Source organism: Mixophyes fleayi, chromosome 6 (assembly GCF_038048845.1).
Source record: "Mixophyes fleayi isolate aMixFle1 chromosome 6, aMixFle1.hap1, whole genome shotgun sequence".
NCBI lineage: Eukaryota > Metazoa > Chordata > Amphibia > Anura > Limnodynastidae > Mixophyes > Mixophyes fleayi.
In genome coordinates, this window is record NC_134407.1 from 124,345,307 (window position 1) to 124,489,485 (window position 144,179).

Sequence of the window (144,179 nt, forward strand, 5' to 3'; positions counted from 1 at the left end):
CTGCGTAGTGGAGTGGCCCCGGTACCCAATTTGATACCGGGGCCACATATAATAAAACCCTCAACTGGTCTGAATTCCAGTGCACAGATGGCGGACACCAGATGGACGTCTAAAACCAACATAGCAGTTAAGGGCGCAGTTCCTCTTTTTTGTGACTGCACAAACAATTAACGTAGTAATAGAAATGATTTTTTTTTGTTTTTTTTTAAATATAGAAAGAAAGAAGGTAGTAATAGAAATGGCAGTTATTCGAATACCCAGGAGAGTCTAAGTGAGGTGAGCCACAGAGAGATTATTTCCCTCAGTTTCTCTAACAGGTTGTCAGTGTTGTGCCTTTTCTTAAAACCTGTGATACATAACTACACACACTCGGCAAAGCTTTTACAAATTATCTGCGGCACAGGAGAGTACCACTGGACTGTACTTTAATAGCAGTACCTATTATTTTTGGGTACAGCAACAGTGAATGATCGTAGTTAGACTTTTAAATAGCAGTACAAGCTAGATTTTTTAAAATTTTGTAATATTTTTTTCCAATTATTTTTGGAAATTTTTTTATTTTTTTTTTAATTAATTTTTTATATTTTTATAAATTTAAATTTGTTTTTTTAGAACTTTTGGATAACTTGGAAATAACAATACCCTTAGCAGAACAGACCACAGGACACAGGAAATACAGAAAGAAAGAAGGTAGCAATAGAAATGGCAGTTCCTCTCTTTTGGAACTGCACAAACAGTGATGAAAATGAAGGTGGAGCTGGTGGCATGTCACGGTCCTCTTCAGAGGACAATCTCCTGACCAGCAGGTCTTTGCACCGCTGTAGACTTGTGTCCGCCGGAAACAGAGACACAACATACGCTTTAAACCGAGGATCGAGAACGGTGGCCAGAATGTATTCCTCTGACTTTAAAAGACTGACCACCCTCGGATTCTGGCAAAGCGTACGAAGGGCTTCATCCACAAGAGCTACATGCTTGGTGGAATCGCAATGGTGTACCAGCTCCTCCCTCACTTTCTCCAGCTGCTTCTGCAAAAGCCTGATCAGGGGAATCACCTGACTCAAGCTGGCAGTGTCGGAACTGACTTCTCGTGTGGCAAGTTCAAATGGCTGCAGAACCTTGCACAACACGGAAATCATTCTCCAGTGCGCTTGACTCAGGCGCATCCCCTCCTTTTCCTATGTCGTAGGTGGCTGTGTAGGCTTGAATGGCCTTTTGATGCTCCTCCATCCTCTGCAGCATATAGAAGGTGGAGTTCTAGCACGTCACTACCTCTTGTTAATTTAGATTGCAAGGCTTGTAAATACTTTGAAGATAAAAAAAAGCAGGCTGCACAGACTGTGGAGCTAGAAAGTGAAATTAAATGGACCACATTACTTTGGTGGCTATCTATGCCCCCCCCCCTCCCCCTCTACACTTGTAGTTAAATATAAAAAAAGCAGCCTGCATAGACTGTAGAACTAGAAATTCAAATATACAAAGAAATGGACAAAGGCAGTTTTGTATCTGTCTGCATCAGATCCCCTCTCCACTAGGAGTAAAATAGAAAACTATTCAGCCGTTATATAATCTAGAATATAAATAGAAATTGAGAAAGGCAATTTGGTATCTGTCTGCATCATAATCATCAACATCCTCCTCAGCGCCAGCTACATCAATATCCTCCTCCCGGTGTACAACATTCACACCTTCATTAGCCAAATCTGTAACTGGACTGTGGGTGATCCTTCCAGCATATGCAGAGGGCGTGCTGCAAATGGTGGAAGGAGCCACCTCTTCCCGTACAGTGATGGGAAGGTCAGGCTTCGCAACCACCAACACCCTTGGACTCACCTTGGGGATTTGCGATAATTTCTCTTTAGAAGGCAGAGTTGTTTGCTGTGTTGTTGCTGACAGCATAACTCTCTTAAATTTTTTGTGGGGGGGGAGGAGGGCTTAGTTCTTTGGGTGAAGCTGAACCACTAGTCATGAACACGGGCCAGGGCCTATTCCGTTCCTTGCCACTGCGTGTCGTAAATGGCATATTGTCAACTTTACGTTTCTCCTCATATGATTTTAAGTTTCTCTTTTTGCTACTTTTACTGAACTTGGGCTTTTTGGATTTTACATGCCCTGTACTAGGAGATTGGGCATTGGGCTTGCCAGGCGACGTTGATGGCATTTCATCGTCTATGTCATGACTAGTGGCAGCAGCTTCAGCATTAGGAGGAAGTGGGTCTTGATCTTTCCCTACTTTATCCTCCAAATTTTTGTTCTGCATTATATGTAGCACAAGAGAGTCTACCCCGAAGCCACACACACTCGGCAAAGCCTTTAAAATTTATATGCGGCACAGGAGAGTACCACTGGACTGGAGTTATACAGCAGTACCACTGGACTTATACTGCAGAATCAGTGAAATTTGTAATATGGCAGTAACAACAATAGACTTATACTGCAGAATGAGTGAACTTTGTAATATTGCAGTACCACTGGACTTATACTGCATAATGAGTGAACTTTGTAATATTGCAGTACCAATGGACTTATACTGCAGAATGAGTGAACTTTGTAATATTGCAGTACCACTGGACTTATACTGCAGAATGAGTGAACTTTGTAATATTGCAGTAGCAATGGACTTAAACTGCAGAATGAGTGAACTTTGTAATATAGCAGTACCACTAGACTTATACTGCTGAATCAGTGAACTTTGTAATATAGCAGTACCAATGGACTTATACTGCAGGATTGTTTTGGGATATTTATTTTTTTTATAATTACTTTTTTTGTAATTTTTTTTATAACTTTTTTTAAATTTTTTTATAATTTGGGAATAATGGGGAAATAACAATGCCCTTAGAAGGACAGAGCACAGGACACAGCACCACTGGACTGAACAGGACACAGCACAGGACCCAGCAGCACCACTGAACTCAGAAGGACAGAACACAGGACACAGCACCACTAGACTGAGCAGAACACAGAGCACAGCACAGAACTGAACAGCACGAGATATAGCAGGACAGAGGACCACCTAACACACCCTCCCTCTACCCTGATCAATGCCCGAGTGAAGATGGCGGCGACTAGCGGGGAATTTATAGGATCCGAGTATCGCAAGATCCGACAGCGGGATTATGACTCAGAGCCTCGGTTTCAGTTTTGCAATTGGCGGGAATACCCGGATCTGTCTCGGATCCGGCTCGGATCGGCAACGTTCGGGTGGGCTCGGATTTCAGAAATCCGAGTGCGCTCATCTCTACCCGCAACCGTATTGTAGCCATTAGGGATCAGACGCAGCAACTATTATATGACCCACAGGCTATAGCGAATAGATTTAGAACTTACTATAATACATTATATAACCTCCCTTTTGCTGAAGATCCTTCAGACGTTAGACATGCACAAATTTCTGACTACCTCCGAGCCTGTCCTCTTCCCCGCCTAACAGAAGCACAAATAGCAATATTAAATGCTGATATTACAATAAAGGAGGTTAAAGTAACCATTAAATCCCTCAATTCAGCAGCACCAGGCCCAGATGGGCTTACAGCATTATATTATAAAAAATTTAGGACTGAATTGGCACCTATGCTTGTTTCCCTTTTCAATGCAAACTTGAATGGCAAAAAATTCGAGAGGGACACCACCAGGGCGGATATTGTTGTTATTGCCAAAGAAGGACGAGAACCTAGTCATTGTGAGAGTTACCGACCCATTTCCCTACTGAACGTAGATCTAAAACTATTTGCCAAGCTATTAGCGAACAGACTAGCCCGAGTGATTCCCACACTGGTCCACCCTGATCAGGTGGGCTTCATTCCTACCCGTCAAGGAACAGATAACACAAGACGTGCGATTGCCCTAATCAAAGCTGCTAACCAGTCACGAACCCCCACCCTGGTGGTGTCTCTTGATGCAGAAAAGGCTTTCAACAGGGTGTCGTGGCCGTTCATGAGAGCTACTCTCAAGAAAATAGGATTCAAAGGACAATTCATGTCTGCACTAGCCTCCTTATACCATAACCCCTCACAGCAGTATGGGCTAATAGCGCCGCATCAGAGTATATAGGGGAGGGCTTCCGCGCTCCCTATTGCTAAGTGTGGATAGATGCTGCCCGGGGGACAAAGTATAAGGGTAGTCCCAACCCTAAATAGTAGCTAGTAATATGGAGGAGTAGTCCCCTATGGCGCAAAAAATAAAATGAATAACAAATAATAAGATGAAAAATATTAAATACAGAAATACAGAGGTGTGGTAATGGCAACAATGGGAGTGTGTGACAATCGGCATAAAGCTCAACGACTTTCTCCTTGACAAATGGTCTCAGAGTAAAGTGCTGAATGAATGATAGTATAATATAATCAGCATTTATTGCTCAGTGTATTCAAACAAAGGCTCAGCAGGTACCTTGCTGAGAGTATTCCATAACAATGGTAACATACATCTAAATAACCCGTGAGGTTATATATACAAGGACTAACCACAGTCAAGGAAAAATAGTTGTCCACCTGGTACTCTGGTTGAAATACTAGGATGTGTGCAATGTCCATAGGACATATAATAGCGCCGCATCACCTCCATTTCAGATAGCGAACGGTACTCGTCAGGGCTGCCCACTTTCCCCTTTGCTGTTTGCCATAACAATGGAGCCACTGGCATTCAGAGTCCGCAATAACCCAATGATAGTAGGGATCCAGACAGGTGTAAATGACTACAAAATCTCCATGTACGCGGACGATATTTTACTGACAATCACCAATCCTCTTACTTCTCTTCCCTCTTTACAGGAGGAATTAAACAAATACGGAGAAGTCTCTAACTTTAAAATTAATATGGATAAATCTGAAATCCTCCCCCTTAATATATCTCCTCATCTATTAGACTCCCTCAAACGTCAATCAACCTTTAGATGGCAATCGGATAAGCTTAAATACCTGGGAATCTATTTAACGAGCCAATACAGTCAGCTATATGCGGCTAACTTCTCCGGGCTTTTGATTGCACTTAAAAGAGATCTTGAGAAATAGGACAGCTTGTACATCTCGTGGCTAGGCCGTATAGCGGCGGTAAAAATGAATTAACTACCACAAATTCTTTATTTATTTCAGGCGTTGCCTATTCGGGTTCCTTCACTTGCACTAAAGACCTTACAGAAGCAAGTTTCTCGATTTATTTGGGTGGGAAAACGACGCCACGTGCAAGTCCACACACTCCATCGTCGAACCTCGGAGGGGGGAGTGGGCCTTCCAAATATCTCTAAATACTATATCGCTGCACACCTAACCCAACTAGTCCTGTTCCATTTTCCTCTTGGTACGAGGTTATGGGTTGACACATTACAAGTATAATAAATGATAAAACCATTAAATTCCAAAATACCTGGCAACCTTGGCTTGCCAGCTACGGAACAGATCAACCAGAGACTGGTCAAGATCAAAATTAAAAGAAAAAACGATTCTGTGACCTCGATTGCAAATGGTTTATTGAACACTTGGCGGACATCAGGATGCCGGGCTGAGTCTCCTTCCCCCTCTCTCCCTCCCCCTTATCTCTTTTTCTTCACTTTCTGTCTTCTTCTTTCCATCTTCATTTGATATATACCATTATAACAATGTTCTTGCATTTGACCTGGCCAGAGTATACTGTCAGAATCACTCTGTGGAATTGATGATACCTGCCAGCAGTTGGCGCTACTGAGTACTGAGGTGCGGAGTCTTAACACGCCCCTGGTTTTCACCAGGAACCCCCGCAAGGATGTATGGACGCGCAGGTCGCGACCCTCAGTATCAGTCAGCTGACGAGGTAACAATTGAGGCAGCAGTGACAACCCACCAGGATACAGGATGGAAGAGTAGTCAACAAGCCGGGTCAAAACCAGAGGAACGGATATAGCCAAATCAGAAGCAGGAGAATGGTCAGGAAGCCGGGTCAATACCAAATATCAGTCTAAGCCAGAATCAGGAACCAAAGGAGAAGTCAGGAGCTAGCCGGGGTCAGAATCCAAATAACAGCAACACAGGAACAAACGCTGGAGCAAGGCTGAAGACCAAATACTCTGGCACTAGACATGTGTCAGAGGCTGCTTTATATACCCTAAGGTGCCTCCTGATAGGGTTAGGGAGATTTTGGCGGTAAGACACGCTGGCTGCAGACAGGTGAGCAGAGATAGCGTCCCGCTGCTAGGCAACAGGACGTGGTTGCTGAGAAGATGCAGGCGTCCGTCTCCTGCACCAAGTGTCAGTGCGGAGACGGCGCCTGACACTTACATATTATTATACTGTTATTCCTGGACACAGGATTTGTTTAAAGGGTTTTGATTTGCTCTGGATGGGGGATCATTTACGCTGATTGTAATTTCAAATATTTATCTTTTATGTTACTATAGCAGCCTGATTTTTTACATTAAAATTTTAATATTTGTCCTCTGCAAAAGTGGTCTTTGTGTAAAAAAAAATCATTTTCTGACTTCATGTAATGGCATTGGTATATGCTAACAAAATATGTCCTAAATGCCAAAGAATAAATGTGTATGCTTTAAAGAAATATGTACATTTGCAGGGTCATTTTTCAAAAATTCGTACCCAAGTCTATTGGACGATTACTATGTCCTAAACCAGCAATGGCATTTTTACTCAGTGAATCCTCTGCTAATAAAATATTTTGAACCTTAATATGGTGCAGAACATTGGACTAGTGGTTAGCACTTCTGCCTCCCAGCACTGGGGTCATGAGTTCAATTCTCAATCATAGCCTTATCTGTGTGGAGTTTGTATGTTCTCCCTGTGTTTTCGTGGGTTTCCTGCGGGTGCTCCGGTTTCCTCCCACACTCCAAAAACATACTGGTAGGTCAACTGGCTGCTTTCTAAAGTTGACCCTAGTCTGTCTGTGTGTTTTAGGGAATTTAGACTGTAAGCTCCAATGGGGCAGGGACTGATGTGAAAGAGTTCTCTGTACAGCGCTGCGGAATTAGTAGCGCTAAATAAATAACTGATGATGATAACATATGTGCTCAAAAACAATACTTTCTAATAAAACAGAAAATGTAATTACATGAATTGCAGAATGGTCTTCAGGTGTTATCTGGAAAAAAACGACTATTGAATGGCAATGTTAATGATAAAAGGCAAAAAAATATATTGTTACAATACATTATATCAATTTAGGGCAAATATTCAATCCTCCTCCCCTTCCCCATTGATATAACACATAAAACTTAGAGGAGACATCTTGTATATTCATATTTTTTTGGAGTACTGTGATGTTTGTATTCTTCATGTTGCTCTTTAAATAATTAAAAATAAATAAAAATGAATATTAACTTCACATATTAAATTGACCAAATTAACTGATTTGTGTTCTTATGGGACTGTGATATGTAAGGTAATCAATGAATTGTGTTCACAAAAAATGCACATACGTGGTGCTGTTTCCCCAGATCCCGTGGTTTGTGAAATATATACATCAGAGGCAAAGAGTTATTTCAAAATATGCCATTTCGATTTTTGTGTGTCCACTCAGCCAATACCAACAAAAAGCCTGAAATGTAAAAATCTAAGCGGCAGATTCAATTAGCTGCGATGTTTTGATTTTTCCGCATTTTTACCGTTTATACAGTAAAATAGTAACATTCACTTTTGTTCGCATCTGTAATGGGGCGCCAGCAAAAGTGAGCAGATATTTTACTTAAAAATAAAACCCACTGCGTTGTGTCTCGCGGTCGTTCCGGGACACGATGTGGCAATTCTTTTCTTTGTACAATTGAATCTGCCCATAAATATCCCCTTATACCAGTGGTTCCCAAACTTTTTCAGTTCACAGCACCCTTAGAGTCTCCTTCATTTTTTCAAAGCACCCCTCCAAAATAATTACTGAGCTGTCCTGTTTTATAAGTAGTTGGGTCAAAAATAACATAAGTATTTAGGTCAGGACAGAAATACTTTTTTTTCAATTATATTTCTGTCAAAGAATAATTGACAGCTAATATTAAAAGGAATAAGATCAAACAAAATAAAACAACAGCATGTACAAAAATCATCATACTGTGCCCCTTCATCCTCACTCTGTGCCCCTCAGACTCAGTGCCCCTTCATCTTTCTGTGTACCTTTACCATCACATTGTCCCCTTTTATATATGGACCTCTGTGCCCCTTTATATATGGGGCAGGCATAGGTGTGCCCCTTTCTATATGGACCATGTTCCCCTTTCTATATGGACCTCTGTGCCCCTTTATATATGGGGCATAGGTGTGCTCCATTATATATAGACCATGTTCCCCTTTCTATATGGACCTCTGTGCCCCTTTATATATGGGGCATAGGTGTGCTCATTATATATAGACCATGTTCCCCTTTATATATGGACATCTGTGCCCCAAGGAGAATCAGTTCTTGTTTTGCTCTGCCCCTTTCAACCTGTTTATTTTCCTACCTTTTACCTGCCCTTCTTTCTTCTGTTCTGTCTTCTTCCGTTGTTGCTCCTCGCTGCACTGCTCTTCACTGAAAATGTCGGGCGGCGTGATGATGTCACGCCTGACATGCAATGCAACAGAGCATGGAGCAGTTTTTTTTTTGGCCGGCGACAAAGCGGGAGGAGGGTGGCAGGCAGAGGGGAGCACTTGGCGCCCTCACCTTGCCCACCCCGCTCACCACCAGCCAGCGGCACCCCTGTGACCTTGCCGCGGCTCCCACAGTTTGGGAACCGCTGCCTTGTACAAAATCCTCTGGGGGTCTTGTAAAGATGAGTAATTTTGCCTGGGTTTCTTGTGATTTGGTGTGGTAGACGCGTAACATTCTAATTAAATGGCAAGAATAAAAATTACACATATAAAACTTGACAGTATCATTTTATTTCCAGAGCATTTATCTGCAGAAGACTTTGTATAACGCAATATGTACTTGGTATCCTGATAAACAGGATAAATAGCAGCATACATTTTGTGGTATTTATTACATCTGCACTATTTGACTAAAAATATTTCTGGGTAAATCAGTGAATGTGACTATTTTTTTCAAACTTTTTTTGTTCATTTTCACTTTGAAATACAGATAAAATAAAGGTATACCTATTCCATCAGACAAAAGGCCTGTCTGTCCCAAAAATCAGTATAAAATTCACTTAGACCACTAAATGGTAAAGTACAAAATATAATTGTAGATGCTAGAAAGAAAACGGATTGTTCAAACTGAATATTTTTGTTTGTATTCACAAGGGAGAAAAAGAATACCAGAAAATAGGTTGTGTTTTCCTCTAAATCAACACAATTAAAATTTCTGAAAGGTTAAACTTGATATACGGGTGTCTTTTGCTTTTTCAAACTTACCATGTACTATGTTCACATGGCAAAGGCTGGTATTTTATTTTTTAGCTGAAAAGGTGGCAAACAACTCAATTCGCAACGTGCTTCTCCTGTTCTATTAACGTTGTCATGTTGCACCTAACACTAAACAGGTCATGAACGCCTGCTTGTCTGTAATAAACCATTCACTGACTGACCCTCACCCCCGGCTGCCAGATATCTGCGCTTAGGCCTCTGTTGCTGGGGCGACGCGAAGCGCAGCGCAAGACGTAACCAGTGACGCGGCGAGGACGCAGCGGGCGCACTGGGCGTGTGCACAGACTTCCGGTTACGTCACGAATTCTCCTCTAGGACCGAGGCACCGGGATCAGGATGAACTGGAGAGAGGCTCCGGGGAAGATGCGGAGCCAGCAGTAACCGGAGCGGGAATAAAGAGATAATCCCGCTAGTGGGAGATTGAGTCGGGCTATAGACCGGGACGACCGGAGACGGACTCCAGACCTGCGGGGCGCCACAGACAGGTGAGCGGAGGAGGATGTCACTGAGGGTCTAACACAAAGGGCTGACACTGGCTGTAGGCTGCTGCGTGTGGTGACGCTGCTGTCAATATGCACAGCGTCGTATGTAACGCCCCAATAGCGCCCTGTGTTGTTGTGTCATGTTACACGATACACACAACAGAGACTAGGCGCACCTTTGTGTTGTAATGAGTGGCACTTGTCAGCCTGCTGCGGGTTCTTTGTCACACTGGTGCAAGAGCACGGTGCAGCGCAATATTTACTGAAACGTGATCACAGCGCGACTTCTCGCAGACAACAGTAAAGTCACCCAGAAGCACAGGCTGATGACGGCATCATTGGTGTTGTCATGGCTCATGATGTGTATAGACAATAGTGTGTTTTGCAGACCTGCAGTAGCATGAAAAGTTTAATTAGGGGAAAAAAAGACGAAATAAAAATAAACTTGTAAAGCCAGCCACAAACTGGGAAATCATGTTTGCTCTGGAGGAGCGACAGGGTTGATGCCCAGTTTTGTCAGGCATGTAGGTGGCTAAATTGGATAAAATTGGTATTGTTTATATAGCACCAATCATATTATGTAGTGTTGTACAGAGACTATTTAATTATTTACATAAGTCTCTGCCCTGTTAGAGCTTAGAGTCTAATTTTCCACACAGACGCCTAAACTAGGATCTATTTTGGCAGAAACCAATCATCCTATCCATATGTGTTTTTTAATGTGGGAGGAAACCCATGCTAACACAGGGAGAACATACAACTCCACAAATGTAGGGAACTAGTTAGAATGGAACCCATTACCCCAGTGTTGAGTGGCAGCAACGCCCTTTGGCATCCAGGTCGACCACCTGGATCACTTCTAGCCTAACCTGGACCTGTTTGTGCTGTTGGAAGTTTAAGCTCTAACGTGAGCTGGTAGTGGTTACGCATATGCCAACGTGCCCAATAATAATCCAGTTGATTCCTAATGGATTGCTACCTGGCACTGGGCTTATTCTGGGGCCATGCACACAACAATATTTACTAATATTTACTGTGCTGTCGCAGTATGTGTGACCAGCATAAGAAATTGTAATAATTTGGATGATTAATATCCTGTAAAATGCATGTGTGCTCTAAGGGTTTGGAGAGGTGGTACATTCCTGTATGTTGAGTGGCACTGTATATATTAATGCACATACTAAAATGTAAAGTTGTCTATTTGAGGACTAATAATCTATCAAAAAGAAAAGGAGTCCAATGAAAAGTGCTTGGAAATAGCACATAAAATAATGTTTCGTGTGTGGAATTATCTAATTTTCCTAATTTATAAGCCCATCTATGTATTATTGTGACTGGATCACTATTGAATAACTTTTGGTAAAAAATTATTGAAAACGAATAGCGCAGGGCACTTATTTATGTAATTGTACTTGCACTTATTTTTTTGATATTGTGAGATAGGAAGTCGTTATCTCTGAGACCAGGGTAGAAAAGTTGGTTTTTCTGTTTAACCTTGCTATAGGATATGCCTATTTCTGATGTATATATCTGATACAATGAGCCTGTGTTTACAAAGCCTCTTGTGTATTGTGATGTGGGAAACTAGCTTTTTTTTGGTTTTTGTTGTTTTGTGTGAATATGTATTCCCAACGGTCTGATGAAAGGCCACATGTTAATTAGATCTTTTGATGTGTGAAGGCCCAACATTGAAGGCAGGAACTTTTAATTAAGACTGGCTCCTGTTTTTCTGCATTTGAAAACCAGGTGTAGGACATCACAGCGTTTTTAAGAATTTCATAGCTAAGTATAAATATTAGTGGCTTTGCAATGCATGTAAATCAATGTTTTGGTAAACGAGGATTACATCCTGATTCTAAAAGTAGCGTATGTCAGAACGGTATAAAAGATGAGCTGTGTGAGCATGTAATGTATCATTCTGATGTTCCATCTGACCTGGCCACTGATACCTCTAATCAGTGAGAGCAAATAAACATCACTCTGCTTCAAAGACCTGCTTGACAACTTCTTCAATATCGCTGTAATCCTGTGACCTGTCGATTTAGACCCTAAAATCTAATCTGTTCTCTGAGTCTGAGGTTTGGACCGAAGCGTTTCCAGTACCACCGCTCTGCCTGCTACCTGCAGCTCTGGTCAGTGTGATAGGCCAGGGTGGATCCATCCACAGCAACCCGGATCCATAGTAAGAGGTCCGGAGTTACCAGCCCAAGTACAGGAGTACACTAGCAGTGACAGTTACCCAGTAGGAATGTGGTTCTGAACGCCATAAAGGAGTTCCGTGGTGGCAGCATTATAAGCCCCTCCTACTGCGGCAAGAGAGCGCATTCGAAATAACAAAAGGAAACGGTGGCAAAGTAAGTCCAGCCGGTTCCCAGCAACAACAGACAGGGTGCCATAGGGGGTCCATCCTGTCACAATTTTATATAATGAAAATCCTCAAGGTAGCTCCCAAAGCTCCAAGACAAGATCTATTTCTCAAGATCCAACAAGTATAGTGGTGCTCATAAATAAGCACTATACGTAATGACATTCAGCCATCATATCGCAACAATGTAACTTTTTTAAAATCTTTTATAATAACTTGATTATACACCCAAATAAAAACAGCGTTATCATTTAAAACACCTGACTAGTTCCACCATTCTGAGTTCATCAAAGGCTTAATAAGTGACATTGGAAACTCAAATTAAATTCACTTTGAAACTTAACTGACTAATGAATGGGCTGTCGTCAAATAAATCGTCCGTCACTTGCTCAAGCAGAAATAGTATATCTTTGTTAGTTCCTCATCACATAGTAACTGGTTAGTCAGATAAATAGACCCTTCTTATATTTTACAACATTACTTGCATATATATATATATATAGCATAAATATCAGTAAAGCAGTTCAAATCTGCTTCTAAGTTAAGTGCATTAAGGGCCAATGTTCCAACAAACTGATTCTTCATAACTGTCCCACAATATTTCCTAACTGATTTCTACTCTAACAGTTTTCTTTTTCCTACCTTTTCTATTTGCATACTCTAGTTCACGTGTATGCCAGTGATTAAACTGAAAAAGCTTACAATTTGGTTGATATAAATTCTTTTCATACTGGCATTGTGTGGAAATTATGGTAAAAGGTATATGTGCTCTGCATCATTCAGTTCTTATTTGTGAACACTACAAGTAACCCCAAGGTGATTTTGCTTTTATTGGTCCTTTGTTTTGAAAATGTTGGTGCTATATTGATGATACACATTCTATTTATTCATTAATGGGCTTATACTTCTTGTGAGTCTGGCGATGATACTAATTCATAAATTAAATATTATTTTATGGACTGATTCAAAGCACTTTTTTATTGGAACCTTTTTCTCATTTTTTGGAACTATTTGCTGTGGCTGTGTTTGGAGAGCCATGAGTCTGATAGCTGCTGGAATCCGTTTATGTATGATATTATTTGGAATATATGTTTTATATCTAAAATCTGTAAGTGGTTTACAACCACTATTGGGTGAGAGTGGTTGAGAAGGATCTAATTGTAATTCATAGGGGGGTATTTTCCGCCGACAATCCCGCAGTCCGCGCACTTAGTTATTACGGTAATAGTGCGCGGAAAAAACGTTAATACAGTAATTTTCTCGCTGGATTTCAGCTCGCAGCTCCCTGAGCCGCTAGCTGAAATCCAGCTAGCTTCTACCATAATAACAGTAGTTGTTTTTACGTGGCGGGACTTCCGGAGAATTGAATATGCCCCATAGGCTTAGCAACAGCACATGATGTCAATATTTTGCATGTAATATCTAGTACTTAAAGAGACACAGATTTTAGATGAAATGTGTAATTGTACTACTTTAGTTGGTGAGGCCTTATCTTGATTATACAGTTAAGTTTAGGTGGTAATTGCACAAAAAATAATGTTCTGGAAGTGGTGGGAATATAGGGTAACAGAATTAATAAGGTGTGCTTAATGTGGGGAACAATTTTATTTGTTTCTTTTATGGGCTTTTGTTTTATCTTCTATAGGGGTATTTTTTTTATTTATTTTTTTAATGCTGTTGAAGATTCTGCATCTATGTGCTGACGGTGTTATCATTATCAACATTTATTTATATAGCGCAAGCAAATTCCGTAGCGCTTTACAATTGGGTTATAGTGGTGCTCCAGGGAATTTATTCTTCTCATTATAGTGTAAAGTGTGGTGAAGATTTTCGAGGTGATGACATGCTGTGGAGTGCTGTGAATAGGTATGCTTGGCAGCCCAACAGGCTGGTAGATCACACACGTCAAGTATTACAATGGGATCCACTGGCTATTTTTGTTTTTGGTTGTCATTGAAAGCTATGGTATTTACACACTAAAAAGAGATTCTGCACATTTTTCTGTTATCTTCTGGTCCAGGGCTCTGGAGGTTTAATTCTCAGATTGTAGGTATGAACCTTCCTCCTCCAAAGTATAACTGCTTGTATAAGTCTTTGTTTTAAGCCAGCTTGCCTAGTTAATGACCTCTACAAGAAAGCGGGCATCTAGCTGACAGTGTACCAGTTATTTATAATGTGTTGCTAATGCTGTCTAGTAGGTTATGAAATATTCATGAACATTATCCTCTAAACATATTAAAATAAGATCATGTGTGTTATGACTTCTGTTTGGTGATCAAACAGGAGTTCATACTTAATACTTGTAAAAGGTATTTCTCTAAAACCTTGTTCTATACCCAGATTAGATTCCAATGATTGATTTTATTGCATTGGACAGTGTGGCCAATTTAGAGAGAAAACAATTGGCATTCCAGTATATTTTGGACTATGGAAGGAAGCTGAAAGAGAGCATTACAAATATGGGAGAATGTACAAACTCCATGCTCATAGCATTAATGCTAACCATGGTGCCACCATACAGCACTATAAATTCATCAACATTTAATTGAGTTATATGAACAGTGTCTGACCTCTCACAGCACACTTTGCAAGCTTGTGTTATTTACATTCCTATTTGCCTAATAGAAACCAACCGATATGCTGTATTAGGTGTCATCTATAGAAACTGATTTTTGTATTGGGTGTATTTGTGTATGCGTACAAGAGATGTGTAGGCGCAAAACAAATTATTTGGTCTGTCAATGGGGTTGAGAGGTCTGTGTCAAAGATTACCTGTAGAAGATGAACATGGCATATAGGGATGACAGTATAATTGGTGATAATTGTAAATTCAAGGACGATAACATTTTCTGACTCAGTTCTGCTGCAATTTTGTACGCAGGAGGCCTTTTTTATACGTCATTCAAATTGTCAAAAACAGGTGTGTAACAGTAAATGTAAACCACTAACCTTTAGTTTATGAAAGTAGACATTCTGCAGGATTCAAAGTTAAGTAAAGGAAAAGGCACACAAATATGGTAGGGGAATGGTTAACCCAAAAAATAGGATACCCCTAGACCTGTATCAAAGGGAATTATTCAGGCACTTAAAAGGGTAGTAGTCTTACCAACATTAATAATCTTAAAGCTAATAATTGATTTTTTTATATTCCTATAGACGCTTTAACAATTATCTACAGGCCACAAAAGTGTATACCAACCCCCTTACTTTCTTTCAATAGAGGATAATGTTACAGCAGCCAATATTACACATTTATATCAAATATAGAAAAAAGAGAATAGCTGCGCTTTTTTGTATTAGTGTGTATATATCGGTTTGAATCTATTGTGCCATACTGATATATAATAGGATTGAAACGGTTGATGTGAAACAGTGTTCATGGAAATTCTCTGTTTATACTCCACTTACACACAACTTAGTCTGTTTGAATTGATAGACTCCAATGTGGATTACACTTCAGAGTCCAGTTGAACTGGACATTTCTGTCTTATGCAATAAATGGGGATATAATCCAGAGTAGGCACCTTCGGATCAAATTCAACTAAATGGAATGAGACTGTTAACAGGTTTAATGCTGGTTTGAAAATTAAGGTTTTATTTTTTTATTTTTAATGTATTATTAACAATTTATGTTAATTGAATAATTGTTTTAATTACATTGTGGTAGGTTGGTCTAAATTATAGAAAAGAGAACAAGCGCCATTTCTTTAAACAGGGGTTAACCAGTGGTATTTAAGACATTATGTGAAGCTTAACAAGCTAGGGGATAGTCTGATAGAAGAAAATAGTTGCTGAGGTGGGGAACAGCACGGGAGAAAGCTTGGATGTGTGCGTGAGATGAGGTTACCTGAAGGCTGGGAAGGGCAAGAGGGAGTATGTCAGGAGAAGAGGAGTTGGAGAGGCCTTTGTAGGTGAGGAGTTTGAAGAGTTTTCTGTAAAGGGATCCAGTCTAAGGCTTAGTGTAGAGAGGAGGCAAAAATGGAGTGGTGTGAGGGGAAGATGTCTTGCCACAGCGTTGAGTATAAGGTATTGAAAGCTTTTTTTAGTAATACTTTTATATTCTTAATTATACTCCTGTGTACATCAAGAAATACTATATAAAAAAAAAAAACACATCACATTTAAGGGGGTTAAATACATTTTTAAGAAAAAACAAGAAGTTTAATTTGTTCTTGACATATTTATTGTGAAATACGAAGAAGTGTAGATATCACCGTGTTTTTGTCTTAATTGCATAATAAAATAACAATAAAATCAAACAATAATAGAAACAAAAAACCTAATTATCGAAATAATCGTTAATATCTTGGGGTTTTTTTTGTCTTTGTCGCTTTTCGCTTATAAGTTTTTGCTGTGTCGTCTTTGTGTATCATTCAACAGTAGTCAGCCATCATGCTGACGTCCCAACGTCCCTGGTATCTTCTTTCTACATCTTTGGTTCCATCAAGACGTTATTCACCCTGTTCTTCACTGGAGTCTCCGAAATTATTCGGGAAATACTCAATATGGGAATTCAAAAAAAATGTACCTTTAAACTCGTATTGCAGCCAAGGTTTCTGTAACTATTAAGCATTTCCCTGACCATTTCTTTGTAGTTTGGATCCTTGACATTGCCTAAAAATTTTTAAATCACTTGTTTGAGCAAAGTACACACCGAAATTCCACAATATTCATTACACGCCCAAAATCTTTTATTACCTTTCTAATGTCATCATCATCATCACCATTTATTTATATAGCGCCACAGGTTCCACAGCGCTCTACAGAGAACTCATTCACATCAGTCCCTGCCCCATTGGAGCTTACAGTCTAAATTCCCTTACATAGACACAGAAAGAGAGAGAGAGAGAGAGAGACTAGGGTCAATTTTGATAGCAGCCAATTAACCTACTAGTATGTTTTTTGGAGTGTGGGAGGAAACCGGAGCACCCGGAGGAAACCCACGCAAACACGGGGAGAACATACAAACTCCACACAGATAAGGCCATGGTCGGGAATTGAACTCATGACCCCAGCGCTGTGAGGCAGAAGTGCTAACCACTTAGCCACCGTGCTGCCATGTCAGGGCCTGTAAAAATGCTGTCCTTCAGTTTAGCATTGGATATGTTGGGGAATTTGGTGCAAAGATATTTGACCGTTTCTCCATCTTTAGGCAGTGCTTTTACAAATTGTTTCATCAGTCCTAATTTTATATGGAGAGGTGGAAGTAAAACTTTATTTGGATCTACTAAACTAGATTTGATGACATTATTTTTTTCCAATTTCTATACTTTTTTGAGCTGGCCAATTATTTTTTTGCCAATGTAAATTTTTAGCTCTGCTATCCCATTCACAGAAAAAACATGGGAATTTGTAACCTTGTTGTTGGCTAAGTACCATGCATAAAATTTTAAGATCTCCACATATTAACCAGTTCTTGCATATCCAATCGATTCCAAAACAGTTTTCAAATTGTCATGTTTCTTTAGGATAAACTGAATGTGCTGATGGTATTGACTCGTATGTGTTGCCATTGTGCAATAAAACGGCTTTTAAACTTTTTTTTTTTTCCAAGAATCTATAAATGTATATGTACTGTGTATGTGGTGGTAGGCAGGGGTTAAACTGAGCCGGCACAGGGCAAAATTGTGTTTCATCTGTTGTATTTGGTTCCACCTTCGCCAGCTCATCTTGTAGTTGTGGCGAGTTTGTGTGCAATGTTCCTTTAGACAGTATATGGGGTTTAGGCCCTTTGTAAATTTCAGCTCCAGGCCCATGTGGACCTTAATCTAGCAATGGGCGGAGGGAAGTTTTATGACGAGAGCTGAATTGCAACGTTTATGTTTTACAATAAATGTAGGCAGAATACATATATTATTTTAAAGAATATGAAAAAAAATGACTTATTCATAAATACACATTTTACAGAAAAACGTAATGTGATATGCAAAATTGGGAGTCCTTTTCCTGTTCAGAAGCCAAAAATCTATAAGTATCACATAAATTTGTTAAAAACTTTTTCATTGCAGACCTGTGCTATCAGAGAATGGATGAGTGTTTTGGTGGCATCATGGCAGTGAAAGGGTCTGATACGAGCGATGTTGTGGAGATGAAAGCGATAGGATTGAGCAACAGATTGGCTGTGGGTGGGTGAAGGAGTGGGATCAGACTTGGGGAAATGGTGTTTTGTCAACAGTTCTGGAGAAGTGGGGAGGGGTGGAAACTCTTGAGGGAGAGAAAACGGGAAGTTTGGTTTTGACCATGTTGGGTTTAGGAATACATTTGGACATCCGAGAGGAGAGAGCAGAGAGGCAACAGGACACCCAAGAGAGGAAGGAAGTGGAGATGTAAGGCATTTGGGTGTCGTTGGAATTGAGGTGATACTGGAGCCCAAATGAGCTGAAAAGTTAATCTAGGGAAGAGCCCTGACATACTACTTTGGGAAGTGTGTGGAGGGGCAGGGGGTTGGTGCAGCCATAAAATATGTATAGTTTCAAATATAGAATATGCATTACACACACACTATTTGCAGCTGAAAATGTTCCCACTCTATAGTGTTGCATGAATGAAACCTGCCAAATAATTAATTATAAACCAAAAAACTTACTTTAGCCGTCCAAATCTATTTACTGAAAGTAGATATTTCACATAATTTAACTGCAGCTCCTGCATTTTGTGGACGTATGGCATGATTACATTTACTGATGAGCAATATTTGGTGCTAGAAATCTGCTCACACACTGGACCTGATTCATTAAGGAAAGTTAAGTAAATGATTGAGTAAGTAGTCTCCTAGACAAAACCATGCTACAATGCAAGGGGTGAAAATTAGTTTTCTATTTTGCACAGACTTTAAATACTTTGTTTTTTTCATGTAGCACACAAATACTTAGCTTATTTGTACGCTGAAATTTAAAGTTGATATTTGTGTTTTACGTGAAGAAATAGCCAGTATTTAACTTATATGCAAAATAGAAAACGAAGTTGCACCCCTTGCATTGTAACATGGTTTTGTCTAGGACAGCAGTTCCCAAAGTGTGCACGGCGCGGTCACAGGGGTGGTGCGGCGCTGTCACAGGGGTGCCGCGATCGCCCTCAGGAAGAAAAAAAAAATACTTCCCGATCCGGCGCTGGATCCTCCTCACTGACTGCAGGATGTGATGTCATCACGTCCGACAGTGTCAGTGAGGAGCAGCAGCAGAGAGGACAGAAGACAGCAGAACATGAGGAAGCAGGTAAGTAAAGGAACAGAGAGTGAAGGGGGGCACAAAGAGAGAGAGATGCTGAAGGAGGGAAGGGGGACACAGAGAGAGATGCTGAAGGAGGGAAGGGGGACACAGAGAGAGATGCTGAAGGAGGGAAGGGGGACACAGAGAGATGCTGAAGGAGGGAAGGGGGACACAGAGAGAGATGCTGAAGGAGGGAAGGGGGACACAGAGAGAGATGCTGAAGGAGGGAAGGGGGACACAGAGAGAGATGCTGAAGGAGGGAAGGGGGACACAGAGATGCTGAAGGAGGGAAGGGGGACACAGAGAGAGATGCTGAAGGAGGGAAGGGGGACACAGAGAGAGATGCTGAAGGAGGGAAGGGGGACACAGAGAGAGATGCTGAAGGAGGGAAGGGGGACACAGAGAGAGATGCTGAAGGAGGGAAGGGGGACACAGAGAGAGATGCTGAAGGAGGGAAGGGGGACACAGAGAGAGATGCTGAAGGAGGGAAGGGGGACACAGAGAGAGATGCTGAAGGAGGGAAGGGGGACACAGAGAGAGATGCTGAAGGAGGGAAGGGGGACACAGAGAGAGATGCTGAAGGAGGGAAGGGGGACACAGAGAGAGATGCTGAAGAAGGGAAGGGGGACACAGAGAGAGATGCTGAAGGAGGGAAGGGGGACACAGAGAGATGCTGAAGGAGGGAAGGGGGACACAGAGAGAGATGCTGAAGGAGGGAAGGGGGACACAGAGAGAGATGCTGAAGGAGGGAAGGGGGACACAGAGAGAGATGCTGAAGGAGGGAAGGGGGACACAGAGAGAGATGCTGAAGGAGGGAAGGGGGACACAGAGAGATGCTGAAGGAGGGAAGGGGGACACAGAGAGAGATGCTGAAGGAGGGAAGGGGGACACAGAGAGAGATGCTGACGGAGGGAAGGGGGACACAGAGAGAGATGCTGACGGAGGGAAGGGGGACACAGAGAGAGATGCTGAAGGAGGGAAGGGGGACACAGAGAGAGATGCTGAAGGAGGGAAGGGGGACACAGAGAGAGATGCTGAAGGAGGGAAGGGGGACACAGAGAGAGATGCTGAAGGAGGGAAGGGGGACACAGAGAGAGATGCTGAAGGAGGGAAGGGGGACACAGAGAGAGATGCTGAAGGAGGGGAGGGGGACACAGAGAGAGATGCTGAAGGAGGGGAGGGGGACACAGAGAGAGATGCTGAAGGAGGGGAGGGGGACACAGAGAGAGATGCTGAAGGAGGGGAGGGGGGCACAGAGAGAGATGCTGAAGGAGGGGAGGGGGACACAGAGAGAGATGCTGAAGGAGGGGAGGGGGACACAGAAGAGAAACGCTGAATGAAGGGAGGGTGACACAGTGTGTGAGATGGCAAAGAGGGGGACACAGTGTGAGATGGCAAAGAGGGGGACAATTTTAACCCAACTACTTTAAAAAAAAAAAAAAAAAATGGGACTACCCGGTAATTATTTTGGCTGAGGGGTGCCTTGGAAAAATTATGGTGACCCTAAGGGTGCCTCGAACTGAGAAAGTTTGGGAACCACTGGTCTAGGAGACTACTTACTCAATCTTTTACTTAACTTTCCTTAATGAATCAGGCTCACTTAAAAGCCCAACCATCAAACCGTAAAGCCTGAAGTGTGCATAAATATCTAGCATTACATACATGTGTAACTTGTATATACCAATATATCCCACTGCAGGAATGCATATCATTGCATTCTGCTTACAATGCAGGAAAAAAAACTTACTGGTAAAAGTTGGCCCTTCAAATAGTAATTTTAATTATGCTCCAAATAGAGAAACCAACTACATGTATGCTTTCTGTTACAAAATGTGATTTATTTATTTTTTATTTTATTTTTGTAACTGCACTAATCCTCTGTAGCCAAACTACTGATTATGGTCAAGTTCTTGGTCGGGAAGTTACTGGTGAACTTCAGATGCTGCATTGCGATGAGGGATTGTTAAGATAGTCACAAATGTTTTTGTAAACATCAGCAAAAGCCAACATGAATATCTAAGACAGATAATTTACTCTATAAATAGGGGATTGGCAGCGGATGTAATATATTTAGCTTTTTCAAAAGCATATGACATTGACACACCTCAGTGTGCTTTGGAAGTGCTGTGTAATATGGTAGAACAAATATATGATAATAAAGCTATAAACTGTAGAGGTTTAGGTGAGATGATAGAAGGTAGAATTTAACTTAAACTGTTTGGGGGGGGATCCGGCAATATGCAGAATCCAGCAAGGAGAAAACAGAAAAATAAAATAATCAAAAGTTTTAGGAAAGGCATGCAACAGAGGAAGGAGAAGGGTTTTTAGTGTAGTGTTAAGTTCAAAATCAGCAAAGTAGCATTGAAAAAAATTGTCAATTTGGAAGGTATATTGGTTGCTTTAATGAGGTGTGGGGGTCAACATTTTCTTATATTTAGTGAGCAGCATTTGGGATTTGTGCAGTAGTATAACCAAAGGGTTTCACGGTTAAATATTTTCTACGTATGTTATGAAACAGCTGCCAGAGGTGCTTGATCATGAAACATAACCACTTGAGGTGTGGTTCTCTCTCCTGCAGAGCACCTTCAGCAAATCAGAGCTGTAGTTCACAACTCGCACCCATCTCTTCTCATGCCAGGCCAAACGACTTTATTTAATCAAACAGGGGAACTGGTAATTTATTTATTTTTTTAAGCTCCTGTTATGTGCACATAGGAAAGGGTTTGTGAAATGTATATTTTCAGGCAAAATAATTTTTTAATCTAAACGGACATGTTTTTAGTATTTTAAATCCTTCTCAGATTTGTTTTAAATATTCAAAAGTAAATTTATTTGATAAGTCATTTTATATATCTACATTAAACTACTCCGTGCATAGCGCATCATAGTTTTATTTATCTCTCTTGTGGCACATTTCTTTGGCAGCTTTCAACTAAGATTAATACTGTTTGGATGAAGCCTCAGGGGTGAACGCTCGTGCAACTATGAGCCGAGGCAAGCGTGACAGCAACTTTTCCGTCTTCGAGATAGGAGACTCCACTTTCACCGTTCTGAAGCGTTATCAAAACCTGAAGCCTATTGGATCTGGAGCACAGGGAATAGTATGGTGAGGAAGCTTTTTATATTACAATATAGGTATTGTAGATTGTTTGTTTTTTGCTTCTGTTTAGTTTATTTGCTATTAAGGTACAGTAGAAATTAAGGAAACAGATTCAGTAAATGAGATTATTTGTTCCTCGACAAAACTTTCCTACAGTGCAGATGAGCCAAACTTTCAAAACGATTCAGCAAAATATCCTCATTTGACAATTGCTCTTTTTAAAAATGGCAGCTTGTGTTTAGGTTGCTCTTATTTGGTGAACCCTAAACATAAATAAAAAGAACATATTTGAAAACAAAATGTGTGCTTATGTGTCAATATCACAATTATCTTATTTTTATTTATAAAGTGCCAATACCTCCCAAAGAGCTGTGCAAAGTAGTATAATCAGGGCATTATAACAACTATATGATTTTATCATGAGACAGCTTAAATGAAAACTCTGCTAAAATGGGTTACACTCTAAAGGAAGAGGGAATAGAAACAAGAGGTGAAGGAACATGTAAGTTAGCAGTGTGTATCTTAAATCTGTTGATTTAGCTGGACTCGCATCAGTATCAGTATTTGAAAGTTTGGTGACTTAAAAGGCATGAGAAAGAGCTCTAGAGAATAGGTGCAGCTCCAGACTTATCCTGGAGCCATGAGTGAGACAAGGTGATCAGCGAGGAAAGGAGGAGGCGCAGATGAGACATTCCTGGATATAAGGCTAGAGAGATTTAAAAAGGTTTTGAAACTTAAGCTGTGTACACACTACAGAAAATTTCTTTTGATGCATATCTTTAGGTTGCATATCTTCCCTTCTCCCCCTTCCTCCCGTCTCTCCGTCTCATCCATGTGTCTGTCTGTCTTCCCCTCCCTTTAGATTGTTCGCTCCTTTGAGCAGGGCTCTCCTACCTTCTGTTTCCATCACTTTTAACTGCGCTCTCCAGCTACTCGGCTCACCTCCTCTCAGTCCCTCTGCCCTCTGTCTCCTCTCGCTTCTCTCCGCTCCCCTCAGTGACTCTCAACCTGTCATCCGTGCCCACCCTCTTGGGCCATAGTTACCTGCCTGTACTCACTCTTCCCCTCCCTCCCTCCCTCTCTTTCATGCTGTGCCTGAGCCCCCAGAGTTATAGTGCTTACTGTTACTTGTACTGTGCTGTTTCACCTTGTACTGTGCCATTGTTTGTCCTTGTACAGCGCTACGGATACTTTGTGGCGCTCTATAAATAAAAATTAATAATAATAATAATCTTTAACAATTTTACCAACAACTTAAAGTCCAGATGCACTTGCATATTTATGTGTACACACCTACACAACTTACTTTCAGGTTTGTGCTCTTCATCTGTAATAACCACCTGCTAAATAGATTGTGATTCTGTAAACTATAGAGATCTGTCTGCACTGCTGGTCATGAGCGCATACACACTTCCTCATTTGACATTGTTCCATCATTGATGATGAATTTTAGGAAGTTTATAAAACCAAATCAAGGATACAATGTGCTTTGAGTATGATAAAACATGATCGAGGGAGCGTACACATTAATGCAATATCGGCCCTAACTCATTTATTGTGTGATTGGCACGGTAATTGGGTGAAACCCTGTAGTGTGTACCCAACTTTATCTAAAGTCTAATAATTGAGTCTTGACTTTTTTGGGTTTGGCATTGATTGATCATTGGCTTCTAGTAAGGGCTGTTTCTGTGGAGTAACGAGCAGAAACCAGATTGTAGAGGGTCTAATAAAGAATATAATAATAACTAAGTAGCTGACAAAGCCAAGAGAACATGCTTTTCAAGTAGTTTAGATGAGGAATAGTGTGACGACTATCGCTGGAGAAGTAGGAAGTTACAGAGAAGGTGTTTTTATATGCTGGGTTTGATGGTAGCATGTTTGAGAAAAGATTCAAAGGTTTCAAAAATTAGACCAATATTTTCAGTTTATTCATAATATATATATATTTTTTCCAACTGTTTTCCAGTGTGAGCTTTGTTGTAGAACATGTTCATATAGTATGAAGACCACTTTATAATTGTTTTCCTCCTCTGTTTTGGAGTTGTTGTTTTTTTTTTCTTTTTGTTTTTTCGTTTTGTGGTGTGCATTTTGTGTCCAGATTGCCAGTTAGTGCAAAGTAAACCTATTTCTGTAATACAGGCTGTTGCATCCAGAGCAGAGGTCATTGTGGCTGAGATTGTGTATAGCGGCAAGCTCAGTATTGATGAAGAGAAGGGGTTAAGAGTGAGAGATGTTGCAGATCTGTATTAAGATTCCTATGCAAGTGTGCAGGCTGCAGCACTACAGTGCAGTGTTAATATGATGATGATCAGACAGTTTAAAAACTGGATTTTAAAAGTTGGATCCGGAGGGAAGTATAGATGAAGCCAATCAATTGTGTGACTACCATGACAAGTAGGAGCTGTGGGCTTTTGTGGAATGCCAAATGAGGAAGTCATGGAGAGGAGCTTGGTGGCAGCAGTGATGTCTGTATCAATGCCAATATTAAAGTCACCAATGGTAGGATTATCAATGGAACCAGACAGTGAAATTATTCATGCAGATTCAGGAGGATTGTGGATTACTTAATTTTGCAGAGTGTGAATCTGAACACATGAGTTTTAAATAAAGTGAAGGATAGAGAAGCACTGAGGTTGGAAGGAAGAGTGATTGGACAGTAAGATGTTTAGGATGTCCTCCACCTTGTTTGTTCCCAACTCTAGAAATAAGCCTGAAATGAAAGTATCCATAGGAGACTGCAGCAGCAGAGTTAGTGATTTTTCTGAGACAGTGAAAGGGATTTATAGACAGATCATGGATAAATGTAAAAGAAAAATGTTTGATTACTGTCCTTTTTAACAGTTATTTACTAATTGTTTGGGGGGGGGGACAAAAAACACCAAAATGTGTCTTGGCTGGATGTACAGTTATGGCCATTGGATGCCTGACTATGTTAATGGCTTTGAATATAGTGGATCAAAATAATATGTAATATAATTAAAGCACAAAATGGTGAGGGTTTTTCACTTCAATTGACCTGTCATTTGAACCTTATACATGGAGGAAGATTGTTAACCTCAATTTCCCAATCCTTTGACTCTTGTAGTGATCAAGTGACAGCAGAGTACTATGAAAATGTAACAAATTTGTATTTGACGGCTTGTAGCTGTTGGTAGGGATACATTTTCATGGATGCAGGCACTGTGCTAGTTCTTGGCTCTGGGCAGTTGATAATACAGATTTGCGAAATTTAAGGTATTGAAAGCTTTTTTAATAATACTTTTATGTTCTTAATTTTATTCCTGTGTACATCAAGAAATACTATATAGAAAAAAATTACCACATCACATTTACCTATAAGGGGGTTACATACATTTTTAAGAAAAAACAAGACGTTTAATTGTTTTTGTTCTATAAAGAAGTGTAGATGATATCACTGTTTTTGTCTTAATTACATAATAAAATAACAATAGAAACAACCATAATTATTAAAAAAATCGTTAATATCTTGGGGTTTTTTTTCCATTAAGCTTATTTTTGTCGCTTTTCGCTTATAAGTATTTTCTGTGTCGTCTCTGTATCATTCAACAGTAGTCAGCCATCATGCTGACATACCAACGACCCTGGTATCTTCTTTCTACGTCTTTAACATCTTGGTGGAACCATTCACCCTGTTCTTCACTGTAGTCTCTGAGATTATTCAGGAAATGCTCAATATGGGAATTCAAAAAATGTACCTTTAAACTCATATTGCAGACAAGATTTCTGTAACTATTAAGCATTTCCCTAACCATTTCTTTGTAGTTTGGATCCTTGACATTGCCTAAAAATTTGGAAATCACTTGTTTGAGCGAAGTCCATGCCGAAGTTTCACAGTATTCATTACAGATCCGAAATGTTCATCTTTTATTACCTTTCTAATGTCAGGGCATGTAAAAATGCTGTCCTTCAGTTTAGCATCGGATATGTCGGTAATTTGGTGCAAAGATATTTGACAGTTTCTCCATCTTTAGGCAGTGCTTTTACAAATTGTTTCATCAGTCCTAATTTTATATGAAGAGGTGGTAGTAAAACTTTATTTGGATCTACTAAACTGAATTTGATGACATTATTTTTTTCCAATTTCTATACTTTTTCAAGCTGGCCAATTGTTTTTTTGCCAATGTAAATTTTTAGTTCTGCTATCCCATTCACAGAGAAAACATGGACATTTAGTGTAACCTTGTTGCTGGTTAAGTACCATGCATAAAATTTTTAGATCTTCACATATTAACCAGTTCTTGCATATCCAATCAGTTCCAAAACAGTTTTCACATTGTCATATGTGTCTTTTAAGATAGACTGAATGTGCTAATGGTATTGACACGTATGTGTTGCCATAGTGCAATAAAAGTGCTTTTAAACTTCTTTTTGAAGAATCTATGAATGTATGTGTGTGATGTAGGCAGGGGTTAAAACGACCCGGCACAGGACAAAACTGTATTGCATCTGCTGTATTTGGTTCCACCTTCGCCAGCTCACCTTGTAGTTGTGGTGTGTGTGTGCAATGTTCCTTTAGATAGTATGGGGTTTAGGCCCTTAGTGAATTTCAGTATCCCTATCCAGCTTCAGTATCAGCTCCAGGCCCTTGTGAACCTTTAATCTGGCACTGGGCGGGGGAAAGTTTTATGACGAGAACTGAATTGCAAAGTTCTATGCTACCAACTGAATTCATTAAAGACAATTGTGACCACCTATGCCACCCTGTCTGTTGTTGCTGGGAACCGGCTGGGCTTGCTTTGCCACCGTTCCCTTTTGTTATCCCAAATGCGCACTCTTGCTGCAGTAGGAGGGGCTTATAATGCGGCCACCACTTGACTCCTATACCGGCATCCAGAACCGGGTTTCTCCTGGGTCACTGACGCTGTTAGCGTGTCTCGTTGCTGGTGTACCTGGGCTGGTTACTCCGGACATCTTACTATGGATCCGGGTTGCTGTGAATGGATCCCCCCTGGCCTATCGTATGGAGCAGGGCTGCTGGGTAGCAGGCAGAACGGTGGTACTGGAAATGCTTGGGTCCAAAACCTCAGAGACTGCCGGAGAACGGATTCGGTTTAGGGTCTAATCTGTAGATCATAGGAATACAACGATATTGAAGATGGTTCCAAGCAGGTCTTTGAAGCAAGATGTTTATTTGATCTCACACACTGGTGGAATATACCAGTGTGATCAGGTCAGATGAGAATCAGAAGAACACTTACATGCTCACACAGCTCATTTTTTATACAGTTCAGAAATGGTCTATTTTTAGAAGCAAGATATACTCTATTTACACAAACATGAATTTACATGCATTTCAAGGCTAACAAAATGTACACTTATCTATGAAATTCTAAAACTCTAAAATGTCATACACCTGGTTTTCAAATGCAGAGAAACCAGGAGCCAGTCTTAATTAAAAGTTCCTGCCTTCAATGTTGGACCTTCACACATCAAAAGATCTAATTAACATGCAGCATTTCATCAGACCGTTCGGAATACATATTCACACAGTACAACAAAAGGACACACAACAAGCCACTTCCCCAAATCACAATACATCAAAGGCTTGGTAAACACAGGCTCATTGTATCAGATATATACATCAGAAATAGGCATATCCTATAGCAAGGTTAAACAGAAAAACCAACTTTTCTACCCTGGTCTCAGAGATAACGACTTCCTATCTCACAATATCAAAAAAAAAAGTGCAAGTACAATTACATAAATAAGTGCCCTGCGCTATTCGTTTTCAATAATTTTTTACCAATAGTGATTCAAACACAACAATGTTTTATAATGTAGGTAGAATACATTTATTTTAAAGAATATGAAAAAAATGACTTAGTCATAAATACACGGTTTGCAGAAAAACGTGATGTGATATGCAAAATCGGGAGTCCTTTTTGTGTTCAGAAACCAAAAATTTATAAGTACAGGTACTCACTTAACGACCTAGTTCCGTTCCTACGACTAGGTCGTTAAGCTAATTGGTCGCTAAGTGAGTACAGTACTGTAATATGCACCTACATGTATTGTAATCATTTTTATTGATTCTGAATGAAGAAATAGACTGAAGAAAACTGTATTTTGATAAGTTTGCTTTACATTGCATAACACTGCATAACAGAAAATAAACATGTGTACAGTAAAGCTCTACAAACAGCAGCAATTATAACAATGAGGACCCAGGGAGAACCTGGTCGTAACTCCGAGTGGTCATTAAATGGGTAGGTTAAGTGAGGAGTACCTGTATCGCATAAATTCGTTAAAAAAGCTTTTTCATCGCAGACCTGTGTAATTAAAGGTATAGTGCCATTTCCTGCTCTGAACAGTGTACATATAGACCATTTAATGTCATATACCTATTGCTGCTGTTTTTCCTTTTTAGTTTGATGATATTTGTCATAAGAGTTAAAAGATGGAGAGATTCAGCTTAACAAACTTTCTCCTTGTATAGATCTCAAAAAGGGTCAATTGCTTTCTCGCATAATCCTGAGACATTATGTTCGGCAATTTTTACAAGCTTGAAGACAGAACAATTAGCAAACGACTCCATTCTTTTTCTCCATTTTTCTAGTTTGTTTTTTTTGTTATGTATACTTATTCATTTGTACTGAGCCATCATATCAGTGTGAATTAATAAATACCATTATTCAACCAGTGGCCATCTGGCAGGCACTAAATAATTATACACCCAGCCTGGACTATGGTCCTTTTTATTGTTCACTGTCTATAATCCTTTTAGGTATTTGTTATATTTACTCAAACACATGTTCTTTTTGATGATTACATTGTTTTTTAACCCTTAACCAAATAGATGAGTAGAGACTGTTACTAATAATTTTTAGAAAATTTATGAAGTATTTTATGTGGTTCCCACAGTGCTGCTTATGATACAGTTCTAGAGAGACATGTTGCCATCAAAAAGCTGAGTCGACCCTTCCAGAATCAAACCCATGCCAAGAGGGCGTATCGGGAACTTGTACTCATGAAATGTGTCAATCACAAGAATGTAAGTCTTACAGTTTGCAACAAGCAATATGACCCAGCTTTAAATTGAGATATGACATCTATTTTTCATTATAATGTCTTTATTTGTATTTCCAGCCTCTGCATAATAACCCTTTTTTCTCTTTCATCTTATGGGGGACACTGTAACTGCTGGGTATGGAGTGCAGTGTAGATGCTTGGGCACTCCTCCTAAAACTCAAGCTCTGCCTGCTCTATTCCCAAATGGTTGCTAGAGACAGCCTTCTATTTTTAACCTTTAATTTTAGTTTTAATATTAAAATCACCAGGAGATCTCCTCTCTGATGTTGGAAACCGCTCGGTCACAGTGGCATTGAGGTGTTTTCTCCCAATGTGAGGGGTATCGCATCTCTGGGTGGGTTCCCCTTGCCATGGAAGCCTCACACACTCTTCCTATGCATAAGGAGGCAGATGGGTCTGTCCTTATGGTAGCCTCACTGTATGCTGGGCCCTGAGGGGAGGTGCCATTCTGCACAACACTTCCTCGGTGGGCTTCCCACACTAGCAAACCTGCCAGAAGAGACACTGCAGCTCCTTCTCTGCCCTCTTCTCTGCATAGTAGTAGTGGGTGAGTGTTGGTGATTTTCTTGATCGGTGTCTGTCTTGCAGATATACACCCACCCATGCGTTGTGCGCTGCAGCTGTTATTTCTTTCTCTTTCTTCCCGCATCCACACTATGGCTGTAAAGGGGAGCACTTCCAGGGTCTATCTTGAAAGAAAATTCTCACCTGTTCTACATGCCAAGCCAAATTGCGTTGTCTCCAGTCCAGGGTTCATGCTCCTAAAAGCAGCATGTGAGACAGAGGATTAGCTGTCGCACTCACCCTGTGAGGGCCCCACTGATGTTACAGAGCCATCCTGGGCAAAATCTTTTGCCCTGGCTACAGCAGAGCTCTTGTTGCTTGTCACAAGCTCTAGAGAGCCGAGCAGGGATCCTCCCTCATGAGCCATGGGGAATGACACTGCCCCCCCCTCGTACCTTCCCCCTGCAACTCTGTAATGGATACCTTTGGAGTGCTTTCCTACAGCACGTGAGGAGCTGATCTGAGCTCAAGGAATAGCTAGAGCAGTATAGGGTCTGGTGTAGGACTCCTCCTTTCAAAGGATGTTGTTTTCTGGACATCTGAAGAGTCTGCTTACAGCGGTGCTTCAGTCATGGGATTCATGCGACTCTGAGCTTTCATCTACGGTTTAAAGTGAGATGCCTGAAGATTCTGACCCTGAGGTTTTACCATGCCCTGACGAGGACTCCGGCAGGATGCATAGAGTGCAACAGAGAGCTCACAATAAAGCCTCCAGAGCCTTTTATGTGACCCTTGGACCAGTCCTAATGGCAGGTTTAATACAGATTGCCATCCCTTTGACCACTCCTTAGCGTGGACACTGAAATGGGGATCTCTACCTAAGGTAGATGGCTACCTTTCCACCATTCCTCTTACTGGTACCCCAAGGGATAGTGCAACTAGGAGGGTTGAGGCCCATCCTTAAGTAGATTTTTACAGTGGCGGGAGTTCTCCCTTAAACCCATCTCGGCTTCAGCTTGTGTCAACAAAGAGGTGCAGAGGGGAGGATCAGAGGGGGTTGGGTTTTTACTCAAACCTTTTCTTGGTACAGATGCCAGTCTTTCTGACCCATGCTCCACCTCAAATTCCGGAATGACCCGCTTCTGGCAGACAAGTTGAAAATGGATTGTCTTGAGTTCTACCATCAGCAGCGTGGAGCAGGGTTAGTTCATGAAGTTCATGGACATCAAGGATGCCTGCTTGCATATTCAAATCTGGTAGGGACACCATTGTTTCCTAAAACTTAGGAAACAGCGGTGTTTTCAGTCTGCCCATTAGTAGTCATGTGATTTCTCAGTGTACATATTTTGGAAAGTTGCTGTTGAGGTCTGCAGGTCATTTGAAGTGCCGGATATACTGGCAGTCTATTATACGGTCAGTGGATATTTTCATCTGGTCGCTGTTAGTCTTCGTGATTTTTTTGGTCGTTGGAATGTGTGTCGGAATTATCACTGACGTGAATTTATACCACACCTGGAATATTCTTATCAGTTTCCAATTTCAAGGGGGTACAGTTTGCATGGTTGCTCTCGAGCTTTCCAGAGCAAACTAGTTTTGAAATGAAACAAGTCTAGCCTTCAGCTGTCCAGTCACTGCTTCAGACTCCCTTCAAAGATGTACCAGTTGCTCTTTTGGTGGCTTTTGCGCAACAACCTCAATAGGGGTTGATCATCAGGGAGCCACCAAGAGGACCATAGTCATGATCCACCAGCAGGATCAAAACAATCCGGTTGAACAAAATGTTCCATTGCAGCTGTGTTTTTTCCAGAGGTAGGGAACCGAGAAGCAGACTTCATCAGCTACATGGCCTTCATGCCGGGGAATGACCCAGGGACTTTTCATCCGCTCCCTATGGTAGCAATGTTTCTGTTGGAGCTCAAAAAGGTAAAAAGAGAGGGCGTCTGGGTGATTCTGGTGGCTTCAGACTGTCCGAGAAGGTTGTGAGGCACAGACATTTTTGGCACGGCAGAGGGCCCCCTGTTACATCTCTTTCCTTGCTTAAGTCAGGGTCTCCAGGTCAAGAGTGCTGTTTTTTCACCCTCAGGACGAGGTCCGGTTTAAGGGTCTCTGTGTATGTTGGTAAATCCTGAAGTCCCTGGCAGGCAATGGGGTATAAGGAGGAGAAACTTGAGTTTTTTAGGTGGAAATTTCAGATGTCCAAGTTTTTACACTGCACTTTGTACCCAGCATTTCCAGTGTTTCCCATTGGACTCTGAGAAAAGGATTCAACGTAAGTATAAAAATCTGATTTTATTTTTCTAAAATATTTTTTAAAAAATATATTGTAACTACTATGTTTTTGTTTTTGTTTTCTCTATTCCCTCAGATAATTGGACTTCTAAATGTCTTTACACCACAGAAGTCTCTGGAAGAATTTCAAGACTTGTAAGTGTTTCAGATGATTTAGAATTTCTTTTACTTGTAAAGTTTTTATTTTTAATATACACTTAATGGCCACTTTATTAGGTACACCTTTCTAGTATTGCTTAGGAACCCCCTTTGCCCCCAGAGCTGCCTGAATACTTTGTGGCAGAGATTGTGGTCCGTCACGCAGTTTCTACAGATTTGTAGGCTGCTCATTCATGCTGCAAATTTCCCGTTCCACCACATCCCATAGGTGCTTTTTTTGGATGGAGATCGGGTGACTGTGAAGGTCATTGGAATACACGGAGCTCTTTGTGAGACCAGCTTGCAATGACTTATGCATTGTGGCATGGGGCATTATCCTGCTGGGAGTAGCCAGAAGATGGGTATACTGTCATCATAAATGGATTCACATCACCATCAGCAATACTCATGTAAGCTGTGGCATTTAAATTATGATATTTGTGTTATGGACCGAATGTGTGCCAAGAAAACTTTCACCAAAACATTACACAATTTCCAGCCTACACCGTTGACACAAGGCAGAATGGATCCCTGAATTTTATGTTTCTTTGACAAATTCTTTCCCTACCAAGTGCATTTCTCTGCAGAAATTGAGATTTGTCAGACCAGGTAATGTTTTTCCATCTTCGACTGTCCAGTTTTAGTGAGCCTGTTGCCACTGTAACCTCAGTTTCCTGTTCTTAGCTGACATGACATTAGCTCACTGTGGTTTGCTGCTGCTGTAGTCCATCCTCCTTTTAATGTTTGACTTTGCGTTCAGAGATGCTCTTCTGCATGCTACTGCTGTAAACACATGGATATTTAAGTTATTGTCCTCTTCCTGCGAGCTTGAACCAGCCTAGCCATTCTCCTTGAGCTTCTCTCATTATCAAGGTGTTTTCACCAACAGCTGCCAGTCACTGGGTGTTTTTTGTTTTGTGCTTCATTCACTGTTCTGTGTGAAAATCCCAGGAGATCAGCAATTACTGAGATACTGAAATCACACTGTCTGACTGTGGGATGAGTGTTGGTTACAAAGTCACTTAGATCACATTTCTATCAAATTCTGTGTTTGGTTTGAACAACTGAACCTCCTGACAGATGATTGGCTGGTTAGATCTTTACATTAACTAGCAAGTGTACCTAATAAAGTGGCACTAAGTGTATTTTGTCAATTTACTTTTTCCCATATTGCTTGACCAAATTGCTAACATTTGTTTGATACAGTCTTTGCTGGTAAATGTGCAATGTCTAGATAATAGAATAGTAGCAACAAAGTTATTTTAGTAGTAATTACAAACATGTATTTTGTCTAGTGAGAATGAAAGCAGTTTTAATACAATAATCTCTTGCTGACCCATAGCACTGATAGTTTTGGTTCTCTTCCCATATTTCAGTATAGTCATTTTTATTTTAATGTATTTTTTGTACAGATCTTTTGTTGATGACCAGCCATATCTTAATAGTTGTGGTGTGTTTCCAGTACACTGATATTTTCTCTTCCAGGTACATTGTGATGGAACTTATGGATGCCAACTTATGTCAAGTGATACAAATGGAACTGGATCATGAACGCATGTCTTACCTTCTTTACCAGATGCTCTGCGGCATTAAACACCTACATTCTGCAGGGATCATCCACCGAGTGAGTCAGACCCTTTTAATGTCTGCTGTTTAGTTCAATATATCCTCTCTCCTTCCATAAAATACGTCTGTGCCACCATATTCAACCTTCCAATCAGGCCTGACCATGCTAATAGACATCCGATCAAAATAGCTGCCGGCATGTCCCTGACCCTTGCTTGTAATGCTGCTTATTATTATTATTATTATTATTATTATCATCGTTTATTTGTAAGGCGCCACAAGGTTTCCGCAGCGCCATACATGGTACAAACAGTAGACTATACAGGGTAAGACAGTACAGAACAATAAACACAAAGTACCAGTACTTCAGAAACTCCAGGCAGGCAGATACAGTAGAGACGAAGCGGAAGAACCGGTATGGAGACAGGAGGGAAGATGGGCCCTGCTCATACGAGCTTACATCCTAAGGGAGGGTAAACAGAATCAGGTACATAAGGGAGCCAGTGAAGCAACGGGGAGAGAGAAAGGGGGCAGGGGAGAACCAGAAGAGGTGAGAGGTTAAGTGGATGGTTGGTAGGCCTTAAGGAACAGGTGAGTTTTAAGAGCCCGCTTGAAGGAACACAGATTGGGTGAGAGACGAATGGAGCGAGGGAGGTCGTTCCAGTGAAGGGGGGCAGCACGGGAGAAGTCTTGGATTCTAGAGTGGGAAGAGGTGATCAGAGTGGAGGAGAGGCGGCGATCATTGGCCGAGCGCAGGGAGCGGGCGGGAGTGTGAATGGAGAGCAGGTTAAAGATGTAAGGGGCAGTAGACTGAGAGATAGCCTTGTAAGTGGTGGTGGTGAGTTTGAAAAGGATTCTGTAGGGGAAGGGGAGCCAGTGTAAGGAAAGACAGAGAGGGGAGGCAGAGGAGGAGAGGCGTGAGAGGAAGATGAGTCTCGCAGCCGCATTGAGTATAGAGCGGAGGGGGGCAAGGCGGGAGCAGGGGAGGCCAATAAGGAGGAGGTTGCAGTAGTCGAGACGGGAGATGATGAGAGCATGGATGATAGTTTTGGTGGCATCTTGAGAGAGGAAGGGACGGATGCGGGGAATGTTACGGAGTTGGAAGCGACAGGCTTGGGCAAGGGATTGAATGTGGGGGGCAAAAGAGAGAGAGGAGTGACACCTCGGCAGCGGAGTTGGGTGACAGAGGAGATAGTGGAGTTGTTAACAACGATAGAGAGGTCATGGTGGGAAGGGAGCCTGGGTGGGGGAAAGACAATGAGTTCGGTTTTGGAGATGTTAATTTTAAGAAAGCGAGAGGACATCCAGGATGAGATGGCTAAGAGGCAGTCAGTTACACGAGAGAGGAGGGAGGAGGAAAGATCAGGAGAAGAGATGTAGAGTTGAATATCATCAGCATATAGGTGATACTGAAGACCGAAAGAGGAGATGAGAGCCCCAAGGGAGGAAGTATAGAGCGAAAAGAGTAAAGTGCCAAGAACAGAGCCCTGAGGGACTCCCAACAGGGAGAGGGGAGGGGGTGGAGGAAGAACCAGACGTGGATACGGAGAAGGAGCGATTAGCAAGGTGTGAGGTGAACCAGGCATGGACAGAGCCAGAGAGGCCGAGTGAGAGAAGAGTTTGCAGTAGGAGGGGGTGGTCCACGGTGTGGAAGGCCGCGGAGAGGTCAAGGAGGATGAGTATGGAGTAGTGACCCTTGGATTTGGCTGATAGGAGATCATCGGTAACTTTAGCCAGGGCTGTTTCAGTGGAGTGGAGGGGGCGGCATCCGGATTGGAGAGGGTCAAGGAGGGAGTTGTCAGAGAAGTGTCTGGTGAGGCGGCTGCAGACAATCCGCTCAAGTAATTTGGAGGCATATGGGAGATGAGAGATAGGGCGGTAGTTAGCAAGAGAGGTAGGGTCGAGATTGGGTTTCTTAAGGATAGGGGAGATAAGAGCGTGTTTGAATGAAGATGGGACAACGCCAGAGGAGAGTGGTAGGTTGAAGAGGTGTGCAAGGTAGGAGCAGGCAGTAGGAGAGAGAGAGCGAAGGAGGTGGGAGGGGATGGGATCAAGAGGACATGTAGAGGGTGGAGAGGAAAGAAGGGAGCGAACTTTTTCACCTGATGTGGGGATGAAGGAGGACCACAGCTGGTTGATGGCGGGAGGTGAAGCGGTTGGAGTGGGAGGAGGAGATGTTGCGTCTGATGGCTTCAATTTTGGAGGAGAAAAAGGAGGCGAAGTCAGACGCCGAGAGGGAAGGCGGGACAGTGGGAGGGGGGGGGGAGAGGAGGGAGTTGAATGTGGCAAAGAGGCGGCGGGGGTTGGAGGACTGAGAAGACATGAGCGACTTGAAGGATTGTTTAGCGAGGGGCAGAGCAGAAAGAGGAGAGGATGAATTTGAACTGAAGGAAGTCATCCAGGGAACAAGATTTCCTCCAGAGGCGTTCAGCTATGCGAGAGCACTTTTGGAGGGTGCGGGTGAGTTTGGAGTGCCAGGGTTGGGGAGTAAGGCGACACCGGCGGATAGAAGAGGCCGGGGCGACGGTGTCCAGGGCAGTAGTGAGGGATTGGTTGTAGAGAGAGGATGCCTGATCAGGGCAGGCCAGAGAGAGAAGGGGTGATAGGAGAGTATCCAGAGAGGAGTAGAAGGAGATGGGGTCGATGGCATCAAGGTTGCGCCTGGTGAGGGTGGCTATAGGTGGGGTGGGAGCAGGGGCGGAGGATAGAGTGAAGGAGAGGAGATGGTGGTCAGAGAGAGGGAAGGGAGAGTTGGAGAAGTCAGAGAGATCAGAGGTGAGAGAAGACAAGGTCGAGGGAAGCGACCAAGACAGTGGGTAGGGGAGGAGGTCCACTGAGTGAGGCCAAGGGAGGAGGAAAGAGTGAGCAGTTTGATGGTGGCAGGGTCAGAACAGTTGTCAACAGGGATGTTAAAGTCACCCAGTATAATGGAGGGCAGGTCAGAGGAAAGATAGTGGGGGAGCCAGACGGCGAAGTTGTCGAGAAAGAGAGGTAGGGCCAGGGGGACGGTAGATGACGGAGACACGGAGGTGGATGGGGGAGAAGAGCCGAATGGAGTGGACTTCAAAGGAGGAGAAGGAGAGGGAAGGTAGAGTGGGTATGACCCGAAAAGTGCAGTTAGGGATAGGAGGAGGCCCACTCCCCCACCTGGATGCTCGTCTGGTCTGGTCTGGTGGAGTGGGTGAAAGAGAGGCCCCCATAGGAGAGAACGGCAGGGGAGGCAGTATCAGAAGAAGTAAGCCAGGTTTCAGGCAAGAAGATTAAGAGAGTTAGAGATGAAGAGGTCGTGAATGGAGGACAGTTTGTTACGGACATACCTGGAGTTCCAGAGGGCACACGAAAAAGGGAGGGATGAAGAAGAGGAGATATGGATGAGATTGTCAGGGTTGATGGAGCGAGGGGGGGGGGTGAGAGATATGGGCCCTTGGCGATTGCTGGGGGAGAGGATGGGTATAGGAAAGGAGCGAGGCGGCATGATGAGAGACAGGGGAATAAGAGAACGGCCGGAGGAAGCGGGGAGGTGAGGGGGAGAAGTACAAAGAGGAGGGCAGCAGAAGGGAATCCGAAGTGGAACAGATCAAATTAGAAGCGGAGACAAAGCAGTGAAAGCAATGTGGACAATGTAAAAGGAGAAGAGCAGTGGCAGAGCAATAACAATGTGAAGTGGAGAGGAGGCTATTGGTGGAGTCTCCTATTTCAGCACTGTGTTGAAACCATGTAATGAGTAAAATTCTGCGTTCTCCTAATGCGAATGCTGTGCTTCCACAATGGGGCCGCCAAGAGAAGGGGGAGCTGCCTCTAGCCAGAATGCAACATGTTATCTGGAAAATACAGAAAATGTGAGACCGTTCTAGAGATTTACTGGATTTTATATCAAAACTAAAGAAACCTTTTAAATGATGATGCCAGTTTCACAAGCGCATTAGGAAGAGATGGGGATCATAGTGGAGCATTCGCAGGAGTCATCTGGATCCCTCTCAGCTAGTGCAAGTAAGCGTTAGACGCTGCCTTCCAAGTGTAACAAAATTGCAAAGCTTCAGCAAGTCAGGTTCTTGCAACTGCCGTAAGAGAGCAATACCCCCCTAGCCTCCTGTTATTTATTGGCAGAACTATCATGTAATAGAATGTGCATAGTGGTCTCCTTACTTGTTACCATCCATTGACAGGGCAGGACAAATCCTATTTGCCGTTGCAGTTAAAGATGTGACTAGAGCAAGGCAATTTTTCTTGCCCTATATTCTTGCCAGCTACCTCCTACTACCCATTAAATATGAACTGTCTTTGGCAGGCTGTTGACTTTTTTGTCTAGGAACTATTAAAAACGGGTTCCTAGATTTAACTCCCAGACAGTTTTCTATAACACTCTTATTGCAAGCAGTGATTAGTACAAACTGTACATTCAGTGGAAATTCCAGTGACTACATAGTTAGATCTGCATCATTCAACAGAAGTTCTGTCTGCAGTAATAGTTCATCGATATAGAACAATGCGCCTGGGAGGAGTAATGCCAGGTAACCGTTTTAATGTTTCTTGAATAAAGCCATGGAAGTTGAGGCTGAGTTCTGGTTTGCGATGTGTAGTGCTTCTGGTCCACAAGCTTATGGCTTTTGGGGGGAATTGTCATATGCCCCTTCATAATCAGTGCATCCAGAATCTGTCTGTAGTTGCATGGCTATTGAGGCCATGAGCCTGTATAAGGCTTTTAGTAGAGATTGAGTTATGCAAATAATGTCCCTACTGAAAAAGTTACACAAAATAAAGTGTCATAAGTTGAACTGTCCTTTTAAGGATCTCAAGGATGTTAGTGTAGTTGCCTAAATGCTTTGATAGCTCTTTGAACCTCGGCTACAAAGCACCTATTATTAACCCATTCACCCTTCTGTAGAGATGGTGAATTAGATTAGCTAAACTACTATCTTAGTATTGCAAAGTTAGTTATAGGAACTTTTTGAGTTTAGATTTAATCCTTTTATAACTATCTGTGGGATATTTGTTGTTTACACTTGAGTTTGGTAGACTTTGGTATTATTTAGCCCACATACAACACATGCCACTGGCACAGGCAATTTGCTGTTCAGATCTTTTATTTTCGCATTCCCCTTTTTCCCGTGCAATTTTGAAGAGTTAATAGAAAAACATTTATTACGCTTTCTGTACTCTTTTTAGGAGGGGGAATTCTTATTTTTATTTACAAAAACTGCAGCTGAGTCAACAATTAAGTGATCTGCAGGTGGGGGAAACTCCTGGGAAAGTGCAGGATTTCTCTTCATGCCTTTTTGATCTGTACTGAAGATTTTGTGACGGTTGAAGCAGCTGTACTGCTTAAATTTAGTACAGTCGAGTCCTTTTTCAGGTTAGCGGGCATGGGCAGAGAGACCTCCTGAGCCACTAAAGACAGATGGTAGGCTCTGGGAATCTCCACTTCCCCATAAGTGCAGGTTGATTTTAATAGAACTCCCTCTCCATAAATGAATATAAAAGAGGCTGGTGGGGCAAAACGGACAGTTGCAAAAGCATCTAGCTATTGTACAAGCTAGCACGGTATATTTACTAATCCTCCTAGCAGTGGGGACTGGCTGCTCAGTAGAAATTGTGGTATGTGCATTAAATAGGTTAAGCTGGACAAATGTGGGCCCATCCTGTTTAGCTTGACATGAGCGGCATTGTAAATGTCCAGGTTGGTTATCTATCTATTGCAGATGTATAGAACTTTTGCTGGGGGCTCCCTTACTGTCTTTATTATCTAATTAAGCATTTGCCATATTATTATAGGATATGGGAGACTTGCTTGGCTTTTATAGGAGCAAGCTCAAGTTTCGGGAACCTAATACACATGAATAGGTATTCTATTCTTACTTACTTCAGTTCCACAATTCCCACCTTTTGCAGACTGGAATGGTTTGCCTATCAGCATAACATTAAGAGTTGTTTTTTTTTTTTTTACTGTTTGTTTCAGCAATATAGTTTCTTCATCATTTTCTTGCTTGAATATTCATAAAAGGGAGCCTTAAATACTTGTAATATTCATGAATATTAATAAGTGTGAATAGCCCACATACTCTGTGTGCTCCAGAGTTGTGACATTCAGGAACTGTTACACTTCTGGTGTTTGTCATATTCTGCTGAACTGGATACTGTAACAGAAATGACAATGTACACAGCTATCTTTTGAATGATTTAGATGTACAAAGCATAATAATCCTCTCCTTTTTGTCTGTACTATAGGATTTAAAGCCAAGTAACATTGTAGTAAAATCTGACTGCACCCTTAAGATTCTCGACTTTGGCCTTGCCCGGACAGCAGGAACAAGTTTCATGATGACTCCTTACGTTGTCACACGTTACTACAGAGCTCCAGAAGTGATCTTAGGAATGGGATACAAAGAAAACGGTCAGTCCACCCCCCTCCCCTACCCCACTCCCTTTTGTGTTTTCATCCCTGGTCACATTTGTTCTTCCATGACAGAGTTCATACTTGTGAGCAGGCTGTTTCATCAGTGGAGGCATTTCTTTGAACTTGCAGTTACTAGTTCTCTTTAAAAAGTTACATATTTGTTTTATCATTGAATAAGGTCCTATTGTTTTTCACATTATTTCCTTCACTAAAAGATTGTTTGCAATAGCCCACTGATCTAGAAGCTTCCATACTTCTGCCATGTTATTCAAGGTATCCGAATAATTGGTCAAATGCCTGAAACTGCCATTGATGAGCCGTCAGCCAGCATTATTAACAGAGAGCCAATATATGGCAAAAGTGGCTGCAATGCATTAAATGGTACTGTATATAACACTCAGAGTTTAGGTGATATGAAACCTCCTGCAGGATGCCACACCTGAAACACAGCACTGATCTCTTCATTAACCCCCTGGTTATGTTGGCAACACATTGACCAGTACCAAAAAGGTTAATGTTCGGCTAACCACTCTGCATTGCCCTGGGCTCCTGTCTTTTTCATGCTGACCTCTCACCTTTTCCAGGTTCTGCTGCACTTGGCTGTTCACTTGTTTTCACTGACACCTCTTTCTCTCTTGCTTCTGCTTTTTTTTTTTTTCCCTTCTCCTTCCACCATCTATTTTCCCCCCTTGCGCTGTCACACTGATAGTGGACTTGTGGTCGGTGGGGTGCATTATGGGAGAAATGATATGCCACAAGATTCTCTTCCCGGGAAGGGACTGTATCCTTGCGCACTTAAAAATGGTTGATAGCTGGGAGAGCAAGTGAATAATTTACTGTGCGTGATCCAGTTGATCCATTCTTCAAATAAAAATGTACTAATATTTTCATAGGTTTGTTGCCTCCCGGGACCAAAGATTGATTTTAAGTGACAAGTAATTTTTTTAATTTGACACAATATTAATTTGAAAGCCAAATCCATCATTTAATGCTACCTCAGTGGCATATTTAAAAATGTAGTGGACCCCAAATATTACCATGCATTTGTTACTTTTTTTAAATTGAACCTTTGCCTTTGGTTTTGTAAATATAATCACTTAAAACAGCTTTTAATACATATACTGTATGTGCATATAGATTGTGTTTTTTTTGTTTTTAAAATCTATCATTGTCTTTAATATGTCATTGTGAAACATTGTGAGATCACATGTAGACAGAGAGATCACTGCACACTTTGATCTTTTGAGAGACAATGTATTTAATTACAAACTTTTTAACTTAGTACAAAGGGTGAAATCAACCTTTGTATTGTGAAAAGATTACTTTTTTTCTTTTTTTTTGGGGATCTTCAACAAAAAACTTTTTTTTTTTCTTCCCAGGTTCCATGCTCTGTGGTCTCTTATAAAGAGATTCGTATTTCTAATTGAGTAAAATTAAAATGTCACTTAAATAACAAAATAAAGCATGCTAAAGCGTAATTTTAGGTGCGCATTCATACCTCGACAGGAGATTAAATGTTAGTTCTCATTCTTTGTCCTTCGGAGTGTGAGGTGCTACAAGTATCTGACACTGAGTGGTCCCTTTTAGATGAGTAAGAGTACAAAACATCTGTGAGCTCAATGGATGTTTTAACAAAACAATAATTTGTGTTGCCTCATTGTCCTGCATGCTCTGAGGTTCACAATACGGTTGCCTTTCTCGCTGTTACAGCACCAACCAGCTAAAGCCAAAGGTAAACAGTATATCATAAGAGAACCTGATATGTGTTTATTATTTACATTTCATGAAGTAGTATAAGACACCAGATTCTTTTGGATTAGTTTTCCTTTTAACAGTTTAGTAATGTAGGTTTTAAAATATTTTGTGTACTTGTTACCTGTTACCACCACTAGCAGCATCACAATAATCATTTATCCTTCTAATTCATTATGTTAAGAGAACCAGTATCTTTAACGGTCTTCAACTCTGTAAAAGATAGAAGGGTCTGTTTCTGTTGAATCGTTTGGTATTCCTGAATACCACTGGCAATGGCCAAGGGCTATTGGCAAGAGTGAGAGGAGAGAATAATGTGTGCGTTTTTTTGTTAAGCGAATTGTTTTGCTGCATCAGAGAATGTTGTAATCACTTTAGAAACGGATTATCAGGTTTAAAAGCAAAACCACTGCCATAAAACTGCATGGAGCATCCATTGTTAGTTGACTGCATACTTCAGCCACGTTTGTTAAATGGCTATATTCCATATTATTTGCTATATTTTGTAACACTTATTAGATAGGAACATTAACTGTTGATCGTAGATGTATTCCATTTCATTTATATGCGCGAATAGAGATTACTTAACTATCATATTTGTCTTGTATGCTTTACATGACCATGAAATTGTATGTTAAAATATACAGTGGGTCCTTCCATCTATTAACCAAATCCAGTGAGCTTTTCTAGGTTACAGAATATTTTTCAGCCTTTTCTCACCGCCTCACAAGTTTACCTTTTTTATTTTTTTACTTTCTCTTGCAACCGCAGAGGATGAAGTAGAATTACATGAAATGTCCTTGTAAAGCCAGACATTCTTGTATAACCCTATGGTTGTGAAGGTGATGCATGTTCGTGAAGTGAAGAGATTTTGGCTGCCACTTTATTAGCACATTTCAGTAGTCCTACCAAAAAACAAAACAACATTTTTATAAATTATTAGAAGATGTCCGGTGACAGCAATTTAACACTGTTGATGTCTGCAGCCAAGTAACATAGCTTTCAATGTAAATTCTGCATTTTATTCGGTCACTCTCCCCCTTTCTCTCTCTATCTGGTAATACGTATAAGGCTGTTCTCTGTTAATTGCCTTACATTCTGTTTTCAGTTGACATTTGGTCAGTGGGTTGCATCTTGGGAGAGATGATCAAAGGTGGTGTGTTATTCCCTGGCTCAGACCGTATCCTTCCCATTGGTTCTTCCAAACCACTGTTCACCTCCCCAAACCTAGCAGATACTTCAATGTTCCAGTGAGGGCTTTACATTACACAAAGTTACTCTATAGGTTAAGGCTCCTTTTCTCCCATAAACACAAGCTATTATGATGTGATAGTAAGTAAAAGGAAAACAAAATGTGATGTTATGCATTGTAAAACTAGTGGCTTCATTGCTGTGTGTTTGTGCACTCCTTTGAAAAATATTAGTCATTTACTGTACGAGGTATAGAATTTGCTGAATAATTAACAGGCCCAGCATTTTGAAACTCATTTTGAAAAACACTGAGACTATATTTCTGGGCCACTAAAAACAACCTATAAGCTAACTTGGTTATTGTTAACCTTTTAATGGAAAAACAAATATAGTATCAAAATAAAAAGTATTTGTTTTACAATGCACTTATTGTAGCAATCATGCATTGCTATTAAGTTATTCTCTAATTTGACTGTATAGATTTTATTTGTGGATACACAAATTCTGCTCTGCATTGATTATGGGTAAACAAAAGCCAGCCTCTTACAATACTTCCATGTCCACTGATCTAAAAATAATGCAGGATGTTTTAATACTATCTGAACATGTTAATTGCTTGCATAGAAATTCTGGTGGTGCATATCAATGTATATTAAGTGGAGTAGAGGAGTATGGTGTTGCACAGAGAATCACTTCATATTTAGATACCTAGCATGTGTGGAATGGAAAATACAATGTTTCACAGCGAAAAAGTTAAATTCTGAGTGTGCAGACATGTGCCCACCGTATTCAGGCCCGTGCCCAGCTTCATACCTATACGTCTACTCCTATAAATATGCAATGTTAATGGCAGATAAAGCTGTCTTTTTTAAAGGCTAATTTTAAGGATAGACATTTATCACAAACCTGTTTTTAAATTCCTTTCACCATTGTTAGTTCAATTACATAACTACCACAAGCATAACAATATCTTAAACTCCAATTCTTTTGTTCCATCTATTGGCGCCATCTAGTGGAAGCTGACAAAACTGTCACTAAGCAAGCAGAATCTGAGAACTAGCCATGGTTAACGGAAACTCCTAAACAAAGGATAGAACTGAGCCAATACTTAAAACCATAACAGAAAATACAGAGTCAAGCAAGATATCCTGGAAACTATTTTACTGGCCAGGAGATAGTGAAAGAACAAAGCTTCAATAGAATGTCTTGATAAAATTACAAGGATGAGCCACATTTGGACAGGCGCTCTTTCCCTGTCCCGAGTAGTCGACACCCTATTAGTAAAGCTACATTTTCCCCTAGTAAAATATGCATTTTAATGCAAGTTAAGTACAAGCATATTTAAACAGATGTACACATAAGACTCATTGTACCAAATGAGACTACACGTTTGTGTTTTTACGTGAGGTTTAACTTGCAGTGCGTTTGTTTTGTAGCTTCTTTTGACAGCTGTCAACTCGGTTGAAAACTTACATTCATCTCAATGGGAAAGGACTGTAAATATAATAAGATGCCGTTAAGAAGATTGTAGAAGATTGTTTAAATTATCTCCCCATTTTGCAGCTCTGTAAAATGTTAGCTGTTTAAAAATTGAATATAATAATGCAGAGATAGAGATAAGTAGAGCATAGAATGACCTGATTATTCAATGACCCAATGTTTTGGGGAGGGTTAGAGGACCTGCTAATGTCTTCATGCCATAATTTTAATACCACATTACACTGACATTTTTTGTGTTTTACTTGAATAGCAGGTTATACTAATCCATCCAGAAAACTGTTGCTAGGCCAGTGTTTCTCAACTCCAGTCCTCAGGACCCCTAACAGTGCATGTTTTCCATATCTCCTTGCTGGAGCACAGGTGTATTCATTACTGACTGACACATTGTAACAGATCCACAGGTGGTATAATTATTTCCCTTGTCCCCTGGAAAGCATGCACTGTTAGGGGTCCTGAGGACTCTAGTTGAGAAACACTGTGCTAGGTTATAATGCAAAAGGTGTAGTCACATAATACCCCTGTATCCCAAATATTTTTGCACATTTTGGTTAGATTTTTATTATTATTATTATTATTTGCTTTGTTTGGACATTTATAAGGCTTACTGCGTAATGGTCATTTTAAGTGACAACCAGCCCCCACATGCACACTCACCTGCACCATCCCTTATGTGGAGGTCCTACCTGCCCTTCCTCAACTAATACACCACTATAGTCCACCCTAAATTAGTATCTCCAGTGACCGGAAATATACATTTTTATATTTAGAATAAAACTATTAAACAAGTTGGATAAAGATAGATCAACAGAAACGTAAGAGATACTCTTAAAACAAACATGCTGACCCTAAAATGTCACTGTGTACTTCTGCCAGAAGAAACCACAGTGTTAAGAGGCACCCAGAAACTGCCTGTTGGGTATAAATTGTATATTACACAATATGTACTACTTAAAAAATAAAATAAAATCTATTTATATAGTAGAGTTCTTTAGAGAGACATATTAAAATTAAAAGACATACATATATAATTGGGAAGAAAACCAGGTACTCTGACACATAATAATGGCGCTTCTGCTGGACACAGACTTTTATAATCAGATTGCTAACATAAATCCAATATTGGGAGTTATAACTTTTTTTTCCTGTCAGGTGAGATTTGATTAAGCATGCAGTAGTTCAGTATCAGGGGAACATTGTTAAGTGTAAAGGACAATACTGATCGATTCATGAAGATATTTTTCCAATTTGACAGTGTTTGGAGTGACAGCCTTTCAGTGTTGAAATGAAGAAAGCATGCCATGGATTGGTGGATTCATACATGGGGGCAGGGGCTTTTAGAATAGTTACCCAGATCCTTATCAGGACCTAGGGGACAGTTTATCATTAAAATATTGTCATTGCAACTTGGTGATACTCTGCTGCATCTGCGATATTGGCCTGTAGCAGTAAGGGTTAATTTACTGCTTAGCCGAGCCATTTTAAAAGAATGTCTAGCCGTTTACGCATGCTTTATTCAAAGCATAGGACTTGTTTCCCTGTGATGAATATATCCCATTGTTCTAAATATGTGGGAGAAGCTTCAGCGGTGTGATGTCAGCTGAACCCTGAGCAATGCATTTTTACCTCCATGGTTTATATATGGAAACTTGAGTTTTGTGATGTAGTGATTCTGCAATGTGTGAGCAAAGTACCCATGTACAGTTGTCGTATGTCATTATTAACGCACAAAAAACTAAAATATGTACGTTTTGCTCAAGGCCCTAGAATTGCATCAGATATATTATGCTCAAAAGATGTAGTATATCTATTCTAAAATGCTATGAAAAGAAACCTACTACCTGTCACCTAAAATAAGCTTTAACATAGTGAAATCAATACAAAAAAAAATGTAATGAAGGTGTGAAACTTCTAGTGATTTAAAGTAATGATGTGGTGTCCAGTGGAGGTACCATGACTATTGTGAGGGGTGGGCTTCTTTGAAGGTAGGAAACTCATTTAAGGGTCCTTACCTACTCTGCGTCAACATATGTGCCTTCACTAGTGTTTCTTACTCTGTAAAAACCTAGCAAAGAAGTTTGTGAATGAAACCTGTACCCACTAGCATTTGCACTTGTGGTCTGGAGTAATTGCATTGCAGTTTTCTCCATTTACTTGCTTTCACTGCAAGTGAACATATTGATGTAGTGTTGTCTGTTGACACCTGTGCAACTCCTCAAACGACCACACGTGCAAATGCTTGTTAACCACTGCTTTGTAATCATGATTGTGCTGGTGTTTTGACGCAATGCCAGTGAGTAGGGGTATTGAGAACAAATCCTTACTCTCTGATGCTTTATTTGCTATCACTTTTTATTTTTTTTTACACTAGTACTCCAGTAGCCCTGTACTGTACAGCTGTTGAACATATTAAAAGTGGTAGATTACAGTTTTAGAGTGCAGCAGTATAAATTGAATACTAAATCAGTTTTCTTTTTTCACAGTTGAACATTTTTTACAGAGAATTACTAAATCATACATTCATTAAGAAAAAAAAAGTTTGTTTGTTTTTTTTTTTTACTTCACTCTCAAAAGAAACTTTTGAGAGTGAAAGCCAGTGAATAAGATCAAATACATGCCTGTGTGTTCTTGCCACAAGAATAACAGCTGTCTATCCAATTTATACTACTTGCCTTTAAAAGATATCTAAACCTTTAAAAAGAAACAAGGTGATTTAATAAAGCTACTACTGGATGAACATATTTTATGCTAGGTTGTAGACAGATTAGTAGATGACTTTGAAAATGAAACAACATTTTTCAATTTTATAAATTAAACTAACCCTCTGGTTTGGTGTGTGCGTTTGTGTTAACATCCAGCACCCTTTAATCCAGACAAAGTAGATAATTTTTTTAGGCTGGCATTAACATCAAAATCTAAAAATTCTAATCCCATTATTAGCCACATCTTAGGGTTGTTTGTATAACATCTGCAAAAATATATGCAAAAGTTCCAGAAAGTTTTGTATATGAGAGATTCGTCAGGCTTGGGTAATGCTTGAAATGTATTTTTTCCTGTGCCACAGACTTGTCTAGGGCTTCAAGTGACCACTGTTATATTTCTGAGGTATTTGACTCCCTTTTTTATGTTGAACCGATTTTCTATTTTAGGTACAATAAACCTGTAATAACACACTCTGGCAACGCTGCTGTGTGAAGGAAGGGTAGCATGTTTGTTATTTTATTATGATATGCATTCTAGAGCTGATGGCAAACATGCAGCTGGACTGTCAGAAGAGAGAATGTACCGTAAGCTTAATGCTGTGTATATGTATGCAACATCTGCTTACTTACATATGTCTTCTAGTTCTGCATAAATGGATGTTTTTGCTTTGTTTAGAATTAGTCTGATTAGTTTATCATATTATAGTTTAGTAGTGGACTTTGTGTTGTAACCAGTACTGACATCTTGTAATATAGCTCATAATATACACATGGTTCAGTGCTGTTGGTGTATTGAGGCTGCACTTGCATGGGTTTGTTGATTTTAGTGGTTTTTGTGTTTGCCACTTGTTTCCAAGTTTTCTTGAGCTCCAACTTCAGATATTGATCAGTGGAACAAAGTCATTGAGCAGCTGGGAACCCCTTGTCCAGAATTCATGAAGAAGTTGCAGCCTACAGTGAGGACGTATGTGGAAAACAGACCTAAATATGCAGGCTACAGCTTTGAGAAACTGTTCCCAGATGTCCTGTTTCCTGCAGACTCTGAACACAACAAATTAAAAGGTGAGAGACATTTCTATGTTCTTTTTAGGCGATGGGAAAAGTGTGCAAAAGCATGAATGTATAAGGCAGGCATTTTAAACAGGAGCAATATAAATATGTGTGTTTCTTACTGAACTTATATGTACCTAAACAAAATGTGCCCTTTTTCTGTTCTAATCTGCCAAGTTGAAAAAGGGTTGTGACTTGCTAAGCTTACCCTTGGACATGACCTGCGTTATTGGTTTCCGGTCTCTTAAGTAGCAACAAGGCATTGTACAGATTGGTGGATTCACAGAAAAGAATAGCCAGTTATGTCACTGCAATCTGAAGAGGAGAGAACTTGTTGGTTTGTTTCTTGTTTTGCTTTTTTTTCTCTTCCCTGTGTGTGATAGAGGGATAAATACTTCAGCGCACTTTGTTCACCATTTCATAAACCACTTTGTGGAGTGCCCTATATATTCCTCAAAATGCAAACCAAAAAAGTAAAATTTAAGAAATGGCGCACTCCATAAAAAACCGTGTGTGTGTGGGGGGGGGGGGGTATTTTTATTTCAATGTTTTGGTCAGCAATGGAACATACAAAAACTGATTGTAAGTGCATAGCATTAGATATTCTATCTAGAGTGCTCTTATTTACTACCTTATTTTTGGGGGTGGGGGCCACAGAGGAATAGGGTTCACTGTTTTCCTGAGCTTTATAGCAGACTCTCCTATGCCCATCTTTTTTTTTTTTTTTTTAAATTCAGAAAAGGAATAGTATTGCAAATAAAAAAGGAATTGCAACTGTATATTTGACATCAGTAAAGATGTGAGTTCTGTTATTTAGAATCCAGGTAAGGGTTTTCTGTAATTTGAATCACCATACCTACAAGATACTAAATGAGCTTTAACAACCACACCTTTCTTTCCTCATACATGTGCCCATCACAGTGACTGTTTAAAGAAACACTAGGTGATTTTGTGTTACTCTCTAGGTAAAGGTCCCATACCTATAGTACATTTTTCAGGACTGTGTATAAAGCTGGGTACACACTACACTGTTTTCGTCCAATAATCGGCTCAAACAGCCGACATACGACCGCTCGTTCAAAAGTCGGGTCAGTGTGTGCAGTGACACAATGGTCGAAAGTCTGCCCAAATGGACAATTATCGCCTCATTTGGTTGGTCGTACCGTTTAATATTTTCGGTCCAATCTCGTTTCCGCTGTGTAGTGTGTATAAACTTCCGACCGATCCACAACAGTGAGTACGAAATTACAGTCATTGCTCACGACAACGTGGCTGTAAAAAGTCGCTAAAGGGGCGTCCGCTCTTCCCTTTATCGTCCTAAAGAAGGCTAGTGTGTATGCAGTTCATGGACCGAGTGATCGGATCATTGATCGCCTGTAAAATCGCTCTGCATAAAAAGTTGGTCGAAATTTCTGTAGTGTGTACCCAGCTTAAGGCAATTCTTGAGGACCATACACAAAACCACATATCTTTATAATCCTGCCTAGGATTGTGTCCTAATTTATTTCCAAAGATCCCAATACACAGGCAGGTCTGGCCCTTTTAGCTCAGCAGCTAGATGTATTGCCAGTTTGGTCACAATAGTGTGGTCAGATGGTCGAGCACACACGGATATGACATCATCTAGCCACCCCTTCAGACCATCCCCACTGTCATCTGATTAATGCATATTAGATGTTTAAGATCAGTTGACATGTTTTGCTTCCACATACTTTAATTTGTAGTCATTTAGGTATAAAAGGAAACCTAGTTGGATGTCAAAATTGCAATGTGTATGGATGCCTTAAAAAGTCTGTTGTATTTTTGGGAATGTGTACACTACCAGCTGCCATTCTTTAAACAGCAAAGGCATAAATGAGAAAGGAAAGGGGGCAATCTGTTTTCCATTTGTAAACTGTGATATTGAAATATGGACATTGACGCATACAGCGTCACCAAGTGAACAGAAGTTGTCCCAATTTGAAAAAGTGTCCTTTAACAACATACAATGTGTGTCCACAGTTGTCTACATTTCCATTTGCAACTAGTAAAGCTTGCCTCTTTCCACTTGGTGTGAAAGGAGAAAGTCGCACAATTCGGGGAGGTGGAAGCTTGATGGGGCTTTTTTCCACTTGCTAAATGGAGAGTTTTGTTTTTTTTATTATTATAAGCAATTTTTATTGGATTTTACAAAAGGAAATGAAAGACAAATACAAAGGAGACAGCAGGCATACATGGATGGTAAAAGTGTCAAATGGTAGAGCGGTAAGCAGGAATAAAAGAAAACAAACATGCAAGGCTCCAAATACTACAAACAATGTTATGCATAGGCAATAAGGCAATGGTGGGAAGTGAGGGGAGAAGGAGAAAAGAGGAGAGGAAAAGTCTCTTCACTATTGAGCATTGTAGGGAGAGTCCCATCTTAGTCTAGATGAATGTAGACTGCTTCACTTCTATCCCACAGTGCTTCAAAGCAGATTATTACTGTCAATGCTTTTTCACCATAGAACTGCAGAAATTAAGCTGTAAATAAAAATTAAGGGTATATGAACTACAAATGAATTAAGTTGAGCCGACATTTTGACCATTCAGTGTCACTATTTTATGAGGTTTTGTGAAAATGACAACTTTGGAGGTTATCGTTGACCTGTGTGGAAAGTCCTACTTTCCTTGTTTGGGAAACTTTCCCCCAATTAAATAAAACCACTTCAACTGTATAGCTTAGAATGTTTGGGCAGGAAGATCTTTACATCCTATTTTAATGTCCCTCCAATGCATAGCACACTGTGTAACATTGACACTTTGTGAATACATTGTTTTATCACTCATCAGCCAGCCAAGCCAGAGATCTGCTGTCCAAGATGTTAGTTATAGATGCTTCCAAAAGGATCTCTGTTGATGATGCTTTGCTACACCCTTACATCAACGTTTGGTACGACTCACTTGAGGCTGAAGCAGTAAGTGTTTTTCCTTTTCTTCTAAGGCCACAGAACTCATTTATGACTTCTGATTTCAAATTATGAATGCATTACCATATATATATATATATATATAAAAATTCATGTAGCCAAGGTAGACTTAGTTAGCAAAACTATATTCAGGATCAACTGTTTCTAACACTTTGGCATGCAGTATATTTTTTTAGCCCATAATACAAATGTTGTAAGATGTACTGAATACTAAAGAGAAGTGTTTTGGAAGTTACTCTGGAGTTCTGTGATTATTTCTAAGTGCTCAATGGATTACTTACAACATCTTGTAATCTACAGAAATGTGTTTTTATATTACTGTTGTAGACCATTAATTGACACGTAGTACATTCATTTTGCATGACAATTCTGTCTCTGTTTAGTGGTCCACATTGACTCTCACTTTTCATAAACAGCCTCCACCAAAGATCCCAGACAAACAGCTGGATGAGCGAGAACACACAATAGAGGAATGGAAAGGTAAAAAAAAGACTTAATTGTAGGAGACATACTGCATCAATCCCTAGCTTTGCAGGTCTGTAGTGTACAGGCAATAATCAATATGCTTAAAAGGATGTTATACTGAAATACTTATTTTAGCTACGACATATGATTGGTCGAGTTTTGCGGAGCAAAACAAGATTTAAAGACTGCTACGATTGTTTAATATATTTTTTCATCGGAGCATACTAGTATGCTGTCCTGCCATTATCCATGGTTATTTTGTCATTCTGAGTGCTATTCTGTAAGAATCAATGGCTGTGGTGTTTACACCACTAGAAAACAAACCATATTCCAACGCTTATTAATCTACGCAAGGTTTGCTTGTCTTGTATATCATCCGTTGCAGAAAATGAAGTGAAAATAAATGTTACTTGTAAAGAGAAAAGTACTCTATTTATAACATTGTTTCTCTGACCTTTCTTTAGAACATACTGTAGGAGGAAGGGGGGATTCAGTTAGCAATGTGTCTCCACTAACGAGCAGAGATTTCTTTACCATATTGGCTGGCAATGTGCACGGCCGGACATCTAAGCTAATTGAATTACCCCCCCCCCCCCCCCCCCCCCAAGAATGTATTTTGTAGCAGATTATGTTTTCACAGGTGCATTCTGCTGTAAAATGAATTGTCTCTTCACCAAAATGTCTGGGATTGTACCCTCAGTAACATAAAGCTGGAATGTTTTTTGCACTAGAATTGATGGACTGTCATGGCTTTTTCTTTTTAACTGCTGTATAGTACATTATCCATATACTGAACCATTCTCATTTAGGATAATTTGTCTCCGTTTTTCTTTTGGCATCACAAGAGGTACATGGCACAATGTCAAGTACAAAGAAGATAAACTGTTATTTAAACTCTGTAGGAAATAGGTTCAGGGCTGGAGAGCTTAGCGTGGATCTAATTTTGCTATCTTTTCTTTTGCAGAGCTAATATACAAGGAAGTTCTGGATTGGGAAGATAGAGCTAGGAATGGTGTGATCCGTGGCCAACCGGCCCCTTTAGGTTGGTTTCCTTTGCACAGAGATGGGGATTTGGGCATAGGGCAGCTTTGTAGGGAAGATTCCTCAATACTGTAAATAAAGAAAAAAATGTGTAATCAATTATTCAGCATGTTAATGGTAAATAGCACTCTTTTTGTAAAATGTATGTATGTCATATGTATGGTATATATATTATATAGTCAATTAGAGGTTATACAAATAGTGTAGGGGGGGAAAGAATCACCTCGTCCTTCAGATTCAGCTGGTGGAGTGATGGGAAGCATATTTTAGCAGCATGTCTGGTTTTAGTCATTAGAAAAATAAACATGCCCTGTGCTAAAATTCTACTTTTCTAAATTATGTAGGATAGAAAAAAAAATAAAACTCAGCTGAGTTTTCATTATTTTTTTTTATTTTATAAAAGATAAATCTTGAGTTTTACTTGGTGCTTATGTTGGCACCTTTGCTTGATTTTTTAAAGATGGAACTGACATGGTAACCTTAAGACATGCAGGGCAGTGTATGGTTGATGTCCAAGCTTGGGTGTTGTAGAATGTGGGAGCTGTTAACTGTGTCTTGAGGTTTGAGGGAACTTTTACTGCAGCTAACCTCCCTCTCTGCTTTCTCATAGCACAGGTGCAGCAGTGACTGATGGCTCCCAGCCTCAAACCTCCTCCTCATCGGCTGATGCTTCCTCCATGTCCACAGACCCAACGCTGCCCTCAGATACGGACAGCAGCCTTGAAACCTCCGCAGGGGCCCTGGGCTGCTGTCGATGATTCATTAGGGAAATATAAGGAAATATGGCAGGGAAGGGAGGAGGTGTAGAGGGACCTCTAGGGTAGCACAAGATGATGGCAAGAAGAAGCCACTTGTATTATTGTAGAGTAAATATTATTAACCCCTTAGTTACCAGAAACTTTCGATTGCACTGCAGTCGTGGGTAAGGGGGACAAGGTTTAAAGTTGACTGAGACACCTTTATGCGATGGAGAGGAATCACAAAATCCAATATACTCCTTGCCAGGACTAGGGGAAAAAGGTGTAGTTTCAATTTTATATTTTTATTTTATTTTTTTGTTTTGTGTGCTGTAATTTGAACACTTAAGTGCTGGAGGGTTTGAAAAGCTGCCATAAATATGTATTGTATTTTTATTTCCATTGCGTGAGGAGGGGAGGGGGGGCTTAGTGCTCCAACTTTTTGAGAAAAGGTCACTTTGGTCCTGATTGTCTTGAAATTTTTACTTTTCATTTGATTTTAATGTTTTCTGTTTCTTTGCTGGTGCTGCTCATGTTTTATTTCTTTTAGAATCTTACAGATCTGTTCTATAGTCTAATAATTTAAAGTTCGGTAGTTTTTTTTTTTTTGTTTTTTTGTTTTTTTTTATTGTAAGAATTTTATCCTCACTTGCATTCATGCCTCTAGTGCCAGTAAACAAATGGGAGGCACTGCTTCTGCCCACTTTTATTGTGTAACATTGCCTGTTCTATTAAGGTGGTGAATGAAATCTTGCAGAACCTGGAAAGCCATGGCATATTTTTTTCTGTCTGAGTTTTGTTTATGGCCCTTTTCCATGGGAGCGTTGGGTGTCGCATGTTCACAAAGCCGAAACCACCTTGAACTACACTTTCAAAATACAGATGTATAGATAATTAATTCTTATGACAAATGTTTCTTCCCATTAACGTCTAAATGTGCATTTAAGTACCACACAACGGTGACAGTGCTTTGAAGTGTGTATGTCAGGGCCACCCTTCTCTCCTCTCAATGCTTAAGTGTGGTTTACAGGCGGTTTGGCCACGTTGCATTCTCCGTGGCCAACGCTCCAATGAAAACGAATTCTAAACTGACAAACAATTCTGTGCTCGGACTAATACTTGACAAACACACCCCCTCAGGTGCTTAAGAGTCCTTCAGCATACTGCATTACAATCTGTCTTTGGATGGTGTGGCAGCATGGGGTTGATGATAGGCTAATCAAAAATAAAATCTTACTTTTATTCCTCTCAGGAACCTGAACAAATTGTTTGATGGAAGCAGCCATTTATGTGTGGAAATGCAGGTCTTGGATTTTTATTTTTATTTTTTTATTCAGGGTTGAGTACAAATATAACATTTGTGTTAAATGTGGATAGGTTAGTACAGTTGAGGGCTTGGTTGAACTGTGAGAATGAATGCACCCTCCCTGTTACACCTACATTATGCATAGCACACATTTTGCATTTCCCACTGCTGGCCTGCCATGAGGAACAATCTTAACCTTGTTAGAGTCCTTTTTCTCCGTCTAGATGCACCATATCACTGCTTGTGAATTCATCTTCTGTTTACGTTCGCAGTGCAGATCAATCATGCAGCCAAGTGTGTGCTACCCATGCTGATGACAGCTGTGGGAACCCACAGACACTAGAGCAGCACAGCCATTTTTATGATCACCGACTCATAATAAAAAGTTCAATGTTGGGGAAAATGTGTCAGTGTAATTTATTTATATGCAATATTTTATAACTTTGCATTTCCTGGACCATTCTTATTACGGTCTACTTCAAGAATTATTGTTTTTGTACATGCATTATAAAGGAAAAGGGTGACTAGCAGAACACGAATATAAAACCTTTCAGGTGTTTGCTGTTAGACGGGAGGGACCCCCTCTCCTCAACTTGTTCAACAAAGGCTTATTTTGCTGCATCTACATGATGTCATTTACTGTTGGTACATTTTGTTATGTAATAACATTTATCTTGCACTCTTTTAAATCAACACAGATATGTAACTTTACACGCATATGTATTTGTAATTTGTAAATGCATATTTTATCAAATACATGGAGATAAAATGCACAAGTAGCAAAAAAATAAGTGATTAAACGTCACTACACTACAATTGCCGTTTAGTGTTGTTTAGATGTATGTGTTGTGTGAGCCATCATAAAACGCATGTATCGTAGACTGTTCCCATACACATATGCTCTTTTGACATGAAGTAAGCACTAAAAATGACAAATTATTTCTGCTTCATTTTACCAGTCAAAATTTAAATTGTAAAGCTCAAAGGTGTAGCTATAGGCCCATGCCTTGGTGTGAAGACTGAGGTGGACCTACCTGAATGCTCTCCATTGCCCAGTTCATAATGCAGCCTCGGTCTGAGACTGTAATAAATACTAGACAATGCATTGCACAGATAAACACCCTCCTTTTACACATAGGCAGTCCACTGCCACCCCTATTCATTTGCACAAAGATATTAATCCCTCCCCTAACACTTATAGCATGACAGGAACCTTATCCTAGATCAGGCCTGTCCAACCTGTGGCCCTCCAGGTGTTGTGAAACTACAAGTTCCAGCATACCCTTCCAGCTATCAACTGGTTGTCTACTGGCAAAGCATGCTGGGGCTTGTAGTTTCACAACATCTGGAGGGCTGCAGGTTGGACAGGCCTGTCCTAGATAGTCTCCATCTGGTACTGTAATGACAGAGGTGATGGCACCTCTGCTGTCGGAGACCAATTTTGCAGTGATGGGGGTCACATTCGAGGTCCTTATGAGAATATTACCACTTACTGAGTCAAGTTCTTTAATTTGGCCTGATAAAGTAAACCATGCAAATAAAGGTATGAAAATGGTATTGAATGCAAAATATTGCAACAATTACGTAGATATGCTTACACTACAGAGTACAGCTGCATACTATTTCACAACTTGCTAAGAAATAAACACATGGCTATTAAACAGCTGTAGCAAGGAATAGTATGGCATCTGTGGCAAGACCAAAATATCACCAAGTGCGATACTGCTATATATCATGATTAATGTCCATTTAAAATATATTTATTTTACACTCAGGCCCTGAATCAAAAATGAGGTTTTCTTCCCAAACGGTTTAAGCAGTGTGTGCCAATATTTTCTTCACTCTGGTCCTGAAGTTAAGTGCATGTAATAAGAATGTAAAAATAAAATCATTGTACCGAATGAGACCATACAAATGCAATACTGTTTACATGAGTTTAAACATATTAAAGAATGTATTGCAAATGCCTGTATGTACCTTTTTAAAGTAGTTTTGGGGCATCCTGAAACAAAAAGGAAAAAAAAAGATAATTGCTCTGTATATCACAATAATAATGCGAATAGTCACTTCTAGTTCCTTGAACGAAAAAGGGCTTCCAGAATTGCTTGGTAACACACTCCCATCACAAATCCATATCACTATGCTGAGTTTTTGTTTTATGGCTGTGACTATATTCTTTACTGTAACTCTCCCCTTTCTAAACTACTGATTTAAGTACTCTTCTGCTTTTAAGTTACCAAATACCTTCAAACTATAGATGTGGCAGTCCCTGGCCACTTAAACAGGGTCCCAGGCTTTCTTTTTTTTTTTTTTTTTTTTTCCCCTTCCATGATATTATATAGTTCAGGCCTTTCCTCCATTCTTTCCTAAGCAGGATCATGAGAGTAAAACGGATTAAAGAGACCCACTTCAGTTTCTGTCTCCAATACCTGTTAATAGTTCTATCTTGCCATGTCCAGGTTCATGAACATTAAGGAAGTTGTTACCTTTTATTGATTATTGACACCCAAGTATTACACACATCACAATATATAATGATAATTTCCCTTTTAATATATTTCGAAACATCAAAGCTCAGAAATGTTTGCGAATTTTAAATTGCTTCTACCCTATACACCTGCGAGCGATTGGTTACAATTTCAACTGCTGTAATCCCTGTTTCTATGATACTTGCCAAACGCCTAAAACACGTAGAGCTCAGTCTGATATCATCTTACATATCTAGTTCCATGATGACACTGGAAAAATGAAATCATGTAAAAGTGATCAGCAGCTGGATCTTGCTGGTCTTAGCTTTGTCTTATACAGCTGGAGCCTGAGTCATTCGAGTAAATTTGGTCCAGGACAAACCATCAAACCATGTTACAATGCAAGGGGTGCGAATTAGTGCCTAAATCTTTCAGAGGTGTGAAACATTTAAAGACTGCCACCTAAAAAAATAATACAGAAGTGGAAGTTGCTCACTTGTTTTATAGGTTCATAGCAGATGCATGAAATGGTGGGCTTATCCAGAAAGGAACAAATACAGAGAAAAATCCCCAGCGCACTGCTATAACCAGTAAACGAGCTGCTCTTTCCACTTGTACATATAAATGCAGACCCTAATACCTAAACATGTAAAGTGCAATAAAAGTATTTCCTTTTCCTCCTACATTGCAGCACACACCAATTGATTAATTCCCCTTCTCCATAGACAGCACAGGAAAAGAAGACACACCTAGAAGGTATATTTGGTCATTCATCCCTCCTTACTGTGATTTTTTTTTCTTTCCTATCCTTCAGGCTAGAGATCAGGCAGAGGAGTTAAAGTAGTAAAGACCAAAAAGAAAACTGCTTAGTGAAGATTCTGAAGGGTGCCCATCAGAAGTGCAGTTAATTCAGTCATTTATCAGAAGGTTCTGATGTGGAGTCAGCAATTCCTTAAGAAGAATGTAGCTTTAATATTGACCTGGTGGCTAATTTGTTGAAATCCGTTTATAAAGTGATTGGATGTTGGAGAGGGACTGGAAGTGGAAGATAAGGTGTTTTAAGATTCAAAGAGAGAGAGAGAGAGCAGAGTGTTTCCTCTTAATAGAATAATTAAAGGAATTCCTTCAGAAGAATGGAAGTGGCCAGATGGTCATATTAAACGGAGTACCCATTTGCAGCTGAAGAGACTAAAGTATGGGATGAACCCTCTTAGGTTGAGGAGGCGGTTGCTAGATTATCTAAAAAGACGACCATCCCCTTGAAGGAGGTAAATTCAAGTATGGAATAGATCAGTGGTTCCCAAACTGTGTGTCACGCTGATCTCACAGGGGTGCTGCAGCCAGGGCCGTTAGTAAGCATGGCGGGGGATTACTTGGTAATTATTTTGGCTTAGGAGGAAAAATGAAAAAATTATTGAGACCCTAAGGCTACCTCGAACTGAGAAAGTTTGGAATCCACTGGAATAGATAATAAAATTGAAGTTAGCGCAAGGCTGCATAAAACGTCCGATGCAGCATTTTGGCCAGTGGTAACTGTAGCAGTCAGAGCTTTGTGTGTCTGGGGGAATGTTCTGGAGAAGTGTATCAAGGACATAATTAAGAGATAAGCGATAACTTAGGACATGTAGACGGCAAAATAATTCATATGTGAAGCATCTATTTATGCAATCACACTTGCTGCCAGCTTGATGGCTGTGGATGACAGATGCACAATCAAAGAGAAAGTTAGAGTTTCTTCCATTTGGTGAAAATCAATTTGATGCTATGTTTGAAAGGATGTGTGAATGAAAATCAAGCTGGCGTAGCAGAAGACCATACACTAGAATGCCAAATGAAGTAAGTTCACAAGTGAACTTCAGAGAAGCAAGATTGCACACGAAGTAAAGCAGCCGATTGGGTATCATACCCATGTGTATGTGTTGCCATAGAGCAGGAAGAGGAAACAGGATTATGTAGCTGGTAATCAGGTTTCATTGACCCCTCCATGGCAGAATACTTTCCCATTCCATAAATGTTATTATTGCTGCATTGGGGAGTGAAGGGAACCCCATTATCAAGTATTGTTACTCTTATTTAGACTTGGCATTAAAGGACTTAAGTTTAGCTGTTCCTACTATGAAATTGAATGTAAAGAAGAGGTATGCCATGGAAGTGTGCTCCAATGACGCTCTGGGTAATGTTCTGTTGGGAGTCCTTGGGTCCTGGAATTCATGTGGATGTTATTTTGACACGTACCACCTACCTAAACATTGTTGCACACCAAGTACACCCCTTCATGACCGCAGTATTCTCTGAAGACAGTGTCCTCTTTCAGCAGGATAATGTGCCCTGCCACACTGCAAAAAATTGTTAAAGAATGGTTTGAGGAACATGACCGAGTAGAAGGTGTTTATTTGACCTCCAAATTCCCCAGATCTCAATCCGATCAAGCACCTGTGGGATGTGCTGGAAAAACAATGCTGAGCCATGAAGGCCCCATCTCGCAAATTACAGGATTTAAGGATTTGCTGCCATAGTCTTGGTGCCAGATACCACAAGACACCTTCAGAGGTCTTGTAGAGTCACGATGGGTCAGAGCTATTGTGCTGTGGTGACCTACACAATATTAGACACGTCATTTTAATGGTGTGGCTGATCAGTGTCTGTACATACAACTAATGAAAAATTAAGACTTACCTAGAGTCACCGAAAATAAACCACAAAAATAAAAGCTTCAAACATAATGTAGTATATAGAAATTAATAGATTAATTCCAAAACAAGATGCAATTCATAAACGCATACCAATAAATAAAAAAGCTTATCTGAATAATATGTAGAGATTCAGGCTAAGGAAATCCTTTTTAGTGGATAGTGTGATCATCCAAGAGCCTCTTATTCTTCAAAGTAAGTGCTATCCAGCTCCACAAAAAAGACATAATATAGTGTAATATATGTTTGTAAAACACATCAGAATAAAGAAATAAAAATGCATACCAGAGAGCAATGATTATTATGGCACATGTAAATACTGTGTCAGCATGCAGAGTGATATAGAAAGATTTCCTTCCTAGCCAGCAGACAAATGTTCAGAATAAACTGTTTTTATGCAGTTCTATGTTCAAGCTGTTGTGCTCACAGAATTCTCAGCTGGATGCCATAATGCTGAATTGGAGTAGTAATGTTTTACCAGGATGCTAAATCTTTGTATGTCATTTGACTAAATACAGAGTCTGAAGTCTTTGTATGCCATTTGTCAAGGTTGTAGAGGCAAAGTTGAAGCAAAAATCGGTAAATTGAGGAATCCCAGAGCCGCGACTCTCACAGGCGTCCCGGCCGTCGCTATGACGACCGGGACGTCACTTCCAAGGTTCGTCCCGGCCGTTGCCTAGGCAACGGTCGGGACGCTGTAACAGTAAGCGCCGCATCCCGCCAACAGGAGGCAGCCGGGCGCGTGTGCAAGTAACCCACTAGTCTGTGGGATAATTAATGCTCCCTTTAATTAGGCACAGCCTGGGGGTGATTATCAGAGCTAGGCTCTGATTGGCCACAGTCAGTATTTAAGGCAGGGAGGGCTTAGCCTCCCTGCCGGTTATAGCTTCCAGATTTCTGTTTGCTACCTGCTTTTGTGCTTTTGGTGTAAAACCTTTGGACTTTCGTTTGCTGTGTATGACCCCTGCCTGTACCTTGGATTTGCCTTTTTGCCTGTGCCCTTGACCTTGTGGCCTGAACCTTGGATACTGCTAATTTGCTTGTGACCCCGACCCTTGGCGTGTTTTTCTGACTATTCTACCAAGCAAGTGACCCCTGACCTCGGCTTGTTCTCTGGATACGCTGTCTGCCATAACTCTCTGTTCCTGGGTTCTCCACACCAGACTTTCGGAGCAGACTCCGGGTTTTGTTGTACTGGCTGGAGGGGTTCCTAACATTGTGCAGGAGTCCAGAGCAAACTTTATCACTGACAAAGAAGCAAAGGTGAGCAGGTGTTTTTAAATGCCAAAAGTCCAATCAGGTCAGGAGAGAAGCACACCCTAATTTATTGACAAAGGTGTGCAATGACTCGTGAAGTAATGTCAACATACAGTCAATGACTCAATAGAGTTCGAGGCAATCCAAATATCCTAACAGTAACATACTTTTATTAGCTTATTTTTTCTTATATAACAGCAGATCACTTCTATCACTTTCCTTTGTTCTGTCTAAGACTGCAGAAATTAAAGTTTTTGGACAGCCTCTCACAAAATCTTTCAGCATAGATGTTATATTGTGTATCACTACAAATTAATTGTGAAAATGAAATATTATTGTTCCACTTCAGAACATAGTGCAGCAACTCGTCTCTTCCTTCTGTGGGCAACCACCCTGACAGCCGAGACGTCACTACCGTTTTTGGCATCCCGGCTGTTACCAGGGCAACAGCCTGGATGCTTTCTCACCGCCAAGCCCTGACTAGTCTGACAGCCGGACGTGTGCACGCTTCATTAAAATAATTAGCTGGAGCAGACTGATTTTGCCTCCTGTGTACCCCCTCTATTGATTGGCTAACCCATGTATTTAAGGCAGGAAGGGCATTGGCCCCCTGCCGGTTATAGCGTTAGTGTGCCTCACAGATTGCTGACCTGCTCCTTTGGATGCCTTGCTGTCCTAAGATTTGTTTATTTGTTATGACCTTGTGGCTTGTTTACTAGATTCTGTGCCCCTTGGCCTGTTTTTGGATTTCCCTGTTTGCTACCTGCCCAGACCTTTGGCCTGTTCTTGGACTTTCCTGTTCGCTACTGGTCTACCACCTTTGGCCTGTCTCCGGTTCCTGACTCCAGTATGCTGGTTTCGTACTCCCTGCACTATGGCTAAATTGATAAACTTCTACTACCTTACAGTTTAAGCCCTGGGGGCATCCAAGTACCTCAGAACGATTCTAGTTCTACGGGAAAGGTGACTGCTGAAGGTGAAGACTTCTTTAGCTCAATTCTAAAAGCTTATTTATTAGCTGTGGTCCCAACACATGACCACTGAAATATAGATAGGTATTTGTGCCAACTTGCTTAATGAAGATGCTAGTGGCAAACGTTTTCCATCTGCTTAAAATATTCGGTCTAAGAAGTAAATTTTAATCTCATTCATCTTAAATGTAAAGAGTAAATTATAATCATGTTTTACAGAAGGTTAAAAAATCTATAAAAAGTCTCAAAAGAACCATCCAAATGCTAAAAATATTGTAAATATATCTTCGGTAAAAGACGATATGTTCTAAAAACGGATTATTATCATAGATATATTCCAGTTTCCCGTTCACACATGTTGAGATGTGCAAAACTAGGCCCAAAAGTCTTGCGCAGAGCTGTGCCACAGGTCTCTAAATAAAAGGATTCCAAGATTCCAAGGATTCCAAAAACTTAACATAGGTGTGATAAAATAAATAGTATTTACCCACAGATAAAATTCCTGTGCTAACAGCTAATATAAATATCCAATTTTAAAAACATGTTTCACTGATTGCACTCGCTTTATGATGTGGAAGTGTAGAGTATCTGGACATCAATTGTCCAGACTCCCATCCCACCATGACCTCTCCATTGTCGTCAATAATACCACCATCTCCTCTGTCACCCAACTTCGCTGCCTGGGTGTCACCCTCGACTTCTCTTTCTCTTTTGCCCCCCACATTAGTTCCCTTGCCCAAGCCTGTCGCTTCCAACTACGCAACATTACCCGCATCCGTCGTTTTCTCTCTCAGGATGCAACCAAAACTATCATCCACTCTTATCACCTCTTCCCACTCCAGAATCCAAGACTTTTCCCGTGCAGCCCCCCTTCTCTGGAACGAACTCCCTCGTTCCATCCGTCTCTCTCCTACTCTGTGCTCCTTCAAACGTGCACTCAAAACTCACCTCTTCCTCAAAGCCTACCAACCATCTACTTAACCCCCATCTCCTCCCTTTAGCTTGTCCTCCCTTCTCTCCTCTTGCCTCAACTGGCTCCTCTTTTGCCTGGTCTGTTTACCCTCCCTTAGGATGTAAGCTCGTATGAGCAGGGCCCCCTCCCCTCCTGTCTCCATACCTGTTCTTCCGCTCCGTCTTTACTGCATATGACTGGCCGGAGTTTCTGAAGTATTGATACTTTTTGTTCATTGTTCTGTATGGTTTCACCCTGTATAGTTTACTGTTAGTACTGTGTGCGGTGCTGCGGATACCTTGTGGCGCCTAACAAATAATAATAATAATTGGGACCTATTTATAACTTTGTTGCCATTTAAATCCTTCCAGGCTCTGTAACAAGGAGGTTGTATATTTTAAATAATATGGTAATTTGATCACTTGCTTCTCTAGACAGACATCACCCTACTCCAAAGCATGTAATGTAAGAGACTAAATTTTGGCTATAATAGGCCTACCTGGAGGTGGTCTACAGAATCTGCACCTTAGGTGGGTGCTATAATATAGATATCATGGGGTCCTTTTGTAGTATGTAATCATACTCATTCTTCCTCAGTAGTTGTTGTAATGTGAAACCCCTCTGTTATTGGTGTTCTGCGGGCACTTGCTTGGGGTATTCTGTTGTGTGGTACTCCACACGCTGTCACCCTCTTCTTCTGCTTTGGCTGACATGGGTGTGGTGTTCGCAACCAGGGGCTCCACTGAATACTCAAGGATTTAAACATGGTTACAGTGGAGTGTCCACTGGTGGCAGTGCAGTGCAAACATATATGAATTTTGGGCACCATACCAATCTGAAATCGAAACAATGAAAACTTTACTAAACTCCACCTTCTCTGCCAGCACATAAACATAACAGTTGCAGATAAACTTTGTTTTTTTAACTCCAATTCCTCCAGCACACACTTTGCAGCAATAAATCAGTCCTGGCAGCTCACATTCCTGGTGTTGTGGGTGAAGTTGTTACACAGCAAACAGTCTCAGTAATCATTAGTACAGGCACACGTAGGCATGGACCAGGGGTTCTTGCACTCATTTTGTGCAACCCCCTACGTTAGAGATCCTCCTCTATAACTACAGCCATGTTGCCTTCATGCATTGAAACCCCCCCCCCTTCCCGATCATGGTAGGACGGTATTTTCCAAGGTGGCTTTCCTTCGACTGCTGTAACAGCAATCACACATATCCAGGAACCTTCCATAATAATCCTCCTGGTACTGGCAGCTATACTTAAAGTAACACTTCCAGATTGCTTTAGGCTTAAAACATTCCACACATGTTGTGTATTCATATATGGGGACTTTTTTCGGGACACATTCACTCCGCTTTCCATGGCCCTCCCACCACACACACATACTCTTCCCCCCTTAATGGTAACACATGTAATGTTACTGTAACACATCCTGCAGTTTTAATACAAATTCAGGGGTAGGGCCTGTCTCAATTTTTTTTAATTATTTTTCATCATCACCTTAGAGCTTTATGGACATAATCTGCCCTATTTAAAATCACAATCCTACTCCCCTTGTCGACTTGTTTCACAAAAATCATTATTTATTAATCTATCCAGGGACTTAGAAGGAGCAAAATGTTCCTTCTAATTTCCGTTCTTTTAGACTCTACACATAAGTCTTCTTTCACTAGCTGAATATTACTCCCTTTTGGTTCCAATGGAAAAAAATTGAGGTGGCTTCAATCTAAATTCAAAAATATCAGTACTTCTTATCATTTTTTCATCAAAATCGTTTTTATCCTTGTTATCAAAATGCTATTTCAAAGTTAAACACCTAATGAAATTATTTAAATCAACAAAAGTTTGGAAATCCTTGTGTTTATTTATGGTGCGAGAGACAACCCCTTGCAAAGTATCTTCTGGTCTTGATCTGGTGTCACATTTGATATGGTTCAAAACAAGGAAAAATGACCAGGGAACAATCCACAGGTATAGGCAATTAGTGATAGTAGCTTGAATCAATATAAATACCAAAGGAGAACACATAGTATAGTAAATAGTTTGCTTTTTAATTTAATGTAAAACATACAATAAAATACAATCAAAATCAAACTGGATACTCAGCATGAAGCTGTGACTGCTCAGACAAAGTCCTCCACAGCCCCAATGTAGGATGTCTCCACACTACAAGTTCAGGCAGGCCACAATTACCCTGGCTTGTAACATCACTACATTCATCTTCAGACATAGAACAAGAAGTCACACCCAACACATTTCATATGCAAAGAAAATTCCATAATGGGACTGGCTTTCTATATCTGTGAACTCTAATTATGCTCAGTGATTGGCTCATTATTATAACAGATGTTAACATAATGTCAGGCATCATGTCAGCTGTCACGAACACGCTCCCAGCTGCCGTGACTTTGGGGTGTTTGCTGTATGAGGTCACACACGATTTCAGCCCGCAGTCTCTCTCACATATCACACAGGTTCTAGACCTACGGAATCGCCCCCAAACACAGCGCTCTCACACCCCCAGACACTTCAAGGTTCAGCCACCACCTATTGGGTATGGGCAATAGGACCCCAATATACTGTCCCTCCCTGGCACACAGGCTTCTAGTTATCCACAAACTAACAAGACCCACACCAGCACACACAGGGTTAACTCTTCACACCTCCAGACTGTTACACAAATGTAAATACAAGCACACACAGCTTGTTAATCAAATGTATCAACAAATCACACACTGGCATTCCAAGGGTTCACCTGGTCGAGCAATCCCTCTTTTAAAGAGGTAATGGATTCTTTAGAGTATCAAGGACGCAACTTATTAAATTATAGATTTAATATACAAAAAGTAAAGGGCATACAGATAACAAAAATAATGAATAACAATTAATACATTTGACATAACAAGCAAAAACAGTTTAAAATAAAAAGGATTACATTCAGATTTGCACTTGCATGAATTGCATTCTGGCCAAAGGGAATTGGCTAAGAAGATGGACAGCTTATCAATGTAACTCGATTTCCCCAAAAGTCTGACAGTTTTTTCCTTCAGAACACAGATTTTTAAGCAAACTCAAATGGGACGGCATTCACAGGGGCCTTGTGCATGCTAATGTGGGGGCGGAAATGTCCCCTGGGTGTCACCTCAGGTTTGTTCAAACTATTCCTAAGTTTTGACCGGTCTTAGCTTTCCTCATATACCTCCCAGAGACATAATTTTCCCTTCAATAAACCAATCATAATTTCCCGCACATTTAAATACCAATAAATATGATGAGATTACAACAATATCCAATCTCATCCTGAAATACATGTGCCTATGGCTGTTGACTGTGTAGTTGGTATCTATGTTTCAAGACCCTTGTGTGGTTTTTGCCCTTCAGTACGGATTTGCATCCAGATTTCCCAAAATGTGAACGATGTAAACATTTTCCTTTGAAACCCATATTTCCATATATCTTCATAGGCAGTCTTCAAATGCTATCTTTGTCTACAAGGCTCTCACCTAGGCACAGTGGCGGATCGCCCCCCCCCTAGCAGGGGCTAGCTGCCAACAGGTCCGTGTGCAGGTCCGTTCAGTAGTGACAGTGTGCTGCCCGGCTGCTCTGATTGTGGACCTGCACATACTCTGCAGCCGCCGGCAGCCTTAGAAATCAGAAAGGGGGCGTGGCCTAAATCACACCCCCCCCCTAAAATCGCCCCGGGTATATCAATAGTCTAGATCCGCCCCTGCCTAGGCATATGGTTCTCCAATTTACACCCAGGGGTTAGTTTGTGTTTACACTACCTATTGAAAGGAAGTCCATTAACTAGGGAAATACATGATCAAAGCCAAGGCAAGGGTCGGACGCTTTGCAAGGCACCACCGCGTCCCGGCAACAAGGGGACAGCCAGTCACGCGGAGATTTGTAATAGCCTGATGGCTATTAAGCATTTATGATTATCAGGCAGCGCCTGGGTGTTTTCAGAGCTAGGCTCTAATTGGTCCACTGGTGTATTTAAGGCAGTGAGGTCTGCAGCCTTACTGCCGGTTATAGTTTCTGTTGCCAGAGCGCTGACCTGCTCCCTGCCTTGTTCTGTCCTTTGGATATCGTGTTGGATTGCTCGTGTATGACCCCTTGCCTGGATTTGGACCTTGCTCGTGTTTCTCGTGACCCTGACCTTCTTGCCTGTAACTGGACCTAGCTACCGTGCCTGTGACCCTTGACCCCGGCTTGTGTACTGGATTTCCTGTCAGCTGCTGGCCCTTGACCCTTGCCTGGACTTTACTCCGCTTTCCTGGGTTCTTCCTAGTCGGTACGAACTTCACGACCCTCTGCTACTCGGCGGCCAAGTCTGTCCCCACCACTAGGGGCTCCAGTGAACACCTAACTGGCAGAGCAGACTCCGGGTTGTGCTGTACCGGCTAGAGGGGTTCCTAACAGTACCAATGTCTTTATTATGTTCATAGTCAAAAGTGTTTACAAACACTATTTGGAGACTAGCCAATATAGGCTAAATCACAATCACATTTCATCAGAAATACCTATAAAATTTAGGAGTCCCAATGATATATTGTGTATGTGGTAAGATGTTAAACATTTTATACTGTTTAACCAATCTACTGTCTGAGCCAATTGGTAGATGACTTATTAACACAAGGAATCTCAACTAAACTTGAGGCCAGAATGGACTTCAAATTAAAGGATCTCCAATAGACCATTTTGCAAGTAGTTCAGGGGTGGCCAACCATTCAGAAACCAAGAGCCAAAAATTATCTGTAGGTACTGCAAAGAGCCAACTTTACCTTTATATGTGTGTGCATATACATACTATACACACATACATTGAAAATATAACATAATTTACAATATTCTGCTAAGCAAAAAAGAAAGTATCCAACATTGCCAAAATTTCAGAATAATCATAAAATCAGCACGTCTTATCTCACTGCTGTGTCAAACGGAGGAGGGTTCAAAGGGCTACCTATAGTCTCTTCACAGTGGCTCACACTGCTACTGCATCCACAATCCTTCAGACCTCTTAATGTGCCTCTCTGACCTCTCTACATGTTCATTGGATCTCACCACGTGCAGCTTACATGCAAATCAGCCACTCTACGTCATAAGACCTCTCCACATGACATCATATCTACCCATATACCCCAGAAATGCCCTTCAGATATTATGAACATGCCGATCAGGACTCCCCAATTGCCATCAGACCTCCCTAAATGCCCCTTACATGCTTATCATACCTCCCCAGAGGCCATTATACCTCTCCACACGCAAATCAGTTCTCCCCACCTGCCACCAGATTTCACCACGTCATCAAACCTTCCCACATGCCCCTTACATGCCCATCAGCCTCCACACATGCCATCAGATCTACCCACATTCCTCTTAAATGCTCATCAACCTCCCCACATGCCATCAGATATACCCAAATTCCCCATACATGTCAATCAAACCTCCCCACATGCCTACAGACCTACACATATTCCATCAGCTCCTCCCAAATGCCATCACATCTCCTTATATGCCCATTCACCTCTTCCCAGGCTATCAAATCTCACATGCTCCTTACTTGCCCGCATAGAGGAAGGAGGAAGAGCACACTGCACTCTGTCTTCCTCCTATCTTGATTGGATGATCTGTGATCTCCCTGCATTGTTCTGTGGAGGTCACAAGACGCGGCTGCTCTCAGTCAGTCGAGCAGCTGAATGTTTTCCAAACTGCCTCTGCTGGCACCTGGATAACTATACTTCCTTGATTCTCCCAGCCAGGAGCCACATTTCAAAGCTCAAAAAGCCACATATCGCTCTAGAGCCACAGGTTGGCCACCCCTGATGTAGATGGTGAAGAAGAACCAAGTATAAACCTCGCTATGTAAGATGCTCCAGTAGTTCCTTAAAACTGATTATGTTGAGACTTCCAGTGTGTGGGGCATCCATGATGGATGCTTTTTAATTCCACTCTGTGTCCAGATCACCTATCAAGTGCCATCCATGCGCTTTCACTATTCTTTTTGCCTTTGAAACATAGCTAGGAATTGCAGACAAGAGAGGTATTCTTTACACTTCGGAGTCTGGTCTTAAGTTTATGGCCGGTAGAGTTGCTTTCTTTCCTGCCATGTCTACTGAGGGAACTAATGGATGCAGTGGCATCCCACAACATCGCTACTGCTCCATGAAACCTCCATATAGGACGGCTTGGTGGCCTGCACCTACACCTGTTGCCATACTATTATTCCCCATGTACCACAAAGTGTGTGGCCACCGCTGCAGAGAGCAGACACAGCCGGTACAGCCCTAGCTATGCTAGGGATATGTGACAGACTCTACCATCAAAATTATCCCACTTACCTGTCTGGAGAGTAACGGGGCTCTGGACAGCTGCGTGGCCAGGATCCAAGGATTCCCTCTCTGTGTCGCTGCCTCCTACATTGATGTGGTGAGTGACCCTTGACACATGACTGGTTGTCGCTCCCGAACGTTTGCCTGCACACTTTGCCAAGACAGCATCTCACTAAGCTGTTAAGCACGTTTTGTTGCTATCCAATAACAATTGTCGAATCTCAATTTGTGTTTCCAAAGCACAAAGTGATTTATTATCCAAAAGTAGCAGAATAATACGAAATAAAACAGTACAGCCGTTACTAATCGCAGGCGCTCTGGATCCAGTGAACAATCATTCAGGTCTGAAGACTTTGATCAAAGAAGACTGGTCACTAAGCCCAGAGCCCCTGCTTATATGCAGTCAGAAATACAGTAAAACAATGCAGATGATGTGGCTTGCTTCTATTGGTCCAGGCTTCAGGAAGGTCCAGTGTACTGCAGGTCATAGGCCAGTTCAAACCAAAATATCCAAAGGTGGGGGTCATCTCTCCAGGGGATGTGCTCCGACTTTCCCACCAAGAATCCAGTTTCAACTAGTCTATTTGCATTTTACAGTTTGTATCCTGCAACCTAAACCTTGGGTTTCACTAAAATGAATATATCTCTTAATATTAAACATAAATACTGCTATATTTTGACATAAATAATTATGTGTTGCAACTACAATTAATGTGTACTAATTACAAATGTGTATGTTCAAGTCAATGTGTGTAAAAATGTAAAACCTGTCATTGCCACGTGTTGCAGATGGATACGCCCTTATACGCCGTAGCGTGCTCTATGCATATTCAGACTGTTATGATCTGCCTTGTAGCTTTGTGTGCATTTTACCCTGTGTTATTATTTGCCTTGTTTTCCTGTGTGCATATTACCCTGCAGTACCTGTGATCCTCCAGAGGTGCTGTTGTTTGGCCTTTCCTATCAGGGGTTAACCAGCACTGCTTGTTAATCATCCACACCTGTCTGTGGCCTATATATGCCTGCGTTTTCCTGTAACCTTTGCTGGTCATTGAAGTTCCTAGCCTGCTCATGTGTCTCTGTTCCTGGTTTCCCTGCATGTGTCCCTGTTCCTGGTTTCAGTTAAGTTATTTGCTGCATTTCATTATTATTTACCTGTTTGCCAAGATCTGGAAATCCGTTGCTTCATTCAGCTTGAACTGTTTACTGTTTATTTGCCTTCCCTGGACTATAACTTTACTGAAATAAACAATTTAAACGTTTATATCATGTGTCTGGCTCCATGGCTGTAATCAAGGAATTGGTTTAGAACAGAACCATAACACAGACAAAGACAACCAAGGTTGCTCAATATTAATTGAAATGACTTTATCCAATTTGCTGAGTTTGACAGCTCCACCCTTTGATAGTGTAATAAACTATCACCCACTTACATTCTCGAGGTCAGGATTGTACTGTACCTCTTCACAGACCATGATCTCAGTATCCCTCACCACCATTTCAGTCCCGTTTTCAGTGTTTACCTCAGAAGACTGCTTTCCACATTTCAGCACAGTAGGAACACATCTGACACAAGCCAATTACTAAGATGACACAAAGTATAAGGAGAAGGAGTTTACCTACACTAGCAACCATTTCCTGTACCCACTCCCCTAGACCGGAGAACCATTTTACAGGGTTCAACCATGAGAAAAAACCTGCCACCTTTTCTCCAATCTCATACAACGAAGAGTTATGGTTCCTTCGAAATTCCCATTTCAGTTGCAGAATTTCGTCCATCTTCTGGTCTATAACTTCCTTGGGGTCATCTGTATTATTGGTGATGTACGTGCAACATTTGACACCAAATTGGGTGGCCGATGTCACGCAATATCCACCAGTAATAGAGGTGAGATAATTCAGTACCAGTCTATGTTGCACCAACTACTTCTTATACGCTTGTAGCTCTCTTCCCGCATAACTGAAAATGTCATCATACATCTCGGTGATATTATCTATCAATTTAGCTAGATCTTGAATATACTTAAAGTTTAAAGTTCCCCGAGCGGTCCTGGTGAGCTCTAAGGTGACCATAACTTGAAAGCCAGAGGTTTCATTAATCAATTTTGTAGCTATGGGCTCTTCACCAGGAATCATATTTCTTTTGCCACGGTGTTCATACTGTGAGAGTATGTATGGTGGGGATGTGGTCTTCTGAATACCAACCATTTCTTCATGTGTAATAGTCATGATTTCAGGAACCATCTTACCTAGGAAACAGAAACCCTTGGAACTCTGAGTTACCCAGGAATAAGCTTTTCTCCCACACACAAAGTACACATCTGGGAGAACATAAGGAACAGTATGCCCATTAATAATATCACATAATGTTTTGACAAAACTACCCCTGCCTAGTGTCTCCATTTGTTCAAGACACGTGTCAGCATGGTTAACATTCTTACAATTACTTATAGAGACTTTCCCAATGCATACTTTCTTATGTCTGCTTACTCGTCCTAGTTTATGGAATCCATTAACATTTCTGCCTATTGGTGACCTTGCGAGTCTCCCTCCAAAATGAGTGTGGCGAGCCATTGTCTGGTCAGCTTCCCAATTCCCCTAATAACTTTTCCTCGAAATCCATCTCATCAGTATCACTACCAGATCCTGCCTCTGTTCTCCTTCACAAAAATAGGGTGTCCTATAAAAAAAGAAAACAAGAAAAATCCTGGAACAGAACAAAAACAAAAATCACCACTCCATCACTGGAAAGAGTTTGGGCAACGTCCTTGGCTAAGGTGTCTTGACTGCAGGCTTTTGGTCTCCCGGAACAGGTTTACGACTGACAGATCGGTGTCGTCCGTCTCTGCTTTATCTCGCACTTTCTCTGGGTTACTGACTTTCCTGCAGTGGGTGGAATGGATCCAAGTGTCTCTCTCTGCAACCTTCAGTGATGTGGTACTGGTCAGCAGCACTTGGTACGGGCCTTCCCAATGGTCTGTTAAACAACCTGAGCGTAAGAAATTGCGGATCATAACATATTCCCTAGGTTCAACATCATGACAGTTTGTCTCTGGCATACCAGGTGACAGCATTTTTAGTTTTTGTTGTTTTAGCTGTCTGCTCATTTTTATAAGATATTGCACAGTCACTTCATTATTACTCTTCAAGTCGTCTCGTGGACTCACAATCAAATGAGGTTGTCGGCCGAACAGTATCTCAAAGGGGAACAGATTAAGAGGAGGTCTGGGAGTGGTTCGGATGCTATGAAGGACGAGTGGCAAAGCTTCAGGCCACGCCAACCCAGTTTCAGCCATTATCTTACCAAGCTTGTTCTTAATAGTACCATTTACTCTTTCCACCTTACCACTGGCTTGTGGTTGGTAAGGGGTGTGAAGTCTGCTACTGATTCCCATGAGCTTACACATGTTCTGGAAGGTATCACCAGTATCACTTTCGATGATTCTAGGGATACCGTACCTACACACAAACTCCTGTACAATTTTCTTTGCAGTGAACACAGCAGTATTAGTGGCTGCCGGATATGCTTCTACCCAACCAGAAAACACATCAATACATACTAACACATATTTAAAATACCTGCAAGGTGGTAATTGGATATAGTCAACTGGTATTACCTGAAAAGGTCTGTCTGTAGGAGGGATATGGGATGGCTCAGTTGGTATAGCTTTCCCGACCTTTTTCCTCAAACAAGTAAGACATGACATTGCCTTCTTACCGGCCTGAGAATAAAAACCTGGTGCACACCAGTATACTCTCACTAGTTTGCACATACCTTCCTTACCCAGATGAGTCAGACCATGTGCTGCCTCAGACAGGCTTGGGTAGTATGCTCTAGGAGCCACAGGCCTACCTTGTCCATCTCTCTTGTCCACATCCCTTCGCCTTCCAGACCGCCTTTTCCTGCAGGGAACACAAATCTTGCATTTCAATTAATTTCTGTGTGTCTAATGTCTGAAAAACCATCATAGTCTCGGTCGATACAGTTATAGGTTGCCCTGCTGCCCATTTAGCACCTTTGTCCGCCCTGTTGTTGCCCAATGACACCGGGTCTTCTTCAGAAGTGTGGGCTTTACATTTTATGACGGCTACGGTCTTGGGTAACTGTATCGCTGTCAAAAGTCCTTTTATGTGTTGTGAGTGTGCCACTGGCGTGCATGCTGCTGTCGTAGAGTTTCTAAGACGCCAAAGGGCCCTGAAATCGTGCACTACCCCGAAGGCGTACCTAGAGTCAGTATATATATTACCTGACTTACCCTTTGCCAACTCACACACTTTCCTTAATGCTACTAGTTCGGCCACTTGGGCTGAGTGAGGTGGGACAAGGGGTGCAGCTTCTACAACATCCTGATTGTCTATAACAGCATAACCAGTACATAGTTCTCCCGTCTCTGTCTGTTTATGACAACTCCTGTCTGTATAAAATGTAAAATCTACATTTTCTAAGGGGGTGTCACGTATATCGGGCCTTGCAGTAAAGGTCTGGTTCAAATATTCCATACAATCATGCGTATCAGTATTTTTTTCAAAACTCATCACCAACTAGGGTCTCCTCACCTCCCACCCTTTGTGTCTCTCGAGACACATATGGAAGGTATGTAGCTAGATTTAAAGTGCTACAACGTTTGATGGTGATGTTTGAGGGTGCCATCAGAGCTAGTTCCCATTTTGCGAACCTAGCTGAAGAGACATGTCTGGTCTGAGCTGAATTCAACAGAGCTGATACTGCATGAGGTGTATAGACAGTTGAATCGTGTCCTAATACTACGCTTACCAGAAGAGCAGTCGCTGCTACACTTCTGAGACATGTTGGGAGTGATCTTGCCACAGTGTCCAATTGTGCACTGTAGTATGCTACCGGTCTGTTAGCGTCACCATGTTTCTGAGTGAGGACACCTGCCGCACAACCATCAGCTTCCGTACAGTATAGCTCAAAGGGCTTTTCGTAATCAGGTATTCCCAATGCAGGTGCTCTAGTCAGACTATCTTTAAGGTTAAAGAACGCTTGCTCTGATTCCTCTGTGTGTATGACACGTTCTGGTTTTGAGGAAGAGACTAGCTCCTGCAATGGTAATGCCAGAATAGAAAAACCTGGGATCCAGGATCTACAGTATCCACACATCTCCAAGAAGGTATGGATCTGCTTCTGGCTCTGCGGCAGAGTCATGTGTTGTATGGCCTCAATTCTATCCGTTGTCAAGTGTCTTAGTCCCTGGGTGAGACAGTGTCCTAAGTATTTAACCTTAGTCGGACATGGCTGTAACTTATCCTTTGCCACCTTGTGCCCTGCTAGCGACAGATGAAGTAACAGCAATTTAGCATCATGTAAACATGACATAAAAGAATCAGAGCACAACAACAAATCGTCCACATATTGAATCAGAACAGACCCATTGCTTGGTTGAAAGGATTGAAAACAGTCATGTAAGGCTTGAGAGAAAATGCTGGGGCTGTCAATTAACCCCTGGGGCAGTCTAGTCCATGTGTATTGCACCGTTCATAGGAGAATGCAAATAGGTATTGGCAGTCAGGGAGAAGAGAGACTGAGAAGAAGCAGAACAAAGGTCAAAGACAGTAAAGGGACTAGCAGACGGTGAAATCTGCATGAGGATGACAGCTGGATTGGGCACTACGAGGAATTGGCTCTCAACAACTTTATTAATTCTCCTTAAGTCCTGGACTAATCTATAGCCCCTCCCCCCACTCTTCTTCACAGGGAAAATGGGACTATTTGCTGTGCTGGATGTACAAATTAAAATCCCTTGTTGCAACAGCCTCTCAATAACAGGATACACCCCTAATTCCACCTCCGGTTTTAATGGATACTGTGGGATTCTTGGAGCTATCCTACCACTGTTTAGATTTACCATCACAGGAGCTACATTTGCCATCAATCCAGTGTCTTTTCAATCTTTGGTCCATAGGGAACCCGGTATTTCCAGCAACATCCCCTTTATCTGAGATGGACTTTGTTCTATAACGGTAGAGTGTAACATTAATCTTTGTGGGATGTCCAATATATCCTGTACCTCATGCGCGACCTTCTCTGGTATATCTAGGAATACACCATCAGGGGTACAGTATATGACACATCCCATTTGCATAACAAGTCCCTTCCCAGCAAGTTAGTAGGAACTGCTGCAGCCAAGAGAAACAAATGCTTGGTATGCAGAGGCCCGATAGTAACTTCTGTGGATTTAGTTAAAGGGTAATGTAACACTCTCCCAGTTAACCCCATAGCTGGAATAGTTTTGCTAGTTACCTGTAGATTAAAAGGAGAGGTTATCACAGATCTGGCCGCCCCTGTATCTACAAGAAAAGTTTGTTTCTTACTAGCTATGTCAACTATCATTGTTGGTTCTTCCCTCAGACTCTCAGTTAACCTCACTGACTGTAGACTACTGGTATGACCTGACCCCTTGTGCTGACTATTGCTTTCCTGTGCAGCATTTGCTGCTATTATATGCGCGGGTAGCTGTGAGTCCTCTATCCTATGTGAATTTCTCCTTTGTGGGTATCTGTTAGGTGGGTTGTATGCTGGTGGCCGTGTATGCATTCCCTCTAAAGCTTGTATACTTACCGTCATCAACCTATCACACTTCTCTTCCTTCTTTCTAAAAATATTTTTGTCATGCTCCACAGCAGACTCCCTAAGTGAATCTACTGTGATGCCTCTCCAATTAGGTAATGAGGTTTGTACCCTTGCCTTTAAATTTTCCTTTAGACCATCCATAAGTATGGTTTCAGCCACCTCCCTATGATGTGGATTCTCCCTTATATCTGTTATCCCAGTAAACTGTGTCATTGATGTAAGAGCTCTAGAAAAGTAGTCCGATGCAGTTTCACTATCTTTTATTCCAATTAACTACTACTGCAAAATAGATGGCCAAATGTGAGACAATTTGCTGAATATTCTCTTGATTATCCTCATCTGTTAAGGTTTTGTCTTCCTCCAACAAACAATCGTTAATAAATTTTTGTATGTTAGTATTGAAAGGAAGGCATGTCCTCAACACTACCCGCCAATCCTTATTGGTTGGTTCTTGTGCGTTTCCTAAGTCTTTGACAAACTTCTGACATTTAGCCAACTCTTTTCTAGTATCTGGGAACTCGGTCATAATGGAACGTAGTTCTGATCTAGTCCAGGGACAATGCATTGAAACATTTCTTACAGGAACTATACCATCCTTATCCACTTTCCCATTAGGAACTGCTATTGTACAGACAGGATAAGTACCAACCAGATCACTACTTTCAGGAGTAATCACAGGAATTGCTGTTTCAGTACCTTGGTGTTTTCCCTTCTAGTGGTCACCCCACTATTCTCACCTATCTTAAACACTGCCCCTGCTGGTGGGACCGCTCCCTTTCCATACTTGCATTGAAGTTCTAACATGTTAACTGCATGGGCAATGGCTGAAATCACGGTGGGTTCATCCTCTTCTTCAGAAACACTTGCTTTAAACTGACTTAAAACAGGATATAATTAAGCAATTTCCTTTTTATCATTTTTAATAACGGCTGTACTTACGCCCCCTACCGCATAGGGCTGCGGGGGCGCACTTGCGCTAAGCTCTCCAGGCTTCTCAACAACTACTTTCACTGCGCTCGCGCTTTTCGCCACGATGTGCACTCGCTGCTTTGCCACATGTTCCCTTCCATTTGCCACAACTTTAAACAATCATCATCATCATCATCATCATTTATTTATATAGCGCCAACATATTCCGTAGCGCTTTACAATTGGGGACAAACGTAATAAACTAATAAACAAACTGGGTAAAACAGACAAAGAGGTGAGAAGGCCCTGCTCGCAAGCTTACAATCTATGGGACAATGGGAGATTGACACATGAGGTTAAGTATACATTTTGCATCTTGGCCCAGCCAGACTGCAAAGGTAGGGTGACTCATAAGCTAAATGATCCTGTCACACAATAATGTTGGTCCGGGGGTAGTTGTCTTGTGTGAAATTGTGTAACAGGCTAAAGGTAGTGAGGTTAAGATGGTGGTTGAGGAATATTATACGCTTGTCTGAATAGGTAGGTTTTCAGAGAACGCTTGAAAGTTTGTAGAACAGAGGAGAGTCTTATTGTGCGAGGGAGAGAGTTCCATAGAGTGGGTGCAGCCCGAAAAAAGTCCTGTAACCGGGAATGGGAGGATGTAATGAGGGTGGATGAGAGACGCAGATCTTTTGCAGAACGGAGTTGCCGAGTTGGGAGATATTTTGAGACAAGAGAGGAGATGTATGTTGGTGCAGCTTTGTTGATGGCCTTGTAGGTTAGTAAAAGTATTTTATATTGGATTCGGTAGAAGACAGGCAGCCAGTGTAGAGACATACAGAGTGATTCAACAGAGGAATAGCTATTTGCAAGGAAAATCAGTCTTGCCGAAGCATGCAAAATAGATTTTAGGGGTTTGAGTCTGTTTTTGGGAAGACCAGTAAGGAGGGAATTGCAATAGTCAATGCGGGAGATGATTAGTGCATGAATTAAGGTTTTAGCAGTGTCTTGTGTGAGATATGTGCGGATTCTGGAAATGTTCTTTAGATGTATGTAACATGATTTAGATATAGAGTCAATGTGGGGAACAAAGGATAGGCGTGAATCAAGGATTACACCTAGGCAGCGAGCTTGTGGGGTGGGATTTATGGTCATGTTATCAACAGAGATAGAAATGTCAGGTATGCTCTTGTTGGCGGGTGGGAATATTATTAACTCTGTTTTAGAAAGATTAAGTTTGAGTTGACGAGAGGACATCCAAGATGAAATGGCAGAAAGACAGTCAGTTACACGGGACAACACAGATGTCGAGATATCAGGAGAGGATAGATAGATTTGGGTATCATCCGCATAGAGATGATACTGAAAGCCAAAGGAACTTATTAGATTTCCAAGAGAAGCGGTATAGATAGAGAACAGCAGAGGACCTAGCACCGAGCCTTGTGGTACCCCAACTGATAGGGGAAGCGGAGCAGATGTGGCTCCAGAGAAATTAACAGTGAAAGAGCGATTAGAGAGGTAAGATGAGAACCAGGATAGAACTGTGTCTTGAAGACCTAGGGATTGCAGCGTTTGTATGAGAAGAGAGTGGTCAACTGTGTCAAATGCAGCCGAGAGATCAAGGAGAATTAGGAGAGAGTAATGGCGTTCAGTCTTAGCAGTGATCAGATCATTAACAACCTTGGTCAGCGCAGTCTCTGTGGAGTGTTGAGAACGAAAGCCTGACTGAAGAGGATCCAACAGGTTGTTTGCGGAAAGAAAGCGTGTGAGGCGAGTGTAGGCAAGTCTCTCTAGAAGCTTGGAGGGGCAAGGGAGCTGAGAGATGGGACGGTAATTTGAGAGAGAGTTTGGGTCGGAGTTTTGTTTTTTTAGAATAGGAGTAATCACTGCATGCTTGTATAGTGATGGAAAGATGCCAGTAGAGAGTGAGAGATTACAGATTTGAGTTAGAGGTGAAATGAGCACAGAAGACAGGGATCTACCAATTTGCGAGGGAATAGGATCAAGAGGACAGGAGGTAGAGTAGGAAGATAAGAAGAGCGTAGAAATTTCCTCTTCATTTGTGGGGTCAAATGAAGAAAGGGTGTCAGAGGGTAGTGGGAAGGAAATGAGCTGATGGCTTGTTGAGGAAGAGGATACCATTTCTAGTCTGATCTTATCAATCTTGTCCTTGAAGTAGGTAGCAAGATCCTGAGCACTGATAGTAGATGGAGGGTTCGGGGTGGGAGGATTGAGAAGATGATTAAATGTATTGAAAAGGCGTTTGGGGTTAGAAGCCTGAGCATAGATAAGAGATTGAAAGTATGTTTGTTTTGCAGTGTCCAGAGCATTTCGATAGGAGTGGTAGACAGAAGTATATGTGAAGAAGTCATTAGAGCTTCGAGATTTACGCCAGTGACGTTCTGCTTTACGGGACAGTTTTTGAAGATTTCGTGTTGCTTTGGTGTGCCACGGTTGACATCGAAGTCAACGTGTAGTATGAAGTGTCGCTGGAGCCACTTGATCAAGGGCCGTTGCTAAGGTTAGGTGAAAATGAGGTACTGCCATCTCAGGGGATGAGAATGTAGAGATAGGGGAGAGAAGGTGTTGGAGAGAGGTGGAAAATTGTTGAAGATTAATAGAATTCAGATTTCTACGAGTATGAGGAGGCTTGGTTGAGTTAGACAGTAGAGAGGTTAGAGCAGTGGGGGTGAGAGTGTAGCTGATAAGGTGATGATCCGAGAGGGGGAAGGGTGTATTAATAAAGTTAGAAACTGAGCATAGTCTAGAGAAAACAAGATCAAGGCAGTGGCCATCCTTATGAGTAGATGATTCAATCCACTGGGAGAGGTCAAGTGAGGATGTTAGAGAGAGTAGTTTGGAAGCAGCTTTGGAAGGTGGGTTATCAATGGGGATGTTGAAGTCACCCATGATGATGGTGGGGATGTCTGAAGATAAGAAGTGAGGGAGCCATGCAGAGAAATCCTCAATAAATTGTTGGTGTGCTCCAGGGGGACGATAGATCACCGCAACACGTAGGGAGAATGGATTAAAAATGCGAATAGCATGTACTTCAAAAGATGTGAACGTGAGTGATGGGACATTTGGTAGAACTGTGTATGTGCACTGTGGGGAGAGAAGTAGTCCAACCCCACCTCCTTGTCTGCCTTCAGGTCTGGAGGTGTGGGTGAGATGGAGGCCACCATGTGAAAGTGCTGCAGGTGAGGCAGTGTCTGATTGCATGAGCCATGTTTCTGTTATTGCCAGAAGGTTGAGGTTTTTTGAGAGGAAGAGATCATGAACGGAGGTAAGTTTGTTACAAACAGATCGTGCATTCCAAAGGGCACATTTAAAGGACTTGGGAAGAGAGGGTAGACAGGTGATGTGTTTGAGGTTTGCTATAGAACGGTAGTGTTCTGATGTATGTGTGTGTGAGGAGTGTGGGGGACCTGGATTAGGTGATATATCACCAGCTAATAGAAGCAGAGTGAGCGAAAGATAGGCAAGGGGATTGTAAGATGTGTGGCCTTTTATTTTCTGGCGACAGGTGGAGGCTGTACTTGTTAGAGATAATAAATAGGACAACAGTTCATGGGTGTTAAATAGAGGTGAGTGGAGTAATGCAGGTGCAATATGAACAAATTTGTGTGTTGGTGGAGGGGTGAAAGATGACACAGTCCTAAAGATCATGCCATGAAATGAGACTAAGAAAAGCAATTTGTGAAACATTGTGAAAAAAGGGGTAAAAGCAAAAAGCAAGGATATTTTAAGAATTACCTCTTAGCAGTATTCCAAATAAATAGACAAGTAGTGCAGAAATAGGCTGTGGCAGATGTTGCTTATTGCTGGGAGTTAAATCAAGTCAAATGTAGTCCAATGTTTGTCCAGCTGTGTTGTCTAACTGTGCATTTTCGTCCACTTTGTGAGAAAATCCCACTTAGTGCAGAAATCACACACGTCTAACCCCACATACGTCTCCCCATAGAATGAAGCTAAGATGTAGTCAGTCTAATTTAGGAATACACTACAGATGTGCTAATTGGTCAGCTAATCAAAGGAAAAGAAAACATTTGTGGGAAAGGATAGAGGAGGCCAGATACCTATCATAAATTAGGCAGCAATAAAAGACTGTGCCAACCTAAGTTTAAACAGATAACAGTTTCCTATAACATACTTAAACACAGATTGCAGGGATGAAATTCACAGAATAATGATCAGAGTAGTAGTAGCAGCATGGATGAACATACTTAAACACAGATTGCAGGGATGAAATTCACAGAATAATGATCAGAGTAGTAGTAGCAGCATGGATGAACATACTTAAACACAGATTGCAGGGATGAAATTCACAGAATAATGATCAGAGTAGTAGTAGCAGCATGGATGAACATACTTAAACACAGATTGCAGGGATGAAATTCACAGAATAATGATCAGAGTAGTAGTAGCAGCAATCATTATGTTTAGTTCTTACTTTTGTTGATTTAATCAACCACACCTTTTCTTTAACATTATTCAGTACCTCTGAATTGAAACTACCTATTGTTGGGAAAGGCCAATCTTTGGCCATCTTGACCCATGTGTCGCAATACGCCGTTGCGTATGCACCATATTTCTTACACATAAGAAATCTCGCTGAACCAAAAGGCCCTTTCTTAGGCAGTACATCGACCATCTCTAGCGTCTGCTTAGCACCCATGTTGAACAATACCAATATCTATGCGGACCACAGATAATACTGCAGTACTCTGTCCCTTTCAGCAAACACTTTCAACCCTTTACTATAAGCAATCTACCGCTAGAGATCTTTAATGGCCGTGGACGAATTGCTTGAGCTGCGTCCACTCACTCCTTCTTGTACCAAACGAGGACCTCCTAACACAGAAATATCACCGTGAACCACAGGAATACCGCAATACTCTGTCTCTTTCACAAATCTGTTGAGTTTATTATCACTGGTAGCACCAAATTGAATAATCAACCAGCCTTGCCAATATAATTCCTCCAAGCTGCTCTCCCAAGTCACAATCACGGCCTTACCGTGCGGTCAGATCGCACCGCTTAAAGATACTAATTATCAGTAATTACTACCAGCGATTACTATTGGGCGCGCTTTGCGAAAACCTCCTTTGTTTTCGCCCTCGGTATACCTGCCTAATATACCGTTCACCAGTTGGCACCTGCCTCGTCAGACAGCAACTGACACTCTATTCAACAATAGATCAAACCTTAGTGTAATTAAGTCACAAAATCACACAACATACACCTTTCCTGCGCAGAAAATAAACTTCCCAACAATAGTAATAACATTACAGAGGCTTTAACAAGTGATTATAATATACATGTATAACAAACTATCAAAATGATTGTCTAAACACGTGGCATCAATACCGGAAGTTCACATACGCAATGCAGGAAGTACACATACGCTAAGCAATGCAATACATTTAAAATGCAAAATGACAATAAAAAGAAAGTTTTCTCTCTTGTCCCTAGATTCAAGTTAGCACTCCTTAGATAATGCAAAACAACACAGAATGATAAACAGGTTTTAAACGCATTGCGTTCTTACCCGTATATGACGCGTCGCCACCCTTTGTTGAGGAACCGAAATCCGTAGGCCTTGCATATCGTCTGGTAGCGTAACTTCTGCTGCGAGCCCCCAAATGATTATGCACGTTTGGTCGCTATCCAATAACGATTGTTGAATCTCGATTTGTGTTTCCAAAGCACAAAGTGATTTATTATCCAAAAGTAGCAGAATAATAATGCAAAATAAAACAAGTACAGCCGTTACTTATCGCAGGCGCTCTGGATCCAGTGAACAGTCATTCAGGTCCGAAGGCTGTGGTCAAAGAAGAAGACTGGTCACTAAGCCCAGAGCCCCTGCTTATATGCAGTCAGAAATACAGTAAAACAATACAGATGATGTGGCTTGGTCCAGGCTTCAGGAAGGTCCAGTGTACTGCAGGTCATAGGCCAGTTCAAGCCAAAATATCCAAAGGTAGGGGGTCATCTCTCCAGGGGATGTGCTCCGACTTTCACTAACGTTATCCAGTTATCAAGTACTGGCCTGCTATATGCTACCTGCGTGCTAAGGCACTTGGACTCTTTCCTCATTTTATCCTGTTTACTAAACTGCTGTACCATCACAGTTCCACGGTGCCAAGACTCAGCATTTATACTATTGACATTCCTTTCCTCTATTCTACTGTATGGTTCCACTGATTCACCACACTACCCAGAGGTCCGCACTTATGGTAAGTGTAGCTACACCTGGTGAATTCTGGGTAAAACTTCTAGTGCCCATGACACAGACTTTTTCCTACACAGGTTTCAGCACTAAATTTCAACAGGGGACACTCTTCTAGCAACTCAGAAAACAGATCGAATTTGTACGTCACTGCCATCTGGTGGTAACAATTGAGATTGCACTGCTGTGTGTACTCTTTTTACCACTGTGGTAACTTACATACACATATATTTTTGTTTACTTACATTTCCCAATTCTGTGGTATTGTCACATGCCGGACTCCCGCTGTGTCCCTCCCGGGAGCCGGCGTGTGTATCCGCTGTCTCTCTGCGGTCCCCCCGCCAGGTCTCTCCCTGTTAAATTAAAACTACTTACCTGTTTCCTCGCCGTGCAGTTGGTCCAGCGCTGTCTCTCCTTCCGTTCCCAGGCTCAGCGGTGCTGCCCTCTATTGGCTGCCTAATTGAAACTGCACTATATCTAGACCTTCTGACCTGAATTCTGTGCTGGTTCTTTCAGTCAGTTCCTGACCCTGCACTGGAAACAGCTCCTGCTTTTATTCCATGCTCCGGAGTAGTTCTACCCTGTGTTCCTACCCTGCGTTCCAGCATTCCGGATTCTCCAGGCTCCTACGCAGAAAATCTCATCAGTTAAATACCACTTTCAAGTGGCAACGATACCTTAATCCCACAAACCACGTTCCAAGTGGCGGCGCTACCTTCAACCCTGCAAACCTCTTTCCAGGTGACAACGCTGCAGAACGTTTCCTGCTAAACACCATTTCCAAGTGGCAACTCTACCTACTACCTAATCTACGCGCTGTCTCTTCTGGTTCATTGGGAGCTTCCCTAGGGGGCTGCGACCTGCAAGTGAAAGCCGCAAAGCCCATATCACCACACCTTTCGCTTGTTAGATTCCGTGCCCTTAGCCGAAGTAACATCTATCCCGACTGAACCACCAGGATCCAGTCGTTCCTCCTTGGTATCGTGACAGGTATATGTAATTGCTTAGCAATGTAATTGTCTCTTCCCCTAGGGGATGATGTAACACAATACTCTTATTTTTTTTCTTGTTATCATTGTGACAACCTAGCCACACCACTCCACCTTTGAGTCCCTATTGGACAAATTCGTACATAAAGAAAGAACGATTGCTAATGTACCCAAATCTTTTATAAAGAAATAAAGATTGCTAATGTACCCAAATCTGACTTGTCTGCAATGGGCAAGTCAAAATCGCACGTCAATAAGTCTGTCCCCCTGCCCCTCATCCCCTCAATTGCTTATGTCTGACCAATCTGACAGTTCTGTACCACCCACAGATTCACCGCAAAATCTATTCCCATCCTGCAGTTGAATTTTCAGTAATTTTCATGCCCCAGATTGACAAAAAATTTGAGGCATTACAAACTACTATTGAGATTGCCCTATCGAGAATGTCGGCCAATAGCACATGCGTTACAGAAGTAGAACAGCGCACCAGTGATGTGGAAGACAGTATGCTCTCCCTGCAAACCACAGGTCAGGCGAAAACTTTACAACAAATAACTGATAAACTTGACTATCTGGAGACTAATAAAGAGAAATAACCTCTGATTTATAGGAATCACAAAAAATATCAAAGGACCCCATCTCATTCAATATCTTAGTATTTTAATATTGATGGCTCTAGACCTCGAACAAACAATGGATAAACCCCAGATTAAATGGGCACACAGAATTGGTCAGGAAAGGGAGGGTGATAGGTCCAGACCCAGGCCAGTCATAGCCAAATTATAATTAAAATAATTATAGGGCCAAAAAAGCAATCCTAGAAGCCTATAAAAAACAGAGGAAAGCGTTTTAAGATGTGTGTAAACAATTGACTGACAATAACAAATGTTTTGCCTTACTCTTTCCTGCCAAACTCAGAGTGAATGATAATGGCCAAACCTTATATTTTGATGACCCTGCAGAGGCTAATCATCATTTTCCGCACAAAACACCCTCTTAGGGAGCCCCTGTTGGGGACAGATTATCTCCCCATCATCAAGGCATTTTATATCCATAATATTATGCTCTTGCTGTACGGTGCCTCAGAAGTACAGATATTTACTTTTGTTACATGCCAACTTTACACCTAGGTTGATACAGTCTGAGTTTCCCCTATTAGATTCTAATGTGTTTGTATTGTATTTGAGGTGAACTGTTCTATTGAGTTTGTGCTTGAGCATTTGGTGGTCAGAGATGCTCCACAGCTGTTGTAATTTATAACAAATATATTGCTGGTGTTTTCTGTCAAGAAAATTGATTTAACTGTGGTTTCATGTGGTAAGTGGTTCAAGACTAGTTTTTGCTTACTGTTTGGTGCGCTCCTAAAGAGAACTTTAGGATTTTTTGGAAGAAATTTGGAGAGAGTATCACCCTTTTGAAGTATGTGTCACGAGCTGTGGCGGCTCTGCACCACCACGACTCGCTCTGGCTCCCTGGTTGCGTCCCGGCCATTATCATGACCAACGTGACATCACTTCCATTCATTTCATCGCCACGACTCGGCCAGCTGGGTAGCCGGGCGCGTGCGCAATGTCAGTTAATTTATTAAATCACTGCTGGGGCTAATTCCCCCTTGTGTGCCTCCCTGTTTCTGATTGGCCATTCCATGTATTTAAGGCAGGGAGGGATTAGCCTCCCTGCCAGTTATAGCTTCCGCTGCCTGTGTGTTGCTGACCTGCTTGTTTCCTGACAATCCTGAATGATCCTTCGTTGTGACCTTGCCTGAACTCTTGGATTTTGCTTCATTGTCTGTTGCTCTGACCATTTGCCTGGTTATTGGATATCGCTTCTTTGCCTGTGACCCTGACCTTTGCTTTAATTTTGTACCTGCTTGATTGCTGCAAGCCCTGACCTTCGGCCTGCACTCTGACCCTTTTTCTGGCCATGGTTCCGCTACCCAGGTCTGGCACCGGCCTCCAGTATTCCAGTTACCTTATCCTACACTACGGTTATCCTGATAAGCCTCTACTACCATAGAAATAAGTCCTGGGGGGCATCCGAGTTCCAGTGAATGTGTATAGTTCTATGGGAAAGGTGGCTGCTATAGGTGAAGACCTCTACTAGCTCGGTCCTCTCGGTTCTAAAGGCTTATCAGTAGCTGTGACCCTAACAGTATGTGCCAGTTTTTTCTTAATATTCTCCTAATTTCAGTAGTCGATTCTGAGTACTGTGGCACAAAGAGAATGCAATTGTCTTTCTCCAATTTTGAATCCATGTTATTTTTGTATTCTAAAACAGTGTTACGGTTCATGTTCTGTTGTTTTTTTTCAATTCTGCATTAATCTTATCTTCTTTATAGGGACCCAATGTTCTCCCCAGCACCTTTTTCTGGTTGCTGCACCCAACTGTTTTCACTTGCCACCTGACTCTTGGAGGCCAACAGAGTCCTATTACAATAGAATAAACCATTGTTTCTATCAGAACAGGCACTATGTGAGCAATTCAGCCAGCAGTGTGTATTAGACCATTGAAAATCAATCTGACCAGTCCTGGCTGGTGTGGGCAATAACCTCTAACAAATTTCATTATTATGGAAAAGTGTTATAACTGCCATTTTCTGTTTGCTTCTTAATACAAACCAGCTGCTTATAATGCCACCCGGCTGGCAAAATATTCTGGGGAGAACACTGGGAACATTAACATTTATTGTTGTTTTTTGAAGGTGTGTAGTTGCGAACAATTCCTCCATAGCCAGATGAACTGTCCTAGAGGGGTGTTCTCAAGTCAATTTTGGTGATGGCTACTTGTAGCTAGGATGAAGCTATGGCAATCAACTGGCCTGAAGTACGGTTGTGTCTCTATTCTGTTGTCCTTAATGAATATTTCTAGATCTAGAAAGATAGTGTGTTCTCTACTTACAGAGGTGACAGACTGGAGGTTCCTGTCATTTCTATCCATGCTGAAGATGAAGTTGAATAGGGATTCTTCACTCCCTTTCCAGACAAATATGATGTCGTCAATAAATCTACGACAGAGGACCAAGTTTGTAACCAGGTCTGTATTGGACCAGATAGTATTTTCTTCCCACCAACTCATCAATAAGTTGGCATAACTTGGTGCAAACTTGGTCCCCATCGCAGTGCCTTGTGTCTCTACATAATTAGTATCAAAAAAGGTTATGTGTGAGAATGAATCCTATGCTTTTGAAGACAAAATCGACTTCTTGAGTTAAATCTTCCCCTTTCTCTAGAAAGCATTGTGCATTCTCCATTCCTTGTTTGTGATTAATGCACATGTATAAGCTATGCAATCACTTGTAACCAGTATGTAATTTGATTCCCACTCCACCTTATCCAATATGTTCAAAATCTGTATTGTGTCTAATGCTTGTCAGACGCCGTCTCCGTGCTATGCCTGCCGCACAGAGACGGACGTCTGCTTCTGTGACTGAGCGCTCGGTTGCCAGGCAACCGAGCGTACTTCCGGGTCAGCGGTCGCGCGTTCCGTTGCTAGGCAACGGAACGCTTCCTAGTAACTCCGGCGGTGGTGTTTAGCGTCACCACCGCCAGTGATTGGACTGCACCTGTATAAAAGCCTCACTCTGGCACATGGAGAGTGCCAGAGTATTAGGTCTCATCCTAGCTCCAGCGTTCCTGTGTACCGTTTCCAGCGCTTCCTGTGTATTACCCGGCTTGTTACTTACTACCCCTGTTCTGTGCTCCCTGTGAACTTGACCTCGGCTTGATATTTGATTCTTCCTCCTGTGCTTCTGACCTCGACCCGGCTACCCTGACTACGGCTTTGAACTTTCCCTTGGACATCTCCTGAATTCACGGTTTGGACTGGGCCTGTACGACACCGCTTTCATCTACTGCTTCACTGATTACTCCCTTGGAGGACCGCGACCTGCGTGTTCCCGCAGCTAAGACCACACTTCCTTGTGGAGGTCCCTGGTGAAAACCAGGAACACGTTAGACTCCGCACCTCTTGGGTGAGTAGTGCAAAAATCAGTAAGCAAATACCTAATCTGTGACAATGCTGTTGTTTTTTCACTACTTCCTGCAGGATTTGATCAATATATTGTGATAGTGGGGAGGTAAGCGAGTTTATGCCTGAAATTATAGTTGGGTTGATTGGTTCTTGATGTAACTTTGGAAGGTAATAGAAGACATGAAGTCTTGGATGATTCACTGTCAGGAATTATATTCATTGTATATAAATAAATAAAATTGATGATGATTCTGTCAGTAGTCCTAAGTCCAGACCTGACTTAATGTTGAAATTTAGTTCCTCCTGATATTTTCTAAGAGGATTCCTGAATAATCTTCGGTAGGTGTTAGTGTCACTGAGCAGGTTGATGGATTCATTGATTTAATCTGTTCTATTTAGTATGACTTTAGTATGCCTTAGATTGATCCAGCGCCAGAAGTTTCTTACCCCACTTCTCTGCCTTGTACCGTTCAAAGGCCTCCCGGACGACAAGGACAGCATCAAAGATGTTTCAACCCTTTATCATACAGTGCTGAGAAGGGGACATTAACAGGCCTGAAACTTCCATAATCCTGTTAAAAATGACCTTTGCCAGAATCTCCCTATCTTATTTGAGAAAAGCGATGGGTCTTTCCCCTTGGATAACAAAAAAAGGGTGGACTGCCTCATAGAAGGAGAAATCCTCTACCCAAGCTCTCATTAAATACCTCCATCAGGTGTGGGACCAGGAGGTCCACAAAGGCTTTATAAAACTCGGAGATTAAACAATCCGGGCCTGGAGATTTCGTATTTGATAAACTATCAATTGACCTCGTCCTCCATTATCTCAGATTCCAAGGGATCACAAGAATAGTGATGGCCACGAAACCCTGACAACTCCCTCAGAAACTGCTCCATCCTCTCTCTGACAAGTACCTTCTCAGACAAAAGGCCAGAGTAGAAAGAGTGCTCGACTGACAAGATACCTCCTTGATCTTTGTGGAGTATCCCTCTGTCATAGTGCAGCTCCCTCACCTCCTTCACATCGACCAACCTCTTACTGTTAAGGTAGAGATCCAGAGAGTAGTACTTACCGTAGTCCCTTTCCAAAACCAAAGAGGCATATCGGTCACACTGGCACTCTTATTTGGGATTTTAGCCATGAGATTTCCCCACTGTCTCCACCCTCAGAGATCAGGAAATCTAATTTCCGTCTCAAGGCATGGCAGACGTTTCTTTTTAATCAATTCCTTCGGACTACCAGTTCCTTAAAAAACCTCAGAGTTCTTCCTTGAATAAACATTTATTAGAACAAATGACAGAAAATGAATGTAGAAAGACACTATGGGCTAGATTTACTAAACTGCGGGTTTGAACAAGTGGAGATGTTGCCTAAAGCAAGCAATCAGATTCCAGCTTTCAAGATGTAGAATGCACTAAATAAATGATAGCTAGAATCTGATTGGTTGCTATAGACAACATCTCCACTTTTTCAAACCCGCCGTTTAGTAAATATACCCCTATGTGTCTAAAAAGATGGCAATCAACACCTCAGGGCAGAGCAAGAGCATGTAAGAGCTTAAAATCAAATAAACACATGACTCCCAAACATAGGGATAATATTAAAAAACACACAGTCTGGATAAGAACTGAACAATCAAATTTACAATCTTAATAGACTCCTGAGCTCATTGGATGGTTACCCATGGTTTGGTATGGAAACACACCTGGTGCATGAACGGCAGAAAGATTAATGATACATATGGGATTCTGACTTCGGGGCGAACCTGGTCCTCTATGGCCGTTATATTGATGACCTTTTTTATTTGGGATGGTGACTCTCATTCACTCAGTTTCACATTTAAATTCTAATCAATACGGTTTGAGATTTACTAGCAGTTATCATCATTCTAGAATTAATTTTTTGGATATTACTCTAAAGATTTATCAAGAAACTATAATTACTGAAAATTATTCTAAAGATGTTGATACTTTCAATTATTTGCATTATAAAAGCAGCCATTATAGACCTTGGAAGGATAATATTCTTAAAGGTCAATTCCTTCGTATGAAAAGAAATTGTTCTCAATTGGATTTTGAGATTCATTCGGCTAGATTGTATACATCATTTTTGGAACAAGCTTCTCCCCGCCTTATTCTAGATAAAGCTTATGATCAAGTTTTAAAGTTAGATAGACACAGTCTTTTGAACCACTCTCCTAAACAGAGACAGAATGATAAATCATTGTTATTTGTAACTCAATATAATATCCATGCTGGTGAAATCAAACAGATTTTAAAGAAAAATGCATCTCTGTTGGAGCTAGAGGAACATATTGGTTATCTTATTAAGAAGGATGGTATGACAGTGTTTAGAAGACCTAAGAATTTAAAAGAGAAACTGGCACCAAGTCTTTTTAAGATCATTATTATGACCTCTGTTCCTACCAAGGTTTCGAAAGCTGAAAGATGGTTAAGTAGATCTAATGGTTTCTTTAGGTATGGGAAATTGAAATGACCTGTAGATTTACAGACCATAGAACCACAGAATTTAAGTCTTTCATATCAGGTGCAAAAATTCCCAATAGAGAAGGTTTTGGACTGTCAATCAACCTTTATCATTTATGTGATTAATTGTAAATGTGGGATCCAATATGTTGGTCGCACCATAAGGTCTTTAGGAGTGCGATTTCAGGAGCATCGTCGTAATATATTGAAGAATGTTAGAACTCACACTTTATCTGTACATATGAATGCCTGTCAGAGTAATAATCTAGCAGGCTTACAAGTGAGAGTTATTGAACAGATAGGTATTACTAGCAGAGGTGGCGATAGATTCAAAATGTTATGTAAACATGAAGCCTATTGGACCTTTAGGCTCAAGACATTATCACCATGTGGTTTGAATGATACAATTGAATTGAATTGAATAACTTCTGATCCCTTTCTAGCCAGCATACCTATATCCGTTTAGGACTGATAGTGTGTCTGTTTTATTAGTTGAATAACTTCTGTCACACATCCAGTATGGGTGCCTTCACAATTGCATTATGCATTATATTTTTTCAGTATATATTTCAGATTTTTTAGGTTTAATAATTTTCTATTTTTTTTATATTGTTTTTATCTTTTTATATAATTTTTCTGCTTATTTTTTTTTTTATTCAGGCCTGTTGCGCTATTGCCTGCTATTTGTTGATTGATGCCATGGTATTATTGCATATGGGGATCATGAGTCATTCTTTATTGCTATTCTTTTGCTTTATTTGGTGCTGTATCTATTTTTATTTTTTATGAGGTATTTGTTTTCACAATATGTTTTCTATAGTATGCCATTGTATGTACTGACAACCAGTTTTGTCTTGCCACTTATTTAATATCTGTTTCAGCATACTTTTTATTAGCTTTCTCCTCCGCTGTATGAGGTTTTATGTTTAGTTATACTTACTTGACTAATTTATCTTCAGCGGTTTATTTCTCATTTAATATACATCATCAGTTTTGCACTAGTAAATGCGCTCTCATATGGGCGTTCGTTCAATTGATGAATGGAGACCTTTTTTGAATATGCTCCTGGATGCCACGTAGCTACACATAAGACTATTAGATGATTTTCATCATATGATTCCATCATTGAATGTCACACGGCCGCATGAGAGATCATTGCACTAACTAGATCATCCGACACCGGCTTAATGAGTTAAATATCCGCAGTGATTTCAATCTTTGTTATGCTTCTGCTGAAATGGCTTTATCTAGCCAAGAAAAGCGTCAAGTTATAGCTGCAACTGTTATTGGCATTTCACAACCCCGGGGTTTTTTCCTACATAACACTGATTCTGACTCTGAGGACTTGTCTGGTGTTAGAAACCCCTCCAGCCGGTACAGCAAAACCCGGAGTCTGCTCTGAAGTCTGGTATTCACTGTTGCCCCTAGAGGTGGGGACAGGCTTGGCTGCAGACAAACAGAGGGTCGAGAGATGTGTACTGGCTAAGGAGAACGCAGGAATAGAGTGTTATGGCAGACAGCAGCGTGAGGTCCAGGCAAAAGTCGGTGCCGGCAGCAGACAACGAATCCAAAGAACGAAGCAAGGTCGGGGGTCACAGGCACAGGTTCAGAATCCAGGGACAGGCGAAATATCAGGGTCACTAGCAGAAAATCAGAATCCGGGTTCAGGCAATAGATCAGGGTCAGAAGCACAGGTTCAGAATCAAGGAACAGGCAAGGGTCATACACGGGAGATCAATCTTAGGTTAAACACCAAACACAGGGACAATGAAGCAGGCAGCAGTACTTAAGCAGGACGCTATAACTGGCAGTGAGGCTTCAGACTATGATTAAGTTTAATTAATGATATACATTGATACACCATCTCTAGTTTGTTTATATCAAGCCAATGTATGTGATGTGTCTAATTTATTCTGCTGTAATATTCACCCCTTTGTTCTATTAGCACTTTGCGAGCGCAGTTGGAACCTATTTATATTCACTCCAAACCTACAAAAACAGAAAAGTAACAAGGAAAAGAGCGCTAGGTAAAACGCTTAAATAAACATTTATTAGAACAAATGACAGAAAATTAATGCAGAAAGACACTATTGGGGTAAATGTATTAATGTCATTGATATTGTATGTAATACCCGGATGCGTAGAGCTGTATTCTGTGATGGACTTAGTACTAGAACAGTGTAAAATCTTGCAATTGTGGCAACTCCCACAATAGTAAAATCCTGGTTTCTGATTTTGCAGAGACAACCAGTCATCAGGCCTTGGCTTGTTCCTAAAGTGGTTGGAAACTAGTTTCTTTTTGAAATCTGGCGCCTTTCTAAAAACAATGTCGGGATTGTCGGGCAAATAATCTTTAAGTGCATCGTCTTTCTGCAATAGATGCCAGTGTTTCTTGATTATTTTGCGCAATTTAGTGGATCCTTCTGAATACTCAGTGATAAAGTATGTTTTATTGTGTTTGCCCTTCTGGATTGATCCCCAATTGGTCCATACCCCATTGACAGCAATTTCAAATCCTGCAAGTGTTTTTTTAGAGACTTTATGCTTGTTTTTGTGTGGACCCATTGAGTCAAGGATTACTGATTTTTTTCATTCAGACTATGATTAAGTTTAATTAATGATATACATTGATACACCATCTCTAGTTTGTTTATATCAAGCCAATGTATGTGATGTGTCTAATTTATTCTGCTGTAATATTCACCCCTTTGTTCTATTAGCACTTTGCGAGCGCAGTTGGAACATATTTATATTCACTGTATCGACAAGGAGGGATTCCTTGGTTCCCCCGCTGCTGCAAGTGTGTCACACAGTCTGATATAGAGCGCATGTGTATATCTATTATATTTGTAGGTTTGGAGCCTAATCTTTAGAGCTGTAGTTTGCGCTTCTTAGGTTGTACATAGCGCCCGTTATCGTGTTTATTCTGTTGTTTTTACTTCTTTCTTGAATTCCTCCCACCACTCTGGCCTACTTCAACCTGCATCTAAAAGTGTTTCTTGGATTTTAAGGACGTCCCTAAAGGATTGTCTAAACTCCTCATCCGTCAGAAGACCGGAGTTCAGACGCCAGAGGCCCCTGCCTTTCTGAGGGGTGTCAGAAATGTTCAAAGACACGCAAAGACAAACGTGATCCGAGAACTCTACTGCCACCAACTTTGGAGTTGATCTGACCGAGTTCCCTTTAACAACAAACCTATCTATCCTTGACCTACTTCTACCTCTGAAAAAAGGTGAACCCTGAGAGGTCTGGTGAGTGACGAATATGCACATCTACCAGCCTAGCCTGACTTACCATACTAAATATAAAAACTGCATCACAGCCCAGTGATCTCTACAAGCCTTCCCTATCCTCTGGCCTAACAATGGTGTTAAAATCACCCACAAAGACAATCTGCCGGCCCGTAAAGGTAAGGTTTAATTTCCCTAAAAAGGCATTTCCTGTCCTGTTGGGTCTGTGGACCATAGGTATTTATCACCCTCAGGACCTGCCCCTTTAGGGAAACATGCATAACCATAGATCTGCCCATGCTTATTTCTTCAATCCGCTGAATGGCTACCATACCAGTAAAATGGACTGCCACTCCAACGTACGGTTCAAACGCAAGAGACCAATAGTAGTGACCTCGCCTCCACTCCAATTTGCGTTTGTGGATGTCAGCCAGGCGCCCAACCCTAGTCTCTTGCAAAAAAACAAAAATCAACCTTAAGGGTGTTGAAAAAAATCAAATAATGAAATTTATCAGCACGCAGAGATGGCAAATTAATGGTGGCAAACTGTATGGGTTGGGGAGCCATCATTAAAGATTATTGACATGGGCATTGCATTAATTTTCTCTCAGCATTATATTACCTAACCCCTATAAGTCCTTTGACCCCATCACTGGTTCCTGTACACCATCACTTATGGCCAGAAAGTCTGCTGACTGACCAAACCAACTCATCAATCCCAGGATTTGTCTCCCCCAGGTCCTCCCTTTCTGGATATATTCCTTCCTGATACAACCCCCCCCCCCCCCCCCTGGATCTATCCTACCCACCTCCCTCTTATACTCATCCCTATACCCCAGATTTCCTCCACCTGAACTATAAACTACTATGGTAAAAGAATCACTATCCTCTGTTACCTTAGTGGATTCCCCACCCACCAGAAAAAAAATATGGTAACTGTGCTCACTTTGCCAACTGATTTCATGCCCAAACCAGAGTTGGGCGAAGCAAATTACAATTATTTTGCATGTAACTGACCAGCCTGTGTTGATTCTCACTCTCAAATATGTGGCCCAACAGCATTTAACCCTTGCAAAACTACAGGTACTTATTCAAAATTATTAAAATGCTATCTGTACCCACTTTGTCACCTGATTTAATGACCATACCCATATTGGTCCAGGGTAAATACTATTACAATTTGTTCAAGGGACCTCCTTTAGTGCTAATCTAATCTAAAATCAATGAACCAACTTGATTTAATCCTTTAAAAATAAAGTTTTCTGAATAAGAAGCTGGAACACGAATAAGAAGTGAATAAGAGGATGGCCGAATAAGAAGCGAACATCAATCTCGTATTGCTATGGCTTGCATTCACCTACCGTATACAGTATTCACACAATACTACTATCAACAGCTATTCTATTACATCTCCCGATTGCTTGAAGAACGGCCATTTTGCCATAGATAAACTAGGAAACATTCAGCGGTTTCCATAGTAGTTCCCACACGGACAACAAGGAAGTGCTGCAACGTCCGCTCTCTAGCAAATATTTCTGCAAGTTCTAAACCAATTGCAAAGGCGTTCTGAAGAAGGAAATAACTAGAGCGCAGAGGCTAAGGTACAGGGACGCGGGCGGGCAGTAGAGGCTTCGGCTAATCAGGTGGCGTGAGGAACGTTCCTTCTATTGACGTAATTCGGTGTAACAGCCTATCAGAAATTACTAGGCCCAATTGCTAGTTGATTGAAGTCCGGAGGAAACGCGAGCCAACGGAGGCGACTGTACAAGCCGTATCGCGATATATTTCTCGATTGTGAGTGGGAGGGGCATGAAGACCTCGCGTACGCTCCACTGATAACCAGGTAAGCCCCCGAAAGTACGATATGTCGTGCGATTAACCCACAGTTGTGATGTCCACCCGGAACTGAACTAGGTATCACGGTCTCGTCTACACTGTACATGTAGAGTGCTACATGACGTGTGTGTTTGTAATATATATATATATATATATATATATATATATATATATATATATATAATTGCTGAAATGAAGGAGGGCATGATATAGTCCTAAACTAGCAAGACTCGATCCTGATCAGATTTGATTTGGACGATTAATGATCAACACCAGCATGTGTCAGTAGTCATTAGAAAACTGGCTTGTATGGGTTAGTTTAGAAGGATGTAGTCATTTGATATGTATGCATATTTGTGAACAGCTTAGCCACAGATCTGGTAGTTTGATGATCTTATTGAATTATTAAATTGGAGAATGTCATAAATACAACAATCTGGTAAAGACAGTCATGGTTGCCAGACACCAGGGCCGTCTCTTCCATTGGGCACAATGGGCAGGTGCCCGGGGGCCCTGCGGGCAAGGGGGCCTGTCCGAGGCAGCTCTGTAAAAAAAAAAATCCTGAATGAAAATGAAAATACTTACCTTGCGGTCAACGTCAGCTGCGATCCGGCTCCCTCCCTGGTCCCCTCTTCTGTGCTGTGCTCGCAGAAGAGACTCAGCGGCGCGGAAAAAAGAAGAGAAGGGGATCGGACTTAAGGTAAGTTAAGGGGGCCCCAATATATATATATATATATATATATATATATATATATATATATATATATATGTGTGTGATTTCATATATATATATATATATATATATATATATATATATATATATATATATATAATCACTTTTTTTTTTTACATACATATATATTTTTTTTACACACACACTAATATATATATATATATTATTTTTTTTAGGGGCCCGGTGCACTGCTTTGCCCGGGGGCCCGTGAAGTAGTTAAAGGTGGCCCTGCCAGACACTGCAGCATTAGCAATTAAAATCTTTTAAAACCCCTTGAAGTTAGCTAAATGTGTTGTCTATAAAAAGCTTGTGAATGTCTGAGTGTAGCCCTGATATACTAACCATAGTTATGCATCCTTTCTAAAATATATCTCCATTGATAAATGTATGTCTGGTTTTTAAACATGTCTGGAGCTATGCTCCTTAAAGTGAAAATATAGCCTATTGCTTTTTTGGATCAGACCATAAAGGGAGTTTGTTTTTTGACATGTATTTTCATTAAAAGACTAAGGGGCACATTTATCAACCCCCACATAAAATGGAAAATCGTTTTCAATCCTTATCACGTTGAACTATTTTTCATATTTCTGAAAAAAGCAACACAGGAACAGCAGTTGTGATAAACTGCTGTTTCTGTGGAAAACAAAAAGTACTTTACACCGTGTCTTCGTAATGTGCTTGTGTGTGGATTTCTTCATGCCTTCTTCATTCCTTCTTATAATGCTAGTATGCATGCGTCAATTGAAATTCTTGGGACCCTCCAGTAGTCAGTGAGACAGGACAGCACAGCAGACTAGTTTGTGACAGGTAGGGATGACATGATCCCTCCACACATGCGCTGTCCAGCTGTGTTCCGAAGAGCAGAGCTGGACATAAATGAAAAGTGAAGAGAAGACTTCATTTATGATGAGCGTACACTAACATAACAAGTTTAAGAAAAGATCTCTTTTTCAGAACTTGTTAGGGTGCAGTCAACATACTATTTTATGGTGACTGCTCAGAAAAACGAAATAGAATGCAAAGCAGCAGATATCCACATATCTGCTGCGAGGCAACAATCATAAATTTGAAGAATCCTCCAAATTGCGGCTGAATCACGGTAAGTGTCCTTTGGGGAGATTACACTGGTTGATAAATAGGCCCCTAAGTGCTCTATATTTGAAGGCAGATATGAAAGAAAGTGTTGGGCATTCCCATTCCTTAATCAGTATTTGTGTGTGACCTTTTGGGGCGTGGCCTGAGTCAAGTTAGAGCAGTGTTGGCTAACCTGTGACACTCCAGGTGTTGTGAAACTACAAGCCCCAGCTTGATTTGTTAATATATAGCAGCTTATTGCTGGAAGGGTATGCTGGGAGTTGTAGTTTCACAACACCTGGAGTGCCACAGGTTAGCCAACACTGGGTTAGAGCAAAGGTGTGCATGCATGGTATTGACATAAATCATTATCATGCAGGCTGTTACACTGGGCTCTCCTCTCCTTCCTATGCCAACCCCCTGTCCCCTCTTCTGTGTCATTGGGTTGGCACACTGTGCTACAAGATTGGAGCATTAGGGCTTTATATATACGTTGGTACTTATATCAAATTGTACATTTTAAGAACTTGTAAGCCCAAGGGGGAATTCAATTGGCTGTGTCACTGTAAAAAGTAACGTGGCCTGCGCACTATTACTGATATTACAGTAATAGTGCGCATAATTACCGTTAATATGGTAATTTCATTGTTGGCTTTTTGCTTGCGGCTTCGTGAGTAGCGAGCAGAAAGCAGGATTAAAATTACCATATTAATGGTAAGAGGCTTTTTGCGTCGGTATTCTGGGAGGAATTGAATTCCCCCCTTCCCAAGTGTTGAAAAACAATGCTAGTTACAAACGTAGACAAAACCTTGTAGTTTGTCCCTGCTTGAATGTGTCTGAAAGCTTCATGGCAGCATAATGAGCACTTAAGGAGTGTTCCAATAGAACGCTATTGTATTTTATAGAGCGTTTCAGGCAATGTCGGAATTAAACCAAAGCAAAATCTTGCGATTCTTCTATCTATGTGGAGTTTTTATTTTCTCCCTGTGTTTGTGTAGGTTTCCTCCCACACTCCAAAGATACACTGATACACAGAATCCAGTTTAATTGGATTCTGATGAAAGTAACTCAAGTGTGTGTGTCTGTGTAGTAAAAAATATAGATTGTAAGCTCCACTGTGGCAGGGACAAATGTAAATTATTACATTTTACCCTCGTAATATGTAGGTGCTATGTAAATAGCAGTCACTAAATAAATATCCAGAATCCCTAGTGTTCTAGTTACCATTTCTCATCTGAGAGGCAACCAGTCCATTTTTGCATTCTGTGGGGCATATTCAGTTGGCCGCATTACTGTCAAAAGTAACATGGCTTGCCTACTATTACCATTATTACGGTAATAGTGTGTGTGTAATTACCGTTATTACGGTAATAGTGCGCGTAATTACCGTTATTACGGTACCTTTAACATGGCTTTCGGCTCGCAGCTCAGGGAGCTGCGAGCTGAAATCCGGGTTAGAATTACCGTAATAAGGGTATTATTCATTTTTATTTATAGGGCGCCACTAGGTGTCCATAGCGCCGTACAGGGACAAACGAAATTACAATACGAGGAGAGACAGCACAGTACAGTAAACTCCGTGAGCTCAAAGCACAGCTAGGGGCAGGGGAGGGGAGAGGGGAAGGTACGCATACGACGGAGCCAAAGAGGGTGGGCACGGATGACAGGGAGACCCCCAGAGGGGAGAGAAGGGAGCGAGAGGGGATGGGGGGAAGAGAGTCCTCGAGGAGGAGGGCAAGATAGCTGTAGAGCAGAGTTAAAAGTGGTGAAGACAGGAGGAGAGATGACCCTGCTCAAAGGAGCGCTCAATTTAAGGGAATACTAAGGGTAATACTTTATTAAGGGTAATAATTTTAATGCCGCGTTACTTTTGCGAGTAACATGGCTAATTGAATATGCACCTGTTGGTGAATTTCTCATCAACACCTAATGCAGTGTAGTTAGTAATGGATTGCACAGCTTAACCAATAAAGAACCTCTTCCAATGCTCATGGAGCTCTGTATGGTCGTAGCTACAAAAAAGTTTGGTAAACAAATCTTTATATTAGCCTCAAATATATTTATGCATATAAAGTAGGTCACATCAAATGTGTTAATTTTTTAAAGTAAATTAACCTAGTTTTTCTAACCTCTTAAATGAAAATTCCAGGACCCATTACTGATCTCTGTGGAACACCACTAATAAATTAGTCTGAATGTGTTATATTTATAACTATCCTTTGTCTTCTATCATTCAACCAGTTCTCTACTTATGTATATACTTTTTTCCCCCCAAGACCTAGTTCTCGCATATACCAAACTCTTATGTGGAAAAGTATTGAATGCTTTTGCAAAATCCCATCAATTGCACTATTAAGATCCAGATTGAAACTCATTTCCCTACGACAACTAATCGTTTTTGTTAGGCATGAAACAACTTGATAACGGTGTCAGCATGATTTCTGCAATATATCTTAGAGCCACAATTCCTCAGAATCTTTTCAAATAATTTACGAATGGCTGAAGTCAGGTTTAAAGGCCTATACTTCCCTGGTTGAGATTGTGATCCCTTTATAAAGATTGGTGCTGCATATGCTTTTCGTCAACCTTCGTGCTCTGACAGAGTTATGAAGTAGTCCATAAATATAATAGTGGTCTATTAATTACCAGAGAGTTATTTTAGCACACATGGGTGGATGTCATCTAGCTAGATCAGGTACTTTATGTTTCTTCATTTTGTTTAAGTGTAACTACACCTGCTATGGTGTAAGGCAAGTTCCATTTATTGGTGTGCATAGGCTATTGCAGCTCAACCTTTTTTCTGGCACAATTTCCTTCTTTTTAAATACAGACAAAAACATATGTAAAATACTCGATTCCAACATTTTTTTTATTTTCCCTTTTATCTTGTGGAATGCATTCTCAGGTTAATCTTTGCTAACCTAATTTACATACCTTGCTATATTTTCCATAATACATTTTCTGTTCCTTCTATAATCAACAGTTCAAATGCTGTTACCCTACCCCCCTTAGTATTGCAGGTAATATCTTAATGACCACATTGGTTTTTGTTATCATTCAAGAAACTTTGGTGCCATGGGGTATGCACGCCCTACGGTGCTTATTAAACATATTTTAAAATATTTTGCAATCAATCTCATTCCTTTTCCCAATCTACAAGATTCATGGCTTCTCTGAGCTGATCAAGTTTTGCCCTTCTAATCTGCATATATTTTTATTTTATTTTTTTTAGCTCCCTTACAAAATATTTAATGAACTGTTTCCTAAATGTTTGTATTGTGTATCAACATGTGTTTAATAGGATTTAAGGATGCATGAGGTTCATTTATAAAAACAAAATAGTATTTTTGATGTTATTGTTATATACACCCCCCTAACAAGAGAGCATTTCTATTTACATTACTGATCTCTGTGGAACACCACTAATAAATTAGTCTGAATGTGTTACATTTATAACTATCCTTTGTCTTCTATCATTCAACCAGTTCTCTACTTATGTATATACTTTTTTACCCCCAATAATAGAAATTTGCATTTCTATTATTATTATATTCAAATTACCCCTGCATTAGGGGGCCCTGGAGAAACCCTCCAAGGGTATTGTGGTTTCATTTATTAACCCCTGTCCCACATTGCACCAGATGGATTTGGATTGAGCGCCCAGTACTTGGTTAAGGGCAGTTTTATTAAGCCGCCAGCAACTACTTATCTCTGCCCCATTCAGTCACTCTTGTTTATTGTTTTGTGTTTCTTATACTTGCCCCCAACTCCTCTGGATGCCTGGTAAAATTGTGGGTTTATAATAGAGATGTTCACTGACCCCCTTGTTCTGATTTTGGTTTTGGATCTGGATTAACTTTGTGTTTTGGCAAAACCGCCCTTGCGTGTTTTGGTTTTGGATCCCTTTTTTTTTTTTTTTTTTAATCTAATAATCCCTTTTTTTTTATTTTGCTAAAATTGCATAATTTTGCTTCTTTTTTCCCTACATTATAAACCTCAATAACACTAATTTCAAGTCATTTGCAGTCAATTTTGACCACCTCACAGGTTACAATATTATTTTCATACACTTTCGGACAAAGACTGCAGCGGCCTGGCTGGATGCTAAGTGACAAAGCAATGACACAAACACACGGCGGTTCATAGCACATCTAGGAAACATTGCCACACAGCAGTGGCAGAATAGAAAAGTGGTGCAAGATGGAATTGTCCTTGGGCCCTCCCACCTTATGTAAGATATTGCAAAGGACATGTACAGTTTAACAAAGCAAGCACTCCAGCAACAAGGAGTACCACTTTTGTGGCTAAAGTGCTTGGTTTGTTTGGGCTACGACAAAACAAGCTACCAATAGCTTAGCTGCCTTATGTTCATTGGTAGCGCTGTCAATGAACTTTACATCTTTAAACCATGTCTGCTCATGCTGCATCTTTAATCTCCTTCTCCTCTGTGGATACCTCCCTCTCATCCCTGAAGAACTGCCAAACTTATGTAGACACAGGAATGGATATTACAACTGGCGTGGCATTAGATCTGCTTCAGACAGACTGGGACACAGAACATGTGGGCAGCATGGAATCTGTCATGTTGGAATAAGCTGCATTGATTTAAATCAATATATAGACGCGGTTGAGGAGGCTGTACTTAAGTTAAGACATGACCCACTGAATGAGATCCTGGATTTAAGGGAGCTTGTACACGAGAGATGCACTGCGTTTCAGAAGAATAATACAGAGGAGGCCCTGAGGCAGAACGATAAATGTCCAGTTTAAAGAACAGCTAAGAGACCTGAGAAAACAAATGAGTATGTCACTGGCCCCTGCAGACTAAGATTTGGAAGATGAAGACGAGGAGATCGCCGTAACCCTGAGCACATGGCCGGTACAGTGAAACTGAGAATGAATCATGAAATCAGTTATGGTTCATTTGATCGTTCCACCCGAACCTTGGATAACTATGGTAATTTTACAGATGATACTCTGTTCTCGGCCTAAGATCAAGTGAGTACCTGTCTGAGTAAGCACCTGAAAGGGCCATGGGAAAGCTTGGTCTGGCCAGAAGGCCGGTGGCTTAGAAAGCCTGAGCAGTGCCCCTGGAGTGGTGACCCAGGGGTGCCATAATCACTTGGTGTGTGGGACCCTCACTTGAAACATGGCACTAGCACAACCTCACTTTCTAGTCACACACTCTTCCTTGCCCTGGCCTTTTGACTAGGCAGGAATAATTTTTAACATCTCAGCCGAAAGGCTGGGGCCGTTTTGCACGGCACTATTTATTTTTCTCACCTGTTTTGTCACTTCACTTTTTTTATGTTTTTTCACAAGGATTTTAGGGGTTCCGGCCCCCCTGAAACCATCGTAGGTCCTCTCCTTAGGGGGTGAACTAGCTGTCAAGCCTTGGGTGAAGTTTCAGCGGACGTGAGAGCCGCCTGGGTACGGCACATAAGGAGTTGCTGAAGTTGATGTCTAAGTTGGATCAACTTATTTTTTAGTGTAATAGAGGGATTGATTTTGTTGCTGTTTTCTAAAGCTACAATTTTAGATTCTAAATATCTGCATAAAGGCATTGGCTCTTTTGAGTCTAGCACCCGTTTGAATCATAGCCCCACTAAGAACTGCTTTAAGGGCACACCAGTGCGTAAAAACTGATGTGAATTAGTGACCAAGTAGTTATCTAGTGACTCTTGGAGGGCAGACTTGGCTTCGATGGAGGTGAGTAGATAGAAAGGCAATCTCCAAGGTCTTGGGGGACAAGACTGGCCAAAAGGGTGCCAAGACCATAGGAGTGGAGCATGGTCAGACCAGGTAATTGGGAGTATCGTGATGGTTTTAGAGTGTTGGAGGGCCCATTTGTCTGTAAGTATGAGGTCAATTCCGGAATGGTTAGTAAAGTCTTTCTCTCTTGGGGACAGTGCACGCCATATGTCGTACAAGTCATATTCAGCCAACAGCTTGCAGAATGAAAGGGAGGCGCCACCAGAATCTGAGGGTATGTTGACTCCAGGCGGGTAAAGTCTTATCCAGTGTGAGATTTAAGACTAAATTAACATCTCCTAGTATTAGACTGCCAAGCCGAACTTTCTGTAACTCTTAAAACAGGGCTTTCAGAAAAGGTATTTGCCTAGAATTAGGGGCATAGAGGGAGACCAATTTGACCAGCTTGTTATCTAAATGACCAGTTAAGATCAAATATCGTCCCTGTTTATCCTCCAATTTCTGATGCAAGTGAATGTGACTCAGGGACTGAATAAAATGGCAACACCATTGCGTTTGAGTGGGCCATTAGCTGAGTAGCAAATAGGGTAGTGTTGATCTGTAAGAATAGGGGGAGCTCTTGAGCAAAAATGAGTTTCCTGCAATGCTACTATATTGGCTCTATACTTACGAAATGTACAAAGTGCAAAACACCTTTTATTCAGGGAATTGAGACCCCCTTACATTCAAAGAAAATAGTTTAACCATATAAAACTAGGTAGGTGCATATGCGAAGTCTCAAAAAGGAGCATTGGTGGGGAATATTGTGCAATTGATAAATAGGTAGGTGCATATTTTCTTGTCCAAGAATACTGTCTGCTATTGGGGAGGAAGGTGAAAAGGACCAGGTAAAAACAAAATGATTATAGAAAAGAGGAAACAGAAGAAAGAAAATTAAAACGGGGAAAACAAACTGAAATAACTCAGAAATCGGGTTGGCATATTTGCTGCATGAGGAGAAGGGCGGCAAAATGAGTAGCATGTGGGGGCGTGGAGCCTATATCTAAGGCAAAACCCACCCATGTCCTAAAAGAGAAATAAAGCTCTACAGGCATCCTAGACACAATGGTACAAGGGAAAAACAAAACAAAACAGAAACCTGCCTATCAGGGAAGGGCCTAACGTTTGTAATAAAGGTGGATGTAGGTTTACGAATACCCTAAGGGCAGGGGAAAAGTGCGAACACCTGTGCTGAATACAGGACAAACAAAGAGCAAATAAATGCATCAATGCTGAACAGCATGAAAGGTACTTAAAAGTTAGTATTCAACTCGGAACATTGCTGTTTAAAGGTGGGGACGGCCGGTCCGCCGAACCAGAGAAGGACAAACCAAGAAAGTATTAATAAACATGCTATTACAAGACCTATGCCCCAATCCGTTCGTCCCACTGCCCAAAACCCACCAAGCCAAACACTAAGCATAGAAACCGTGAAAACACACATATAAAAAAACAAGGGGAAAGAACCTTTTGCTGCTATAATGCACATCAAAAACATATCAACATTGTATTAGATAATACCTATATGCAAAAAAACAGTCTGGCTCGTCCATCTGCGAATCTCGCAAGGTAAGCAGAGTCCTTTGTTCGTAGAACCCAGGTCGGTAATGATGCATGGTGGGCATTATCTAAGGGCTCAAAGAGGGGATGTCACGTAGGTGAACAGTCTAACCCACTCCTGAAAAAACAAAACAAAGCGATGTGTAGACCAGTCTGAGCTATTACTAGGTCAGGTATGAGCCACTGTCGACCAATCAGTTCGGATCCGCTGTTGAGATTGAGTGAGGTTAGAAGAACAGGTGATGTCCCATCCTTTTACCAATTGGACGCCTTCTTCAGGGGTGCAGATGATATGCATAGTTATTCTTCTGAACCATGAGCTTTACTGGGAACCCTCAGCGACAGAGAACACTATTATCTCGAAGAGCTGTGGTGACCACTTGGAAGGAACGTCTCTTAAGGATAGTTGCTGCAGAGATATCCGGAAACAGTTGCAGATCTGTCAGTATGTCTGCATGTTCTGTAGCTCTCGCTGATCTCAACAGTTGTTCTTTGATGTGGAAGAAATGCACCTGGAGAAGTGTGTCTCTGGGCGATCAGCCAGTTAACGTTCTTTCTTTGGAAAGATGATTGATCCTATCAATCAGGCGATCTTGATCTGAAGCTGCAGGGAGTAACTTACGAAAGAGTGTCAAAACATAAGATTGTAGATCTACGTAGGTTACAGACTCCGGGATGCCTCTGATTTTTATATTATTGCGTCGAGAGCGGTCTTCAATGTCTGGCATTTTATCTTTAAAACAATCAAACTCTTGGCGCATAGCTTCGTGGGCATCTATCAAGGCATTAGGTGAAGCCACGATTAGTACGATCTCCAATCTCCTCTATTTCTCCTTTAAATTCCCGGATGGAAGCTTGCATAGTTGAGGTAAGTTGAGTGTAAAAAGTAGCAAACATTTGTTGCATCATGACAACCATAATAAAAGCGCTGGGATCATACGAGATCACCGAGGGAGTGGAGGGTGATGCCTGACCAGCTGGCGGGTTGGTTCCAGCACTTCCAGAAGGCGGGGACTGTGGTGGAAGGGAGGCCTTTTTGTCCACGCTTGGTGCCAGAGCTTTAAAGTAGTTGGCAGTAGGAATAGACTGCTGAAGGATTTCAGTATAGAGTAGGTCAATAGGAATACGGGTGTAGCACAAATCTGTCTGGTTGCCAAGGTAGAATGGAGAGTGCAGTTAATTAGGCATGGATGGAGTAGCAGTAAGAAAATCAGTTATTAGGCATGTTAAGGTTAAAACGCCATGGACCGATCAGCTAGAAGAAAGTCATATCTCCATAAGATTGTGGTATATAGATAGATGGTTGGATAAAGAATATAGATCTGTATTTGTGAGTTCCAGATGGCTGTCAGTTGTTGGCCTTATGTATGAAGAGAGGTCTCAAGATTAAGACATAAATCGGCCTACTCCTCTTACTGTGGAGATATGTAGATAGGCTGTGGATACTGCATGCACTCAGGGTATTTCAGGAGAGGACATGCAGCCAGGTCTCGCCGGAAGTAGAGTGGGCTAATGGTGCAGAGCTTCGGCAAAAACAGTTTTAAACGGAAAGAGTCTGATTACATGGAAGGTAAGGCCTGATATGTGAGATTAATGTGTTCTCACCGTGTATCAGTGAAGCCCACCCAGTAGGTAATAGCACCAGGATGTTGACTGGATTCTAGGTCCCGTAAGGCGCCCCTTGATTTATGCCAACGGGTCCTTCTGACAGGTGCTTGTGGTCTAGGTGTCAGGGCACAACAGAGGGAAGGTACCTTATCAAGGGAGGCAGATGAGGAGCCCTGCTCTGCGCGGGGTGTTTGCTGACAGTTCCGGCAGTCTGGCTGATGAGTCCTGGTGGCTCTCTAGTATTATCCTTCCCCATCGTGTCTGATGCTGGCTGGGTTGGAGCTGATGCCAGAAAAACAACCAACAGGGATAGGTGTGATTGGTCTCGGCACCCTGCGGGTCTGGACTGGGGACCAGGTTAGAGTGTGCGGTGGGCACGATTCCGAGATCACTCTGGCGCCATTTTTACAGCAAACTGGCAATGAACTCGCTCCCCACAGATGGTCCCTGGGTATGAAAGGAGCCACAGGGGGTGCGGGAGCACTGTAAGCAACAGCCAGGTCACTTTTGGGGTGCAGGAGACCCGAATTATGGCACAATTTAGACCCAGGATAGCGGAGCTCACAGATCCTGTATCTTGCTGATATGGCATCCAGACCACACCCCTGATGTGTCTATTTCTATGCTGTCGTTAAAATAATCCTCCACCATCCTTTGGTTGTTGATGGTAGGATCATGTGGAGTTACGGCAGAGGTGTCACGTTTTTTGGTCAATTCTTTCAGACCAGACTAGATGTCAAATGTTGTGCTGAGTCATCTGCATCATCCCTGGGTCTCTTGGGAAAGCTGAGGTTTTTTTTTTGGTTTTTTTTTTCTTTTTTCTAGCAGCTGTTGCCTGAAAAACTGAAGGAGGAGACGCCGTCCTGTCACATAACACTTAAGCTGTCTGCTTGCTCACCAGGAGCTCCTTGCATCTCTTCAGATCTGGGTCAGTTGGAAACAAAGAGAAGACATTGCTCTTAAACCTAGGATCAAGCACAGTCACCAAAATGCAGTGATCCGATTTAAAGATTTTGATAACTCTTGGATCCTGGCAAAGCGAATAAAGTACTTGATCTACAAGTCCGACATACTTGGCGTAATTGCTTTGTTTCATCTCCTACTTCAGTTTCTCAAGCTGCTTTTCCAAAAGTCTAAGGAAGTCACTTTGCTCAAGTTTGCAGTGTCTAAACTCATTTCATAGGTGACTACTTCGAATGGCTTCAGCACCTTGCACAACACGGAAAGTATTCTCCACTGTGCTTGAGTAAAATACATCCCCCCTCCTTTCCCAATGTCATGGCTTGTGGAGTAATCGTGGATGGCTTTTCGCTGTTCTTCCATCCTCCGAAGCATATACAGGGTGGAATTCCACCTTGTCACCACCTTTTGCTTCAGTTGGTGGCAGGGCAAATTAAATTGCTCTTGTAGCTGCTGCAATTTCCCACATACAAAAGTGGAAGCTGCTCAAATCAATTTATAGGCCATAACAGGTGCTTGAAAGGGTGGGGTTATCCTGCAAGGAACATACACGCAACATTTTTTCCCCCAGCACACTGCTATAGCCAGCAACAGATCTGCATTTTTATCTACAGTAGAAATGGCAGAAGTCTTCGTTGCACACATTTGCAAATGTATGTTTAAGCCATCCGCCACGCCAAGGCGCTTTTGCTAATAGGATGGTCCTACGCTAAACAATGAGAGTCCCATATATTTGGGCCATACATATGTGTTTTTAAATTGAGAGCCAACTTACCAAAGAGGTACCCCAGAAGCCTCCAAACAGCAATTCAGTGCCAGTACCCCCTCTCAGCAACTGACACCAACATGCCTCTCAGACAAATACAAAAGTGGAAGCTGCTCAAATCAATTTCCCACATGCTGTTGCCGAATTCCGGAAATGTCCAGATATTTTACGGGCCACAGACAGCATTTCCTTCACGTCCCTGTCATCTTTTAAAAAGCTCTGCACCACCGAGTTTATTGTGTGAGCAAAACAGGGAATGTGATGGAATTCACCCAGCTGTAATGATCTCACAATATTGGTGGCGTTATCAGAAATAACATATCCTGAGGAGAGTACAAGCGGGATAAGCCATGTTGCAATGACATCCCTTAGTTTTTGTAGCAGATTGTCAGCTGTATGCCTCTTAGTGAAGCCGGTGATACACAGAGTAGCCTACCTCTGACAAATGTGACTTACTTGGGTACATGCTGCTGCTGTGCCTGCTGATGAAGGCGAATCACCAACCCAGTGGACTGTGGCAGTGGCAGTCATATAATCAAGGTAAAAGGTGGGGTTTTTTTTGGGGGGGTTTTTTTGTTTCTCTTACTTAATAACACTATGCACTTTAACATAGGCTTTAGCAGATGACGTACAGGGATTACTATCATCAGGACTGTTGCCAGCAGCTGCTTGGTGCTCCTGATCTTCTATGTACTGCTTTGAATCCATTTTGATAACACAGTACAATGTGACTGCAGATTAAGAACAACACTGCCAGTCCTGTTATTTCTATTTCAGTAATGACAATTAGCAATGGAGCTCTCCTGAATGTCACTGGAGACTTTCAAGAACACTGCTACCCCTCCTCTTTCTTTTCTACCTATGATGCTGCCCAAATGCACTAGAGACTGCCAAGAACCGTGCTACCCCTTCTGTGTCCCTCTGTGAAATGGCGCTAGATCTCCGTGGAGGGCGGTACTTATAGATTCCAAAACTCACGAGATACGACGACATAACAATGACGTTTTACCTTGTTTTCAGTTCCAAGGGCGCGCCAAAGTTCTGTATGTGGATCAGCGAAGTTCGGGTGTGCTCAGTTCTCGGGGAAACGAGCCTGAACATCTCTAGTTTATACCTACCTTCATCGATATAATGCTGCTTACAAATTTGTGAAATGCTGTGGTAACATATATTGTAATATGTGTAACATAGACTACAGATCATATTGTGTGACTACAAGGAGGATTTATTATTTTTGTATTACTTAGTATATATCATCATCAACTTTTATTTATATAGCGCCAGCAGATTCCGTAGCTCTTTACATTTGGGAACAAACACAGTAATAAAACAATACTGGTAATACATACAGAGCGGTAAGAGGGCTCTGCTCACAAGCTTACAATCTATTAGAAGTATAGTTATAGGTTATTATATTTTGTGTCAACTAAAATGTATCTAGGCTTTGCTTGTAATAAAGATTGTAAAGTAATAATTAGTATGCATGAGGATTTTAACAGGGATTTCTAGTTTGAATGAGTGTGTGAAGTTTCTAGGAGTTTTGACCCTAGATTACATCATCATACCCTTGTGGTTCCTAAATTTGTAATCTCTGACAGTCAAAGTGTATGCTGGCATCTTCCAATTACAAACTTCTGGCGATTGAGAGGAGAAACTCAATTTCCAATATGACATAACATTGGATGCTGCCAATTCATGTGGATGTGGTACTTAAGTAATCTGAAAGTGGGTTCACTAAGAATCATGTGTTCCAGCTGCCTTGTGCATCTTCCGACGTGTCAGTAACACAGACGAGACACAAGGGGGGGTGGGGGGGGGTATTAAACCTAGCTCACTTGTATTTGGTGTCTGACTTAATCTACTAGGCACTGTCTGCAGACTGTGCCAGTGTACCATGTGAGCAGCACAGGTCTTCTATTAGCAGGTAATCTCTGATACAAATCGTGCTCATTATTAAGCGGCAGTATCAGGATGCCTCAGTGAAGCTCTTTGTATTCCCAGGGTAAAGTGGTAACATTCTACCTTATGGTTATTGCTTGTCTGAGAGATGTTCATGTTTCTATTAGTCTGATATTGCTATTATCCCTTAATGCTGCTTCTACTTTTGAATCGAGCTTAATTTGTAAGGTTTATGTAATGCCTGGTCAATAATTTTGTATACTTACAAAATTCAGATTAATATATATTCTTTATTCTCAATAATCGTTTCTACTTGTGATATCTATGCTGATAACACTGTTGAAAAGAAGGTTTAACCTGGCTTTACATTTAGGTAAGGTGTTTCCCAGTGAATGTGTTAGTGTTGATAAAAAATATTTATGATCTGTGTGTACAACATGTGTGTTAACCCATTAAGAACCCCTAAGTGGCCAAGAATCTGGAGATTTTTTATATATATATATATATATATAATATTATATTTGCCTTGGTATGCTGGCAATAATCTGTTGGTCACTCAACTTACCATGTTGGACATGCTTCTTGTTAGACTTGCTGGTTATAATATACAATGGTATAAGAAATACTCACTATTTTTGTTTATACACCCTTCTCATAACTTTTGTTTATTGAGCTTTAGTCTATATCCTTATATCTACACACATTTTCCATTAGTGACTTGACACGTCTTTACAGGCTGGTTCTACAAACTCAAAAGATTTGATTCCAGGTTTGTTTTTTTTTAAATAGCGCTTGAGAATACACCTTTTTACATCATGGGGTTATTATCTAATAATGTGATCTGCTCTTTCTACAGTCTCTGTTTTAATTATTTATAATTTCCACGTGCAAGCTTAGAAATAGGATTCTGTAGTCTTCATACTTGTCGCTGACTGTTGTTTTCTTTAATTTGGCCACTGTAATGCCTCAATTTCCCAGGAGTTATTCAACTGTTTAAGCTTAATAAGGGTTTAATGTTGTCTATTACATTGTTTTCACATACTAACGTGTGCACAAATGAAAATCTAAAGCACACAGTGAAGACAGAAAATAATATAATAATTATATATTGGGTTATTATGTAATTACTGGTATAGTTTTTTTTTCTTGCTCAGCAGTCTCTAACTTAGATGTTAGACTATATTTATTGGGTTACACTTTTTTCCATTACCTTTTATGCCTGTTTTCAGTTATGCAAGTGAAAAGTAGCACACTGCCTGTAGAGTTGTATTGAGGCAGGGATATAGCATTTCAGCAGGGTCTAACCAATAAGTGAAACGTCTTTGAGATGCATTGCAGAATTCTGCCTAGCATAACTTCAGTCATAAGTTGCTCAAAATGTTGTACTATGTATAGTTCTTGAGCACCAATCATGCAAGTCACATTTTCACATTTATACCATATTGCAATGCATATGCTTCTGTTTGGACTACATACGTTAAACCAGCACTCCCATGGGATAAAAACCCAGAAGTGTGTTCTGTTTTTTTGTTCGTTTTGTTTTAAGAGCATAAATCACTGGCAGAGGCTATAAGAAGAATCTTTTGTATTTACAACTTTTTCCTTGATTTGTTGCTTCAGGCTGCTATTCATGATTTATAATTCTGTACAGTGTCATGGTCTACAAAGGCAATCACAGCTACATGGTACATGATGTAGTGAGCAGAGAGGCTTTGGAATGCTCCTATGAACTCTATCTACTCTAAACATCCCCCCTCCTCCTCCCCCATCTGCCTTCTTGTGACATACTGAGATCTGTGTGCATGTGTGTGACTGGCCGCCATACTTTGTGCACTCCAGAGTGACAGGATGGGCTTACTCTGCTACCTTGACACTGTCTTACACAGTTTATCTGCATTTCCTTCAGTAACCCACCATTACTGACCACTCCTACTGGTGTTCTCTGACAACATATACTCGCCAACTGCGTACTAGTGCTGCAACATCCAGGTTCCTTCACCGGCACCTGGTACCACTTATGGGTTGTAGGTGTAGTTGCTGCAGCGCCTCTTTTGCTGATAACTGTCCGGTTCCTCCTGACCGCTGCCCATGGGTCAGGACTATGGCTTGTTCCTCATGATCGCTGCCATGGATCAGGACTGCTGGGTAGCGGGCAGAGCATTAACATAGGGTTGCTGGGTTCAACACAAGACAGCTGGGTAACGGATCAGAGTGTTGGCTCTTATCTGTTGGTTACAAGATATTCTAGGCAATAGGCATCGGGGAGAGTCTTGAAAACTGTGATGGTTTATTGCTCTTAAAAGGTCCTTTTAAAAGGACTGTTTCATACCCGTAGGAGCTACTGGTGATCATCCAGAAGTACACATGGAATATAAGTTGAAATACAAAATACTGTTCAGTTTCTGACACACATGTTGGCAGTGATAGTCCAGCCCGGTGCCCATACTTGGCACCAATAAATCTGAGATATCACACTTAATGTGTAGCATCAGGATGCAATGTATTCTTTAAACTTGGATTTATCTAAATGTAAACAAATTTACATCAATCTTATCTACTTTTTACATCTTAATAAAAACCTGAAAAGCACATTTAAAAATATGAAAAACACACATTGCTAAAGCACGTTAATTCATGTCTTTTTACCCATTGTTTTTCCAACACACATGTGTGATCAAACTCAAAAGGAGCCTGGTTCTTGTGCTGTGGAGACAGGGTGGCGTGCACAATGCCATGAAAGTAAGATAGGCACTTTCTACAATCTGCTGATTGTATATAGTAGTTCATTGCTAAGCATAAAACACATATTTAAGTGTGGGGGTACCAGTTGTGATATGTAAGCCAATGAAGATGTAAGGGATGTCTGTTGGGGTAAGTGGATGGAACGTAGGAGACATAAAAATCATAGTACAAGTGTAAGAGATTTAAAAGGGCCAGGAAATGGATGTAGATGGGAACAATTCCCACTAAAACAACTACCCACTGTTTCATTGCTATTGGGGAACAATCTAGTACAGTGATGGGCACCCTGATATACCCTGCATGCGCAACTCTCCAACATTACCCTTAATTTCAAGAATGAAAGAATAGCCACAAAACAACATCTGCACCCCCACAACACTCAATCCAAAATGCCCCCACATGCCCTGCACTTGCTCCAAAACTCCACCAAATGCCACGTAGAACCTTGCTTGTCATAAAATGTTCCTCCAAAACTCCCCACATGGTTCTCAGACCTCCCCACTTACCGCTCACAACCAAGCATACCTCATCTAGATGCCCCCACTCACTGGCTAATCTACAGTCTAAAAATACTTAACTTCACAGCCGGAGCCCACAGAGGAAGGAGGAATAGCACATGGTACAGAGTGCACAGCACTTTCTCCACTGATTAGATGTACTGGGTTACCTCCCTGCTTTGTACAGAAGAGATCATGTGACACAGAAGCAGGCTGCTACCGTTCAGTCTTATTTTCTGCTTTATAACAAAGCATAGAATGTCAGATTGGGAGCATGGGTGCCACAGGGGAAGGCTTGCTGGACCATTTGTTACCCACCACTGATTTAGTATATAGAAAGGTTTGGTAGGTCTTTTGTTATTTAAAAAAAAACACCCACGGTCCAACAAATAAGGTATTAATGTTATGATGCATCTTGGTGTTCATACAGTCTATTTCAGACACCAGTCTTTAAATACAAAGGGAATTGAAAACCAAGCCAAAATCAAATGGTTGCAGTCAGTCTCATTATTATGTAAACATTGAATCTGTTTCCACTGACTTCAGACTCCATGCTAGCCACTCCCACACCCATAATGAAAAGAGATGTGCCCTACCTGTGTGTACTAGCAAAACATTAGTTTCTTACTCACATTTTACCACAGTTTACTGATGTGAGACATCAATCTAATTCTTTAAATTGTCACTCATGCATGGTTTCATACAGAATGGATCTAGTAAGTGATGGTGTGTTGTGTAGTTTGTAGCAAATAGCGGTCTATACAAAATGCTAAACATTATACAGTACAGTGGCTGACATTAAATAAATGAGCAGTGATCATGATTAGCGAAATACGGGGCAGGACTGGTTGGGAAAAGCAGTTGCATTGTGTATGAAGTATTTAGTAACTTAATTGTGTTACATTTATTGTGATGGTTACGACACCACCTGTGAAAGAAGCTTTTGTTTTCTTCTATGTTTGGCATTGAGAGTAAAAAAAAAAAAAAATAAACAAAAATAATAAATAATCCCCCAGTAAATTTACAGTTTAATATTATATTTTTGGAATATTCAGTAAAGTAAATCCTCTTATCAAATAATATATAAGGCTATGCAGTAATGGAAGGCAAAGACCAGCTATTTTGGGGATGCTTTCTTGATTTAGACCTAGAAAGTATATGTAATTTACATGCATGATGGTTTACGATATTATTTAATGTGTTTTACTATTTTGCTGCCTTTTTTTTCACAGGTTGCAAATTAATCCAAGAGTGCAGCTCCACAGAAAACAGACTGAACACCCGCCCCCAGTGTCATCAGCCACATGGATTACCAAGGGATTACTGCAAGGAGGGAGACAGACTAATAAGGGGAGGGGGCAAAGAGCTGCAAGACATTGTATGCTCCCCTCACTCTGGAGATTTGGAGGAGGGGAGGCTTTCACTATAAACAGCCCCCGAATTATTACAGTCCTCTGATTTTTATTTACAATGTGGGGACATATTTAATAGGATTCGTATACATCCCTGGTCTCCGACATTTTGTTTCATCCTTAACTCCATTTCCAACATCATTCCTTCCTGTCTATATTTCTCCCATTGCCTACTAGTGCTGTGTGGGGATATGCTGTACCCCTTAGTTCCATCCTTCCATCTTCACGATGCCTGCAGGAACTGTCAAGTCATTCAAACCCAGCAAGTACATCCCTGTGACTGCAGCAACCATATTTCTAGTGGGATCTACAACACTTTTCTTCACTTTCACGTAAGTCTCAGAAACCATAAGAGGCTACCCTTTAGTCCATAAACACATGTCATTTATTATGTACTTGATACCTGCTTTCCGATAGATAAACAGGCCATTACTTTTTTCTTTGTGACGTTTCCCCATATTCTAAACTTCGGCTCACATGGTAATTAACTTCTATTAATGTAAAGCCTTTCCCTGTAGGTTGTTGTCACTTAATAGTAACTAGATGCCATGTTCAGTGTGACAAAATCTACAAGACCTTCATTTTTTTTTTTTTTCTTGTAAATGTCTTTGTCCAATTGCTTATTGTTAATATTTATTCATTTGTTTGTAGGCTGTGTAATGTTTATTTCTCTTAAAAACAGTTTATTTTCCCACCTGTTTCTTTTCATGTCCTTTTCCTGGTCTTCCATTTTTATATCTGTCTGACCCCACCCCCCCCCATCTGTCCTTTTTAATTCTGTCCCAGTTTGTGGGATTACTTACTATATACAAAACATCTAAAGAGATTACACCAGTCTGAACCTCATGATATATCTGTCTAGTGCTTGACTACATCAAAATAAAATACACGTACAACAGTATTCATCACGGTGACTTCCCTTAAAGAATAAGTCATAAGTCAAGCTGTATTTAAGGGACGCATTATGTGTAAATTAAAGGGAATTCCACATCGCCAGGTATTCACCACTATTGTTAGTAATCTATTTTCATATTTAAAATGCTACTTTCCCACTGTAATTATTCCCTCGCCCCATGCCCATGTAGTCTGTGCCTGCACAGTATCTTTTTCCAGCCTCTGCTCATTGGCCTGGAGCATCCACTATCCAGTAGCAAGGGCTGTCTTTAGTAGGACTCTCCTCACCTCCTAATAACATTTCTTTCAACAAGATTTCTTTGAAAACTGTTATCTGGCATTTAGTGATTAGGAAAAAGTTATTGTTTGAGTGCAGGGATTCCCCCCACCTGTTACTTTAATTAGACAATTGTTCTAATTGTCCACTGTTTGTTCTTACTTATATATTTTCATAATGATTGCTGGCTGTTTCTCTGGAATCCAGTTGCGCAATCGCCTTTGGCTGTACCGTAAAAACATAGGACATAGGTTTAAAGCCAATGCATATAAAGGCTGCAAGTGGTCACAAAGAAATGATTATATTACTGAGCTTAACAATAAACGTTCAATAACAGTAGTGTTTATGCTGTAACTAATTATGTCCACCATGCTCTCTTTTGTTTAACTAAACAAGCAGACAATGGCTGACTGTTGGGGAGATCTGCAAAAGACAGACACAGTAATTTCATAGCAACTCACTCTAGGCTTTGTAATCTGCCCAGATGCCATAATCATGCTGTCCTAAAGATGTGGGAGTAGTTGTAGCTTTCTATAGTGGAGTGGATTGGTGATACCTTTGTAACAGAGCTATAGTGGGGTGTCTGGTTGCGAGTGAACAATGTATTTTTATCTTCCTGGGTAATGTCTAAAAAGTTAAATTTTATTAAGTGGTTTTTTAATCCTAACCACCTTCTCATGTAGCAAGTATGGGATCTTTGAATAGATAGCGCAAACAAGGTTTGTTTGTTATTAATTCAATTTAACTTTTTTCATATATTCAAACCATTTATTTTGTGAACATGCAGATGTGAGTGTGTATATGTATATGTGTGTGTGTGTGTATATATAGATATTATATATATATATATATATATAATCATAATAGTTACAGTTTTAAGCTTATATGTTTATTATAAGAAGGTTTTGATTTATGTAGTGATTACTGAATGGATGAATAGAAAATCGAATCCTAGAAGGCTCACAGGCTTTAATTGATATGTTATCTTACTATCTTGAGATGAGTAATTTGCAAATGCAGTTTTTTAACATGTTTCTTGCTTTTCAAAGGCAGTTAAACATAATGTACACGTTGATCCATTTTATTGCACCATCGTAAAATTTCCAGACTTTTGACAGAACTACAGATGTTTAATATTGTGTTCCACTTTCTATATAGATAAAGGGAAGCTATTCAGACTGAGAGCCTTGCAGAAATGTCCTTTGATGCGCTTACAGACAGGAAGTCTTGCGCGCATAGGAAAAAAAAAACACAGATTATTCTCCTGTGACTTTTTGCTTATGTCTGGTGTGACTAGAATTGATTTTTTTATAAGGCTACTTGCCGTTGTGTTTAGTGGTCCTTTATTTGCCAGTAATATTTCTACTTACTAGTCTCCTTGTTCCCAATCTCTGTCACAACTTGTCTACACAGATGCCCTTGGCTCAATGTGGAGGTGTCCCCTGCTCTTCCTGCTTATAACGCTGTCATGTTTCTATTTGTTTTGGCCAATTTCAGCATGGCCACATTCATGGATCCAGGAATATTCCCACGAGGTAAGAACTGCTTCTTCATATCTAGAGCTCTTATGAGGACTCTATTCCAGTAAGTACTGTCTTACAGGATCTTTGTGCTCACCGCCTATTTTCCCCCAGCGGAAGAGGATGAAGATAAAGAGGACGATTTCCGGGCCCCCTTGTATAAGACAGTGGAAGTTAGAGGAGTACAGGTTCGCATGAAGTGGTGTTCGACGTGCCGGTTTTACAGACCTCCTCGCTGTTCTCACTGCAGTGTGTGTGACAACTGTGTGGAGGTAACTTATACATTCTGTCTTGACTTGTAGTAATATATTTTAAAAGATTTGTTAGTGCATCATCTTTTTATTTGGCCTTTCATTTGTATGTATTCTGAGAATGCCCAATTTACTTGGTGACCCATCACATCTGTGTTTAATTTGGCAATTGCAGTGGGTACATATGTCACGCAAATACCACATGGTTTTTTATTAGTGTCAGGCAGAGTCCTGAGACGTATAGAAAGGGGGATTGATGCACATGAGACAGACACTGTTTTACCAATAAATGTTACAGATATAGCTGGTTAGTGCTACCTTATTAATAGGAATGGATGGATTGTATTATACAGAAAGGCTAGACAAACCAGGCATGTCTAGTTTGGTACAAAGGAAACAAAAGGTACCCCTAGATCAGATTTGTTAATGAAACCTGTCCATGAAAGCAATATTCTGCATCCAAATGGATCATCCAGCATTGCTTGGAGTTTATCAAAGGGGAAATACCAGCAGCCATCAAACACTCAACTATCAGCCAGTACTGGCTGCTTCTTTCTGTCAGCATTCACTTCAAAATTATTTGTTCTAGTCTTCAAAGCCCTCCAAAATGCTATACTTGTTTGTTGCGCGTCACTTGTCTCCAGATATCTCTACCAATGCTACTTATTCTGAAAAGGATTTATGGCTTTTATCACCCATTATCATTTACTCGCATTCCAATGCGTAAGACTGTCATGCTTTACCTATTGCTTGGGGTTCACTTCCTCTTTCTATCTGACTTTTAATTAACCTTTAAAGTTTTAAACCGTTCCTGAAAACATTCATATCCTTGTAGCTTCTTTGTCGTCTGCCTTTCTCTTCCTTTCATTTTTGGGGCCAGACAGAATCATGCGGTAAAAGGAGATTGTACCTTTTCTGTTGAGAGCTGCCTTATGGATAGAGAGGAGAAAGTGGCATACCTGTTAGCATAGGAACCATAACAGGCAGGGTCTGAAAGAGGTATAATATTCTGTAAAGGGCATTTAGTTTAATTACATTTATTCAACCAATCCAGGATATACAGTTGACCAATTTTATCAAGCAGAGTTGGGTAATTGCATTTGTAAAATTGGTCATACGATCTGGTAATGTTTATTCTCAGGTATTGTATGGAGTTAAGTTTCCATTGGAAATTAAAGTTTAATTTTATCTATTTATTTTTTAAAGATTCTGGTAGTTGAAATGGAAGTGCTTCTAATTTGCAATCCTTTATTTTATATTTTGCTGTCTTTTGGGTGTTTGAGAAGTGTGGTTTTTCCTCAGAAGTCCATGATTGACTTAAAGGGATAGCCCCAACTGTAATGAATGCCTCTGTCTTGGATGGCTTTGGTTAGTTCTCTGAGCTCTTGTCTATTGGCAATGGTCACATGTCATAGGTTTATGAAGAGCTGTAATTTGATGGTTTCATATAAGATGTGTGGCTTACCTCAGGCAGCCCCCAATATGCGTTCCTTTTCTTTCAAACTTAAGAATCTGATAGTGACATCGCAAGATCAGTCTCCAAGGGTTTTGGCTTTAGGGTTCTGTGAGCCCTTTCACTTGGTATTTAACAGAGTGCTCATGTCGTGGATCATTGTGGTGAATCTATTTTGCAGAAGTGGTTCTTATCAGAAGTGATATACTTTGGTAAGTATCTTATTCTAATGTTATTCCTAGGTTCCCGATTCTCAAAATGTTCCTTTTTTTTGTTCTTCCAGTTTTCTGTTGGCATGGTCCAAGTCTTTGTTGGCATCTTGTCGGAACATTAGGAAGCTCTCTTGTCTTTTTTTCTAACTTGGATGTGTGGGCTGCTAGGCAGAGATTTCAGATTTATTGATGTAACTGCCTTTTGCAGTTTATTTTCAAAAGATTGCTTTATGTCAGATATGAGCTTTTGGATTTTAGTTTGGACTTTATAAAGTCATTCTTTGTTGTTGGAATTGGGCTCAAAGCTTTTTCCTATTCCCTAGGAGTGTGTAGGGATGGGTCTAGTTGTGAGGATGCTTTCTCCTGCCTGTTGAAATGTCTGATCTCAGACACAAAAAAAAAATCATTTCTTGGCCTAGAAGATGCTAGCTGAGTGATTGGTTGTGCTTGGATTGGATAGATTGAAAGGGTATGTGGGTAAGTTTGGACAGCTCTGTTGTCTGCTTATAATTGCCTGAGATGACAAGACAATCCTCATGCTTTTGAAGTGCAGTTGCTGTTAGTTCTTAAGCTCTCACAGGATGGGTTTAGCTCTGGGTTAGAGGCTGTCAGTTCATGAGTGCCACTTAGTCACAGCAGGGCACTTGCAGCAGTAGGGTAAAGGAGATGGATAAGCTAAGTTACAAAATACTTTAACAGGATAGTGAGGGTTTTGTGGGGGGTGTTAAATGTATTGTTTGCGCAGAGAAACCGTGGGGGGGCTCGCCCTACTGACTCCACCGACTCCACCATGCCCGCTCCCCGTTAATCCCCATTAGAAAGTCTGGGACCCACTGGTGGCTTGAGATGGTTAGTTTAGTCGTCCTGCCGATAATAGCCATGTTGAAAGCAGTATCTTGAGATGCTCCAGCCACTAGTCGTGTGTGTGTGTGTGTGTATGTAGTAGTTGATAACTGGGTTGTACCATGGAGAGAGAGAGCAAGAGTGCTTGAGGGGGGCGGGGCTTACAGGAGCACAGTACTTGATCAGGCGCTCTTTGTGCTGTGGATTGAGAGCAGGCCTGTTGTGTAGCTGTGCAAAGAGGAGAGGCGGAAATCGTAGAGGTAACAGGCTGCTGACACTGAAGTTTCAGAGAGAGAGAGCTCTGTTATGAGGCAAAAGTCTTTGACCAAGTGGTTCCAATGCTTGATTTTGCTGTGTTAGAAGGGCACATTTCTAATTATAGGGCTCAATGGATGTGGGTTTAATTAGTTGATCAAAGTGCACTTGTAAATTACATCTAACCCATTCAGGCCGCACACTGTCTGTCCTTTTTATAACTTTGTATTAATAATTTTGTGTATGTGAGCAGTAAGGCTTAAGATGATGGTGATAGGGAAATATTAATGTTAATATGAAGGCAGTGCTGGGAGAGAAGCTCTGAAGAAGAATGGACTTGTCTGAGCTCTGTTCCTTTAAAAAAAAATATAAAAATGGTCTAGTCAGATTGTACACTCCAGATCAGCCTCATGCGTCGAAGACTGATTATCTGGCAGAGAAAACAAAACAGGAGGAGCAAACAAAGTGAGCGAAGCAAGGGTTGTTTTCTTTTTCTGTTCAAAGAGCAATAGCATTTTGTTGAAACATGAAAGCTAACAGGTTGTGACATGTGGCTCGCTTTACACTTATGTGTGCAGCTGGATGTCATGAAGTGAAGCTGCTAGAGGAAAGCAGGAATTGTCTGAGGACTGATCTGTGAATGTATTTTTATTATTATTATCGTAGGTTTGTAAGGTGTCGCAGTGCTTCGCATCGCCGTACAATAGGGAAAACTAGACATACATTAAACAGGGACATATGAGATAGACAAAATAAATGCAGTCATAAAACAAAGGGTGTGGATGGCCTACATTCTAAGTGGAAGAGGCCACAGCTGAAACAAGCGGAGCGAGTGTGTTTCAGAGTTGAAATTTGGTCAGTTGTGAAGGTGCCTTAGTGTGAGCAGTAGCAGTTGGGATAAAATAAGCTCTAATAAAGAGTAAAGAGAGGAGCTTTCAAAGAGTGTCTAAACAATTTGAATGTTGTGGGAAATTCTGATTGGGCATGGTAGGGAATTCCATAAGTAAGTAGCAACACGGGAGAAGTCTTGTAGGGGGGAATGAGAGGTGGTTACTAGAGACTAGGCAAGGCACAGGTCAAAGGAAGATCAAAGATGGTGAGAGGGACAGTATTTTGATATGAAGTTTGAGATGTGTAAAGGGGTGGAGTTGTTGAGGGTTTTGTAGCTTTGTGTGAGTGTTCCTTTTTTTTTTTTTTTTTTCTTTTTTTTTTGGGGGGGGTTTAATTGGATTTCGGAGGACACAGTGAGACAATGTAGGGATTTCAAAACTTGTGCAGCAGATGTGAAGCGGTGAGAGAGGAAGATTAGGCTTGCAGCAGCATTTAGGATGGATTGTATTGGAGATACATGGGTGAGGGAAATGCCAGCTAGCAGGAGGTTGCAGTAGTAAAGGGCATATTTTGCAATGTTTTTAAGGTTTAGTCGACAGGAGTGGGAGAGAGTGTGAATGAGAGAGTGTGAATGTGAGGAATAAAGCAGACGGCAGAGTCGTGTGTGACACCAAGGCAGCGGACTTGGGAGACTGAGGAAATTGTGGTGTTATTGATAGTGAGGAACATTTGAGGGGAGGTGTTGACTCTGGGAGGAGGGAAAATGAGTTCTGTTTTGGACATAATGAGCGTTGCAACATCCATGTGGAGATAGCACAGTTGGTTACATGAGAGAGTTCAGTAGGGTGGAGGTCAGGGGAAGAAATAGTTTTTGGTGAGCGGAGAAGTTGAGAAGGAATAGGGTCAAGGGAACATGTAGTAGGGTGAGATGAATGCAGAGACTTTGTCTTCAGTTACTGGAGAGAGTGCATTGAGGGTGGATTGAAAAGTGTAGAAAACAGGTGGAATTTGGCATGATAAAATATCTTGTTAAATAGTGTTGATTATCGTCTTTGACTTAGGTGGTAAAATCATGTGCTATGAAGGAGGAGGTACAAGGTGGGTAGAGAAGTGAGTTGAATGTGGTGAAGAGGCGCTGTGGGTTAGAAGACTGGGTGGTTATTAGAGGTTTGGACTATGTTTGGCAATTGAAAGGGCAGTGCTGTAAGAGTAAGGGAATTAATAGTGGAGGGAATCAGGTTAGGAAAGAGATCTCCTCTAGTGGCGCTTTGCAGTGCAGGTGCAATTTTGCAGGTAGCGGGTCTGTTTGGTGTACCATGGTTGGGGTTTGGATTGTCAGAGACTGTATGTGGTCATTGGAGCTGCATTGTGTAGGGCTGTGAAGTGAGTTTTTTGTTGTAGAAAGATCTAGCCTGGTTTGTGCAGAACCGTGCAATCAGAAGAAAGTAGTTGTTTTAGTGAAAATGAGAAGTGACCTGGATCAAGAGTACTTGGGTGTCGCTGTGTACGTGTGGATTTGGATGTAGTGGGTATGGCATGAGGTAAGGTGAGGCTAAAGGAAAAGAGGTTGTGGTCTGAGAGTGGGAACGCTAAGTTGGAGAAACTTGAGATGGAGCAGTAGAGGGAGAAGACCAGGTCAAGGGAGTCTCCATCACAGTAGGTGATGAGGTCCACAGGGAGAGACCAAAGGAGGAAGTAAGTAAAGAAAAGTTTAGTGGCATCAGAAACAGTGGGTTTGTTGGAGTGTTGAAATCGGCTAGTATGAGAGTATAGTACGGATAGGAAATAAGTGATCCAGGCATCAAAGATGTCAAAGAAATGATAAACTCTGGACCACGGTGGTAATAAATGGTAGCAACGAGGGTGAGGTGGAGAAAATAGACTGATAGTGTGCACTTCAAAGGAAGAAAATGAGAGGGAGTGTTCAGTATGTATGACTCAGAAGGTGCAGCTTGTGGATGAAGTAGAAAACCTACTCCACAGCCTTGTCTGTTTCCGGGTTTTGGAGTGTGGCTGAGGGAGAGTCTCCCATAGGAGAGAGCTGCAGGTGATGTAGTGCTGGAGGAGGTGAGCCAGTTTTCCTTAATGGCAAGGAGGTTGGATGGAAAGTTTTGGAGTGGAGAGTGAGCAGATAGTTGAGGTTCATATAGGACCCAGTGTTGGGTTAGATGCTGCCAGCAACAATTAGAAGTAGCAGGGTGAGAAAGGGGGCATATGAGGATGATTTGTGGGTGTGAGGTTTATTTCTGTTTATGTAGGCTGGTGAGTGTGGCAGACAAAACACTTCATTGGTGCAGACTAGTGAAGAGGGAAGTAATGAAGGGGAAATCATAATAGGGGAGGGAGAAATAATATGCTGGAGGCAGAAGAGGAGTTTGGAGGGAAGTGTGTTGAAAGAGCATGTAAATTGCTTAGGTGTATATGTAATGTAGGTACAGGGGAGAGGTGAGGATTGGTATGGAAATAATATTAGTGCAGTGGTGAGGATTACTTCTTGAAGAATATATTACAGTAGGGTAATTAAATCTGTGCAATACACGATTTCACTAAGGTCCTAATTGTAGTGTAGGTCATGATGTAGACATGGGTAATTTGAAATGTACAATAAAATAGTTTTGTACATACAGGAAATGCGCTCTCCTAGTTGCACTGCAGTTCACGTCACTGTTGTGGGTGAACATAAACATCAGCATCTGTGGTGATTTGCTGAAACATAAAAACTTATCATAGCGCAATACTGTAAAACATGTGGAGCAAAGTTCTATGTGAAAAGGAGTTGTGTCTTGATCTTTGGGTCACCACCAGTCACCCGTGCTCCCCTTTCACTTCACACCCCAATGGGTTTATGCTCACAAAATTTAGATGAATATATCGCCCCGCAAATCACGGAAATCCTCCTTCCGACTGTTACGTGGATATCTGAAGTCTCATACACGCCTGGTTTACTTCCGGCGGACAGCCGCCACCTAATATCACCCAATATGTACACTCCACGGATATTCCATAGAAGGTATCATATAAAAGAAAAAGGAATACTCTAGTGTTTCACCTTTTAATAAAATGCTCTAAAACAATCTTTGAGCTTTAGAAAACAGGACCCATACCATATCGCAAATCAAAACAGGCATGAACATAACGTGAATCACATAGGCTCACCGCAGTCTCGTCTGATGTGAAATGCTGCCAGGTCCACCGATTTAAAACCAACGCGTTTCAACTTAAAACAAAGTCTTTATCAAGGTTCAAATATTCAGTCTCTCCCGTCGCTTCTTATACGGTTACATATCCACTCGTTCGTCCAATCATTGTCTATATCCGGAACGAGGCTTGACTCCTCCGCCTCTCCGGAAGTGTATTGATAATCACATCGAGGCTTGGTTTCTTTTCCACTCGTTGTTCACCACAGTGATTGGCTCCTCCGTCTCTACGGAAGTGTGGACATCCACACACCGAAATTTAAAGTGACACAGTATCCTCACCTAACTAATACAAACCATTTTCTAGTCCCTATATACAGAATAGTATGCTTAAGGGAATATCTTGATATCGTTGAGTAGATGTTCCTCGATCTAAAAGAAAAAGGTACATATCAATATATAATCTCCCATGTATAGTTCCGATCTAAACATACATATGTCTCTCGGATATTGACATATACTCCATAAATGCATTTCTCTTTATACCATACTATCATCATCTATCCATACATTACTGTATAGGGACCCATAGTAAAAATACATAGGATATAACTCCCAGCATTCTACCTCCTCCAGGTAAAATTGTACAGTCCATACAATATCTTGTTGATAGATAGAGAATATGACTACAACATATTTCCCGTGTGTGAACTACTCAAGATGTATACATTAACATGCCATACCACAGGACCACACTCACATACTCCCGAACACATATATCAGAGAAACCATTGAAGTTCGAAATCTGTGTTTAACCCTTTGGGAATCATAGTGTCCACATTGTATATCCACTTCATCTCCAATTTGGATAATGAAGTTAATACATCCCTATTCCTCCAGTTCTCTTCCACTATCTGAAGTCCCCAAAAACCTTTAATGTGTTCACATGAGCTTGAGTGAACTGTTTTAAAATGATTAGAAAGCGTATGTGTATCTAGCCCTTTCTTAATGTTGTATGTACAAAATTATTTAACTGTATGTCCAATGTGAGTGAATCTAGTGGAACCCTCAGTACATACTACAGGCTGCTGTACCGAACGTAGCGCTAGACACACAGGTTGTAATTTATTTGAAATGTACAATATCTTTGTTAATGCAGTGACCATAGTGTGGGGTTAATATTGCAGTGTAATGTGTGACGACAGGAAGGGGTATTTATTGCAGAGTAATGCGTGAGAACAAAAAGGTATAGTTATTGCAGTGCAATACTTGGTAATACGTGACGGCAGCATTGAATAAATATTAGTGTAATGCGTAACAGCAAGAAGGATAGTTATTGCAGTGTGATGTTTGATGACAATTAGAGGAATTATAATGCTACTGTAGATATATTCAAATATAAGTTTATTTATATAATAAAGATTTAATGCCATACTCTGTTGCATCAAAATATTTATTAAAATGTTAAGAAGAGTTACTTTAATCCACAGAAGAAAAAAAAAAAAAAACACAACCACAAAATCTGCTACATTATCTGCTACATACTTTCTCCAATGCCAATAATTTCCCAGTTCCTCTGATATCAATATGTGGCATCACAGGTATGTGTTGGGGCCGCGACTTTCATGACGAAGTGTAATGAATTTTATAAAGGACCAAGGTATTAATGTCCTTTTAATACAGCTTAGGTAAACATGGATCATCATCATCCTTTATATAGTGCCACTAATTCTGCAGTGCTGTACAGAGAACTCGCATCAGTCCCTGCCCCATTGGCGCTTATAGTCTAAATTCCCTAACACACACACACACACACACACACACACACACACACATACACACACAAACACAGACTAGGGTCAATTTTGATAGCAGCCAATTAACCTACTAGTATGTTTTTGGCTTGTGGGAGAAACGGAGCACCCGGAGGAAACCCTCGCAAACACTTGGAGAACATACAAACTCCACACAGATAAGGCCATGGTCGGGAATCGAACGCATGACCCCAGCGCTGTGGTATAATCTCTTGTGCACAGTGCCACTTTATTTATTATTTAAATATAAACCAGATTCATAGGACAGGATCTCTACATGTGAAGGGACTTTGTACTGCGTCTGGATACCATTTTGTATTGTGTTTTGCAGGCTATATAACTTTAGAGTTAAAGTTCCAGTATATCGAATGACCGTCTTGAAGAAAAGAGAGCCAGTAAGAGAGCAGACAGTAACTCTGTGATACAGACAGATGCTGATTGTTGTCTAGTACACAGAATAAAATAGATGTTGTGTTCATGATTGTTATTACTATGCTCTGATTTGGAAGTAAATGTAGTAATGTTTGATTCTCTTGTTGCAATATATTTAATTGCCTTAACGCTTGAACAGTTCACTAGTAGAGTTTTTTATGTTTTCCACATGTTAACGTGGGTTTTCTCCTGATGCTCTGGTTTCCTCCCACTATCCAAGAACCTCCGAATAGGTTAAATAGCTAATTTATGATAAGCAGACTGTATGTGGTTTTGATAATATATACTTTGCTCCCCTGGCACATTCTGTCTGCTGGAGAAGATGGAGAAAATGAACAGAATTCTGATGCAGCAGGTGGCTTATCTTGAACCAGACGTTTGCCACAAAACTACCACAGTTCAGGTCTGCAAAGTGCAATTCATTCCACAGTGTAGTACACGTGTGAGGTGGTAATGAGAACAAAAGCTAAAGAATGGCTTGCGTGTGGTGCAGAATGCAGGAATTGTTACAGTTTGTGGGAGTTTGCACATTTGTGGTGTAGTTTGATAAAAAGCAGATTTTCTTAGGCTATGGTAGAGGTGTGTGTGTGTATGGGTAGTGAGCACACTTTTGTGTGTGCTGGTGTGTAAGAGATTAATTTTTACCTAGAGCTAATCTTTCTCCTTCAGAGAGAAGTTGAATTCTTTCTCTTGAGCAATCAGTATTTGTATGCATTTGTTTCCTAGCCCTGAGCTGTCTCCTGGTTGGCACTAACTAAGTTGCAAGTACTTTCACAAATTGTTGTATTATTATCCTTTTATTTTGAAAGTATCAGCATGGTACGCAGTGCTGTATAATGAAAGGATCGTGATTCAAATAAACTACATACTATGACCTGAAATAAATTTTCAAGATGGACTTGCGCAGTCTCAGAGGTTTGGTGAACAATTGATACATAAGGTGGTTGGATACCAATTTTAGCTTTTTGTGGGGAAAATGTGTGTCTACTGTAAGTCAGAAACATTACACTGGTCAACACTCATTATATTGCCAATCATAATAGAGTAATTTTGGGGTAACTTTCTGGTGCTGATTCCGAATAGGACATCGGTTTTGCTAGATTCGGCTCTAATTTTTTAGATGTTTGGCACGCCATTGAAAAACATAAAAATGCAAAAACATCTAATGGTCAGACAGAGCTTACTTACAAATTGCATTGCGGTTGTCTCAAATCATACAAAAGTAAACACATGAAATACATAATGACATTTTATTCGGTATAATTAATAAACATTGTAAGCTGATTCGGATAATTACAATTAATGCATAGTGAAACGCTGTTTGTACTATTTTCTTTTATGTGAGTTATCAGGGCAATCATGTTGGAGGCTCCAGCAATAGTCTTCCATCATGTGTCTGTCCCATCTATCTTGATACCTTTCCACAATCGCCTTTTATATATTTATAAAACCTTTCCCTCTGTTCCTCACTAAAATCATCAAAATTATCTGTAAATGTGTAAGTGGCTATGGCGAAAGTGTACCTTTCTATGCTCATATTCGTACCCAAATTTTTAACGTTTGTGGGCATGTTTTTTTCACCAGTTCTTTATAATTGTCTGCTTTGTGGTTATCCAAGAAATTATTGACAACTGAGACATAACTGCACCGGCAGAAGCTTCTACACCATTCATAAAGTTTGTGAAATTAGAATCAGTGATAAGTTTACAAATTTGAGCTCCATCAAAGATTTCAGCTTTTAGTTTTCCAATACTTAATCCAGGGAACGATCTACAAATGTATTTGAAGCAATCACCATCTTTGTCCAAGGCCATAAAAATTTGTTCTGTTAGACCCATCTAGGTATGGAGTGGTGGGAGATTTTTTTTATTTTTTTTTATACATACATACATACATACATTCACTTATAAGCAATGGCTCTGTAATGATAATCGCTGCACCTACAGTCATGTTTTCTCTTGAAGGCCATGTCCCTTTTTCCTAATGATCTTGCTTCTCCCTACTATCCCACATGCAGATGAAACACAATAGACGTCGCAAACCGCTCAATTGCCAAATGACTGCTAGTTGGGTGACCGATCATTTGTATATGCAGGAGGAATATTCTAGAATGATTGCGGAGTGAACACCTAGAATTTTTGCTTTTATAATTGTGCAGGCTCAGTTGATGAATGAATTTGGTGTCGGATAGCTAGTGCTTGTGCTGCATTGCAATCATTGTGTTTGAACGGCTTGTTTTTACTTTTTTGTTCCTCCGCTTGTGGTTATCTGCTATTTTGAAATAGCTGTCTGAATGACTTTTTTATGTGGCAATCTGTTTGCTGCTGGACACCCATGCTAGCAGATTTCAAGTTCTCGAAACTGCCCTGTCCCACTGCCTTTACAAATGTTTAGCTGTTTTATATTTGTCAGAAGACTATTATGTGAGCGATAACACACAGCTGATCTATAACTGCCGTCTGTGGGCCACACTTACATTACACAGAGCTACTAAGGCAAAATAAGCAATTTGTTTTATTTGCGTATTCAATAGATTTTTCTTGTGAGTAAAACTTGTTGCTAATTACCTTCTCTAAATCTTAATTTTCATTCGATTTTAAGGTTTATTTAAATTCAATAAGCTATAATTTCAGTCTCCATCTTCCTTTTGTATCCTATGATCTTGAGGCACGTTTTGTGGTACGCTTCACATACTGTTTTTATAATTTATTCTTTTTTTCTTTAACCTGAACCCCACCCATACCTGCGGTGAGATTACACAGAATTACTTTAAATATATCATGCAGATCATGGCAAAACAAATTACTTCAGCCTGTATTACAGAATACAGTCCAAAGCAATTGTCATCTTTATTCATGAAGGAATAAAGTTCGACATACGCACAGTTGCTATGTAGGATATGAATGGATGTCGAGCGGTGGTGCAGTAATTCAGTACACATCTAATCACAACCACATGAGCATCATAATAATAGCACACCAGCAGAATCATTTTACACATTCTCCTGACAACAATCCACACCAAGATTTTCCTTCAAAAGGTGCAATCCTGCAGTGCAAAAAATTGCCTTTTGCGATGGCTCACGTCTAATTTCAAACAAATTTTATTGGTCAGCATATGGATTTTTGACCAAGATTGTAGTGTGTTGGGGTGGAAAAATATACATCGTCCTATGGAAGGAGTTTAGCGAGTTGTGGGAATTACTTGCTAAATGCGGATTAGGCGCACAAACGTGCCTAGTTCTGCAGTGGTCTGATAAAAATGAAATTACTTTTGTGGGACGGGGTTACTTAAACGTATTGGGAAGGTGGAGTAAGCACATTTAGGGGAGTCTTTCCCTGGCTTACGGTTTGGTGCATTGCTTTTTCCTCCACGCAAAGGGCTTGTGTTCTGCGGCTGTTCAGAGGTATCAAAAAGAGCTTTGTGACTAACTGGCTCTCAGTGAGAGATCAGGTTGCACTCAGCTAGGAGAAGCAGAAACCAAATCCTTGCATGTTCGAGACCATTTTTAGGCAGTGGCAAACGTATAACTTTCCCTCACAGAGCGATTTTACAAAACTAACATTGAGTTATAGGAAAACCTCTTGAGAAAAAGAAAGCTTTAGCTTGATGTTAAAGATAGACAAATTTCCTGTTTAAAAAAAAAACAAAACATGTATTAATGCTTTAAATGTGGGATATTACTAGATTAGTAGATCTGAACTTCTCTAGTGGTGTTCTAGTTGTCCAGTACTTGCAGCTCCACCACCTGGTATTGTGTGAGGATGGTACTTGGGCACCAAAATATGTACATTATGCTATAATATAATAAAATAAAGTTACATGCGGACCATATCGGCCTATCCATTTTATCCAATTATCCATTATTTAATTTAGTATTCTATTTGCATGTAAAATGTCATGGAACCAGAGCCACGAAAATGTACAAATTGTATAGTAATGTTATGCCACAAAAACAACAATTTGTCTAGACAATGTGTTGGGAGTAACCCCGTAATCAGTCAAACACCAGTCGGTAAGTGGTGGTTAGTCTGTGACTGCAGCCAGTTAATTTGTCTTTTACCCTTTTGTACAGACCTGTATCTACAAGTGTAGTCCAGCAGTACTAGTGAGTACAAATCCAGACTTGGTGAAACAGTCATGGAACTTTCAATAACAATACACAGATTATACATACTCAGTGTTGGAACTGCGCAAATTGCATAATAAATGACTGGAGAATGCAAAGATACTTTTTATTCTGTCATCCAATTTACCGTACTCCGTTTGCTTCAGATGCAATTTCTGTAACGTTTTAACCTATGACTGACAGTCCCGATGATCAGTCGTTTATCATTTTATCTGTTTGATAATTGCATTAGTGTGTATCCAGCTTAAGGTAGAGATTTAATAAAAAAATAAAAAAAATAAGCCCAGTGAAAACCTATTGGTGGTTGATCATAAAGACCTTTTTAGAAAGGGTACTAAGGCTATAGGTACACACTGGAGCATTTTCATCCAATAATTGGGCAAATCAGCCGGCATCCGACCATTTGGTCAGATATCGAGTGATTGTGTATACCTACACGATGATCTAAAGGCGTGCCAATCATCGTTTCATTTGTTTGGTTGTACTGTTTAATATTTTCCGACCAATCCCCTTCCAATCAACTTCAGATCCTGTGTGTATGAATTCAAGCGACTGTCTGCCAATAGTGGATGTCAGAGTGATAGGTCTCATTCACCTTGTCCGCCTACTGCTGATCTTGTCCCTCTGTCTTTATTATGATCCACGATCTCTCAGCAAAGGCCCCCAGTAGCTGTCAGAGGAACTCTGGAGATGGAGAGCAGGTAGGCAGAGGGGGCTTGCCTCATGGCAAAATATCCTCCAAGGTTTTGCTGATAATGGTGCGGGCTGCACCCCCCTCGTTCCCACATATCCTCTTAACACTCTGTGTGCTGGCTAGAATGGATGAGATTAGTGCAGCATCGTTCCTGTGGTTAAGCTTCACACCGGAGATGAAGCTGTCACACTGTATTTACAGCCAGCGATGTCCCACACTATATTGGAGTATTATAAGCAGAGTGCATGGGAATAGTGGTATGAGGAGATTAGAGCAGCGTTCCTGGGGTTAAGCTTTAGCTGCCAGAGATATAGCTGTCACACTGTATTTACAGCCAGCTACAGCTGTATGAGCCTGTGCACTCTTGTTGTCTTCTATTGCTCTTCTTCCTTAAAGATCATTTGCAGAAGACCACACCGCTCCAGCAATGCAGCCTTTCTGCCCTAATCCCCACTGTGATGACACATTTTAACCCCAATCATCTGTTGAAACAGTTCTACAGCACTTGGCACAGTGCTGTGTCAAGACAGGCTGCCCAATACAATTGCCGGGACTGGATGTCTCTCAATGAATTAAAATCTGAGCTGTCACTTTTTCCTTTTTATGGTCTACCTTGCAGCCATAATTTTGACAGATGAACAGCATAGATCTGAAGATAATCGTGTATAGTGTGTACACGTCAGTCGGCATGCTTATCGTGATTTTTTTTAATTTATCCTGTCGTTGGTATATTGTTAATCGTTTACTTTTTCTCTAATGTGTACCTAGCCTTACGTAGTAATATCTTTTACAGAGACATAACGAGAGAACATTGTTGCAGTATTATGGCTATATATTAAAGTATTTGATCTGCTTAGCTAAAATGCTCATAACTTGTCCTACTGGATGGAGTAATGAACAATGCTATCCATGCTATGGTTTCACCTTCGCTACCATGAGTCACTATAGGAGTGTTTCAGCTTTTATGAATGTTTACGTTACATCATCTGAACTTGGGATAGGCTTTACATCATCTGATCAGGTGTTGGTAGCAACAAATTGTTCCACTGTCCTGTCCTCAGCTGGTCGCATCTTTAATTTAATTAAAGGAAGGCTCAAAAACTATTTTCTATGAGTAGATGTAAATGTAAATTTTCCCATAGAAGAGTAATTGCATGACCTTGTATATACCATGTACTCTAGATTTATATTCATGGTCCTTTTCAGTCTATAGTTCACAAAAAGACAAGGTAAATTGTAAGGTATATATCATTCAGTTCTTAATGTTTTCTTATTTGTATTTTGAATTGCCTACCCTGCCTCAATTGACTCCCCCCAAACCTACAATCCTTTAAGCGCTCACTCAAAACTCACCTTTTCAAGCTCTCCCCACCTCCAATCTCCATTTCATCCTCTTTGATCCTACTGTCTTTTACCACCCCTTCCTCTAGAATGTAAGCTCTCACAGGCAGGGTCCTCTCTACTTATTGTCCCATGTCTGTCTACTGTCTGACTCTCTGGTACGTCCTGTCATGTATTTTGCTGCAGTCTGTGTGAGTCCCCTTAACATTACTTGCACTCCTCTGTGCTACTTATGTGTATTACCTAATCTGTGTGTGATTTGTTTACTGTTTCCAGTGCTACCGAATCTGTGGCACCTTATAAATAAAGTCCCCTTTGAAAGTTATGGGGACTGTGATTTATTGCAGAACAACCTAATACAGAAGATATCTATGATATATCTTGCATTAGGCTTTGTTAGATAGGCGTGCTACTTTAAAATGTCTAAACCATGCGGAAAAGGCCATTTCCGCAGGTTTTGGGGCTTAATAAATAGTTCTTGGTATTCATTGTCTTTTTGTATCACAGCTCTGTTTGGCCTACTCTCCTCACTTTCACTGCTGCATCTTTGCTTCACATGACTTCCCACCTACCCTCTGGCACAGCTTTTTGGTATTTCTGTTAGATGAGTGTTTGTGCTATAAACCTTTTATATGCCTAGCCTGCAAGGTGTGTTTTATGATTACATAGTGTAAGGTTTTAAGGTAATCTGACCCCTTATGCCACTTTGTTGTGGAGCTGGAGACTGACTGGGTTTGCCTTGCCACCGTCCCCTTATTTTATCCTTCTTGTGCACCTCTAAATACAGTATGAGGAACTTAGCTGCCACTACTAGGCTCATTCAACGGCACCCTGAACCACATCCTTCTGGGTAACTCTTACTGCTAGTGCACCCCCTTGCTGGGCACCTGGGCTGGTACACCTGACCTCCTACCTTCAGATCAGGGTTGCTGTGGATGGTTCCACCTGACCTCTCACAATGGCCCAAGCTGCAGGGTAGTGGGCAGAGTGTTCGTACTAGATTCTGGGTCCCAACCTCAGAACAGCCAGATAACGGATTAGAGTGGTTTAATCTGTAGGTCACAGGAATTACAGCAGGTAAGTAGGCGTCAAAAGTGGGACCTTGAAGCAGTGATATTTATTTGTTGAAGAAGTCCTTAGAGGGACAGTTAAACACAGGTCAAACAGGGCTCTTTTTATACAGTTTCTGACATACATGCTGGCATTGGGTAACCTAGCCCCTTTTCCAGCTAGCACTACAAAGTCTGAGATATTGCATCAGATATTTAACATAAGGATGTAATATATTCTCTAGTCTTGGATTTAACAAAGTTCACATCAATCTGTGATTTACTAAATTACTCGCTGTTAGGTTTCCTATCTCTCTAAGACACAGGATGCAAGTTTACTATGTATTTAAGCTAAAGGATGTGTAAGTCACTCTCAAATGAAAAGACATAATTAGCGTGGGATTGCCTGCCTTCAGAAGTTACAAAAACAAATTTCCTCCTACATGGCATACAGCCTCAGAAATCAGTACATTTCCAATACAAAAATCAGTACATTTGCAATGATGCATATTGGCGCACTGCATTACTGTTTAAAATAAATGTATACAATAAGTTATCTATAAAGTGATCCAGCTACAATAAGCTAAAAGGAGGAAGGAAAAAAACAACGGTAACTACTAAATTGTGATCTATGTAAGAAGATTTGCTAGTAAATACTAGTAATTAGGTCCTGTAACAAAAATATTTTATACATATGTCTGTGTTAATATTTACCTTAGTGTGACTCTGCACCTGTAGTTTATTAGTTCCCCATTGCATTTGTCATTTTAATATATAATGCATGAACTAAAGTAAAAACAATTGATTCTGAAATGATTTTGTCCAGTACCTGCTACTGTAGTTTCCTAAATTTGTCTATAGTTTTAATATTTTTTTTAAATAAATTTATTGTCTCTTCCTTACAGGAGTTTGATCATCACTGTCCATGGGTAAATAATTGCATTGGGCGCAGGAACTACCGTTACTTCTTCCTTTTCCTGGTGTCTCTTACATTGCACATAATGAGCGTCTTCATCTGTGGCCTTTTCTACACATTGGGGCATCCTCATCAGCTCAGAGACATCCCAGCGATTGTGACGTATCCTTCCATAATAATCCCTCCGTACATTTTGTATCAAATCAGCATTTTATGCTCCTGTCTCCAACTTTTTCCACCCTTGCAAGTGAAATGCATCTGTTCCTTTTAACTTCTTTTCTGTTGCTGTTAGAGGCCTTTCTTTTAGTTCCTTTACTTTTCCCTTCCACCCTCAATAGCACCTGTAGCTATTTGTTTACATGATCATTTTGTCAACAGTATTGTCACTTGTATATCTTAACTCCGTCCCAGTATCTCAGTAATGTGCGTGGCTGGCCTATTTTTCTTTCCTGTCGCTGGTCTCACAGGATTTCATATTGTCCTGGTTTCCCGAGGTCGCACTACAAATGAGCAGGTCAGAAGTCATGTTATATAGAGGAATTATACTATATAATTGTTGCTTTCTCTTACATTTTGTATATCGCCTTTTCTTCTGTCTGTTGTGGTCTCCCCTTTTCTTTCGCATATTTTATTTTCCCTCACCGTACCCATTATTCTGTGTCCTTCACCTTTTTTATTTGTCTCTTAGGTCACCGGAAAGTTCCGCGGAGGCGTTAATCCTTTTAGTAATGGATGCTGTCGGAACGTGAGCCACGTGCTCTGTAGCTCTCCTCCACCCAGGTATTTTTGTTATCTAGATGACTTTCCAGTCATCCCATGCCTTTTACCCAATTCTTTAGTGACCTAAGTGGGGTAAGATCCGTAGTGAATTCTGCCTTTCTCTTGTATTGCCACATTCTTAAGCCTTGATTCACTAGCTGTTGCACTAGTTGAGATGTACTCATCTATATAAAATACACCCTCAATACAACTGGTTTCTATGTAAAATATATGTGCTTCTACTTTATATAAATGTCAGATAAATTTACTGTACTTTTTTGTTTACATTGTTATATGATCATTATATCGGTCCTTTGTCAGAAACGCTGGTTATTGCTCCCCTCCTTGGAACAGTCAGACTTACAGACCTTGCATTAATAACAAATTGCTGGTACTCAAGTCAGAGCCGCATTCCTACATAGAAAGTCAGATTATGATGTCCCCAAGGTTACAGGTAATAATGGAACTGCCACTCTGACCTCAGTAATAACACAGCACTATAAATCAATGTGCCTGGGAGCAGTAAATACTGGGAGCCAGGTGATGCACAGGAAAGTAAGAGGATTGTGGGAGGCTGTGTGGAAACGAAGGATATAGCACATAAAGGGGAGAATATTCCACCGGTCAGGGTGCATTTCTTAGTTTACAGGGATTTGTCCATCCCTAGTCATAAAATAGCGGCGTTATCTGCTTTTATGCAACTCCTACTATGTTTAGTATTAAGAATCACGTAATACAGTTTAAGTTTGAGGAAAATGTGTTCATTTCATTTACTAAATGATTGCCGCACCTTTTTTCTGTGCACCAGTTTTCATAGTGCTTAGCGTAGACTTGTATATATGTTCATGGTAATTGATCGTGGCCGAGTCTCGAACTGCCCTTTATGATTAACTAGGCGAGTCAGGATGTTCAAATATACTATTTTTATGCCACATTGCTCCCTCATATACTGCCTTCTTAGGATATGGGCCATAAATGATTTTCTATGAACGGGTTGCAAAATATTTTTATGTTTAAAATCTTTTTTTATTATCTTCTGTACCGAAATTAAGAAACCCATGGTGAATATACCCAGAGTGTTTCTATTCCTGCGTAGCGTTTGATTATTTCATTATATATGATGAATAAACTGAATTTCACAGGGGGTATTCAATTCCCCACGTTGTTCTTTAGAGAGAAAACAAAATCGTCTATACTGTTATTAATGAAGTCTCAAGTTTTACTGTACTGGAACTACAGCTTTTATTTCATTTTGCTGTTGCTTCTCCATTTTAGTCTCAATGTCCTGTAATTACACAAAATAGATACTTTGTATTATCACTAATTGGCTCTATCTTTGATGTACTTGAGTACAAGGAGCAGCATATATCATAAAGTGAGACCTGGCTGCTATAAGCCTGGGTACACACTACAGAAAATTTCAAACAATACGATATTGTTTGAAATTTTACCAACGACTGTCAGATCAGTCTGCCGATTCATGTGTACACACTATACCCGATTACCTTCAGATCTGTTCTCGTCATCTGTCATAACCATCAGCTGCAAGTGACAGCTGTCCTGGGTTGTCTCCCTTATATTGTACAGGTCACAGAAACATAGCCATTTATCGTTGGTACAGGATCTATAAATTGAGCACGTCTAGACACTCATTTGGGAACCGTAATAAAGAAAAGTACATTCCCGTTACACCTAGACCGTGAGAGATGAATTGTAACTTCTCTTTTTATTATTTCGTTGCAATCCAACATGCTATGCCAGTTTCACATCATTGGAATATATGGAAAAGTGTACTCAGTATTATGTACCCTGCGTAAACACATAAATGTAACCCAGCGAGCTCCATAATGAACGCTATTGACCAGCATTGAACATCTCCCTCACTGGATCTTCAAGTTATTGATGGGATCCCAGTATCCTAGTTCCATTCTTCAGCCATCACAAGGCCGCACGATCCGGTCTCCCGGGCAACCTAAACGTGCGGATGTGCAGTAGCAATCTGCCAAAATAAAGGTTTTTGGGGTTTTCTTGTTCTGAATTTGACGCGCTGTCGTGGTGATGCTCAGTGTGTCGGCAATGCAACTTCATTCACCTCCATCATCCAGAACTTTAGGAACCTTCGCAGCACCTCTGGATCTACAGACACCAGCTGTCAAATGTGAGGTAAATAGCTGAATTGTCGTTCCAATTTTGCAGAGTACATACACGCACTGCAGAATTGGAACTACATTGCTCCATCGTTAAACAAGATTTTCAGTTCAATTTGAAAATCTCGATCAACAATTTCATGTGCTTCGGCATGATAATCGTTCATCGTTCCAGGGTACACACTAATGTGATATCGGGCCAATCAGTCGTTTATTGTCTGGCCCAAAAATCGGCTAAAACATAGTAGTGTGTACTTAGGCTAAGGGTACACACTATAGGTTTTTCACCGGATTATCAGGCTAGACGATAAATGACTGATTGGCCTGGTGCCAGAGTAGTGTGTACGCTCACACGATCAACAATTGTTGTTCCAAAGCGCATTGTGTCATTTGATTTTATAAACGGACTAAAAACCTTGTTAAACGATGTTGTGTATGCGCTCATGACTGGCAGTGTCCATAGACCTCCATAGAGGTTACAGAGTCATGATCTTTTCAGCCGGTGGTTATGACAGATGAAGAGCACAGATCTGAAGATAAATGATGTAAAAAGTGTATAGTGTGTATACATGAATTGACATGCTGAGCAGGACTTTCAGTTGGTAAATTAATCATTAACTATATTGCATCGGGAGAAATTTGGTTGTGTGTAGTAGTGTGTACCCAGCCATACAGAAGCATAGTAGAATTGCACATAAACTGATTCCATTCAATAAAGCAAAGAAAAAAAGCAAAAGATCAATTCCACATGAGCGTTTTCTCGCATTGCATTTTATTTGGAACACAACCAAGGACAAACACTTGTGTAGGCAAGCCCTAGCGTAGCTTGAAATGTTATTGTTGTAACGTTGATAAGACATAAGCATATGCAACCACTACATATAATTTAGATGCCCCTACCAAGGCCCTTCCTCCACTTCCAGAGGGTCACAAGCTTAAATTTTATATCCAGTCATCTCTCTCAAAGTTGGTGATTCGAGAGGAACCCAAGTCATACATTAAACTTTCTGGGCACCCGAGTGATTCCTGAGCACAAGGACTAAGCCATCTCTATGAAATTCTCCCGAGGCTGCCTGTAACACTGGTGGTAATTTCACTAGACTCTTAAGGGGTAGATTTACTAAAACTACTAAAAAGGAAACGTGGAGATACTGCCCATAGCAACCAATCAGATTCTAGCTATCATTTATCTAGTACATTCTAGAATAGGATCGCTAGAATTTGATTGGTTGCTATGGGCAGCACAGCAAAGCAGCTTCCCAATATTTAAAGATATTTTCTCTTTCATGATATCTGGGGGACACTGCTACCATGGGTTGTGAGAGTGGAGGTGGAGTTGGCACTTAACAGGTTAACTTTTGTTAATGTATCAAAGCTGACAAACCCCTCACCTCTGCAACCCCCTGTAGCCTCCTCAGTCTTAGTTAAGTGCCCAAGGGAGTTGGACTTACTTTAAATGACAGGAAGGAATTATTTTCTTTTCTACTAAATTTTAACTAAAATTTTTGCAGCAGTGTGCTCTGTTAACTATACAGAGCACACTTATTCCGGACGGCTCTCACTAACGTTGGAAGTTTTATTTACTATTTTCTTTTGTTCTTTTAAAAACTACTGAGCGCTGACAAGCGGCTTATAGCCGCTGCCACACTGATTCAAGACCGATTTACCGGTGCTGCCAGTAACGGCAAAGCGTGCCGGTAGTCGAAACTCTGGGGGGCACCATTTTGGAATATACCAAGTCCCCTCCTCGGCAAAGGAGGGAGGCACTTGTTCCACCAGGAAAACAGCCACCAGGAATCTGCTATTAGCGACTGCTGCATAATATAGATGTAGCAGATCTACTTGTGGATAGCAGAAACTAGAGGAGGAGCAGGAAAATGTGCAGTCTGAGGTTGCTAAAGACAGAGTCCGTCCCCCGCCCCCCTCCTGCAGTCTGAAACAAGTGAGCTGTTCCAAACACTGCCTGGGAAAAAGAGAAGCGGACGTTCTCCGGGACACTGAATTGCTGACAGCCTTCCAATCAGGCTATCTGATTGGAAGATATGTTATGGAGCAGGAGAGGTCTAAGTATCACTTTTCTTATATCTCTATATCATAGATAGGGGTATATTGAACTAAAGTTGTTGTTGCAATAGCATTTTTAATAAAATATAGAATACTAATTGCATGACACATAGCCTTAGCAGGAGATACTAATTTTTTGACTATGTCATAGGCTTGTTAGTATCTCTCTGTTTGCTTGTGAGTGATTGCCTGTATTCATTCATACAGTTATACTGTTCCCTTAAAAAAATGTCTGATAAGGGAAAGGCACCTCGGGCAAAATACGATACCTGTTCCAAGTGTAAAGATAAGTTACCAATTGGACTACAGAACCTGGGGGCGCTTTGTGCTGACTGCGGCGGGGGTACCCTGACCGTGTAGGCTCATTTTAGCGCACCGCCACTAGCGAAAATGCCAGCATGGGCAAATGCCCTGACACGGGGTTGATACATTGGTTAATTTTTTAGCTAAACCAACAGATTCCAGCGGTTGTGGCAGTTCACCCCTTTACCTCAATATCAATTGACCCCCTCTTAACAGGCAGGACTACGGGGACCGCCGAGTCCACAGTCTTGGGACAAGCTGGGGCTCTGTCTGTCCTCACCGCACAAAACCCCAAAAATGCCCCAAAACCTAGGGCACAGAGGTTTGGTTCATTTAGACAGTCCTTTCGTGGGGACTCCGCTGTCCGGGGCCAGACACATTGTCCTCTAGAGGCCGAAGTTCTCGGTCTATGGCAGTGTTGGCTAACCTGTGACACTCCAGGTATTGTAAAACTACAAGTCCCAGCATGCTTTGCCAATATATATAGCAGCTTATTGCTGGAAGGGTATACTGGGACTTGTAGTTTCACAACACCTGGTGTGTCACAGGTTAGCCAACACTGGTCTATGGTATAGAGGTAGGTCTTCCTCCTCCACGAAACGTCCACCTCCCAAGCTTCTACAAAAACAGTCAGTTTAACTGTCTCCCTCCACTACTCGCGGCTGCAGGAGTGGGTGGACGTCTGCTGCTGTTCAGAGATCAGTGAGCAGTGTCCTCAGAAGACCGTTGGATTCGGGGGATCATGTCGAGAGGATAAATCTATCAGGTCCAGCACCTCATTGGTTCTTCGCAATCAGCTTACCCCACGACCCTCGAAAGAAAGAGGAGATGCTTACATGTGTTGCTTCTCTTCTTTCCGCCAGATTCCGGAACACCATAAAAGAAAGGGGTTCTACTTCAATCTCTTTTTGCTCCCAAAGCCGGACAGCTCGTTCCGACCAGTTCTCAATCTAAAGCAGTCAAACCGGCACCTATGAGTTTTCAGGTTTCGAATGGAATCCCTCAGGTCAGTCATCAATGGACTGGAACCAGATCAATTCATGGTGTCTATAGACATCAAGGACCCCTACCTTCACATACCTATCTGGAAAGCTCAACAGGCCCTTCTCAGATTCACAGTGGAGCCGTCTCGCTACCAATTCAGAGCTCTCCCATTTGGCCTTTTGATAGCACCAAGAGTATTTACAAAAATAATGGCAGTAATGACAGCCTGTCTTCATTTCACAGAAGTGCAAATAGTGCCCTATCCGGACAAACTGCTCATAAATGCCTCCTCAGCTCTCCTGCTGAATCAGCACCTGGTCCTTACTATCAGGACCCTGGAGATGCATGGATAGCTCATAAATCAAGAAAAGTCACAATTGATTCTGTGCCAGAAAATGACCTTTCTGGGACTAATCATGGACACAAACAAACAAAAGGTTTTCTTTCCAGAGGACAAATCTCAGTCCCTGAGGAACCTGACGGCTTGGGTTATGACCTGCCACAGACCATCGATCCACTTGTGTATGTTTCTATTAGGAGAGATGGTATCGACTTTCGAGACCATTCCTTATGTTCGGCAGTACTTGGGCTGCTTCCAGTGGTACCTTTTAAATAAGTGATCAGGATCCCATCTGAGATTAGAGGGACAACTCATACAATTGTCACTAGAGGCGAAGGCTTCCCTCAGATGGTTGAAGGTCCAGAACAATCTGACAGTGGGAAGGTCCTTTGCCCCATGGTCCTGGATCTTAGTATCCACAGATGCCAGCCTGACAGGATGGGGGGCTGTGGTACTTCAGTTACGGCTTCAGGGATTCTGGACCGCTCAGAATGCTTCCCTCCCCATCAACATTCTGGAGCTAAAAGCCATGCTAATGGCCGTAGAGAGCGCCCAGTCGATACTTCACGAACTCCCAGTCCGTCTGCAGTCCGACAATACGACAGCAGTGTCTTATGTTAATAGACAGGGGGCACCAGGAGCGTGGGAGCAATGAGGGTGGCTGCTCAGATCTTGACCTGAGCAAAACGCCACATTCCCCCTATATCAGCAATTTTTATCCCAGGAATCCAAAACTGGGAATGCGATTATTGCCAGGTGAGTGGTCGCCTCATCCGGAGGTCTTCCAGTGTCTGGTCCTATGATGGGGGATTCAGGACTTGGACTTAATGGCATTGCGTCACAACAGGATGGTACTTCAGTTTTGCTCTCAAGCAAGACACCCCTTGATGGTGGCCATTGATGTAATGAAGATGCCATGGGACTTCAGGTTGGGATACCTGTTTTCTCCCATTCCTATGATTCCCAGAGTCCTTCGATGATTGAAGCAAGAGGGACTCCCAGTCATAATAGTGGCTTCCACTTGGTTAAGGCGAGTTTGGTGTGCAGAAATTCTGGGGCTTGTGGTAGGTCCGGGTCTTAAATTACCTCTTCGAGAAGATCTACAGCAAGAACCATTTACACATCAGTAATTGCCTCTGCTTAATTAACGACTGTTGAGGCCAACCTGTGGCGGTCTAGAGGTTACAGGGTTTTTTTCTCCATGAGTAGTGAACACCCTTCTTCGGGTTAGAAAAGCCGTTTCGGGTCCTATTTACTACCGCATCTGGCGAGCCTACATCAGATGGCGAGAGCCAACCATGCGACATGGCTACCTTTTGTCTTCTGTGATTTTTGGCTTTTCTTCAGGCTTGGATACGGGCCTTCGTCTAGGTTCACTGCAAGTACAGATATCATCCCTTTTTGGTATAATTTCACCTGCGCTTGGCAGACATTCCAGATGTCAGGACCTTCTTGCAAGGAGTCCAAAATATCCAGCCTCCATATGTTCCTCCAACAGCCCCCTGGGATCTTAACCTCGTGCTTAATATGCTTCAAGGGCCTCCTTTTGAACCATGACGCACTGCAGAATTAAGGTTCTTGACTATGAAAGTAGTATTCCTACTAGCTATTGCATCGGCTCGTAGAGTTTACGAATTGGGTCCTCTCTCATGTTGTGAACCATATCTTATCCTTCACAATGATAGGGCGGCTCTTGGAACAGTTCCCGCTTTCCTACCAAAGGTTGTATCCAGCTTTCATGTCAACCAAGAAATGGTGGTTCTGGTATTTAAGGGTGGCCCACAGTCTTCAGGAACAGGTTCCATGGTGTTTCTAGATGTGTTCAGGGCTCTAAGAATTTATGTCAGGAGGACATCAAAGATTTAGCGCATGGATTCTTTATTTGATTTGTTTGACTCTTCTAAACGAGGATGGCTGGCCTCTAAGCAATCGATTTTTGGTAGGTGGCTTACTTCCACTATTAAGCAGTCTTATTTCGGTGCTAACAGACCTGTGCCAGATCGTATTGTAGCCATTCTACCCGTTCAGTGGGGGCATCCTGGGGTGCACGAAATGGGGCCTAAGCTGACCATTTGTGCAGAGCAGCCACGTGGTTCTTGGTCCATACGTTTAAAAAATGTTATCAATTCAATGTATTTGCGTCAGCAGATGCTGCTTTTGACATTAGTGCTCTACGTGCCGGGCTGTCAGAGAGGTCCCTACATTAAGGGGGCTGCTTTAGAATGTCCCCATGTTAGCATTGTCCCCCAGTTAGGATGAAAGAGAAAAGAGGATTTTTATACTTTTGATAAATCCGTTTCTCTGATTCCATATGGGGGAACTGCGTTCCCTCCCTTCTGCTCTTCTGCTGTGTGGTCTCTGGTTGGTTGACTCTCCTTCTTTGGGACTTTATACTTGGACTGAAGAGGCTACAGGAGGTTGCAGAGGGCAGGGTTTTGTCAGCTTTGATACAATAACAAAGTTAACCTATTAAGTTCCACCTCCACTCTCACAATCCATGGTAG

At 41.1% G+C, this 144,179-nt stretch overlaps 2 protein-coding genes across 7 annotated transcripts in view; both read left to right on the forward strand.

Annotated features, from left to right (window-relative positions):
- The first annotated feature begins 9,570 nt into the window (after positions 1-9,570).
- MAPK8 (mitogen-activated protein kinase 8) lies at positions 9,571-55,505 on the forward strand. Of its 4 annotated transcripts, none has more exons than XM_075217262.1 (12): positions 9,571-9,802; positions 22,298-22,478; positions 29,355-29,484; positions 32,392-32,450; positions 33,939-34,077; positions 40,245-40,410; positions 41,123-41,194; positions 48,435-48,617; positions 51,417-51,541; positions 51,970-52,033; positions 52,983-53,060; positions 53,675-55,505. In XM_075217262.1, the coding sequence occupies exons 2-12, from the start codon at positions 22,357-22,359 to the stop codon at positions 53,815-53,817; spliced, it is 1,281 nt and encodes a 426-aa protein (XP_075073363.1). In that variant the 5' UTR covers positions 9,571-9,802; positions 22,298-22,356; the 3' UTR covers positions 53,818-55,505. The 4 variants fall into 4 exon arrangements, with proteins under 4 accessions (XP_075073363.1, XP_075073362.1, XP_075073364.1 ...); XM_075217261.1 differs by lacking the exon at positions 41,123-41,194 and adding an exon at positions 43,274-43,345 and having other exon boundaries at positions 9,573-9,802; XM_075217263.1 differs by lacking the exon at positions 41,123-41,194 and adding an exon at positions 43,274-43,345 and having other exon boundaries at positions 9,573-9,802; positions 53,670-53,792.
- Positions 55,506-95,806: 40,301 nt separating this feature from the next.
- Positions 95,807-144,179, forward strand: part of ZDHHC5 (zDHHC palmitoyltransferase 5) — a 59,560-nt gene continuing 11,187 nt past the window's right edge. The window contains exons 1-7 of one of the 3 annotated variants that reach the window (XM_075217266.1): positions 95,807-96,035; positions 114,851-115,362; positions 117,699-117,736; positions 117,804-117,993; positions 135,068-135,240; positions 135,490-135,592; positions 135,767-135,858. In XM_075217266.1, coding sequence (XP_075073367.1) covers positions 115,222-115,362; positions 117,699-117,736; positions 117,804-117,993; positions 135,068-135,240; positions 135,490-135,592; positions 135,767-135,858 — 737 coding nt within the window. In that variant the 5' untranslated portion in view covers positions 95,807-96,035; positions 114,851-115,221. Of the gene's footprint in view, positions 96,036-114,850; positions 115,363-117,614; positions 117,737-117,803; positions 117,994-135,067; positions 135,241-135,489; positions 135,593-135,766; positions 135,859-144,179 lie in introns of all 3 variants that reach the window. The other 2 variants (XM_075217267.1, XM_075217265.1) reach the window with 2 other exon arrangements.

What these genes read in the sequence shown, in the direction of transcription:
- MAPK8 (XM_075217262.1), top strand. Translation starts at nt 22,357, where the DNA reads ATGAGCCGAGGCAAGCGTGACAGCAACTTTTCCGTCTTCGAGATAGGA. An exon ending in AATGGGATACAAAGAAAACG is followed by an intron (nt 40,411 to 41,122) that starts GTCAGTCCACCC and finishes TCACACTGATAG; the next exon opens with TGGACTTGTGGTCGGTGGGG. An exon ending in TGGCCAACCGGCCCCTTTAG is followed by an intron (nt 53,061 to 53,674) that starts GTTGGTTTCCTT and finishes CTCATAGCACAG; the next exon opens with GTGCAGCAGTGACTGATGGC.